Consider the following 123,442-nt stretch of genomic DNA (forward strand, 5'->3'; position numbering starts at 1 on the left):
TCCTGTCAGTGACAGCTCCTCCTATCATTAGACTGCCCCCTCCCCGCCCCGCCCCCTTTCCTCATGCTCTTCCTGATCACACACTAGGACAAGTTTCTTTCTCTTATTTTTGTTTATTTTTGGCAGATTTTTGGTGTCGGGGGTCCAGGATGCCAGGCTCCTTCCTGTAGGTGCCCACAGGAGTGGGTGATAGAACTCTGCCCTCTCCCTGCACTATCTGTCCTCTTCTTTCCTCTCCTGACTCTGCAATGTGACTTCCACCTTTCACCTGCTCCCCTGTCTACCTGGCCTGGTTCCCCCTGCTTGGCCCCGCCCACTTCCCCACGCAATAACGGTCGCATGTCATACTTTACCTATGTCTCAGGTGTGTAGCTGCACAGCTTGGTCCCCCCTCCCCGAGCACTGCGATACTATAGGAAATTATTCCATAATTCCCAACATCTGACCAGTTTGTGGCTCTGCCAGCTTTTTATCCCTGCGATTTTTCTTGCTGCGCTCGGATCCCTGCGATTTTTCCTCTTACGCTCGGGTCCCTGCGATTTTCCTCCTGCGCTCGGGTCCCTGCAATTTTTCCTCTTACACTCGGGTCCCTGCGATTTTCCTCCTGCACTTGGGTCCCTGCAATTTTTCCTCCTGCACTCGGGTCCCTGCGATTTTTTTCCTCCTGCGCTCGGGTCCCTGCGATTTTTTTCCTCCTGCACTCGGGTCCCTGCGATTTTTTTCCTCCTGCGCTCGAGTCCCTGCGATTTATTTTCCTCCTGCACTCGGGTCCCTGCGATTTATTTTCCTCCTGCGCTCGGGTCCCTGCGATTTATTTTCCTCCTGCGCTCAGGTCACTGCGATTTTTCCTCCTACGCTCAGGTCACTGCGATTTTTATTTATTTTTTTTCCTCCTGCACTCTTTTCCCTGCGTCTTTTTCTCCTGCGCTTTTTTCTCTGCATCTTTTCCTCCTGCCCCCTTTCACTGCGTCTTTTCCTCCTGCACTCTTTTCCCTGCGTCTTTTCCTCCTGCCCCTTTCCCTGCGTCTTTTCCTCCTGCACTCTTTTCCCTGCGTCTTTTCCTCCTGCACTCGGGTCTCACGATGGACCTGTGGTGGATTTTTTGGTTGGCCATTATTTTTCTCACCCCGCTTATTCTCATGGAGATAAGTGTCACATTCAAATTCCATTTTAAAGTAGTTCTATACTGCATTCTGTGCCTTATCCTGTCAGCGCTGGCAGTGCCAGTGTGCCTGCTGAAAAACGGTGGCAGGACGGTGGACAATATGAGGTAAGTGGAAAATTCAGTGTAACTTTTTTTCATCTTTTAATATCCATGCCAAATATTGTAGATGGGGTCCCCACTGGTGTCTTATATCTCTCGGGGTCCCTAAGGCCTAGGATCACTGATGTATCAGAGGCCTCCAGCTCCGCCCACCTTTGTGGTGCGGCTCTAGCAGGGATGGTGGAAACCCCTTACAATGTTCAGGTCAGAGATCTCTCCAATGTAGCCCCCAAAAGATGGAAGAAATGATCAGGAGCTGATCACTGAACTGGTGATGTGTTCTGTAGATTGATAGCCCTCCTTTATAACAATATTGTAAAATCTGGGATTTTGAAGATTTTTTTATTTTTTTTCCCTAAAATTACACTGGCCATACACTATACAATCTGATTGTACTATTTAATATGCGGACAAACCTAAACAAGGCTTTCAATTTGTATCTAATCAGGCAGGCCCTCGTACTACATAGTTGATGGTAGATCTAAGGCTGACCATAGATGCCTTGTTTTTTTAATCAGGCAGAAGGCTGATCAAAAAAAAAACTAAAAACTGATTCCCCATTCACACAAGTGAGGTGACCGGAGAAATCCCCCCCCCCCCCCCCCCCGTGTCCATTGTTTTCTGACAGCTGTCAGAATACCCTGATCAGTGGCTGCAGCCAGCTAATCAAGAAAAAATTTCCAACCGTTTCATTCATAGATGGAATTCTGTCAAGTGGCAATGGCCATAGATGGAGCGAAAATTGGCCTGTCCCTACTGAGCCCAATCCCTCTATAGGCAGCTTAGGGCTGACCATACACTACACAATCTGATTGGACAATCTGCTTTAGATCTACCATCGTGTAGTGTAAGGCCCCTTTCATGTGAGGCAGACTCCAATTAGATCAGCAATGGATCTGTCCGCTGATCAGAGCAGTGCAGACCGATGACAGGTCTGTGTCTGCTCAGTTTATGCAGAGCGGACATGGACCGAGCCTGCTTTATGGATCGGCAGGTATAAATGGATTCCACTGCCCGTTTACATCTGCCTAGAGAGAGGAGAACGGATCTCCTTTGTTATTTTTAAGCGGACCAGATCGGATTGGAGGTGGGCGGGTGTAAATGGACACAAGTCTGTTTACCCCCACTGGTCCATAGGGGTAAAAAGACTGTCTGATCAGGTCGTGAAAAACTGACAGGCGCACCTGATCAGACCCTTTGTATGAAAGGGGCCTTAAGGCTGGTACACAATGGCCGAATATCGGGTGGATGAACAGAAACCGGCCAATAGTGATGGGCTTGTTCAGATTGAGCCCGCCAGTAAGCCCTCACTGCACACCGCCAATCGTAGGCAGTGAGGCATTCCCCGTCTGGCAGCATACACACGCTGCCTGTGATTGGTGGTGTGCTTTTCCTGATCTGAACATGTCCGAGTCCATTACTACCAGCCAACATTTGGCCAGTGTATGCAGTAGCCTGTCTGCCAGAACCTGGCCTAAAGTCTGGCTTCTGTTGAATGGGCATACTGGAAAAAACAGAAGCCGACTTGCATCGGATCAGCGCTCGTAACCAATGGCCATAAGCACTGATCAGTGTGTCCTAGCAGGGCAGTCCCCTGTTACAACACAATAGGGGGGAGATAGCTGTACTAACATTGCTTGTGTTAGTACAGCGATCTGTCAGTGTGTACCCCGCATTAGGGTCTGCCTTATTGGATACACATTGGATGGGTTGTTTAGGTTTGTTTTTATAATACATAATTTTAGTAAACCTAAAGGAGATTGTATGTAGTGATCATGCTTCCAGGGTTCACTTTGGTCGCTTCCAGGAGATGGATAAGATTTGATTGGATGCTGCACTTCATTGTAGTCAATGACCAGTCTTGAAGAAAGCTTGGCATAATGTCTATCACAGCCGAGGCCATTACTTGCATTCCAGAAGCAGTGCCACCAGTTCCAGGGTTGGTGCAGCTTGATGCTGGCCCCAGAACTAGCAGTCACCTGTGACCGGTAATAACCCTCCTATCAGCTCCTCCTTTAGGCTCCGTTCACATCTAGGCGTTTTGGGGCGTTTTTGGGGCGTTTTTCTGCTCTAGGATCAGCTCTCAAAACGCCCAACAAGACAAATCCTATTCATTTCAATGGCCCCTGTTCACATCTGAGCGTTTTGACGCTGTATACAAAACGCCCAACGCTCAAAAAAGTACATGAGCTTCTTTTTGGGCAGATTACAGGCGTTTTCCATTGATCTCTATTCAATCTAAAAACGCCTGCACAAAAATCGCGGTAAAAATCGCGGTAAAATCGCGGTAAAAACCGCCGCAAAAATCGCGGTAAAATCGCGGTAAAAAACGCGCGAAAAACGCTACGCTCAGGTGTGAATGTAGCCTTATAGCTCATGTAATCTGCATGTATGCGATAAAGTGGAACTAAAACATAGTAGGGTTCATTAACCAGTTCTGGTCCGGAAGGATTTGTCCTCTTAATGACCGGGCTGTTTTTTGCGATTCGGCACTGTAACGGAAAATTGCGTGGCTGCACGACACTGTATTGAAATAAAATTGACGTCCTTTTTTTCCCACAAATTGAGTGATGATTCTGAAAAAAAAAAAAAAAAAAACAATATTCTTCACATTCTGCTATATAACATTCCCAACATAAAAAAACCCAAAAAAGTAAACATCAACATTTTTTTTTTCATCCTTGTAGGCCAATTTGTATTCTGTTACATATTTTTGGTAAAAAAAAATCCCAATAAGTGTATTTTGATTGGTTTCTGCAAAAGTTATCGCGTCTACAAACTAGGTGAAAGATTTATGTCATTTTTTTTTTTTTTTACTAGTAATGGCGGCAATCTGCGATTTTTAGTGGGACTATGACATTGCGGTGGACAGATAGGACCCCTAACTGACACTTTTTAATTTACTACAGTAATCAGTGCTAAAAATATGCACTGTTACTGTAATAATGACACTGGCAGGGAAGGGGTGATCAAGGGGTTAAATGTGAGCCGGGGGGAGGGACTTGTGAAATGATCATAGAGACCTGTGTTCCTATATAGAAGGATCACAGGCGCTATGTGTCCATTTCAGAGAGAACAACGGTCAGCTGACCGTCCTTTTCTCTCAGCGGGGAGCGATCGCGGGTGCCCGGCGGCAATTGACCCCGTGCATCAGCATCTCCACTGCCTAGTGAGGGCAGAATAGCGGCGACGCGCGCTCGCCCCCCCAGCACCCTGCGGGCGACCGACGTAGAGCAACGTCTGTTCGCACAGGAGAGCCAGCCTGCCGCAGTAAAACTGCAGCTGGCGGTCGGGAACCGGTTATTATACCTGGAGAGTGCAAAATCTGGTGCAGCTGTGCATGGTAACCAATCGGCTTCTAACTTCAGCTTATTCAAATAAACTTTGACAAAAAAAAAAAATCTGGAAGCTGATTGGTTTCTATGCACAGCTGCACCAGATTTTGCACTCTCCAGTTTTAGTAAATAAACCCCATTGCTGGAAGGTCCCTTTTTGCTGGCTCTGCCAAAATTCCAGCAGTGGCCGGTATCGCTCCATTTCACATAAGTCGATTGTTTAATTTAATTTTTATGAAGGAAGTTGTAGCTGCAATCACTATTCAGGTGTCGGCGGCTGTCAGAATACAATAGCTAAGCAGGAGGGTTTGTCCATCCATTCTGTAGGTGAGGGTGGAGGTATCAGTTCAATTCACTCCACAAGCTGAACAAAATAAATCTATGCATTCATTAATGCTGGCCATACACCATACGAAAAATCGTTCAGACTCCTTTTCGAATAATGAACACTCGGCCGAGAGCAAACAATTATGCCATCATGTAGTGATGGAATTTTGATCAGTACATTGTTCAAAGGACATAAATGAATCAGTTTTTCGTTCGTTTTGTCACATATACCTAGTGCAAACAGTTTGGACGAGAAACACATTAATCTTTTAATTTATGGTTCGTTCGGAAGAAAGTTTCCAAACTTGTCCTTCGTTTTTTGGCTCAAAAATGTCCAAACCAATTACCAATCTGTGTCCATTAACTGACTCAGAAACGAACAAACTGTCCAAATGACAGATTTTCTAATGATTTTTTGTCTGGTGTATGGGCACCATTAGACCGGCAATAGATGGATGATTTTGTTTTGATCAGCCAGGAGGCTTATTAAAAGAAATAAATGGAATCTTCCATCTACACAATCAAGGTGGAAGGAGGAATCTTCCCTGCTGGGGTATTGTATTCTGACAGCGGCTTACTGCAGTGCTGATCGAACAAATTTTCCAACAAGCCCGCTTATGAGAATTCAATCATTAGATCGACTTCTCATGAACGTTAACGGCCAGGCCATAGATAAAATTAAATTCGGCTGCAGACTGCCTGCATCTAGGACCAATCACTCACATGTGAGTGTATTAGTAGAAATCCCCCTGAGGAAGACACGTGACCCTGTGTCAACACGCGTAGGGGAGGGGCGAGGACAGCGAAGGCAACTGAACCCTTACAAGGAGTAAGCAGCCAGCAGGGAGATAGCAGTTGTGTGTCTTTTGGGGTGATCTTATGTACTACTTCCTGATATAGCCTGGTAAGCTGGAAGCACCAGGTACCCTGTTTGATATTTTTGTAATAAAAATCCATGCTTAAATGATATAAGCCCTATCAGAGTTCTCTTACACCTACATGCACTTGTATGCTGTTCATTGACTGGGAGACTGTCACAAGGAAGAGCGCAGGAATCAGCGGATCTAGATCCACCATACTGCGCCCTGGAGTGGCTCACAAGCGTTTTTTGACCCGATTTAGGTGAGGGGTCACACACATTAAGGTGAGAATACACCCAACTGGGGGGAGGGGGGCACGTGTGAGATGGCACAGCGGTAGTTGGAGCACCTTATTTTGGATTGCAGAATTTTTCGTGTAATGTGATTCATGCATAGAATCAAGTCACATATGGAACATTTTTATTTGTATTTCCATGGACTTTATGTAACACTATTCACTGCATGTTATTTTATCTGATATTTTTTATCATTTATATATAATTGCATATATTCCTTTCTAGTGTCTATCATTGTTTGTTGAACATGGATTTGAATGTGAATATACACAAAAGGATTGTTTTACATAGCATGGCACTTTTATTGATTTGCACTTACAGTATCTCACAAAAGTGAGTACACCCCTCACATTTTTGTAAATATTTTATTATATCTTTTAGACCCCGTTCACACTGGGGCGATCCAACTTGCCGGGGCGACCTCACAGGTCGCGGCGCGCAGCTCGCACCGCGACCTCGGAGCGGCCGGCACGGACTTCATAACATTGAAGTCAATGCAGGTCGCTCCAGGTCGCCCCAAAGAAGCTCCGGACCCTTTTTCTAAGTCGGAGTGACTTGTGTCGCTCCTATTAGAACGGGTCCACAGCTCGCCTGACAGGTCGCCCCAGTGTGAACGGGGTCTTCATGTGACAACACTGAAGAAATGACACTTTGCTACAATGTAAAGTAGTGAGTGTACAGATTGTATAACAGTGTAAATGTGCTGTACCCTCAAAATAACTCAACACACAGCCGTTAATGTCTAAATCGCTGGCAACAAAAGTGAGTACACTCCTAAGTGGAAATGTCCAAAATGGGCCCAATTAGCCATTTTCCCTCCCCGGTGTCATGTTACTCGTTAGTGGTTCTAGGTCTCAGGTGTGAATGGAGAGAAAGTGTGTTAAATTTGGTGTTATCGCTCTTACTCTCTGGTCGTCTTGGAGGTGTGTTTGGGGTCGTATCATGTTGGAATACCCTGCGGCCCAGTCTCTGAAGGGAGGGGATCAGGCTCTGCTTCAGTATGTCACAATACATGTTGGCATTCATAGTTCCCTCCATGAACTGTAGCTCCCCAGTGCCGGCAGCACTCATGCAGCCCCAGACCATGACACTCCCACCACCATGCTTGACTGTAGGGAAGACACACTTGTCTTTGTAATCTTTACCTGGTTGCCGCCACACATGCTTGACACCATCTGAACCAAATAAGTTTATCTTGGTCTCGTCAGACCACAGAGCATGGTTCCAGTAATCCATGTCCTTAGTCTGCTGGTCTTCAGCAAACTGTTTGCAGGCTTTCTTGTGCATCATCTTTAGAAGAGGCTTCCTTCTGGGACGACGGCCATGCAGACCAATTTGATGCAGTTTGCGGCGTATGGTCTGAGCACTGACAGTCTGACTCCCCCCAACCCTTCAACCTCTGCAGCAATGTTGGCAGCACTTTTACATCTATTTCCCAAAGACAACCTCTGGATATGACGCTGAGCACGTGCACTCAAATTCTTTGGTTGACCATGGCGAGGCCTGTTTTGAGTGGAACCTGTCCTGGTAAACTGCTGTATGGTCTTGACCATCGTGCTGCAGCTCAGTTTCAGGGTCTTGGCAATCTTCTTATAGCCTAGGCCATCTTTATGTAGAGCAGCAATTCTTTTTTTCAGATCCTCTAAGAGTTTTTTGCCATGTTGAACTTCCAGTGACCAGTATGAGAGAGTGAGAGCAATAACCCCAAATTTACCACACCTGCTCCCCATTCACACCTGAGACCTTGTAACACTAACGAGTCACATGACACCAGGGAGGGAAAATGGATAATTGGGCCCAATTTGGACATTTCCACTTAGGGGTGTACTCACTTGTGTTGCCAGCAGTTTAGACATTAATGGCTGTGTGTTGAGTTATTTTGAGGGGACAGAAAATTTGCACTGTTATACAAGCTGTACACTTACTACTTTACATTGTAGCAAAGCGTCATTTCTTCAGTGTTGTCACATGAAAAGATAGAATAAAATATTTACAAAACTGAGGGGTGTACTCACTTTTGTGAGATATCGAACATTGCTGCATGAGAGATGACATGCAAGTGGCCGCAGTTATCAGCCTCCAATTAATTCCAATAGGGCTGCCTCTCACAGCTAATCATGGCACCCCTCCGCTCGGGTTTCAGCATCTAATCGTACATTGGCAGGTGTGAATGCGCCCTCCAATGGAAGCATGTAAATGCAAATAGACACAGGTTTTTTCAAGTGCTTTTCAGGCATTGCCAATAAAATCTATGAAGCCAAAAATGCGATTCTGCCCCAAAGTTGTTTCCAGAGTTAGGTTGTAAGGATAGTGTCCTTTTCCGTGTGTGCTCTGCTCCTTTAAATTGTTGCTGCTCCATTGTTCGCTCACATTTTCCCATTTTATAGCTCCTCTTTGTGTCCGCCTTCAGACGAAGTAGAACATATTTTCCTCTGTAAAAGATTCCACTGCAGTGACTCGGGCATGATTCACCCACTGATTCTGCTCTCTGTCTTTCTGCAAATCTCACCACGGTGCTGAATCGGAGGCCTGGCACACGGCTTACTAAATCTCCCAGCTTCACCTGGGGCTCACGGCTGAATTATGAGGCCAGAGGGGTATTCTCAGCTTTGGCATGCTAAAATTTGTGATTGAACCAAAGTTAAAGTAGAACTAAAGGCAAACCTTTTTTCTTTTAGTTGTGGATAGAGCGGAGAGAAATGAGAAGACCTGTCGGGTTTTTCTTGCCGTCTATGCTCCTAGTTTGGAGATAGAGATTCACCTTCTCTATTTGTCCTGGTGACTGCGCTCACTCAAAGTGAACGGATAATAAAGTCCCACATTTTGGGTTGTCACCATGTAGGCAGGTTGAGATGTATATGTATAGCAGCCGGCCCAGGCTGGGGAAAGGGTTAAACAATTTCAGCTCAGTTCCCGGGCTTTTGGTTTTGACAGGCCCACCTGTTCCAGTTTCCATTTGGCTGTACTTCTCAAGTGGATGAAAGGAGTGTAGATTGTTCTGCACTCCTGTGACCCATTTTCAGCAGACAGCGGGCTGAAGCCCACTGTCGGCTGACCTCAAAGAGCTAGTCCAGGCTGGGGCAAGATTGCGACAATGGAGTTGGGATTTGTCCAAATGCCTGGACCAACACCCAGCTCAGCCTTTCAGACCGATGCTGCATCCACCAAGGTAAGTATGATTCTGAGAAAAACAAACAAAACCCATACATCTCTTCTAAGTGAGAGCACGCATGAGGTCCATGATTTGTGTTCAGCAGGACCCCTTTCTGCTACTGGGAGTGAGGTAACCGAGGTATACTGGACTGATGGAGTGGGCACAGGTTTTTGCTTTTCAGAGGAACTCTGCACTTTATTACTGCACACAGTGAAGGCTCCTTTCTGAGTCCGGGAACTACCTTAATGTTAGATTTTTGGCTTGTGAGTTACTCACTGTGCACCGGCGCAGCAGACCCCGCCCACAACCAGAGCAAGAATAGCGGGCAAATGTTCCAAAGGGGAAATGTGTTCTGCCAACAATCAGAAATTCTCATTTTGGAGGGATTTGCTCTCACTTTCTGTTTTTGGGAAAATCTACCTAATGGGACACAGATGGTCAAAAAACCTGACAGGGGTTGTAAGTAACCCTTCTGTACTCTATCCAAGATGAAAAAATAACCGTATAGTCGCTTCTTACCCCAACCTTTAGGCCCCTTTCACACGAGCGATCTGATCAGATCCCCCTGTCAGTTTTTTAGGCGGATCTGATCGGATCCCCCGTGCATCCATATGGGGCAGCGGATCTCAGCGGAGACATGTCCGCTGACACCCGCTGCCATCCGCATCCGATCCTGTCCGTGAAATCCGGACGGATGGAAACCCTATTTTGGTCTTTTTGACCAGGGTGGCTTGGGAGACCTGTACGGAGTGTCACGGATTGGCGGAAGGGTGGGGACGTCCCCTCCTGCTGCTTGTAATAACAGCCGAGTGGCTGATTAGCCGCATCAGTTCTCTTTACAAGAAAGCCGACTGTTGGCTCTAGAAAACGGTACTTGGGTGATGCCTGTAGCTGCAGGCATCACTCCGGTACAACCACTTGAATCAGTATCGGCATGTTTGTGACCGATACCAATACTTCAAAAAAAGTGAACATCGGCCCCTGATAAACCTCCCCACCGATATTTAGTCGTTCCCTAATAAAATAATCCTGTTTGTAGTTGCTATAACTTTTTCCCAAACAAATCAATACACGCTTATTGGTATTTTCTTTTTACCAAACATATGTAGTAGATTATGTATTGGCCTAAATTAATGAAGAAATTCAATTTTTTTTTTTCTTTTTATTGGATGTTTTATAGCAGAAAGTTTTTTGTTATAATTTCTTGAATAGTTTTAAAATATTGTGTTTTTTTTTTTTTTTGTTTCTTTTTTGAAATTGTTGGCCTTTTTTTGTTTATAGCACAAAAAAAAACCCACAGAGGTAATAAAATACCACCAAGAGAAAGCTCTATTCGTAACAGAAAAAAGGACATACATTTTATTTGGGTGCAGTGTCGCATGGCTGCGCAATTGTCAGTTAAAGTAACGCAGTGCTGTATAGCAAAAAGTGGCCTGGTCATGAAGGGGGGTAAATCTTCCGAAGGTTAAGTAGATGTACGAATCTCCTGCTGTGCCTATTGTATTCTGATACCCCCATTCAGTTGCCAGAATACCCAAACAGTGGTGGTATGTTCTGCCAAAAATGTTCTTCCCATCGACTTCAATTATTCAAACAATGTCGGGCAGGTGGGGGCCATCAGGGTCACCAATTTAGCACATTTTGAGCCAGTTTATCAGGAACCAGCAAAGAATGTCATAATGTATAGGCAGCTTTGGACAGTTGTTCCCATTGGAAGATTTGCCCTCGCCTCCTCTTCTGTACATCTTGGATTGCCCATAGTGAGGCTGAATCTACCCCGTGGGGACACAGGCAGCAATACAAAGATTATTCTTCTTCCAGACTCTATCTAAAACTGGAAAAAGTTTTACAAAGAAACCTGAATCCATGATTTGCTACTGTCTTCTAGCTTGTATAGTTTCCCAGTCACTGACCTGAAAGAATTAAAGTCAGAGTGACACCGGAGCTCCTAATCTGCAGAGTTCTAGGTCAGTGAAAAACAACAACAAAAGAAGGGCGCACCGACCCTGTGCACCAACACCAAAAAGGTTTATTAAAATCCGAAGACCACATACATTGTACTCCCAAACAAATGATGATTGCGCATGTAGCACTGCCCCCTGAGATTGGATTCTTCTGGGTTACCCATAGCAACAGTCTGGGGATTTGTTTTTTGTGTTTTATTTGGAACTGGGATGGGAGAAGGGATGAGTGGGATACTCCAACCATTGAACTATGCACAAATCCTGAGGACAACTGACTGTAGTGAGTGCAGCAAGGCCGCTGCTTCACCTTGCCACTGAAGTGAAGATAAAAAATGTAAACACTGTTTCAGGTTACTCTTTAGGGTCTAACTTGGCACCCCCTTTCTTACTCGCTGTATGTGCTGGCTCCTGTCCACTGACCTCCACTTTAGTGGTCCCCCTCCTGGGCAGACCCCTGGCAAGCTCCCTGGTACTCACGGACACTGTTTTTCCTCGGGTTGCGTTGCCACTTGCTCCACGGCCAGTTTCCTCTGGACCTCCGGGCTCAGCACCACATTTCTGGTCCACTAGGCCAACTGCTTGTGACCACTTTCCACACTGACAGGAGGAGAGACAGCTGTCACCCTCCTCCTGGGACCTGGCTTCCCTCCCATAGACGCCCTGTCACATGTGCCCCTGGCCTTTATCACCTATCTCAGGAGGCATCGCTGTTGTGCCCACCCAACGGCCACAAAGCCTGTGTGTCACTGGCTGGGTTTCCTCCACTGTCCAACAGGCTCCTCTATTGGATACAGACACTCCTTCAGACCAGGTAAATCACACGCTGGACACATGTACCAGGCCTAACTAGGGATCAGGCTCTCCTGATAAGCAGGCAGAGAAAAAACGCACATAGAACACAATGGAACCGGTCGTCTCCAAAATGGCCATGGAGCCCCTGTACTGGATGACGTTTTGGTGTCCGCAAATGTCTGGCTGGGCTAATGCGTTTCGAGGGAGAACCCTCTTCCTCTGAGCCAAAGCGTGCTACTGACTGTCAGACAGCAATGGCCGCTCAGGTAGTTGTCAGCACGGTTCTCTTTATACCCTGTTCCAAATTATTATGCAAATTATATTTTTCTCATTTACCTAAATAATTGATGTAAATAACAGTCAGCATAATTCACATGTTATCAACTATTAAGAGTACAATTCAAATTTTATTGAACAAACCTCCTAATGATAACAGTATTTTTTTTTTTTTTTAAACATAAAAAACGTTCCAAATTATTACACCCCGTAAGTTTCAACGCACTTTATAGGTTGTAAAGAACTGAAAATTGTCATTAGTTGTGTTTGCAGCATATTTACTGAAATCAAAAGCTATTTTAATCAAACTTATAACATTTTAACTTTTTAAACATTTTAACAGGTCACGTTACATTTTGACATAGGACCCCTTATTTGATAGCAGCTTCACAAGTCTAGCATCCATTGAACTTGTGAGTATTTGGACAGTTTCTGCTTGAATTTGTTTGCAAGATGTCAGAATAGCCTCCCAGAGCTGCTGTTTGGATGTAAACTGCCTCCCACCCTCATAGATCTTTTGCTTGAGGATGCTCCAAAGGATCTCAATAGGATTGAGGTCAGGGGAGGATGGAGGCCACACCATGACTTTCTCTCCTTTTATCCCCATAGCAGCCATTGATGCAGAGGTATTCTTTGCAGCATGGTCATGCATGAAGATGATTTTATTACGGAAAGCATAGTTCTTCCTTCTGTACCAGGGAAGAAAGTGGTCAGTCAGAAACTCCACATACTTTGCAGAGGTCATCCTTACACCTTCAGGGACCCTTAGTGCCGGTTCACACTGAAGCGGCACGACTTCGGGGGCGACCTGTGAAGTCGCGTGCAGCGCAACTTCGGCACGACTTGCACGGACTTCATAAAATGAATGTCTATACAAGTCGCTCCAGGTCGCCCCGAAGTAGTACAGGACCCTTTTTCTAAGTCGGAGCGAACCGGTCCTGTACTACGCAGTGGACCGCGACGGTGCGCGACTTGCCAGGCTGACCAAGTCGCCTGAAAAGTCGTATTACGGTAGTGTGAACTGGCACTAAAGGGGCCGACCAGCTCTCTTCCCATGATTCTGGCCCAAAACATGACTCCACCACCGCCTTGCTGGCATCGCAGCCTTGTTGAAACAGGGTTGCCGTCCACCAACCATCCACTACTCCATCCATCTGGACCATCCAGGGTTGCATGGCACTCATCAGTGAACAGGACTGTTTAAAAATTAGTCTTCATGTATTTTTCTGCCTAATGCAGCCATTTCTGCTTGTAAGCATTGGTTAGTGGTGGCAGAATAGAAGGTACAGTTGCAAGACACAGTTAGAAGGCACAGTTGCAAGACACAGTTAGAAGACACGGAATAGAAGGTACAGTTGCAAGACACAGTTAGAAGACACGGAATAGAAGGTACAGTTGCAAGACACAGTTGCAAGACACACTTAGAAGGCACGGAATAGAAGGCACAGTTAGAAGGCACAGTTGCAAGACACAGTTAGAAGGCACGGAATAGAAGACGCGGAATAGAAGACGCGGAATAGAAGGCACAGTTGCAAGACACAGTTAGAAGGCACGGAATAGAAGACGCGGAATAGAAGGTACAGTTGCAAGACACAGTTAGAAGGCACGGAATAGAAGACGCGGAATAGAAGGCACAGTTGCAAGACACAGTTAGAAGGCACGGAATAGAAGACACGGAATAGAAGGCACAGTTGCAAGACTCTGGAGGACTCTACACCTTGATGTCCGTTGGACTCCAGAGGCACCAGCAGCTTCAAATGTCTGTTTGCTGCTATGTAATGGTATTTTAGCAGCTGATCTCTTGATCCGATGCATGGATCTGGCAGAAATCTTCCTCAATGTGCCTTTCTCTGCACAAACCTGTCTGTGCTCTGAATCAGCCACAAATCTCTTAATAGTGCGATGATCACGCTTAGGTTTTCGTGAAATATCTAATCGTCCAAGGCATTGAACTATTTCACTCTTTTCGGCAGCAGAGAGAGCCTTTTTCTTCCCCCATATTGCATGAAAATGGCGCTCTGCTTAATAATGTTGAACACCCTCCTTTAGTAGTTTTTCCTTACATTGGGCTCACCTGGCAATCTAATTATCACAGGTGTCTGAGATTGTTTTCAGTGATCAAAAGAGCCCTGAGACACAATGCCATCCATGAGTTAAACTGAAAAACGTAATATTTAATCTTTGTGACACTTAAATAGAATTTCCATAATAATTTGGAACAGGGTATAAATCAGGAATTAGTCATTCATCACGCTGTGTCTGGTCATCACAATCGTTGTTCCCGGGAGGAGCTGGCCCAGCCGGTTGGGTGACTGTAGGTAAAACATTAACTGATCTGTATTAAAGGGGAACTCTGGGCTAAATCTGTACGTAGACTGCAATGGAGGGGTTTATAAAATCTCTGTGTGCGATCGTGTATGAATCGGCTGACCTTCCAGTAAATGGGTTCCCACTCATGCCGGGAGAGGGGGGGGGGTGGAGGGAAAGTTTTTGATTGTTTTCAGGTAACATAGAGTACTTTGTGAGATTGGCACATCACCTGGGGGACAGGGTTAAAGGGAGGAGCTAATTGAGGACCGGTAATCACATCTATGATTAACCCCTTGGAGCCTAAGCCTTTTTCTGACATTTGTTGCCTACAAGTTAAAATTAGTATTTTTTTGACAGAAAATTATTTAGAACCCCCAAACATTATATATATATCTTTTTTTTTTTAACCACTTAAGCCCCGGAGGATTTGGCTGCTTAATGACCAGAGCCTATTTTGCGATTCGGCACTGCGTGACTTTAATGGACAATTGCACGGTCGTGCGACGCTGTACCCAAATGAAATTGACATCCTTTTTTTTCCCACAAAAAGAGCTTTCTTTTGGTGGTATTTGATCACCTGTGCGATTTTTATTTTTTGCGCTATAAACAAAAAAAGAGCGACAATTCTGAAAAAAAAAATACATTTTTACATTCTGCTATATAACTTTCCCAAAATAAATAAAAATTTTAAATTAAAAAATGTTCATCCTTTTAGGCCAATTTGTATTTTGCTACATATTTTTGGTAAAAAAAAAATAGCAATAAGCAATTTTCATTGGTTTTCACAAAAGTTATCGCGTCTACTATCTAGGGGAAAGATTTATGTCATTTTTTTCTATTTTTTTCCTAGTAATGGCGGCAATCTGCGATTTTTAGTGGGGCTGCGACATTGCAGTGGACAGATCGGACCCCTAAGTGACATTTTTGACACTCTTGGGGGGGACCAGTGACATTATTACAGTAATCAGTGCTAAAAAATATGCAGTGTTACTGTAATAATGACATTGGCAGGGAAGGGGTTAACACCCGGGCCGCTCAAAGGGTTAAATGTGTCCCTAGGGGGTGCTTTCTAACTGTCGGGGGGGGGGGGGTGGGCTTGCTGAATGAACAGAGACCTGTGTTTCTATAACCACTTACCGCATATCAACGTACCGGTACGTCGGGTAACTTTGCAGGGTTATACCGGGATGATGCCTCTAGCTAGAGGCATCATCCCGGTACCGTGGTTTAAAGCCAACGGTTGGCTTTTCGTCGGTAACGACCGATGCGATCGTTACCCGGGTCGGGTTACCCCCCCTCCCGCCGCCTTCCATGGCTTTGCTCGGGGCTCCCGTCCCACCGGGAGCCCCGAGCACCCAGCCGGCACGTCCGCTGGCTGGATGGAGTCCCGATGAATGCCGGAAACGGCATAGATCGGGTCTCCGATGACGTAACCCGGCGGCGTCCATGACGTCACTTCCGGGTTACTGTGCTGCAAAAGGCGGCAGATTTGAAAAACGTCTGTATGCAAAAATGCCGTTTTCGGCGTTTTGCATACATGGAAGTGTAGTGGAGGGGTCTGGGGTCTTTTAGACCCTCGATCCCTCCATAAAGTGTACCTGTCACTACATATTGGTGTCACAAGGGATGGTTTACATTGCTTGTGACATCAATAAAAGTGATCAGATTTTTTTTTTTTTAAAAAACCTGTAATAAAGTTAAAAAAAAAAAAAAGAAAAAATAAAGAGGAAAAAAAAAAATTTAGCCGCCCCCGTCACCGTTAGCTCGCGCACAAAAAAAAAAACGTATACGCAAGTCGAGCCGCGAATGAAATCGCTGTTCAAACCACACATGTGAGGTATCGCCGCGATCGCCAGAGCGTGGGCAATAATTTAAAAAAAAAGAGCTACACTCTAACTCTAAACTGGTAACCGTTAAATAAATTTAAAGCGTCGCAGATTGAGATCTCTATTGACCGTAGTTTGTCGCCATCCCACGGGGAGGCGCAATTTTAAACCGTAACATGTTGGGTATCTATTTACTCGGTGTGACATCATCTTTCACAATATACAAAAAAATGGGCTAACTTTACTGTTTAGTATTTTTTAAATGCAGTAAAATGTGATTTTTCACATTTTTTCCAAAAAAATGGCGTTTTAAAGACCGCTGCGCAAATACCGCGTGACAAAAAATTTTGCAATGACCAACATTTTATTCTCCAGAGTCTTTGCTAAAACAATATATATACTGTTTGGGGGTTCTAAATAGTTTTCTAGGAAAAAATACTGATTTTAACTTGTAAACAAAAAGTGTCCGAAATAGGGCTGGGGCTTAAGTGGTTAAAGAAGGATCACAGGCGCTCTGTGATCATTTCACAGAGAACAATGGTCTGCTGTGTTTACAACAGCTGACCGTTCTCTCTCAGTGGGGAGCGATGTGGATGGCTGGTGGAAATCGGTGCTGCTGGTCCCATGCATCAGCATCCCTGCTGCCTTGTGGAGGCGATAGAGCACCGACGGTGGCGCACACTCGCCCCAGTAGCGCTGCGGCGCACCGACGTACCGCCGTTTCGCGCAGCCGATCCAGCCTGCCGCAGTGAAACTGCGGTGGGTGGTTGGCAAGTGGTTAATACACTGACCCTTTCTTCTTCCAGCTTCTGCTGGCATCGCTCTCCAGGCTGCTAGAAAAGTCGCAGGCGAAGCGCATTTGGGACAGGAGCTGACGTTACAGGTATTGTAGCTTGTGTGGCTGCTGCCCCCTCCATGGCCGCCTCCTCCCTCCGCCGGCTCTGATACTCTGGAACGGTGAGTCGGCAACCCTTTGATTGTGATCTGGGCTTACCGACCCACCATCCCTGACCATAGGCATGCGCTTCCCTGGTCTGAGGTGGTGGGCCACATCAATGGGCTCCTCAGGCCCCAGATTGAGCACCTCTGCTTTAAATTCTATCCAGTGAGCCCTTGCATAGTTGTAGGTAGAGTTGAAGGAAATTTTACAATCGTGTTGTAATGTGTGTGGGGAGTTTATGGCCTCTTGCACATCATACTCCTGTTTGAGCATCTACTTTTTCAGGATTTGTTTTTGTAAGTATTTGCGCATATTTACGTGCATCTACACGTATATGCATTCGCACAATTTTTCGCGCAGATACGCAAAATCCTCTCACATTTTTGTTCTGCACAATATGTAAATGGGCACTTGTGCACATTCACATGTTTTTTTTTTTTTCGCACATTTGCACGCATGAGGCATAAATTACTGGCCAAAAAAGCAGATTTTTCCATTTTTTCTTTTTTTTTTTTTTTTTCACTGAAGAATGCGCGGCACTTGTTTACGTGCCTGTATGCATATGCACATTACAATTAATGAGCTGTATTTTAGCTCAGTAAAAAAAAAAGCTGTACTGAGCTTTTTCAAGCTGCAGTGTGCAAGAGGCCAAATAGATCCATTGGGGTTGATTTTACTAAAACTGGAGGGTGCATATTCTGGTTGTTTGTCCATGGTAGCCAATCAGCTTCTAACTTCAGCTAGTTCAATTTAGATTCGGAAAAAAAAAAACAGGAAGTTGATTGGCTACCATGGACATCTGCACCGGACTTTGCACTCTCCAGTTTTAGTAAATGAATCCCATTGTCTGTTCTGCACCTTCATGTGTCAGGATGGGTAAAATCAGCCCTGTGAAGCACAGCATAGAGAAGGAAGGACTGTGGAATTGTAAAACTAGGCATCAGCAGCATCCCTGCTATGCTTCTACCTGGTGGAGTCAAAGCTATAAATTCTGCAATAACTATTCATGCACATTGAGATTTATAGGCATTTTATATGCCTAGCATACATTTTCTGACACTTTCCTGCGCCTAGTGAGTGGAAGGTGCTATCTACAGCCTGTCGTACAAGTGAACGGATGTAGGTAGCCATACTCTTGGAAGCGTTGATGCGTCTTTGTTTACTGGTGTAAGCATCAGTGTTTCCAGAGTACAGCTGTATACAGCCAGTCACATGTATGCCTTTCTGTATGTGGCATTTTGGGCTCCCTGGGTGCAGGAATGAGTTGGTAAGCTTAACATGGAACTTTAGGTAAGAAATTAAAACCGCACCTTTGACATGCTTGTTCTCTTCTACATTAAAACTACCTACCTGTCTGCCCCTGTACGATGAGCTGCGGATGCGCAACTAATTGTTGACATTTGGCGCAGTGCAGAAGGAACTCCGTGCATGCGCGGAAGTGATGTCATCCCCACCTTGCCAATGAAAGTGGCCGGCGTTTGATAACCTCGAAGATTTCAGCGATCAGCAGGGAGCTCCAGGATGCCGCATTGCTGGAGCCATAGGTGTGCGCAGGGGGTGTGCCAGATGTGCCTGGGCTCACCCTAATCACCCTGTGCAGTGCATATTTCCCCAAAGTACACTTACTGCGCTACTGACACCGTCCACTGTTATACTGACACCGTCTACTGTTATACTGACACCGTCCACTGTTATACTGACACCGTCCACTGTTATACTGACACCGTCTACTGTTATACTGACACCGTCTACTGTTATACTGACACCGTCTACTGTTATACTGACACCGTCCACTGTTATACTGACACCGTCTACTGTTATATTGACACCGTCTACTGTTATATTGACACCGTCTACTGTTATATTGACACCGTCCACTGTTATACTGACACCGTCCACTGTTATACTGACACCGTCCACTGTTATACTGACACCGTCCACTGTTATACTGACACCGTCCACTGTTATACTGACACCGTCCACTGTTATACTGACACCGTCCACTACTGACACCGTCTACTGTTATATTGACACCGTCTACTGTTATATTGACACCGTCCACTACTGACACCGTCTACTGTTATATTGACACCGTCCACTACTGACACCGTCCACTGTTATACTGACACACACCTTCCACTGTCCAACTGACATCGTCTACTGTTATACTTAAACGTTCATTGCCCTACTGACACCGTCCATGTTTTAAAATGTTTGTTTACTTTTATTTACTAAGTATTTGTGTGCATGTGTATATATGTGTTTCTGTATATACATACACACACACACACGGATGCAGTAATGCAATAGGCTGTGCACAACATGGCATAATACCTATAAACAGTAGAAAGGCTTGATTTAAATCAACTCGATTTAAATCATAATTTTTAAAGAGCAACTGTCATCTCTGTCCTGCAGGGGGCTCCTCCTCTGATCCTCTGTTGACTCACCAACAGTCCCATTCACTTTAATGGGACGGCTGGTGATGCGGCAGTGATACAACCAGGTGAGGGACGTGACGACAGCAGGTGAGTGGATGCCCACTAACAGGCGCTGCCATGATAGATCTGAAATGACAGGTGCTCTTTAAATGTAAGGACTCATTCTTTCTGGTAGTGTGAAATTGTGTGATTGCATCCATGCAGTGCATGTTATCTCAGCTTGCAGAGCTTGGATTCATTGAGAGCCCTTTCACACTGAGGCTCTTGAAAACTGCCCATAAAATGCTGAGCAATTTTGCGACACTTTTCAGGCGGTATCGGTGTGCTTTAAGGACATGAAACTACCTTGAGAACCATTTTGAGGCGATTTCCATGCATTTCAATGGAAAGGGGCGTTTTTCAGGCGCTTTTTTTTTTAGCTCTCTAAACATGCTCCAAAGATGCTGCTTGCAGGACTTTTTTCACCACCCCACCAGCGCACCACCCCAGTGTGAAAGCACTTATTGATTTTAATGGCAATAGGTTTTCGTGAACTTTTCAGGCGCTTTTTTTTTTTTTTTTTTTAGCGCCAAAGCACTTGAAAAGTGCCTCAGTATGAAAGGGCTCTCAATGAGTTTACCAAAAATGTAAATTGTGCAGAATATACAGCCTCATGCTACATAACTAAGCGCCATTTCATGCTGAATAAACCCAATTATTAATGTATTTTAAATAGAAAACTATCTTTCGATAGATTTTTGCTCCAAAAGCATTTTATTAAAATAAATTTGATTAAAAATCCAAAAAATCTGATTTAAATAAGGAAAAATCCTTTATTATTACTTTTTTTTTTTTACTTCTTATTTCTTTTTTTTTTTTTTTTTTATTGATTTTTTAAAAAAATCATTGATTTTTATCCACCCTGCCTAGAAATCTCTGTGTGCATGAACTGTACCCTGACAGGACTTCTGACCCTTCACCACTCATAAAAAAATAAAGAGTTTTATCTGTTTTGGAGAATATTCCAGGAGTCTGTTGCTGCTCTTTTTTACTGCACATCACAAATCCTGAGAACTCTGAGGAAGAGGAGGAAATGTCCTCCCTATTTTTAGGAGCAGGAGAGCGGTGTCATTTATTTCCAGTGTCTCAGGTGATGTGTCACCATTTTCATACAGACGGCACTTAGAGAAGTTGGGAAACAGACGCCGGCTCAGTCAGTAATGGAGCCTGCTGGCACAGTGCGGACTACAGATGGGAGAGGACATTAGCAATTTAGATTCAGATGTGTTTACTGTAGTGGAGTTAAAACAAAGGCCTTGTTTCAGAAGTCAGCGCTGAGCTTTTAGCATATCAGCAGTCAGGAAAAGGCGATAAATGGTCTTTTTGTTGTCCGTAAACAGGCCAGAGATGCAACCTGAAGCCGATAGATCAAATCTGATTGGCTACCAAGATCTGACCAGACTTTCCTCCGGGCATTTTGGTTTTGTTGTGATCCTCAGTGTGGTCATCTGGATGTGGACAAAGCCTGCTGAGCCAGATTAGGTCTTTTTTCAACAGTGCAGAGTATTTCGGGAGAGGAAAGCTGGCCATAGACGTTTGCTTCAGTCAAAAAACGAACAAATTCCTTCATCAACATAAGTAAGGTGGATGGGGGATATTGTATTCTGATCGCAGCACCAGCCACTGTCTGAATACACAAAGTGGCTGCAACTGCTGATCGCCCAGAGTTTTCCAACATTTGAACAGAAGTCAATCAAATAATTGACTTCTGCCAAGCAAGGATGCCCATGAACTTATCAAAATTTGACTGTTCCCTGCCGAATTTCAATCAGTATATGGCCAACTTTACACAATGCGAAATTGGTTGTGTGAGTGGCCAGGTTGGCCACCTGCAGCCTGGCGGAATGTTTTTGGCTGAACAGCAGTAGCATCCATTTAAATGCAGCCGCTGTTCAGGTATTCTGACAGGCAGCGGCTGTGACTGTCAGAATACAGCGTGTATAGCGTGGATGGGGGAATCTGTTGAATTATTGTTGATCGAAATATCTGTGTATTATCAGCTTTAGATAGCAGATGGATCAAAGTCTTTAAGCAGCAAAGAGTATTTCAGAAGAGGGCAGTAAGGTTATAGAAGGAGCAAAGTCCTCCAGCAGAGCAAAGTAGTTAGATATTAAAAGGAGCAGAGTCCTCCATCCGTGCAGAGAATTCTAGGAGAGGAGAATTCTCCATCAGTGCAGTGAATTTTAGGAGAGGAGAGTTAGGGGAAGGAGCATAGTCCCCAATCGGTGCAGTATACTTTAGGAGAGGAGAGTTGGAGAAAGGAGCAGAGTCTTCATCAGCTAATCAGTACAGAGTATTTTAGGAGAGGAGAGTTAGAAGAAGAAGCAGAAGCAAAGTCTTTCATCGGTGCTGTATATTTTAGGAGAGGAGAGTTAGAGGAAGGAGCAGAGTCCTCCATCAGTGCAGTATATTTTAGGAGAGAAGAGTTAGAGGAAAGAGCAGAGTCCTCCATCAGTGCAGTATATTTTAGGAGAGGAGAGTTAGAGGAAGGAGCAAAGTCTTTTATCGGTGTGGTATATTTTAGGAGAGGAGAGTTAGAGGAAGGAGCAGAGTCCTCCATCAGTGCAGTATATTTTAGCAGAGAAGAGTTAGAGGAAAGAGCAGAGTCCTCCATCAGTGCAGTATATTTTTGGAGAGGAGAGTTAGAGGAAGGAACAGAGTCCTCCATCGGTGCAGTATATTTTAGGAGAGGAGAGTTAGAGGAAGGAGCAAAGTCTTTTATCGGTGCGGTATATTTTAGGAGTGGAGAGTTCAGTGTTGCCAACCGCCTGTATATTTATGGGCAGCCCGTGAAAACAGGGCTCCTTTCAGTGGCGGCCCGTCCATTAGGGGCGCAGGGACCCCCCCCCCTTAGCCATGCGTCCGGCCCCCTAATCTACATGCAGGGCGCCGGATGCATGGATTCCAATAGGGGATTTTTTTTGTACTTGAAGCACGTGATTAGAGCCAGAGGCTCTAATATGCTTCAAAAAAGGGTGGGCTCGGGGCGCAGAGCACTGCGCCCTGTGCCCACCCAGTTGTGTGACAATAGCAAATGAATATTCGCTATTGTTGCATAGATTCTCCTCCTGGCCAATCAGGAAGCGGGTCCTGAGACCCATTTCCTGATTAGCTAAAATGAGAGGCCATCCTATTGGCGAAGAAGGAGAAGGGAGGAGACGCAGGGGAAGCCTGACCAACGAAGGGGGACACGGAGGAGACTGAGGGGGAAGCCGCCACCTTCACATGTCAGTCCAGAGGCAGCACAGGGTGAGTGAGCTGGTGACCAGGGGGGGGGATGTATGATGTGCGGTGCGGGCTGGAACTGGTGTGGTCTGTGGTCTGGTCCATCTGCCGCCCCCCCCCTCCCCCGACCCACGGAGCACCAGCCACCACTGGCTCTTTTCTTCCTGCTCTTAAATGCCCGTAGCAGGAGAAAAGTGCCAGTGAAAAATGGCTGCGATTGGCTTGGTTCGGAAATGCGCGGTTCCGGAGATGTCCGAGACGACCCGATCCTTTCCTGTATTCGGCTGGCGCTGGTGGGCGGGTCTGGCTGCTGGCAGAGGCTGTGCGGCATGCCTACTTGTGTCAAGATGAGTGAGGAATGTCATAGTGCGTTTCCCGCCACACCGCTGCCAGCTTCTAAAATACCAGGAGCCAAGCCGAGAAGCCAGAACGGAGCGTTGTGGCGGAGTGTGACTGTGCTACAGGACGGACGTCGTCCATCCACAATCACAGAGGGAGTCACGGACACCAGCTCAGGCACAGGTCGGTCAGATAAAGACAAAGTCTTTGCTGTTCAGCTGCCTGTTAACACATATTGCAGCAGATTGAAATGTACATTAACCCAGATCCATCTACATAAGATAAATCTGTCATTTTACTAAAAAGAATGTTCGCTCTGGCAAAGACAAATGTCAGAGCTGAAGACAATTTTTTGTATTAGTAGCTTTTTAAAAGCTACAATGTAAAACTATTTTTCAGCAAGCATTAGACTTTTAAATTTACTACTTGCCGACCGCCACAGGCAGATTTACTGCGGCAGGGCGGCTCGGCTTCACATAATCGCGTAGATCTACGTGTTTATGTGCACGTGGTCTGATTAGACACAGCAGGGGCCAGACCGCGGAAGGAGCGGGTGCGCAAAGACAACTCCCAGTTCTGACCCCCTTCTCCCATAGGGTGAGGTAAGCAGCCCATTACATTCTCAGGATGCAGGAGGCATGCTGAGAGTGATCAAGGCAATGGGAGTCTCCAATGGGGGGGATCAGCTTGTGTTTGATGATGAGGAGGATTTACCTGACAATGTGTCTCACAAGGTAAAGATTAGCATGCCCCAAACTATAGATAAAACTGTTTTTTTTCCATTTACCACCGTGACTAATCCTGATGGTTTGCCCAATGACACCCAGGCTGGTAACTTTATGTCCAGCAATACTCTACCTGCTAATGTTGCTTCTCAGAAAAAGTTGCATTTAAAAAATGACATTTTGGCAGAGGGACTACAACTGCCAGCAAAACCTATTAACCCTCTTTCTGCTGAGCCCAAAGCTGCTTGTCCAGTCACAGCTGCTGAGCAGGACTCCACAGCACAGCATCAGCAGACATGTGGTACTGCAGCAGAAACTGTGACTATACCTGATGTTTGTGTGTCTGATAACAATTTTTCCAGTACAGTTGTGATGGACCATCCCACCAATTAATGTGTAATGGACAATCATACCCATACAGGTGTAAAGGACAATCCTGCTGGCTCAGTCCAAGCAGTTAAAAATAATAATAATAGTAATGTACAGACTAATGTTACATCAGCTTGGGGCCTTGGCCCGGATAAGCCTACATTTGCTCAGGTGGTATGCTGTGCTCCTGGTAATATTATCAAGCCGGGGCTACAGTCAAAGAGGAACTCCACTTCCAAGCAGGGTTTTCCCCAACAAGCTGCCACTTTGAGCACCTTTGGATCTGGTCTTGGGTCTCTGGTTTCTGCCGGGTGTCCAAGGCCTAATGTAGTCATTCTTAAAGCGGTTGTAAACCCGAAAAAAAAAAAAAAACCTGCAAGACAAAGGCATAATGAGCTAGTATGCATCGCATACTAGCTCATTATGTATTACTTACCTTAGAACGAAGCCCCGACACAGACCCCCGGACATCACTGCGGGCGCTGCCATGATCCCTCGGCGTCTCTTCCGGGTTCGGCGACTCCGGCGCTGTGATTGGCCGGAGCCGCAATGACGTCACTCCCGCGCATGAGCGCGGGAGTGATTTTCCGGCAAGCTCCCGGCAAGGAAAACTGAAGGTCCCCCCGGACCTTCAGAGCGCATGTGCTGCTCGCGTGAGCGGCTGCATGCACTGCAAATATCTCCTAAACCGTGCCGGTTTAGGAGATATTAATTGTACCTCCAGGTAAGCCTTATTATAGGCTTATCTGTAGGTAAAAGTGTCAAAAAGCGGGATACTACCGCTTTAAATGGGAAGGTGGTGCAATCCCTCCAGCATGGCGTGTGGAGGTAGACATGATTTTGTAGATGGGTTTTGGGGGCAAAAGACTTCTATGCCCTAATACATGTAGTTGGGAGCCGGGAATACACAATTAGCTTCACCAGGCCAGAGGGCCTTGACTTGTTCTGGGAATGATATGAGGCTCGGTGCAGGTTAAGACCTGAATGGGAAGGTCTGGCACCAGTTGCTGTTTCACAAAAGTCAACAGTGAAAAAGATAACCATTATCCTCACTAATAAGAGTTTTCCTGCTTGGGACCTAGAGGTCTGGTTAAAGAATTATGGTGAGGTTTTGACAAAGCCAGATAAAATCCTTGATGAACGTGGCATCTGGACTGGGGGTTGGTCGGTAACGGTCAGGTTGGCCAGGGATGGGAATTTTGTTTGTCACCTGCCCTCCTTGGCTTTTATAGGGAGGGATAGGATGACTATTTTCTATCCTGGTCAGCCAAAGCTTTGTCACTGCTGTGGAGAAAAGGGGCATTTTAGCTCTTCCTGTTCAGCATTAATATGTTCAGTATCCTGGGGTCAGGGTCATGCACCCAGATGACAGGCGCAACCTGTGCCTGCGCCTTGGTCACCCCTACTGCCAATGTCCTGAAGCTTGGCACAAGATGGAGAAGGAGGTAATAGATGAATTGTTGTGGCTGGACAGGTTGACTGACTCCCCTGGTCCCGTTCAGGATCTCTCCCCAGTTCCTATGGCCACCCCTTCTGTGTCTATAAGTATTCCTTCTGTGTCTGTCTCTGTATCCCCCAGCCTACTGTACGCGCTCCTCTTGTGTCAGAACCTTCCAGTGCCCCAGGAAAAAATTAAGATACTAGGCATTGAATTTGGACCTGGCAATTATGGCCTTAAAAACTGGGAAGGCAGGCTGGAAGCTGCCAATACTAAGATGGTCAGCTGGAATAGATGGAAATTATCTCTGAGGGAAAAGGGTTGATCTGATTAAAACTTACTTGATTCCGATCTTTTTGTATGTCAGCTTTGTCTGCATCTGTCCAGTGTGTCTTTATGCTAGGATCTATAGTGTGTTCTTTTGGATGCTGTGGGGGAACAGACTGAACCTCATCAAGAGGAATGTCGCCTATCTATCCAGGAAAGAGGATGGCTTAGGTATGTTCAACCCCATTTTCTTTTTACTGTTATTTCTCAAGTTAAACATTGGTAATATGCTTGCAGTGGAACCTTTTGGATGGGCAGGCATGTTTAGATCTTGGTTTAGGCCTTTTCTACGACATTGGGAAGAAGGTGGCCAAGTGAAGACTCTTATGGGTCATCGTGGTCAGCTTGCAGTCTATGTTGCTCAGTGTCTAAAGTTGCAGTGTCGATTGTCGGCTGAAGATCTCAGATCCACTCCAAGGAAAGTCCTTATGAGCCAAGTCTTGAACAAAGCCTTTTATGACCCAGTGGTCTTGAGGGATTGACCAGGCCCAATTTTGATGGAAGGGTTAAGACTGAATAATTTGGCTAGAGTCCCCCTTAAATTTTGGGATCTGGCCTGGTTGTGCTTCCACGGGAGGCTATATGTTCGGGGCAATTTAAGTTACCGCAGTGAGATGGATCGTATTGTCCTTGGGAGGAGTGTGCAGGTGAGGAGGAAACTATGGACCATTTTCTGCTTCATTGCCCTTTTGACATAGAGGTATACAAACAAGTGGGGCAGGCTCTTGGGTGTTACTTTCCTCTCCAGGCTGGATTATGCTGAGTGGGTGTACAGAGCATTTAATACTGGTGGGTTCTTTTGTTTGGATACACTATTTTTTTGTTAGCCTATTAGTCCGTTATTTCACCTGGTGTCAGTCACCACTCAGCATAAAATCCTTCCTGTTCAGGTGGTGGTATGTGACATTTTGCATGAGGTGGGGAAGATTTGGATGCTTTAGAGAGACAAGTATGGTCGGGGGGGTTGGTTGAAGGCGTGGAGGGGTTTCTGTCTCTTAGCACCCTAGATTTTTTGTTTATGCTTTTCTTTTGATAAATGGCTGCGTACATAGGTGATGGGTTGTGCCTCTTAGCGCCGGTCACACGGAGGCGATCCGACTTTGGGGGGCGACCTGTGAAGTTGCATGCACTGCTGTGCACCGCGACTTCGGCGCGACTTGCAGGGACTTCACATAATGGAAGTCTATGCAAGTTGCTCCCAGGTCGCCCCAAAGTAGTACAGGACCCTTTTTCTAAGTTGGAGCGACTTGTGTCGCTCCTTTCAGAACGGGTCCTGTACTACTCAATGGACCGCGACCGACCGCGACTTGTCAGCCTGACAAGTTGTGCTAGTCTGAATGGGCTCTTAAGCCTCGTACACACGCACCGATTGTTGGCCGACTGATCGGCCGTCTTTTGTCCAGTGTTGTTGTGTTGGTTGAAATGTGCTCTAGACTGCACACAAATTTTGTCGGCCAACAACAGCCAACTGCAGAAGTGATGTCATGTGATGGTTTACTTTCAGTGTGTTTTTTCTTCTCTGAGCATGCCCAGTCTTGCTTATCTGATTTTTGTCTGCCGAAATCTATACTGACTGACGAACAATTGGCCGTTCTGTTGACGGCCAACAAAAATTTTATAGCATGCACACCAGATTTTGTTCGGCCGAAAAGTCGCAGTCGGTTGTCGGAAGCATCGTACTAACAAGCCGACAATCGGCGGATCGGACGTTGGCCGAAAATTCACGGCCAACAATCGGTGCGTGTGTACGAGGCTTTAGGCCCTCTCTGCTGCTTTATGTAAATGGTTTTCTAAAGATTTTGGTAGTGGACTATGTAATATATATTGTATATATTCTGAACATGGATGTGTATTCCTTTGTTTTCTGTTGAAGTATTGTACTATGGTTTTGTTTTTCTACTTTTGTATAAAATTTGTTGCTTGATTCTTTTCAATAAAAGATCAGCAGAGTCCTCCACCAGTGCAGTATATTTTTGGAGAGGAAAGTTAGAAGAAGGAGCAGAGGAGCAGAGTTTTCCATCAGTGCAGTATATTTTAGGAGAGGAAAGTTAGAAGGAGTAGTCTTCCATCAGGCCCCATTCACACTGGGGCGATCCGACTTCCTGGGGCGACCTCACAGGTCGCGGCACGCTGCTCGCACCGCGACCTCGGAGCGGCCGGCACGGACTTCATAACATTGAAGTCTATGCAGGTCGCTCTGGGTCGCCCCAAAGAAGCTCCGGACCCTTTTTCTAAGTTGGAGCGACTTGTGTCGCTCCTATTAGAACGGGTCCACAGCTTCTCTATGCCAGGCGACCTGTCAGGCGACCAGGTCGCCTGACAGGTCGCCCCAGTGTGAACGGGGGCTTAGTGCAGTATATTTTGGGAGAGGAGAGTTAGCAGAACGTGCTCAGTTATAGACACTAGGGTTGGTACATTCAGCTTGTGGAGAAGTACTTGATTTGTTCTGGTGACATACAGGATGTCCTCTTCAAATCACGCCAAGTTCCAGCGTGAGTTACTGTCCTCTATCAGCCACTGATGGGTCCAGGAAAGTGAAAATATAAGTGATCTTATTTTATTACCGGAATATGCCTTCAGTAGAGTACTGAGGATTGTTTTCCCTTTTAAGTGTGATGTGAAATAACAACTGACAACTCATAGACTAAAAACTAAAGCGCAGTCAACGCTAAATGTAACCATAGCAGAAATGTGCCGCCTCATTCCTAGATGACTGGAAGGGTGTTACATTTTATCTTGTGTTCTGCAGCAATCTCTGTAATGCTATTGAGATTGTGTAATTGTATGAGTCTGTATTTTTCTGCACTTATCCAGATTACACAAAACCCAGAAAACGGGAAGTTAGATCTTTAGGTGACACTGAACTCTGGTTTTTTAAAAATCTGTATTGTCTATATTACTATGTATTCTTAATTCAGAAAAGCAACTTTCTCTATCGCTCATTGACAGACGTAGTCTTCTTGATTCTCAAGAGCTGGGTTATGTTGTCTCCGCAGGAGTAGGACTAGGCAGAATGACAAAACGTTCTGGCTCCACCCTAGGGGGCAGTCCCTGAGGGTATATCCTCCCTCTCTCTGCTACAGGGAATCAGTTTTTTTCTGTCTAGTCTGGAGTAAGGACCTAAGCTCCTTGCTGGGATCTTTTGGTCCTGGCAAGACTTTTTTTTCTTTAAGAAAAAGACATTTTTTAGGTAGTTTTCTCCAGTGTTTTTTTCCTGTGAGATCTTCAAGCAAAAATGCCGGACTGGGCGACACTTGTGGTCACCCCAGCCGGCCTACGAGCGCGTGCAGACCAGGCATTGCGCTTGGTCGGCCGCGACATATTCAAGTAAGTATGCGGGGCCGGGCGACGGGCTGGATGTGAGATCCAGTGGTCACCCCGGTTTCTGCCTAAAAGGCGCGTGCAGACCAGTGCGCTGAGTCGGCCGCGACGGAGTCCCAGTAAAGGGACTGACTTTGCGAGTTAAAGCTCGCTTGGACGCCAGGACCAGAGAGTCGAGGCGTCCACAAACCCCCACCCCGGTGGAGAGGGTATTATGAAGAGAGGGTGCCTGTCGGTTCGGTATGGTGAGTAAAACGTTCCCTTTTTTTCCTCATTTATGAGGCAGTATATATTATGGGCCCCTCCATATATGGTCAGTATATATCTGACACTTACAAGTCCCCCTTGTAATACAGCATGTGTTTGTGGGAAGTGGACTTGGTTCAAGAGCTAACACTCTACCCAGCAGACTGTAACATTACAGCAGACAGAGGAGGTATAATCCTACCTTATGTGCAGTGTATCTCTGTAGATCCATATGTCACCTCTCAGCAGAGTGCAGGTGGATGTGCTGGGAAGACGATATCGGCGGTCCGCCGCCATTTTGCCGTAGACCGAATACATATATGTCCTCAGGTCACGCCGGCCGCCATGTTTTTGGAGTCTTATGTCTCTTCTATGGGGGCGGCCATGTTTTGTGAGCCCAGCTTCCTCGTGGAGGGCTGGGAACGCCGGAAGGCGTACACAGGGGGCGGAGCCACGCCTTCTGCCCGGGAAAAAGCAAACAGCTCCTTCCAGTCTGTGTAAGACAGACGCTGGCTGCAGTTTGTTGGAAACTGCACTGCATCGGTTGGTGAGCCTTGGGGGTCCCTCTCTCTCTCTCTGGGATCGAGAAGCAGGTACTCTGAGGGGCGCTATTGCGCTAGGGGGAGACACACAAAAAAAAAAAAAAAAAAAAAAAGTTTTTTTGTTTATTGCTGGCAAAGTGTCCTGTATTAACATGGACCCTGCCGCTCATGTATCTCCTCCGGATCCCCTCGAGGGGTCTGCGGGATCCTCCAGCACCCCATTGACAATTGAATCTTTGTCAGCTATTATGGAAACTTTTGTGTCCCGGGTGGAAGTGGCTTGTCAGGGACAGGGCGCAAGAAAGCGACCCCCGCCTAACCCCCTATTATCTGAAACCTCGGATTCAGACTCTGAGCCTATTTCTGCAGTTGCAGGTACTTCATCTGGTATTGGTGTCTCGGGTCCTGTCTCTTCAGACAGTGAGGAGGATGTTTCGGCATCTGCCATAGCCCGAGAGGAAGCGTTGGTAAACGCACTCATTGTATCTGTTCAAGAGACTTTAAGGTTACAGGGTATTCCATCAGAAATAGCTGAAACTGAGATCCCTTTTGGGACTAAAAAGCGCATCAAAGTGGCAAAGGTTTTTCCATTGCCCAAATGTTTTGGCAATCCAATCGATGAAGAATGGCGTCTGCCAAAACGCACTTTTAATATTTCCAAACGCATTGACAGGCGTTATCCGTTTGAGGAAACCCTTATTAAGAAATGGACAGAACCACCTGTAGTGGATTCACCTATTGCTAGATTGAATAAAGCCACGGTTATTCCTTTAGAAGACGCTCCGTCTTTTAAAGATCCAGTGGATCGCAAGATAGAAGCTATGTCTCGCACCATGTTTTCCTTGATTGGATCAGCTTTCAGGCCAATAATTGCTATTGGTCTGGTTTCGCAGGCTGTAACTGAATGGACCAAGTGGTTACGCCGGGACTTAGAAGAAGTCCCTCAGGCGCTATCAGATTTGTTGGAACAAATGATACAGGGGTTACAGTTTGTATGTGATGCGGCGTTAGACGCCACTCCATTAATGGCGCGAGCATCAGTCTCAGCAGTGGTTCTCAGGCGTACACTGTGGCTAAAAGGTTGGATAGCCGACCAAGGTTCCAAAAAAGCATTGGCTAATATCCCCTTTTCAGGAGAGCGTCTATTTGGAGCCAACTTAGATGAGATCATTAAGGATCTCACCGGTGGAAAAAGCACCTTTTTACCGCAAAATTTTAAAGGTAAAGGAACTCGTCAAAGACGAGGGCCTTCTTTTTCTGCTCACAAGAGGTTTTTTCGTCCAGCGGGTGAAAAAACTAAGTCCTCCAAAGCTCCTGCAGGAGGCGTCAGGGGTCGGTGGTCGGGCAAGCAAAAGCCCGCCCCCTCCAGACCCGAAGATAAACCATCCAAAGCCTGAAGGTGCGCCCCCACCCATAACTGGGGTGGGGGGACGTCTTCGCCGGTTCCCGGATCCATGGCTTTCCAGAATCCCGGACAAATGGGTTTGCGAAGTCATAAAGTCAGGGTACTAGATCGAGTTTCGATCTCTCCCACCGGCGCGATTCTTCCCTTCCAATATCCGACTATCTCCGGATCGTCTAGAAGATCTGCGGAGAGCAGTCACAGATCTACTACAACAAGGAGTGGTAGTCCACGTTCCTTGGACAGAACGGTTTCTAGGGTTTTATTCAAACCTGTTTACAATACCCAGGAAAGAGGGCAAAGTGCGTCCAATTTTGGACTTAAGAGCGCTCAATTCTTTCGTCAACATAAGAAGATTCAGAATGGAGTCCATTCGCACGGTAGCAGCCTTCCTGCATCCAGGGGATGTCCTAGCGTCCATAGACATCAAGGACGCCTATCTTCACATTCCCATTTTCGCAGGACATCAGCGTTTTCTACGCTTTTCCGTAGAGGAGAACCACTATCAGTTTGTGGCGTTACCTTTCGGTCTCGCCACGGCTCCGCGGGTCTTCACAAAGGTGTTGGCCCCTATGTTGGCACTTCTGCGCCAAAGAGGTATATCGATTCTAGGTTACCTAGACGATCTTCTGCTTCATGCAGAATCTCCTCAGACCTTGCTACAAAACATAGAAATTACTATGATTTCTTTACAGGAATTCGGGTGGCTGGTGAACCAGCAAAAGTCATTTCTGGTTCCCACCCAGAGGCTCGAATATCTGGGTCTAATTCTAGACACAGTCAGGACGAGAGTTTTCCTTCCGGTAGGGAAACTTCGAAAGATTCAATCAGCAGTCCAGTTGTTACTGTCCAACAGCTGGTCTTCCCTTCGGACGTGCATGAGGGTTCTGGGGTTGATGGTGGCTTCATTCGAAGCAGTCCCATTTGCCCAGTCCCATACCCGAATTCTTCAGCAAGAGATTCTTCTCAGATGGAATCGGAATCCGGAATCCCTGGACAATCAGATACGATTGAGCAAACAGACCAGAGAGTCTCTGGTTTGGTGGCTTCGGTCTCCAATGCTCAGCCAGGGAAAGTCATTTCTGCCAATATATTGGACGATAGTGACCACGGATGCCAGTCTATCCGGATGGGGAGGAATTCTTGGTCAGTTATCTGTCCAGGGACTTTGGTCCCCGGAAGAATCCAGATTACCGATAAATGTATTGGAACTGAGAGCGATCAGACTTTGTCTGATTCACTGGACCGAGCAGCTCCAGGGCAGCCCGGTTCGGATCCAGTCGGACAATGCCACGGCCGTGGCTTATGTCAATCATCAGGGGGGCACCAAGAGTGTCCGAGCGGCCAAAGAAGTGGCTTGCATTCTTCGCTGGGCGGAACGATTTGTTCCAGCAATCTCTGCGGTGTTCATTCCGGGGGTGGAGAATTGGCAGGCAGATTATCTCAGCCGTCAGACCCTGGATCAGGGGGAATGGTCCCTCCATCCAGACGTTTTCCACCAGTTGTGCCTAAGGTGGGGCACACCGGATGTGGATCTGTTGGCATCACGATTCAACAGGAAAGTTCAGAGATTCGTGGCTCGCTCCCGCGATCCTCTAGCAGAAACCGCAGACGCACTGATCGCCCCGTGGGGGCAATACCAGCTAATATATGCCTTCCCTCCTCTCGCGTTACTGCCAAGACTTCTTCGCAGGGTAGAGGAGGAAGGAATCCCAGTAATCCTGGTAGCTCCGGACTGGCCTCGTCGAGCTTGGTACGCCGACATGGTCAGACTGGTGGCGGACGTCCCATGGAGACTTCCTCTCAGGGAGGATCTACTGTCTCAGGGACCGATCTTCCATCCTGCTTTACGATCGCTGGCTTTAACGGCCTGGCTATTGAGACCCAGGTGCTGAAGGACAAAGGTTTGTCAGCTTCAGTTATTCCTACTCTAGTTGAAGCAAGGAAAGCGACTTCCAGAAAGATTTATCATCGCACATGGAAGTCCTACATTGCATGGTGTGAACCTTTGGGGTTCCGTCCTCGGTCTTATTCGATTAGTCGAATATTGGCTTTTCTGCAACAAGGGGTTGAGCAGAAACTGGCCTTAAGTACTATCAAGGGTCAGGTCTCAGCATTAGCCATCTTCTTTCAGAAGCCTTTGGCTACTCATTCCTTGGTGCGGAATTTCATCCAGGGGGTGCGACATCTGGCTCCGCCAGTGCACGCGCCGTTACCCCCCTGGGATCTTAATTTAGTGTTGTCGGTTCTTCAGAAACCTCCCTTTGAAGATATTAGGGAGATTCCTCTACCCACGTTGTCCCAGAAGGTGGCCTTCTTGGTGGCTATTACTTCTGCACGCAGGGTGTCAGAACTGGCCGCATTATCTTGCCGTTCACCATATCTGGTGGTTCATAGAGATAAGGTGGTTCTTCGTCCGAATCCATCCTTCCTACCAAAAGTGGTTTCAGAATTTCATCTGAATGAAGAAATTGTATTACCTTCCCTGTGTCCTAAGCCCAGTCATCCTCGGGAATTTGCTTTGCACTCCCTGGATGTGGTCCGGGCGATCAGGGTATACTTGAAAACGACAGACTCGTTTCGCAAGACGGATTCACTTTTTGTGATCCCAGATGGACCCAAAAAGGGGTTGCCTGCATCTGCCGCGACCATTTCCAGATGGATCAGATAGACGGTAGTGCAGGCTTATTCTATTAAGGGTCGGGAGCCCCCGTTCCCTGTTAAGGCGCACTCCACTCGGGCACTTAGTGCGTCATGGGCCTTTCGCCATCAGGCGTCAGTGGTCCAGGTGTGCAAGGCGGCTACCTGGTCGTCGGTGCATACCTTCTCTAAACATTATAAAGTTGATGTAATGGCATCGTCTGATGCCTCATTTGGCCGCAAGGTTTTGCAGGCCGCAATTTGAGGAGACCAGTGGTCTACCTCGAGGGTTTTTTTCCGTTGGAAAATTTTTTCTTTTAGTCTCATTCTTTGTTTATAATGAGCCTTTAAAACTTCTAGTTTGGCACCGGTTGGGCCTACTAGATTGGATTTGATTTTGTCAATCCCACCCCTCATTTGTGGCACTGCTTCTAGATGTCCCAGCTCTTGAGAATCAAGAAGACTACGTCTGTCAATGAGCGATAGAGAAAAATGGATTTTTGTAAGAACTTACCGTAAAATCCTTTTCTCTTAAGCTCATTGACAGACGTAGTACCCGCCCCTCTATCATTGAGTTGGGTTGGGTTAATTTCTCTGTACTGCTTTAAACAGAACTGATTCCCTGTAGCAGAGAGAGGGAGGATATACCCTCAGGGACTGCCCCCTAGGGTGGAGCCAGAACGTTTTGTCATTCTGCCTAGTCCTACTCCTGCGGAGACAACATAACCCAGCTCTTGAGAATCAAGAAGACTACGTCTGTCAATGAGCTTAAGAGAAAAGGATTTTACGGTAAGTTCTTACAAAAATCCATTTATTGCTCCCAGCCTTCCTCCTCCAGTTCGGTTCTGTTCGCCGGTTGAGGTGGGATTCCGGTGCAAATTTTTACCTGAGATTGCACCTGAATTTGACCCAAAATCACACAGGACCCTTTTCAAATTGCACTGCGCCCGTCCCGCCCATGTGTGAATCAGCTCCATTGAAAGCCGGTCTGATTCTCATTTTATACAAATTGAGTGCGGTTAAAAATACATCCAATTCGCATATTTGTGACCCAAGCTTTTGACTACATTCAGACCTGAGTGTTTTGTAGCTTGAAGAACTCAATTACCATTGTTCTTTATGGTGCTGTTCACACCTGAGCACACAAATGCCCGTAGCTCAAAAAAAAAGTTCTGGATCTTCTTTTGAAGCTTAAACTGGGCATATTGCATCATTTTAAGTGCCCTAGGATATGGAATTGGTACATGCAACATGTGTGTTTTAACATGCATTTATGTTGGGTTTTTAACCACTTAAGCCCCGGAAGATTTTACCCCCTTCCTGACCAGGGCCTATTTTGCGATTCGGCACTGCGTGACTTTAACGGACAATTGCGCGGTCGTGCGACGCTGTACCTAAACGAATTTGATGTCCTTTTTTTTCCCACAAACAGAGCTTTCTTTTGGTGGTATTTGATCACCTGTGCGATTTTTTGATCATGCGCTATAAACAAAAAAAGAGCGTCAATTTTGCAAAAATAGCAATATTTTTCACATTTTTTAATATGAAATCGCCCAAAAAAAAATGTAAAAATCAAAATTTTTTAACGTTTTCGGCCAATTTGTTTTATGCTACATATGTTTGGTAAAAAAAATCGCAAAAAGCGTATTTTGATTGGTTTGCGCAAAAGTTATCGCGTTTACTGACAAAGGGAAAGATTTTTGTCATTTTTGTTGTTTTTTTTTTTAACGCGTAATGGCGGCGATCTGCGATTTTTTTTTTTTTTTTTTTTTTTTTTTTTTTTTTTTGCTGTACTGCGACATTGCGGCGGACCCTTGACTGACATTTTTGACACTTTTGGGGTTACCAGTGACATTACTGCAGTAATCAGTGCTATACATATGCACTGTTACTGTAAATATGACACTGGTAGTGAAGGGGTTAACTTTATTTGAGAGGGAGGGGCTGTGTGTGTCCCTAGGGGCGTGATTCTAACTGTGATTGGCTGTGGCTTGAGCTGTAGAAACAGTGATCAACGGTCCTACATAGTAGAACCGTGTGATCACTGTTTCTACACAGGGGAGAATGACAGGTGGCTTGTTTACACTAGCCGCTTGACTTTCTCCCTCTGCAGCGACGATCGCAGAGTGACCGGCAGACATCGGGTCCGCCGGTCACATGTGCAGGGGGGGGTCCGTGACCACGCGGGAGCGTGCCTCTGGGGGCGCGCGGGAGCTCCCTAGACCCTCACAGGCTAGCGACGTAGATCTACGTCACTCTGCCTGTGAGGGGCTGACTGCCGCAGTAAATATACTGTGAGCAGTCGGCAAGTGGTTAAGCTGAAATGTGAGTGACCCCACACAACAACTGATGTCACAGATGATACTGTTCTCTTTTGGCTCATACAAAAATGCCTAAAGCTCAAACGATGTAACACAACGCATGACAACACAACGCTCAGGTGTGGATGCAGCCTAAGCGTATAGCCTGTGTGCGCCCAATCCTGGGGTTTTAGTGCACCTGAGAGGAACAGCTGCAGCGTCCAGCCCCATTTAGGGCCGTATCACCGGGGATGAATGCCTGGAAGAAGCCTGGGCATTTTGACAAGGTGCATACTGTCCTAAATATTTGTACCACTTTGTGCACCATCCATGCATAGCGCTTTAATCATCCCAACACTGTGGTTGCTATGGTGTCAGGGGGATTGAAGCGCATTATTTTTATTAATGCACTGTAATATATAATTAAATTGTTCAACTCATAATGCAGAATCAGTGGGAGCCGTGAGATTGTTTTCCTGCAACTAGATCGAGATTGAGATGTAGGGATTAATTTACTAAAGGCAAATAGACCCTGCACTTTGCAAAGTTGCTCCAGAGCTTGGTAAATTAGCAGAAGCTCTGCTGACCTCCATCATCCAATCGTGTGCAAACAAAATTGTATTTTTATTTTAAATTTTCTTTGAATGTGATTGGTTATTCTTTGCAAAGTGAAGCTTTGCCTCATTTAGTAAGCTCTGGAGCAATTGCTTTTGCAGAGTGCAAACGCACTTTGCAAAGTGCACATTCTATTTGCCTTTAGTAAATCAGCCTCATAGTGCCTGCCACCAGATAAAGCGTGTCACCTGTCACTGTAGCATGCTAGCATTAGATTCTCAAGAAGCAGGAAACCTACAATCGGCACATGCGCAGTTAACAGTAGGGTTCCCCTTCTATGAGAATCAAATGCGCCGCTGATTTCCTAGGAGGTGGACCCAGCTCACGCTGACAGAAAGCGCTGATGCAAGCACCACTATGTAAACCAGGGGTCTTCAAACTATGGCCCTCCAGTTGTTCAGGAACCACAGTTTCCATCATACCTAGTCATTTCTCTGAATCTCAGAGTTATACAATGCCTCGTGGGATATGTAGTTCCGCAACAGCTGGAGGGCCGTAGTTTGAGGATCCCTGATGTAAACAAACAGCATCTGCTCCTGGCGGCAATGTGGCACCGGTGTCTGACAGGCCACAAACCGGTACCAGTCAGCAGCCAGGTGGTTGGGGACCCCTGGTATGGAGGACACAGAGCTCAGCGATTATTTTACTAGAGACATATGGACAGGTAGTCATTCTTGCAGCTCTGTGTTTCGGCCTGCTTTGCTGAACAAGTAATGTTGCAGAATAATCTGAACCAGCTGATCCCCTAATAACTTGCTATGGCGTCCACACTGGCGGTGTTTTTACCTGGTAAAAAACATTGCAGTGAATAGGTATCATCCTGAAGGTCTTCTATGCGTTTACTACCCTGCAGGGGTCCGTACATACATACATTAACTTCCACCTGAAGGAGGAAAGTCTTCTTCTAAAGGTCCAAAGTCAAGGCTGACTCTCCAGAAATAACTGAGCCGGTGTTAAGTGAGAAATATTAATGACCCTCTGCGGCTCTCCAGTCATTTTCTCCCGATAATTCCGAGAGCATTTTATAATTTCTAAAAGGTTCCCATTACCATCCGTTGTGCTGACTTCACAACTCTCTGCTGCTCAGCAACCACTATATCAAATTAATGCGCTTTACGGAATTATTCCTCTCTGCAAATTAAGAAATAGGGACACTTTGCTGCATTTTAAAGTGAAAGCAGCCTGGCTTTTCAGCGACTCTTCACTTTATTAGCATACTGCAGCATTTGTCCGGAATACATATACTATGTCATTTTCCATTTTTCCTGCTTACTATACTGTACAGAATTTTCATGAACATATATCCTATTAAAAGATCTGTGTGGGTGTCCTCTAGTGGTCATCTGTTTGTTAGACAGTGCAGTCAGCTTGCTTGCTGATTGACTACTGAGATATAGTTTATTTTTCTTATTATCAGTGTAGCGCCCTAGACTGACTCTGCTGTACTCAGTTGAGCAGCATTTAGGTCCATTCTATCCCTAAGCCTGATGGTTGATATCTCCTGCACCTAGGTAGAAGGGTCAGCCTTTATGAACTTTAGGTTACTTTATAACTTTAAGTTATGAAACTTTACTTGACCCCAGCCAAACCCTGGAGGAGGTGTCCAGAAGGTGGCTGGAGAGAAGATAAACATTTGGTAAGGTCTGTTCAGAGTTTTTTTTTTCCTGGCTCCTCTGCTGCTGGGAGGCAGCCTGTGCTACTAAGATCTTTTTTTGTTAGGCCTCAGGATATGCTTGGCTAAGGGCCTCAAAGACATGCTGGATGACATTCACAACTTACCAACTAGCCTGGGACCAACCAAATTAACCTGTGTAACAGTATGCTTTAAAAACAGGGGTTAAGTTGTGCACATTTGCAAATACATGCGTAAGCTGCAGGCCCCGGCAAGGCACCCTGATATCTGCAGACCCTATTTCTATCTTACCTTTTCCTTCATCTATCCATCAGAATACATGTGCTCTCACTGAGGAGATTCTTTAAAGGTAGAGTTAGGGTCTGCTGATATCAGGGTATGTATTTGCAAATGCGTGCAACTAAACCTCTGTTTTTAATGCATGCTGTTAGACAGGTTAATTCGGTTGGTCGCAGGCTGGTTGGTAAGAAGTGACGGGAAACTCATTGGCTTTTTTGACATGTGTTTGCTTTTCCAGTGCTCCTTGTTGTTAGGCCAAGTTATACGTGGGGAAAGTGACCATTTTTTTTATTGCTGGGTGAAACTACCGTAGAAGCTGGGCTGGAGAAGGACCCCTTTTCACATCCCCTAGACTGAGCTCTTGTTTGTCAGCATGCATTGGAACTGATATCTGGACCTAGCTGCCTCCAGACAGGTAATGGAGACTTTATTTCCAGCGGCCCCTTCAGGGGTGAGTGCTACATGAGGCTGGGCCATCAAGGGATTGCACAGTGTTCTGTGAATGTCTGTTGCCAGTGCTCTAATCAGCTGAGAACCAATGATGGCCCCCTAGGAATTCAGAAACAATTTGGAAATCGGGAGTATTACATGTAAATATCTGCCTTTCTCTAGGTACCACTTACATCACTCTCAGAGCAAGCTAATTAGCCTCCTCAAGCCAACTAAAATCATAAACTCTCTGGCTAACTGGTTTTATCTTAGCAGTTTGGTAGTAAACCTGGTACACACTGAGTTTTTTTCCCTGTCAGCTCTGGATGGAGCCGCTGTACTAACGATGTGAAGGTAGTACAGCGATTTCCCCCTTCAAACTGTTATGTTCTGACAGGGGGATGCCCCCCCCCCCCCCCCCCCAGAACACTCTGATCAGCGCTCTCAGCCATTGGCTGCTGGTTTTCCAGCATGCCCGACAGAAGCTGGCCAGACTGCAATACACACGGGCCAATTCCAGGAGCGTGTTTGTGAGGTCAGGCACTGATGTGGGACGAGAAGGTCTGGCTTGCCGTCTCCGCTCTAATTCATCCCAAAGGTTTTCTATCGAGTTGAGGTCAGGACTGTGCAGGCCAGTCAAATTCCTCCACCCCAAACTCACTCATCCAGGTCTTTATGAACCTTGCTTTGTGCACTGGTCCAAATCATTTGGTGGAGGGGGGGATAATGATGTGGTGTTGTTTTTCAGGGGTTGGGCTTGGCCCCTTAGTTCCAGTGAAGGAAACTCTTAAGGTGCCAGCATACCAAGACATTTCAGACAATTTCATGCAAGGTCCATAAAGACATGGATGAGTGAGTTTGGGGTGAAGGAACTTGACTGGCCTACACAAAATCCTGATCTCAATCCGATAGAACATCTGTGGGATGAATTAAAGTGGAGACTGTGAGCCAACATCAGTGGCTGACCTCACAAATGTGCTTCTGGAAGAATGGTCAAACATTGCCATAGACACACTCCTAAACCTTGTGGACAGCATTCCCAGAAGAGATGAAGCTGTTATAGCTGTAATGGGTGCGCCAACTCAGTATTGAACCCTATGGACTAATGGGCCATACACACTATAAGATTTTCTGAAGACTTTTTCCTTTAGACTTACCAAAACCATATAATATGAGGTCAAACCTAAACACTTTCCATTTGTATGCAATCTGGCAGGCCCTTGCACTACATAGAAAAGGTAAATCTGAAGGAAAAAGTCTTCAGAAAATCTTATAGTGTGTATGGCCCCTAAGACTGGGATGCCATTAAAGTTCATGTGCGTGTAAAGGCAGGTGTCCCAATACTTTTGGTAATATAGTGTATCTGTGAACTGAAATATACCATGTTGCTTTATTAGGCTTTGAGGTTATCTAAGGCCAGCTAGGGCTGGCAGCTTGTATTACATGATGATTCTTGATTCCAATTGGTGCATGGTTATGTATCTGTTTTCTACACAGTGAATCAGCTAGGTTACGTCTGTGCCCCCCTCCCTGGGGCTCTGATACTTAGAAATCATTTTAAAGTGAACCTGTGCATAGGTCATACACCATATAAAGTGTGTACACATATTTTGAACAAACAGTCATTTTCTGCAGCAGATATATTAGTGCATCCCTACAATTGAATAGCAGTATGTGGCCATGCTCAGGTAAACCCTATTGGCTTCTATATCTTAGGCGTACTAACGACACCTCTCCACAAACACGGCAGTTTTGTGAAGCACCGTACATGCATGCGTGATAGATTACATAGTTACATAGTAGTTGAGGTTGAATAAAGACAATAGTCCATCCAGTTCAACCTGTGTAGGTGTGTGTGGACGTAATTTTTTCCCATACTCCTGAATGTTTTGATCCTTGATGTACATCCAAGAGTCTTTTAAAAGTAGCCATACTCCCCACAGTTACCACCATTTGTGGTAGAGAATTCCACAATCTTGTATCCCTTACTGTAAAAAACCCCCTGCGTAGCCTAAGGTTAAATCTCTTCTCCTCTAATCGCATTGTATGGCCTTGTGTCCTCATGCATTCATTGCGACTGAACAGTTTTTTTCTATGTTGAGATCACCATTGATGTATTTGTAAATCGCTATCATGTCCCCTCTCAGGTGTCTCCTTTCCAGGGAGAATAAATCAAGCGCTTCTAAGCGCTCTTCATAATTAAGGTCCTCCAACTAGTTGCTCATCCCTGGACTCTCTCCAGCTCCTTCACATCCCTTCTGAGGATTGGCGACCAGAACTGGACAAAGTACTCCAGATGTGGTCGGGCCATGGTCTTATAAAGTGGTAGGGTTATAGTTTTATCTCTGGAATTCATCCTCTTCCTTATGCATGCTAATATTCTGCCGGCTTTGGCAGCTGCAGCTTGACATTGCATGCTAATGCTAAGTCTATCTTCCACTAAGACTCCCAGATCTTTCTCTATATTTGATTGCCAATGCAGAAGCTGTTGACATTTAGTCCCGGTTCACTTTAGTGCGATGACAGACATCGCATATGATTCGGAGTGCATTGCTCTGCAAATCACATGCAATGTTTGTGCGATGCGAATTCAGCCATTCAGATTGTATGGCTGAATTTGCATCACATTCGGACACAGCTCGCACAGGACCCTTTTTTGGGTCCACAGCAGAATCGGATCGCATGGGTGTTCACACCTATGCGATCCAATTAATTTCTGAACTGACAGTTCGCACTGTGATATGTGAACTGATCTGGGGGTGTCATTAACTTTGTATTGACACCCCCAGCGATTTGCATATGGCAGTGTGAGCTGCCTGCTATTTGAATGCGATGCGGGAACCCGTAGTGGATTCGCAGGGTTCCCACATTGCATATATATGTACCAGCACTTACCCAGGCACAGCTGTGTACATTCACTTGTTTTGGCAGCTTCATGCCACACATGTGGCTCCCTGGGCACCAGAAAACATCAGGGTTTTTGCAACGCAGCACACGAGAGCTGCTAAGCGTCTGTGTGTATAAAGCCTAAAATGATCCCTAATTCATCTCTGTATCTATAAACATGGTATAGAAATTCATCTTAAAATTTCACAATGCCTTTTCCTAATAATTTATATTGCTTCAAAGTCTTGGCAGCCTTCATTTGTTGTAATCCTTTATAATCTCTTCACATTAAAAACAGCTAGAGAGGTCAGTGAGTGGGGGTTTGATTTAGAGCCCATTAACACCATATGTTCTGGGTTGCACTGGGCAGCCTTGTCCAATGCAGTCCCAAATCATAGAGAAGGCAGTGGTGTGTACTGCAAAAAGTGGGACAGGCTATTTGTTAGTGCAGCATGTTGCAGTGCTGTACAGTACATAATGAGTTGCATCCTTACAATGCATCGCCATCTCTACCTTTTTACCAGCGGCTACAGTATAAAATGGTCACTGGTGGAAAAAGCCAGATCCTCCTGGATTAATGTTATGGGTAGACTTAGTCAATAAGGCCCTGCCTATGTACAAAATGACCTATTCTGCTAGGGGTTGTCCTAAAAGATTCGACAAACTATGGTCAGGATGGACCATAGTTGGATGTGTTGGGCGAAATAAAGATTTGACTACACTTGCCATTACTGGGGTTTTAGCTGTGAATGAATACTGATCTAAAGCTATAGTTCCACCTATTTTTTCATGATCCTTGCATAACAATGCCCACCAACAGAACAGTATGTACAGTGGGGAAAATAATTATTTGATTCCCAGCAGATTTTGTAAGATTGCCCACTTCCAAAGAAATGAAGGGTCTATAATTGTTATCGTAGGTGTATTTTAACCACTTGCCGTCTGCTCACTCGAGCACTACTGCGGCAAAGTGGTTTGTTATCGTCTGGCGACGTAGACCTACATCGCCAGACACTCCCCTTTCTCGGCGGCGCGTGCGCGCCGCCAGAGGCTCGCTCCCGCTGTGTTCAGTCACAGCGGGAGTCAGGCCAGGGGAGGAGCAGCGGCGATCGCCGCTGCTCTTCCCCGATCGTCGGGGAATCGAGTGTGGAGATCGCCCACTTGTGTAAACACAAGCGGGCGGATCTCCTAAGTGACAGGCGGGGTCAGATTGCAGGGTTCACCATAGCTGAACCCTGGATCTGTCCTTGTGTCACTCAGTCACCTCCCCCCACTCACGTTAGTAAGCACCAGGCATACATTAACCCCTCCCTCTCCAATAAAATTAACCCCTTCCCTGCCATTTTTACAGTAACAGTGCATATTTATAGCACTGATTACTGTAGTAATGTCACTGGTACCCCCAAAAGTGTCAAAAATGTCAGTCAGGGGTCCGATCTGTCCGCCACAATGTCGCAGTCCCGCAAAAAAAATCGCGGATCGCCGCCATTACTCGTTAAAAAAAAAAACACCAAAAATGACAGAAATCTTTCCTTAGTTAGTAAACGCAATAACTTTTGCGCAAACCAATCAAAATACGCTTATTGTGATTTATTTTACCAAACAACCATAGGTAGCAGAAAACAAATTGGCCAAAAATTGTAAAAATCTAAATTTTTTAAATTTTTTTTGGGGGGGGGGGGGGGAAATTTCATATAAAAAAATGTGAAAAATATTATTTTTTCAAAATTTACGCTTTTTTTTGTTTGTAGCGCAAAAAGTAAAAATCGCACAGGTGATCAAATACCACTAAAAGAAAGCTCTGTTTATGGGAAAAAAAAGGACGTAAATTTCGTTTGGGTATGGCGTCGCACGACCGCGCAATTGTCAGTTAAAGTCACACAGTGCCGAATCGCAAAAAGTGGCTCAGACGTAAGACAGCAAAATCCTCCGGTGGTAAAGTGGCTAAATGATAGAGACAGAATCTCAACTAAAAATCCAGAAAAAAAAACACATAAAACAAATGCTGTAAATTAGGTACCAGTTTAGTGAGTAAAAAAATGTTTGATCCCCAAGCAAAACATGACTTAGTACTTGGTAGAGAAACCCTTGTTGGCAAGCACAGAGATAAGACATTTCTTGTAGTTGGTTACCAGGTTTGCACACATCTCAGGAGGGATTTTGGTCCACTCTTTTTTTTTTTTTTTTTTTTTTTACAGATCTTCTCTAAATCCTTAAGGTTTCATGACTGTCGCATGGCAACTCAAAGTTTCAGCCTCCTCCATACATTTTCTATAGGATTAAGGTCTGGAGACTCGCTAGGCCACTCCATGGCCTTAATGTACTTCTTCTTGAGCTGCTCCTTTGTTGCCTTGGTGGTATGTCTTGGATCATTGTTATGCTGGAAGACCCATCAATGACCTATCTTCGGTGTTCTGGCTGAGGGGAAAAAGGTTCTCATCCAAGATTTTACAATACATGGCCACATTTATTGGCCGAGGGGCATTCGGCAAAATCGGTCTGTACCTTTAGCAGAGAAACCGCCCCAAAGCATAATGTTTCCACCTCTGTGTTTGACTGCAGGGATGTATTTTTTTTTTTTTTTAGGGTCAAAGTCAACATTTTTCTTCCAGCTGGTATATCACCAGCTGGTTGTTTTCCCTTTTTTTGTTTTGTTCTTGTTATTAATACACATTTACAGAGGCGGGTGTCTAGGCTCTGTACTTGCTGTTGCGAGTGATTTATCCTGTTTTGTTGGGATTTCCAGGCTATATACTTCTGAGACGTACATTGTGTTCTTATATGTTTGTTTTTTTAAACACATTAATAAAATTACCTTTAAAAAAAAAAAAAAAAACACTGAAAGGAAAAAACTGCAGAATGAGCTCTAAAAGCTTTTTTGCAGTTTTGTTAAAGCGGTAGTAAACTCAAAGAAAAAAAAAAAAACCCCTGCAAGACAAAGGCATAATGAGCTAGTATGCATCGCATACTAGCTCATTATGAAACACTTACCTTAGAACGAAGCCCCGACACGGACCCCCGGACACCGCTGTGGGAGCTGACATGATCCCTCGGCGTCTCTTCCGGCCGGAGCCGCGATGACTCCGGCAGTTCCCGGCAAGGAACTCTGAAGGTCTGCCGGATTTCAGAGCGCATGCGCCGCACGCGTCAGTGGCTGCATGCAAAGCAAATATCTCCTAAACCGTGTAGGTTTAGGAGATATTAATTGTACCTACAGGTAAGCCTTATTATAGGCTTACCTGTAGTTAAAAGTCAAAAAAAGCGGTATACTACCGCTTTAAAGCTCCAAGGCCTCATGCACACTGGACATCTTTTCTGCTGCTCCTATGCTTTTGGCGTTTTTTTGCCTCTAAAAACTCCTGCATGTTAGCCTTTGTGTCCATACACACATAGGTGTTTAGAGGCAGAAAAGCTACACAGCGTGTGTCCAGGAGCATCAGAGTTTTGGCAGAAAAAACGCTTGATGCGCCTAAACATATATAAATGCTTCTAATCAAGCTTACCTGTAGGTAAAATGAAAATCTCCTATACATGCACCATTTAGGAGATCATCACTCTGCATGCAGCCAGTGACTGCACCGGCCCATGCTCTTTTTTTAACAGAAGGAATGTTTATTGATATAAAACAATAGTGTACCAGAGATCACACACACACAAAAAAAGAAATATACATCATCCATGGATACATTGTATAAACAGCATTAGGTGTTTAGAGTTGAAAGAGATATAAACATAGTACAATAAAACCTTGGATTGAGAGTAACTTGGTTTGAGAGCGCTTTGCAAAACAAGCACATTTTTAAAATAAATTGTGACTTGATATACAAGCGATGTCTTGATATACAAGTAGCGTCACGTCACAACTGAGTATAAAAGAGAAGAGAGGTGCCTGGTTACATTTAATGAATGAACAACATTTAGCAACTCACATGGTTGATGATTAAAACAGGCACATCTAAGTATGCAGGCATCCAGGGTAAAGCTGTTCACATAGACTGTTCTCTGCACTGTCCTCGATGTCATCCCTTCCACACTGCGCTCCACGAGCGCTTCAAGCCTCGCTTTCAGATCGCTCTACCGCAGGGTAGTCTTCCCGGTCACGACTGACAGTGGTAAGAGCCGGCGGTGCAGAGGATGATCTATGTGGACATCTTTACCTCAGATGCCTGCATACTTAGATGTGCCTGTTTTAATCATCAACCATGTGAGTTGCTAAATGTTGAATCTTCATTAAATGGAACCATATTGCTGCACTTAGAGGCGCCTCTCTTCTCTTTGATACACTGTAGCTCCTGCTGGATTTTGCTTCTAATCCCCTTGTGGAGGCGCCATTTGTGGTTGGACATTTTATGGTTACACAACCTATCACATTGACTTATGAATAAATGGTTGTGGAACGAATCATCTGAGTTTCCATTATTTCTTATGGGGAAATTTGCTTTGATATAAGAGTGCTTTGGATTACAAGCATGTTTCCGGAACGAATTATGCTCGCAATCCAAGGTTTTACTGTATACATTCAGGAAAAGGCCTCCTTTAAAAAATAGAATATACATCAACTCAGCCAAGGCAGACATTTAATACACAGGATATAGTACAGTGTCATACCAGATCAGAAACAGGAAAAAAAGGGCGGGGGGAGAAAGGGGGGGGAGGCGACAAATAAGTACATCATGGGACTACAGTGTAAGACGTCTATCCTCCACCCAGGCGGATCAGATTTTGTGAAACTTCTTAGGGCAATTGCGGCCCATATATGTCAGTTTATACATTGGTAAGGTGGTATTTACCATTGTTTTTCATGCAGAAATCATGGGAGGGTCAGATGCCTTCCAGCTAGACAATAGTTTTTCTTGCGTAATATGTTGTATAAAATATAAACAGTTTAGTGTGTGTATTAGTAGGCAGGGTGTCTGTCATCCCCAGTAAGAGAATCAGGGGATCAAGCTTAAGGGATACCCCGCTAATCATACTAATGTCAGCAACCACTGCTCTCCAAAGGTTTTGAAGGGACGGACATGACAGTACCATGTGAATGAAGTTCCCTATCTCCCTACAGCATCGCGGGCATACGTCATCTGAGTTGCGGTAGATGACCGCCAATTTCTGCGGCGTGTAATATACTCTGTGAAGGAACTTTAACTATATAAACTGATCTCTTACAGAGATCCGGTACATGCTCTTTAAAGGTCCAGCATACCGTACCGGACCTTCAGGGCACCATGTCATAACCCTGAGCTCCCACGTGTATGTGCAGGAGTGACGTCATCATGGCTCTGGTCACTCGCACAGCCAAAGTCTGAGAACCCGGAAGGAAGACTGGGGGAAGATGGGGGCCTTCTCACTGGTGACATCGCGCCACTGGAAGGCTTTGTTTCAGGCACATTATTCTATTATTTTGCAGGGGATAGTGTTTTTACAGCGGTTTACTACTGCTTTATTAATTTCAGTGGCCAGTATAAATTATTATTCCTGCCAGTGAAATTAATTAATGCCCAGCCACTTGACTCTCCTAAACACGTTACACAAATTTACAAGCGTCAAGGGTTTTTTTTCTGCCAAAACTGTTACCAGGAGGAAAGGAGTCTAGGAGAGTTTGCAAAACATCCAGTGTGGAAGAGGCTTTCAAGCTAAATTGCCGTTTTACTTCCCTAAAGAGGCAGATCTGTGATACAGCAATCCCGAGTCCTCTTTTGCTTACTTTCTGTGGGGTCTGTATCCCTTTCTGCTTGACATGGGGCATTTGCTTTTGGCTGTCCAGCAGAAGGGTTCTCTCAGGATCCAGAAGAGGAGTGATGTCAGTAAGCCCCGGTTCACACTTATGCGAGTGCGGGGTTCGCATGTAATGTCGGAGCGCACTGCTCCTTCATTACATGCGATCGGCTGTGCGGTGCGAGTTTAGCCATACACTTTGTATGGCTAAATTCTCACCCGCACCCGCAGCAAACTTGCACAGGACCCTTTTTGGCAGCCGCATCAGGATCGGATCGCACAGCGGTTCACACTTGTGCGATCCGATCCTGTGCGAACTACACGATCGCACTGCGATATGCGATCAAACTGGGGGTGTCGTTAAGATTACATTGACACCCCCAGCGTATCGCATATGGCAGTGTGAACTGCCGGAGGTGCGTGTGCGATGCGGGAACAGGCTGCGGATTCGCAGCCTTCCCGCATCGCATAAGTGTGAACCGGACCTAAAGGGGATTGTAGAGGACCAGCCGGTGATAGGCCATTGGTATCACTGGATTAGCGGAGTGATAGTGGACTTGGACTTTAGTGAGTATATCTTGCTTCAGCAGGAATGAAAAATAAAATCAATTGCAGTATGGATTAGAGAGGGTGGGACTGGGGTCATATTTTTCCCATAATGGGCCTTTAGGAATATGTAAATAATTGAATGTTCATGGTCTGGACACAGGTGAATTTTAACCGCTTGCTGACCGCCCGCGGCATATATATTCTGTGGCAGGCGGGCTTGGCTGCGTGAATCCCCATACCTGTACGGCGATCCGCGGGAGCAGCGCACGCGCGCCCCCATTCGCCAGTGGGGGGGAAGCTGATTCACCGGGCCCGTGGCCAAGATTGCCGCCTGGCACCCACGATCATTCGCCGTGGAGAGAGAACGGCAGTCTGCTGTTTTAATCACAGCAGACCATTGTTCTCTCGCAAATCAATACAGAGCGCCTGTGTTCCTCCCATTTAGGATCACAGGTCTATGGGTTGATTCCACAATGTTATCCCCCTTACAGTTAGAAAATACCCCATAGGCATACATTTAAGCCTTTAATCGCCCTGGGTTAACCCTTTCCCTGCCAGTGTCATTATTACAGTAACAGTGCATATTTTTAGCACTGATTACTGGAGTAATGTCACTGGTCCCCCCAAAAATGTAAGTTAGTTGTCTGATCTGTCCGCCGCAATGCCGCAGTCCTGCTAAAAATCGCTGATCGCCACCATTGCTAGTAAAAAATAAAAAAAATAAAAATGGCATAAATCTTTCCCCTAGTTTGTAGACGTGATAACTTTTGCGCAACCCAATCAAAATACACTTATTGGGATTTTTTTTCCCAAAAATATGTAGCAGAATACCAATTGGCCTAAAATGATGAAAAAATTAGATTTTTTTTTTTTTTTTGAAGAAAAAAGTGAAAATGTTTTTTTTTTTTTTTTTTTTTTTTTTTTTCTTTTTCAGAATTGTCCCTATTTTTCTATTTATATGTCAAAAATCAGAAGTGGTTAGAGAGAAACTGAGCTCTGGAAAATGTTCCGAAAAAAAAAAAAAAAAGGCAGGCGGGTGGCAAAGGTTTGTCACCAATATTGCCTGTGCTTTCCCTGCAGTTGATCTTTTACTATTACTAACTTATGTTGCCTTGTTCTGCATTGTCAGAGTGGAGTAGAGGCGGCCATATTGGTAGAGGCAGGGTTTGGCTTCCTCATGTCAGAGTACAGTGCACAAATACAGTAATCACCAAATGTGCAGAGACAGCAGTGCCTTAGATCTCACACTGCAGATATACAGCTGAGGCCATAGGCACACTCACATCCAAGGAGGTACAATACTATTTTTCAGGAGAACAAAAGATCCATTTCTAGAATCCTGTATAAGGACAAGTACCATTTCTGCATTTCTTTATAACATATCAGATCTTCACTTTTTGAGACTAATTCTGCTTTAGAAAATTCTATTTAGAGATCTAAGCTGTTCACCAGTACCAAGGAAACATTTTACCCCTCCTAAAACTAGCTGATCTAATAATAATTTATTATTAGCCTTGTGCAATATACACAGACGGCCTGCGAGCGAGTGCAGAGTATTTGTCTGTTTACAGCTGAGCGTCTGTGTGTACATATCGCAGCCTCGCGTATACAAATATTTGCTGAAGGATCTTTCTCGGCACAGATTTGCGTTCCTGTTTACATGAATATTTGTCACCCGCGCTGAAAGTCAATGAGAAAAGAGAAGAGGGTGACTGGAGGATTAGAAAGGCGAATGTTCATGTGATTAGCTCCAAGGTATCACATGGTATCTGTCAGGGGATTTGTGGGGAACCAATGACAGTTGGTTGACTTAACTGTCAGCAGAAGCCATGGGATCTGTCCCCAGGCATTAGGTTAGTGTTGAGCCTCATGCATAGGGACTGGGAGAGGTTGAAAATATGCCCAATATATTACAGCTGCCATACAAGTGAATGGCTGTACTCGTGTAAATGGCAATGATTCAGTGCATCTGTGTTTACCTGCACATGTGTGTACAATGTATTTCCCAAATGTAAAACATCTGCGTTCACTGAAGCATTGGCATGAGTACCACCGAGTACAGCCATTCACAGTTCATGTGCATGAGACCATAGGGTTAGACTAAAGAAGAATTTCATGTATCGATATTTTATTTATATAGTTACCTTACTCTAGGTCAGTGATGGCAAACCTTGGCACCCCAGATGTTTTGGAACTACATTTCTCACGATGCTCAATTACACTGCACAGTGCATGAGCATCATGGGAAATGTAGTTCCAAAACATCTGGGGTGCCAAGGTTTGCCATCACTGATCTAGGCTGTATATACTATGGCTGACCAATGTCCCTGGAAGCTGGAAATCACCCAAATAGACAACATCACTCCAGTGTTCCTTATGTCTTTCCGGATCCCATGCTGGGCGGCTGCCCCGGTTGCATTGTGAATCCAGGAGGTTGGCTGCGTTGCATTGGCATGTTGGCTGAAGGCCAGGTAATGAGCATCCTGGAAGGAAGGAACCACACACATAGTAGTCAGAATTGCAGGAATTAGATTGTCAAGAATGTTCCAACATACAGTAACTGAGTCTGTGCAGCAACTTCAAACTGGCGGCAACGCTCGCAGATGCTTGAAGACAGACCGCACCTGGCACAGGAGGAGGCTGGTAGGCAGTAAGCAGCAAAGGACTAGTGGTACAAAGGATTCCCCACAGCAGCACTAGCAAACAGTCCCTATTCTGTCCCTCCCCCTCTGGAACCTCTCCCTGTCCAGCGGGTTCCTGTGTTAACTGCAGTGAGGCAGTGCCTTTTATAAGCACTGCCCTCACTAAAGATGGCTGCTGGAGTCATCTGGGTTAGCAGCAAGCGTTGTCCAATCAGACAGCCACTCACGGAATCACACATCCGGAGGCCTAGAGAAATGTACATGTCTCCTGTCCTTCCCTCTCCCTGCCAAGTGCTTGCGGCAGCATCAACTGTGAAATGAGGTCAACCCTCACCTGCCTACAGGCACCATTCAGAGAACGATTTGCATCTTCTGAATGAATGCAAAGTATTCTTTGATTGGACAAGGTGGAGAGGCTTTTACATCACACTCTCCACTTTGTCCAATCAGAGAACGTTTTGCAATTATTCACGAAATGCAAAGTACTCTGTGAATTGCGCCCATGCCAAGCGGCTGACCTCCTGTGTTGAGAATGCATCAGTGTAGCCGCTCAGCGCGGAATGTGGAAGCAAGCAAAGACCACTGGAGTAGCGATGTCTCTTTAAATAATGTACGTATAATCACATTTGATCATATAATCAAATAATTAAAATCATCAAATAAAAATAATTGTATAATCAAATTAATTATTATAAGTAAGACCTCATCTGGAATATGCAGTTCAGTTTTGGGCACCAGTTCTCAAAAAGGATATTGGGGAACTGGAGAAAGTGCAGAGAAGGGCACCCAAACTGATAAGAGGCATGGAGGAGCTCAGCTATGAGGAAAGATTAGAGGAACTGATTATCTTTTCTCTTGAGAAGAGGAGATTAAGGGGGGATATGTTCATCATGTGCAAATATATGTGGTGAGTTTTTCACTTTGGTCATCACAGAGGACAAGGGGGCACTCTTTACATCTGAAGGAAAACAGATTTCATCTCCAAATACGGAAAGGTTTCTTCACCGTAAGAGCTGTGAAAATGTGGAATAGACTCCCTCAAGAGCAGACTCTGGCCAGCTCATTAGATTGCTTTAAAAAAAGGCCCAAATACTTTCTTAAATATACATAATATAACTGGATACTAACATTTATAGGTAAAGTTGATCCAGGGAATATCAGATTGCCTCTCAGGGGTCAGGAAGGAATTTTTTCTCCTGCTAGAGCAAATTGGATCATGCTTTGCTGGGGTTTCTATGCCTTCCTCTGTGATCAACTGTGGGTATAGGGTTGTATATATGGTATTGTATGATTTTTTTTTTTTACCCCTTTTATTAGTTGAAATAGATGGACTTATGTCTTTTTTCGACCTGACTAACTACAGTATCTCACAAAAGTGAGTACACCCCTCACATTTTTGTAAATATTTTATTCTATCTTTTCATGTGACAACATTGAAGAAATGACACTTTGCTACAATGTAAAGTAGTGAGTGTACAGCTTGTATGACAGTGTAAATTTGCTGTCCCCTCAAAATAACTCAACACATAGCCATTAATATCTAAACTGTTGGCAACAAAAGTGAGTACACCCCTTAGTGAAAATGTCCAAATTGGGCACAATTAGCCATATTCCCTCCCTGGTGTCATGTGACTCCTTAGTGTGTTACAAGGTCTCAGGTGTGAATGGGAAGCAGGTGTGTTAAATTTGGGGTTATCGCTCACACTCTCTCATATTGATTACTGGAAGGTCAACATGGCACCTCATGGCAAAGAACTCTCTGAGGATCTTAAATAAAGAATTGTTGCTCTACATAAAGATAGCCTAGGCTATAAGAAGATTGCCAAGACCCTGAAACTGAGCCTGCAGCACGGTGGCTAAGACCATACAGCAGTTTAACAGGACAGGTTCCACTCAGAACAGGCCTCGCCATGGTCGACCAAAGAAGCTGAGTGCACGTACTCAGCGTCATATCCAGAAGTTGTCTTTGGGAAATGGACGTATGAGTGCTGCCAGCATTGCTGCAGAGGCTGTAGGTGTGGGGGGGGGGGGCTCAGCCTGTCAGTGCTCAGACCATACGCTGCATACTGCATCAAATTGGTCTGCATGGCTGTCGTCCCAGAAGGAAGCCTCTTCTAAAGATGATGCACAAGAAAGCCCGAAAACAGTTTGCTGAAGACAAGCAGACTAAGGACATGGATTACTGGAACCATGTCCTGTGGTCTGATGAGACCAAGATAAACGTATTTGGTTCAGATGGTGTCAAGCGTGTGTGGTGGCAACAAGGTGAGGAGTGCAAAGACAAGTGTGTCTTGCCTACAGTCAAGCATGGTGATGGGAGTTTCATGGTCTGGGGCTGCATGAGTGCTGCCAGCACTGGGGACTTACAGTTCATTGAGAGAACCATGAATGGCAACATGTACTGTGACATACTGAAGCAGAGCATGATCCCCCTCCCTTCGGAGACAGGGCCACAGGGCTGTATTCCAACATAACGACCCCAAACACACCTCCAAGATGATCACTGCCTTGCTAAAGAAGCTGAGGGTAAAGGTGATAGACTGGCCAAACATGTCTCCAGACCTAAACCCTATTTAGCATTTGTGGGGCATTCTCAAACAGAAGGTGGAGGAGCACAGTCTCTAACATCCACCAGCTCTGTGATGTCGTCATGGAGGAGGACTCCAGTGGCAGCCTGTGAAGCTCTGGTGAACTCTATGCCCAAGAGGGTTAAGCCAGTGCTGGAAAATAATGGTGGCCACACAAACACCACCCAAAATATTGACACTTAAGGGCCATACACACTATCAGATTATCTGAAGACTTTTTCCTTCAGATTTACCTTTTCTATGTAGTGCAAGGGCCTGCCGGATTGCATACAAATTGAAGGTGTTTAGGTTTGACCTCATATTATATGGTTTTGGTAAGTCTACAGACAAAGTCTTCAGATAATCTGATAGTGTGTATGGCCCATTAGGGTCCAATTTGGACATTTTCACTTAGGGGTGTACTCACTTTTGTTGCCAGCAGTTTAGATATTATTGGCTATGTGTTGCTTTATTTTGAGGGGACAGAAAATTTACACTGTTATACAAGCTGTACGCTCACTACTTTACATTGTAGCAAAGTGTCATTTCTTCAGTGTTGTCACATGAAAAGATATTTTCAAAAATGTGAGGGGTGTAGTCATATTTGTGAGATACTGTATGCAATTATTATAATCAGATTTGACTTCATTTTATCACACTGTGGTTCTCTAAAAAAAAATTTACACTTTTGAGTTGTTAAAATGTCAAAACAGCATATAGTGTGCGTTGTGAAACCTATGTATGTACCCTGGGCCTCACAGGGGTCCTGGATATGACTTTTCAGCTTAGCCCACTAAAGTTCAGCCTTGGCAGGTTAATCAACAATGTCCTCCAACAAATCGGCAGATTTGGAATCAAAAGAGAAAACTTGTCCATTCCCTCCAGAAACCTCTTCACAGTTTGAGAGAGACGAAATGAAATATTTAATGGTCATTCAGTGAAAGTAATTGGGCAAATATACTTCTGCCAAGTGTCTGCAAATTTACACAGCGTGAAGGAAATTATTTGGTAGGCAATTAACGTTCCTAGCTTCCTGCAATATTTTGTAGCTGCTCCATTCTCGGTTCTCATTGAGCAATCTCAAGAGCATCGTAATGCACACCAAGAATTTCACCGCAGGGCGGTCAGACGGCCCCAAGACTGCCATTCGGTGGTTGTAGACTAACTTTATGATGTTACCTTTTACAGCCCTGGCCTAGGCCAAGACATAAACAACTGATACATTCTTTAAGCTGGGCAGCAAAATATTATAGGGCATAAACGTGTCTATGCACTCAGATGGAGAGCTCTGCATATTCTTTTTTTTTTTTTTCACATTGAATTCATATGCCTAAACATGACTTTGGGATGCAATTGTCATCATTTTCCTTTTCTCTGTCTTTCCCACTGTAGAGATTCACAATCCTCTCTTATTTGTCCTGGTCAAAAATATCCCAGGGACAGAATGTGATGGGATCCGTTATTTTACATTTTGTCAGGAAGAAAGGGGAAATCCTTCAATGGGGATACTCAACTTTCTAAAAGGCTTGTACACACTATGTACAGTGACCTGCATTTAACTGTTTACTGCACTAGATCACTGCTAGGGCACATAGAAAGATGTTGATTGCTATCTGCCAGACTGGCAACCAATAAAAAATGGGCATTTTTCTCCTGCCAGTAAATGCCAGTGACAGGAAAAAGTTGCCAGTAAAAAATATGGCTGTGACGCTTGGCTCAGAACTGCGCAGTTTCAGAGCCGGCCGAAACCATCCGCCCCCACCCTGGTGGGGCAGGTCTGGCGGAGTCAGCGCCTGAGTGTGCCATGTGGTGTCATAGTGCAAGGGAGCTGTAGCCTTTGCGTGCGGGTCTGAGGGACGGGAGCAAGGCAAGCCAGGAGTGGAACGGCTAGTGCTGTTTGGACTGGGGTGGACTGAAGGGACCACCTGATGTGGAGAGAGATTGTCATTGTGACTCAGGAGGGGACGTGTCTTGATGGTGAGCTGTGCTGTTGCACGCTGCTGTCAGTATCACTCTGAGAGTCAATTTCATGTGTGTGTGTCCGCCCATTCCAATTTCTTGCCTTCCTGAGTCCTGTCCCTGAGCTACTTACTTACTTTATCAAACATAAAATAAGATGCCTTAAGACCCCATTCAGACTAGCGCGACTTGTCAGCCTGACAAGTCGCACTCGGTCGCTCGCCATTGATTAGCACAGGACCCGTTCTAATAGGAGCGACACAAGTCGCTCCGACTTAGAAACACGGTCCTGTACTACTTTGGGGCGACTTGCATTGACTTCCATTATGTGAAGTCCCTGCAGGTCGCCCCTCGAAGTCGGATCGCCTCAGTGTGAACCGGCTCTTAATCACATTGTTAATTGCATATTGTGTAATTTTTGTAAATTTTTAAAACCTCAGTAAAAACTTGGCTGTGCCAGTAAATGTTTGGTGTCGTGTCAGTAAATTTCTATCTGGTAGGTTAGCAACACTGCTATGTGCTCTGTTTTACATTACATCACTAATGTGATGTGCAGTGCATTGCAGTCCAAAAAAATGAGACATGTTTGCATTACATTGAACCGCACAGCCGTGAAATGCACCATGCTGCTGTTCAGCGGCTGGAATGAATATAGGAACATGATGTGCTTTCTTATCCTGACAGGTTAGGGCAAGAGTGAAGAAAGACCAGAATCGCCTTTTACGTTGAAGCTTAGTTTGTTCAGTGCTGTTCCAGAAGCCCTGGATCTGTGCACTGTTCTGAACTAGATTGTGTCAGTAGATTGTACATAATTAGTTTTTTTTGGATGAGGGGGGAGAATTTGGGTAAAGCAAGTAAAGGTTTGGTTGTGTGAGCATAGCCACTGCATTCCCACCGTGTCCTTTATTTACCATTTATATCACAGCCCCCTTTTACATTACAATACCCCTTTACATTACAGTTCCCCTTTACAGTGCAGTCCCCTTAACATTAATGTACAGGGGACTGCATTATAAAGGGTCACTGTGATGCAAAGGGGCCCCTTTTCAATCTCTGCCTCCCCTGCACAGTCCTACCTTCGGCAGGGCAGAGGCAGTTATCAGCCTGTGTGTCCTCTTCCGGGTCTCCCGCCCATCTGACAATATTTTTCAGCAGCGCAGGGGGCGGGAAGAGCTATAGAACTGGACAGAGGGCGGGAGCTGCCGAAGTTATCATGTGAACAGGGTGATTACCTGCTTGTTAATATACAAAGACTCTGTCCAGGTTTTAAGCTCCTTCCGCCCCCTGCCCTGCTAATAGGATGACCTCATCAGCAGGGTGGGAGACCAGGGAGAGAGGACACACAGGCTGCAAAGCGGCCATACCTGTCTGTGGCCTGTTGATAACCAGGCCACACAGCAGGAGATGAGCAGAGACCACGGTCCAACTAAGTCCTGTACAGACCGCGGTCCCTGCTCACCTCCTGCTGTGTGAGCCAGTAGCGGTCTGGGGATTGGGGACCCCTGCATTAAGGGACAGTAAGGGAAATCTGCACATGGGGAGATTTCTCTTTACTTCCTGTCCTAGAAAATAAGAGGTAATCTCTCAGAAGTGCAGGAAATTTCTAGTTGTCACCAGAAAAGGTGCCCCTATAGGTAGGGTAAAAGATGATAATTATTACCAGCACAAAAAGGGAAAGCGGCATAGACAGCAAAACCTGACTAGAGTTTCCAAACGTTCTCACTCCATGCAAAACTAAAAGAAGTTGGACTTTATTTATTCTTCAATATTTAGTTGTGAGTCTCTACATGCTTGCATCATTTTTAACAGGAAAATATTTCATTTTGACAGTGTTAACCCCCTTCCCTCTCTACAGTACCCTGTCATTAATGATCATAATTCTTTAAACAAATATATTTTGGCTGCAAATCTGCTACACAGCCATGCATGCGTGCATTGAAGTGAACTGCAATAGGCTTGTTGCACACGGCTGGTTTGAGGCTTCTGATGTAAAGTGAGGGCTTATTTCTGCACCCGGGAGAGATGTATATAGAGATATATATAATTTGGTATACATTTGCTGCATGTCACCTGAAAAAATCCCTCCCCTAAAACTGGTGAAGCATAGTAAGGAATGACTGTACGTGAGTATATGCCATGTTTGCATAAACTCCTTTTTTTTCACCCGTGTGGGCATAGCATTTAGTCGTGTACTGCCATTCCGCACTATGGGCGGTTGTATCCTGCTGCTATCTCTCCTGGCTGGGGAAGTACGCCTGAAGTTTATATTGCAAGTCTCAAATTGCTTGTGTGTATGAGGCCTAATCCCTTTAAATGAGTTTCAACACAAACAAATCTTTGTGAACATGTAGCCTGTATGTATGGGCATAATGTGCCCCAAACAATATAATAATACACAGAATGATGCCCAAGGGACTTTGAGAGACACATTGCAATTGATAAACGATTGTTACAGAGTATCACTGCTGAGATGTTCAGTATTTTAGATTTAGGCTCGGTTCACACTACGGCGCTCCGACTTAGGGGGCGACCTGTGAAGTCGCGTGCACCACGACTTCGGCACGACTTGCACGGACTTCATAAAATGAATGTCTATGCAAGTCGCCCCGAAGTAGTACAGGACCCTTTGTGTCGCTCCTATTAGAACCGTTCCTGTACTACACTATGGGACGCGACGGTGCCTGACAAGTCGTACCAGTGTGAATGGAGACTTAAAGTGATTGTAAAGTCTCGTTTTTGTTTTTTTTTTCTTTTACAATCCCATACTTATTATACTTAGCTGCTCTGTGCAGTGGGGTTGCACAGAGCAGCTCAGATCCTCCTCTTCTCGGGTCCCTCTTTGGCTCTCCTGGCCCCTCACTGCTGTTGATTGCCCCCACAGTAAGCAGCTTACTATGGGGGCACCCGAGCCAAGCTGCAGCTCTGTGTATCCATTCAGACACGGAACTTCCATTCAGCCCCACCCCCCCTCTCTTCTGATTGGCTTAGTTTGATTGACAGCAGCAGGAGCCAAATGGCGCCGCTTCTGTGTCTCAGCCAATCGCGAGAGAGAGTCCTGGACAGCTGAGGCACTAGTGGACATTGCTGGATAAGGATGGGCTCAAGTAAGTGTTGGGGGGGAGGGGGGCTGCTGCACACAGAAGGTTTTTTATCTTAATGCATAGAATGCTTTAATATAAAAAAACTTTGACTTTACAACCCCTTGAAATCTTTTTAAGATAAGTAAGCTATGTGTCTTTTATAAAATGTAACAATCTTTTATTAAATTCAAGGTGTCTCTCAAAGTCCCTTGGGCATCGTTGTTCTTTGTGAACCACTTTTGGTTGCTGTGCCCTGTGTATGTGCAGGTAGGTACATATACCCATCGTATTGCAGTAAAGCAAGTGGAAGTGCACTAGGTGTTAACAGGCCCTCAGAGCTTTGACCCGGAGAAGCCATATTTGTTCTCTGTTCGGTTTCCAGGCTGGCCGAGGAATGTTTCTTCTCACAAGAACAATGTTTCGTTGTAGTGACTTTATATGAAAAGATTTTGTTGTATTGTAACCTCTTCATGTACTTTTACAGAATGCATAATGTAAGATTTCACATGCAATTTCTTCCTTTTTTTTCATGCTTTTTTATAATGTTTGTAGCTGTGCCTTCTAATAGAGTGTGCCTGGCAATGCAGTCATGTTTGTACATACCATAGGGCACCAGTCCAAAGGCCATGGGGCATTTGTGCGTCTGATTTTTTTTTTTTGTTCCCAGACAGGTTAGGCAAGCTGTTATTTTACAGTGATGATTTCATCCTGAATACTGTCTGCCAGTATTTGTAATATTTGAACTGCCTCTGCCTGTGACACAGCACAGAAAGTAATCTATTTTTGGGGTGGATTGAGGTAAGATACAACCCCTGGCAAAAAGTATGGAATCGCCACTTTTGGAAAATGTTCATTCAATTGTTTAATTGTGTAGGAAAAAAAGGAATCACAGACATTTCTTAATACTATTTTCATTTAACATTCCATCCTTCTAGCCTTAAAGGAGAAGTACAGTCAAAGCTCGTTTGGTTGTACCTCTCCTGTGGGTCACAGGAGAACAGTTTGTTCTGCACTCCTGTGACCCATTTTCCGCAGACAGCGGTCTAAAGTCCGCTCTCTGCAGACGTCACAGAGCTGATCAAGGCTTGGGCAAGATATCGACAATGGAGTCGGGATCCTCCCACATGTCTGGACTGGTACCCGGCTCAGCCTCTCAATGAACTGCTGAGAGCATGAGTCGGCCACTTCTGCCCCCTCCACAGCCCAGTAGGGCTGAACGATAGTCGATATGATATTGACTATCGTTCTGCGGGCGTGGGCGATATTCATATCGCCGAAGACACGATATTTAGCATTAGGCAAGGGGCATGGCCGGAAGACATGCGGGACGGACGCGGCTTGTGAGAGCTCCGATACCGCCGTACAGAATCCTCAGCAATCCTCCTAAATCTCCCCTATTCAGGGAGAAAAAACAGCTTGGGGAGACCCATCGAGGCACCAGACCAATACTGCCCGGTATTGCGGAGGAAAGTCTCCGTTCTGAGGAGCGCAGAGTTGAGGCCTACACAGGCGCAGAAGCCGCGGCCTTGCCTAGATCGGAGCGTGATCGCGCTCGTGGTTCCCGGTAAGGCCTACTTACTCCGCACTCATTCGGGACTTGCCTCCATCCCCTGGGTGCCCCCAAAGCCATACACATACCTCCTAATCTTCACAAAAACGACCCCAGTGTACTCCTATCCCTCAGCAAGCTGTGGCGACCGCCATCTTGGCTGCACAGGGGGACACAGATCCACAGCAGACTGCAACTCTCTCACCTTGTTCAGCAATCCCCCCTTGCATAGAACTCTTAGCAGCTGCTCTACAGCATTAGGCAGGGAGAAGTCGGGACTCCGGGGGATTCTTCTACCTCCTACCACCACTGTGAGTCCCGACTCTGCCTAATCCACACTGTCAGTGTCTTCTGCATTCCACCCAGTTAAATATCGCGATATATATCGTTGAAAAACGAATATCGCAATGTACTTTTTTTCCCAATATCGTGCAGCCCTACAGCCCAGTGCTCCAGTGTGTGAGGAGGGGCAGAGCAGAGAGCGGTGACTGACAGTCTTCTCATCTGCTCAGAGAGCTGTGAGAACCGAGAGATCGGCATTAGATTACTCGGTTCTCACTGTTAGAGCTGGAAGTGCACAGATGCAGCATTGGACTGATGCTGCATCCATGTAGGTAAGTAGGACTCTAAAAAAAAAAAGCAAGTCCATACTTTTCTTTTAAGAAACACTTTAAAGTGGTTGTAAAGTCAGAACGTTTTTTTTTTTTTTTTTTTTTTTTTATCTTAATACATTGTATGCATTAAGATAAAAAACCTTCTGTGTGCAGCAGCCTCCCTAATACTTACATGAGCCCCCTCTCTATCCAGTGATATCTACAAGTGCCTCAGCAGTCCTGATTGGCTGAGACACAGCATCAGCGCCATTGGCTCCCGCTGCTGCCAATCAAACTCAGCCAATCAGGAGAAAAAAGGGGTGGGGCTAAACAACAGCTCGGCGAATGAATGAATACACAGAGCTGCATCTTGGCTCGGGTGTCCCCATAACAAGCTGCTTGCAGTGGGGGGCACTCAACAGAAGGGAAGGGGCTAGGAGGATCGGATCTGCTCTGTGCAAATCCACTGCACAGAGGAGGTAAGTATAAAATGTTTGTTATATTAAAAGAAAAAAAAAAACAAGACTTTACAATCACTTGAAAAAAATAAAAAAGGGTAGAAAACGAGTCAATTGCAGATCAAGCAGAAGAAAAAAAAATATGGAATCACTCAATTCTGAGGAAAATATTATGGAATCACCATGTACTTTGCAGTTTTAGAACCAACATCTGCATCAGATTACATCTGATAATTAGTCTGCAGTTAAAAACGAGTGCTTGCACCAACCTGATTGACATGAATCATGGCTCCAACACGAGAGATGCCAGTGGAAACAAAGGAGAGGTTTATAAAACTTCTTCAAGAAGGTAAATTGTCACAGGATTTTGCAAAAGATGTTGGTTGTTCCCAGTCAGCTGTGTCTAAAATCTGGATCAAGTACAAATCAAATGGGAAGGTTGTTAGAGGGAAGCGTTCTGGTACAAGGACATACAGAAAAGCCAAATGAAAACCATCATTAACTCCTAAACAGAAAAAACAAGGATACAGTGGGCTAAAGAAAAGCAATCATGGACTGTGGATGACTGGAGGAAAGTGATATTCAGTGATGAATCACAAATCTGGATTGGGCAGGGTGATGATGCTGGAACGTTTGTTTGGTGTTGTTCCAATTAAATGTATGAAGACGACTGCCTGAAGAAAACATTTCCACAATCATTGATGATATGGGGTTGCATGTTAGGTAAGCGGGAGATGACAGTCATTAAATCTTCAATAAATGCACACGTTTATATTGAGATTTTGGACACTTTTCTTATTCCATCAATTGAAAGGATGTTTGGTGATGATGACATAATTTTTCAGGATGATAATGCATCTTGCCATAGGGTAAAAGCCGTGAACAATTTCCTTTTAAGAAAGACATATAATGTCAGTGCCATGGCCTGCAAATAATCAGGAAACTCAATCCATCTGAAAATCTATGGTGGAAATGAAAGAAAATGGTCCATGACAAGGCTGCAACCTGCAAAGCTAATCTGGCGATGTTGGAGCCGGATTGATGATGAATTCTGTTTGTGGATAGTTAAATCCATGCCTCGGAGTACTGTGTTAAAGCTGCTATAAAATCCAGAGGTGGTGCAACAAAGTACCAGCGGTGTACTGAAGTGTTTTTTTTTTTTTTTTCATATCATAATTTTCCCAGAATTAAGGCCCTGTTCACACCTGAGCCTTTTTCAGCTCGCAAAACGCTCATCTCTGAAGTCTCAAATCGCCCAACAAGCAAAATCCCTTTAATTTCAATGGCCTCTGTTTACATATGAGAGTTTTGTTGCCTGAAGCTCAAAAAGTACATGAGCTTCTTTTTTGGCAGAATACAAGCATTTTTGGTCCGATGTCAATGCCTGCCTCTAAACACCTGCAAAAAACACCTGAAAAACGCCCAAACAAATGCCTGAAAACAATATGCTCAGGTGCGGATGGAGCCTGAGTGATTCCATATTTTTTTCCCTCTGCTTGATCTGCAAAAACAGTTACAATCGACTACAGTTTTCCTTCTTTTTTTTTTTTTACGTGTTTTGTAAAGCCAGAAGGTTGGAATGATAAATAAAACAGTTTTGAGGCATGTCTGTGATAATTTTTTTTTCCTACACAAACAATTGAATGAACATTTTCCAAGAATGGTGATTCCATACTTTTTGCCAGGGGTTGTATAATAAGTACATTTCCTTGTCATGAGAGTGTGTCTCTTCATCAAGTTTTATCTTTTTGAATAACATTTTTTTTCTTTAGCGATTAGTGTGAAAAAGAGTGTGTTTAGAGCTCCCACCAAACATCCAAATACTAGACGTCACAACCAATAAAATACACATAATAAGTGTGCATCAACAAAAAATCCACTGTAAAATAAAAGTGAAAAAAAAAATATAAATATACTTTATATAAATATATACTGTGTGTGTGTGTGTATATATATATGTATATGTGTGTGTGTGTGTGTGTGTGTGTATGTGTATGTGTGTGTATATATATATATATATATATATATATATATATATATATATATATATATATGTATAATCAAAGTCCAATGATGTGAAAATCTTCAGCATGCTTAAAGAAAGAACTAAGAAAGTTCAATTGAAATAGAACATTCAGTCATTCACCAATTGAGTAAATATGTCTTGAAAAGATGACCAAACACCTTGTGCCCTCCACCACAGGTAACAATGGCCACTTACCAGATAAAAGTGATCCCTCTGACTGTGATCAAGCAAGCATGTTGGGAACAAGCCTCCAGATATCTGACAATAATCACAGCAAACCGTCCACTTTAAACCTCGGTCACTCCATAGGTCAGCATGTCAGGCTGGACAGCATCTACATTTATAGAAAGGAACAGAGGCCACACACCGTGTAAAACTGCGATGTTCACTCTTATTAAAAATGAACAAGTACTTGCAAAGGTAGTTCAAAAACCAGCATGTTACAGTTCCTCGTCAGCATCACTTGGCAGGCATGATGACGTTACCGGTCAAGGCCCGACCAACGTGTTTTGCCATCAAACCGCATCGTCAGGGGAAAAGGAGCAGTGCTGACCTATAGAGTGTGTGAGAGGGGTTTAAAGTTGTCAGTTTGTTTTTATTGTTGTCGGATATCTGGAGGTTTGTTACTAATATGCTTGCTTGATCTGTCATAGGGATCAATTTTATCTTGTTAGGGACCATTGTTACCTGTGGTGGAGGGCACAAGATTTTTTGTCATCTTTTCAAGATCTATTCACTCAATTGGTGAATGGCTGAACGCTTTATTTAATTTTAACTTTTTTAGTTTTTTCTTCAAGCAATCTTCTTTTTCTGAAGATTTACGCATCATTGGACATTTTTTTTCACTTGTATATTACTGTGGACTTTGGTTGTCTTTAAGTTGTATCTTTTGTGACGGTCCCACGTCTCGGTGGTCTGTCCCAATGATTCTGTGTCCCGGGCTGCATCCCAAGATCCCAGTTTTAGTCTTATTTGGGTTACTGAACTTGTACTGGGCTAGCTATATATTATACCATTTTCCTATTCAATTTCCTTTAGATTTACCTTCAACTGTGTAGTGCAAGGGCCTGCCTGACTGCATACAAATGGAAAGTGTTTAGGTTTGACCTCATAATATATGGTTTTGGTAAATCTAAAGGAAAATTGTACAATAAAATTGTATAATGTATGGCCAGCTTTAGGCTGCATTCACACCTGAGTGTATCGTTTTCAGGTGTTTTTTGGGAGTTTTTGTAGACGTTTTTTCGAGTGTTTTTTGGGCTTTTTATTGAGCATTTGTTGGACGGTTTATGAGCGTTTTTAGCAGGCGTTTGGGTGTGGGGGGGGTGTTAAAAGGGGTGGAGACCACCTGTTGGAAAAACGCCTGTGAAACGCTGATAACGGCGTTTTAATGTATTCCTATGGGACCAGAACAGCTCTTGATCAGCCCAAATAGAAGCTCCTGTACTTTTTTGAGCTACAGGCATTTTTCCTTCAGGGGACAAAACGCTCAGATGTAAATGGGCCATTGAAATGAATGGGATTTTGATTGTTGGGCGTTTTGGATTTTCACAGATGAGCGTTTTATGGGCTGTAAAATGCTCAGGTGTGAACAGGGCCTTAGAGATGTGGTTAAGATTAGGTAGGTTTTAGTTAACTTTTAGATTTAAGGTCATATAGAATATAATATAATTCAGAATGAGGTTAGGGTGTTAAGTATTAGGGTTAGGATTAGAATAAAGGTTAATTTTAGAAGGGAAGGTTAAATGTTAGATATAACACAGGGAGGTAAGGGATAAAATGGGTGTTGCAATCAGTAGAGTTAAATTAAGGCCCAACTTTTTGCCATTAAAATCCTCATGCCACCCTTTACCAGACTTCTCTTTTACAAAGGATGTTAGTTAAGGTTTCAGAAGCATGCTAAAGATTCATACATGGAAGTTAAGCATTATAATGTTATACCATTGAGATGAAATCCATTAGCTCCATTACAACATTTGGTGTTTCATTAAGTAAGGGATTGTGGATGGTTGGGGTTGGGAAAAGGAACAACAACATATACAGCCTCAGGGGTGGATTTCTTTATCTGGAGATAATTTTTGAAGAAACTGAAACAAAAGAAGGTGCATTAAAGTGTAGGTGGGTATGGGGAGGTGTGTACTGTAGCTGGGGAGAGGTAATTGTGAATAATGGGTGTGTAAAAGAAAGCGGAGGTGCCACAAGGTGTATGGGGGCTTTGTATTTTTCAAAATCAGTTTCCCCTTTATAAAAGTATGAAATGCAGGAGCACATGTCCTCTTGATCTCACTGCTATGGACTATCCAGCGATGGTCAGTGTTCTTCAGTCTCCAGCACTCCAGCTGTCCCGCCATGAGCATGCTGTGCCCAGGATCCTCGCTATTCTTTATGACCAGCCTTGGGGCATGTTCACCATATCAGATCACCCCCAGAAAGTCAAAGGCTATACACACTGCTCAGCCTTGGGCAGGTAACAGCGGTGTGGTTGGTATTTCGCAGGTTACTTGGAAGAGGAAGAAGGTGAATGGAAATTTTTTTTTTTATTGGTACAATTGCCCCTTTAAATGTGAATGGATTTTAAAGTACAGATCCAGTCCTTCACTGGAGTCATCACTCGCTGTCCTACTAATGGTTTAAAATGTTTAAATATCAGCCAACCCAGCAGATGAATAGCTGGGATTATCGGTTTACCACCTGCCTCACCCTGATGCCCCTGACATCTGCCCTATACAGGCTGGCACATTAGCCCTGCTTTTCTCATGGTTTACTTAACACTGTGCCACCTGATATACGCTGAGGCCTACTTGCGAGTTTATTGTGCAAAAGTTGATTCTTAATTCTTGTGTAGTGTAAGAGCATTGAAAATCTTCATAGCTGTACATGTTACCAGATCCTGTGATCTTGCACAGCGTGGGAATGTGTGTTGTAATATCCCTTGCCAGGAACTGAGCTGCTACAATTCTTTAATTAGTGTCTGTTTGATGGTGATTTTGCAAATAGCTAACGGGCTTGAGGTTTCCCTCACTGCACTTCTTGGACCGTATATATAGTGTCATGAATCATTTCAAGAAACGACTTTTTGTGGTCTTCACATAGGTTTACAGTTTAATGTAAGTTCCGGTGGTGGGTTTAACGGTAAAGGAAAGAAAAATGAAATCTTGAGATGTACAGGACGCACAGCCTCGTGTTTACATCCAAGTATTGCTGTTGCACTCCAGTCCACCCCAATGTTTTGGTGTTAGGCCTTATGCATAGGGCTGATTTGGCCCATGAGCATCAAATCAGAGCGTTTCAGGTACAGCATCCAGCCCTACAACCAGAAGACTAATCTATGCCGAGTTGAAATATGCAGCTGCTGGACGTGGCTGGGTGCTTCACAGAATGATACTCTGTGTTCAGGGCTGTGTGTGTTGTGGGAAGTATGCCTGAAACGCAGGAATTCTACATACAGAATTCCTTACAGTGGAGGTAAACCCTCATATCGTTTTCAGCCAAGGAAGGTGCCATCTTGGCCTCTGTTTAATCTTCAAGTTGCTGCACATGTGATCATATATGACACCAGCCATTGGATGATTTGACAGATTGGTTGAGAGGACATCCCACGTGACAGTTGGCAATCAGAGCACATGCTAGGAATATAACCGTTTTTTGAAACTGTTAAATTGATGGGTTTACTTCCGCTTTAATGCATACGGCCATAAACACATACTGCACGGAGAGTCGTCCAGCTGTCGGACATTTCAGCGTGTTATAGATTTTCTTGGACCGTATATAATCTTGGTCATGCAGTACTTCTCCTGCACCAAACCTGTAAAGAAGCAGAGCAAACGGGGGGGGGGGGGGGGGACAGAATCCTAGGCAGGTAGGTCTTCTTCTGGATCTGCTTTCCTTGCTTGAGCTTCGTACTGCGCAGGCGCCGTACTGCACACCTGAAAATGCCAGGATTTAACTCATGGGGGTTGAAATGCCTGTTTGCATGTAGCTATAATCTAGGAACCCCGTCTGCTGTGCTGTTCTTCATACCCATCATTCACAATTAAACTTGCCTTAAAAACTTGGATATGATTTCTGATATTTCAGTCCCAGGTCTCATGCACATTGGACATTTTTGACACGGCTCTTAGGGGTTTCTGAGGCTTTTTTCTACCTTTAAATGCCCCTGCATGTTACCTTATACGTGCATACACACATAGACATTTAGAGGAGTTTAGAGGCAGAAAAAAAAAAAAAAACTCAGGAGTAACAGCATTTTGGCAGAAACGCTTGATGTGTGTAAACGTGTGTTAACGCATCTAAACACGCATTAAAGTTAGGCGTGGTTTGCGCTTGTGCGTAATTCATTTCAATGGTATGAATAAATGACTACTATGGAATGATTTATACACACGTCAAAAAAATTTTCAGCTTCCAGGAAGAAAGGCGTCTAGAAGAGATAGCGAGATAGCAAAAATGTCCAGTGTGTATGAGGCCTGATTCACAACACTCAAAAAGCTGAGTGCGCCAGAGGAGGGGACACATACTTATATAAACTGGGCAGAAGTAGATGTCAAATGTTTGTTTAAAACCCATTATAGGATCATTTCAGTGTATATTATCTGTGTTTGTTAAGCTCCTTTCACACTGGTTCGCAAGTAAAACGCGAAGCACTTTTGAGACGTTTGCGGTGCAGTTTTTAAAGGACACATGACTCAAATCTTGGCGCTTTTGAGGTGCTTCCCATTTATTTTCATTTTTTTTAGCTCTCCAAACAGGCTCCAAAGATGCTGCATGTTGGATCTTTTTCACCGTCCCGCCAGCGCACCGCCCCTGTGTGAAAGCATTTATTGATTTTAATGGGAAGCATTTTTCTTGAGATTTTCAGGCATTTTTTTTTTTTTTTTAACGCAAAAAAGCGCTTGAAAAACCCAGTGTGAAAGGGCTCTTAAGGTTTTAAAAAGGGATAGGGGGAGATTTACTAAACCTGGAGAGTGCAAAATCAGGCTCACTTCTGCATAGAAACCAATCAGGTTCCAGGTTTTATTGTCAAAGCTTAATTGAACAAGCTGAAGTTAGAAGCTGATTGGCTACCATGCACAGCTGCAGCAAATTCTGAGTGTTCCAGTTTTAGTAAATCTCCCCCAAAGGATACTTGCACAATGTTTGTCTTGCCAATCCTCTCATTTAAGGTGGATACACACTATCCAACTTTTGTGGTTAGATTTCCTTCAGATTTACCTTTTCTATGTAGTGCAAGGGCCTGCCAGATTGCATACAAATGGAAAGTGTTTAGGTTTGACCTCATATTATATGGTTTTGGTAAGTCCAAAGGAAAAAGTCTTCAGAAAATCTTATAGTGTGTATGGCCCTTAAGTCACAAGGCTTCCAGACAGGGCCAGTCTGATTGACAACAATAGACTGTCTAGTTGAATGATGTGAAATATCCACAATGTTCTGAGCAATCACCGACTGTGTTTATTGATTTATATGAAGTGTGAATTTTTAGGAAGTTGCCATTTTAAACTTCTTCTTTTATCTGTTCCTTCCTCAGGATAATCCGGGTCTTTGTGCGCACTATGAAATATTTTTTTGGGTTGCGTTTCGAGGTGAAAGGATTGGAAAACTTTCAGGTTGACGGCCCCTGTGTCATTATCTCCAACCACCAGAGTATTCTGGATATGATGGGTAAGGATGACTATAGATGGCTGGAGGTTTTTTTTGCTGATTAGGTCGGTGAATGGTACAAATAATATAATGGTGTGGTTCACTTTTCTGTATAGAAAAGTGAGTGATTGGTGGTTGTTGAAGACACTTCCCATGTGTGATAACGGTCCCATGTAAGGACTGGAAATTCTTGTGATCTCTGCATAAGTTCCTAGTCTAAATTGTCTGTATTCAGCCTAAAATGATCAGATTGGGAAATGATCACCTGTCTGGACAAATTCTGAATGTTAGTGGAAGCCCCTAGCTTAGTTTATGTGTAAGTCAGATATTCCTGGATGATTGCTGTCTCCAGAGACCAGAGCAGGTCCAGATATATGTGCTCAGTCCATAAACATGAACGATCGGCCAATACGATCATGCTTAGGTTTTAATAAAAGTGAAATTTTCCATTGCCATCTCATGTTAGGCTAAGCAAAGTCCCTGATATGTAGCAAGGCACCCTCTGATATGTCCCTCCTGTTCCATACTGCAGCCCTGGGGAGAATCCTAGGGAAGGGTCACACATGTACCATCCTTGCCAGCAAAGAAAAGTCTGGAAAAATTCCAGATTTTGATATTTCATAAAATCCTTACATGGTGTAGCTTGGACCCTTCTAACTATGCATATGCCATACCTGTGGGATCCCTTCAGAACAGTGATCACCAAACTGCGGCCATTTGCATGCCTTTATCCTGCACTTGGGGCACAATTCCTTCCACTGATACCAACGATGGGGCACAATTCCTTCCACTGATACCAATATAGGGCATTTTTCCTCCCACTGATAGCAACAATGGGGCACTATTCCTCCCACTGACATCAAAGATGGGGCTCTAGTCCTCCCACTGACACCAACGATGGGGCTCTAGTCCTCCCACTGACGCAAATACAGGGGCTCTATGCCTCCCACTGACACGAACACAGGGGCTCTATGCCTCCCACTGACGCGAACGCTGGGGCTCTATGCCTCCCACTGACGCGAACGCAGGGGCTCTATGCCTCCCACTGACGCGAATACAGGGGCTCTATGCCTCCCACTGACACGAACACAGGGGCTCTATGCCTCCCACTGACGCGAACACTGGGGCTCTATGCCTCCCACTGACGCGAACGCAGGGGCTCTATGCCTCCCACTGACGCGAACGCAGGGGCTCTATGCCTCCCACTGACGCGAACGCAGGGGCTCTATGCCTCCCACTGACGCGAACGCAGGGGCTCTATGCCTCCCACTGACGCGAACGCAGGGGCTCTATGCCTCCCACTGACGCGAACACAGGGGCTCTATGCCTCCCACTGACGCGAACGCAGGGGCTCTATGCCTCCCACTGACGCGAACGCAGGGGCTCTATGCCTCCCACTGACGCGAACGCAGGGGCTCTATGCCTCCCACTGACGCGAACGCAGGGGCTCTATGCCTCCCACTGACGCGAACGCAGGGGCTCTATGCCTCCCACTGACGCGAGCGCAGGAGCTCTATGCCTCCCACTGATGCGAACGCAGGGGCTCTATGCCTCCCACTGACGCGAACGCAGGGGCTCCTCCCACTGACATCAACAATGGGGGGGGGGTTTCCACTGACACCAATGATGGGGCACTAGTCCTCCTAATGACACCAAAGATTGTGCATTGTTTACGCTTACTGGGCGCCAGGATATTTTCTACTTTCACTGGCCTTAGTCCGACACCCCCCTAAAGTCTGAAGGACAGTAAACTGGCCCTTTGATTGGAAAGTTTGGAGACTCCTGGGCTAGAAGTTGGAAATCACTCCTCCAGTGACCTCCACTTGCTTTTGGGTCCGGTACCGAGAAGCTGTCCTGCTATATTCTGAACACAGGAGGTTTGACGCTCGTCACAGGCGGCATTCAAGGAATACTTTGCATCTTCTAAATGACTACAGAATGTTTTCTAAATGATCTAGTTGGAAGGGCAGGGCGGTGCACAGTGCCTGTGCTAAACAACCAACCTCCTGTGTTAAGTAGTAGGACATCCAGAAACTAGTTGAGATCACTGAAGTAGTGGTGTCTACTTGAGTGATTTCCAGCTTCCAGGGGCATTAGCCGGGGATGGTACTTGCATAGTTACGTTGGTCCAAGCTGGTGCAGGTATAAAATGCCTGGTATTCTCTTTAGATATGCCAAAAGCTTGTAATTTTCCACTGCGGATCACTCAGCAGCAGCATGTAGAATGGATGTCTACTTTGTTTCAGCTTGATTTTGCTTCACACAGTTCAGCAGGCAGGGTGGCAGGAGACAATATACCAGACTTACATTTATCTTGGAAATGAAAATGTTTTATTTCACCCTTCTGCAAATGTTCCGAATGTCTTCTTCTAATTCCGAATTTGAGGCTGTGCGGCATCAGCCGGTCTCCTATTCCCCAATCCAATAAGCAGCCCAGTGCTTCCTTCTCTCACCTATAACTCATATACAACACATATATTATCGCCTCGCCTTCCGCTGAAGATTTCCCTGCACCTTTATTAGATTGCGAGGATTCATACGGTCAGCTCAAGCAGTTAAAATATTAACCGTCCGGCAGATTAAAATAGATGAGCCTCGGGAGTGCGATGCCGCTGTCTCATCTCACCCGCTGCGTACAGAAACTATTGATTTTTCCCGACTCAGAACGGTGTTTTGTTTTTATTAAGAAGACCCGAAAAATTCACCGCCAAGCAGAGTCTAATATTAGCCGATTAAAAAGTAATTTTGCCTTCTTGTAAAAAAAAAAAAAGCCGCCCCCCCCATCCTTGTCTTACCGTTGCCAGCGACAGTAAGAAGAAAATCACAGTGGGGAGCGATTGAGCGCGCTGGCGGCTGTGCTTAACAGAAGATATTTTAATCTGTGTCTCATTATGGAAATAAAGATGAGTGGAGTTTGGATGGAGTCGGCTGCTAGGAGCAGTTTTTGTCCGGGTGAAGTGGTGCTCTGAGGATTTCAACATGGAACGTACACTGGCCACAATGTGATCACATCTGAATGACGTCAGGAAAACTTTTCAGTGAGGCCTGTGTGCTCGGGATAGATTCATACAATCGAGAATGCAGAACACACGTACATTATATTGTCAAAAGTATTGGGACATGCAGCCTATGGACAGTGCATTATTTTCAATATGTCAGACCTGACCCATAGACTTGCTTTGATAGACAGAAGCATAAAAGAATACTGTGCTACAATGCAATCCTGAAAACAGAGCCCACCATTTAGAAATATAACCATGCCAATGTAGAGATACCCTATATTGTGAAAAGTATTGGGAAGCCTGCCTTTACACGCACATGAACTTTAATGGCATCCCAGTCTTAGTCCGTAGGGTTCAATATTGAGTTGGCCCACCTGGGAAGGCTGTCCACAAGGTTTAAAAGTGTGTCTCCTGGGAATATTTGACCTTTCTTCCAGAAGCACATTAGTGAGGTCAGGCACTGATGTTGGATGTGAAGGCCTGGCTCACAGTCTCCACTCAAATTCATCCCAAAGGTGTTCTATTGGGCTGAGGTCAGGACTCTGTGTAGGCCAGTCAAGTTCCTCCACCCCAAACTCGCTCATCCATGTCTTTATGGACCTTGTTTGTGCACTGGTCCAAATCATCTGGTGGAAGGGGAATAATGGTGTGGGGTTGTTTCTCAGGGGTTGGGCTTGCCCCTTAGTTCCAGTGAGGGGAACTCTTAAGGAGTCGGCATACCAAGACATTTTGGACAATTTCATGCTATTAACTTTGTGGGAACAATTTTGGAATGGCCTCTTTCTGTTCCAACATGATTACTGACCAGTGCACAAAGCAAGGTCCATAAAGACATGGATGAGTGAGTTTGGGGTGGAGTAACTTGACTGGCCTGCACCTTAACTCGATCGAACACCTTTGAGATGAAGTAGAGCAGGGACTCCAACCCAAGCCTTCTGGAAGAATGGTCAAACATTGCCATAGACACACTCCTAAACCTTGTGTACAGCCTTCCCAGAAGAGTTGAAGCTGTTCTAGCTGCAAAGGGTGGGCCAACTCAATATTGAATCCTATGGACTAAGACAGGGATGCCATTAAAGTTCATGCGTGTGTAAAGGCATGCATTCCAATACTTTTGACAATATAGTGTAATCAGATGGAGCTTTGGTGAGTTCTGCAATCCTGACTGCAGGATTGTCACCTTTGTCTATACTTGGGAGCAGTATGCCAAACTATAGACACAACAGGAAGTGATGGGAAATCTCCCCAACAGGGACACACACAAAAACACATTTCTCTTACGTCCTCCGACAGTCGCCGCCTCTTCATATTCGTCACATATTGGGTATTAGACTTTGCTCCGAAGGAGTAGCTAGGCAACAGAATATGTTAACATTAAAGCTTTTAACATATCCCACCCTCAAGGGGTGGTCCCCTCAGTCAATACCCTCCTACTTCCTGCAACCATATCTCAGTTTTAATGTCTAGCTTGTCAGGAGTGGCTGGCTCTCTCTGTGCTGGGGCTTTGTGCCCCAGACTCTTTCTTCTTTTTTGATTTTTTGTTTGAGTTTTCTCTCTGCCTTTACTTAGCTGTTCTTTTTGTCAGCATTAGTTAGTTCTTCGGATGAAGAGGATCATGCGGGCTGGGTCTCGGGCTGATCCCCCTGGTCGCAGGTCGTGGGTCAGTGGCTTCCCAGCCTGCCATCGAGCGTTCAGCCAAGTAACGCTCCTGGCACAGTGAACGACCCATCCCTGTTCGGTGCAGGGATGATTGGTGAGGTGGCTACCTCACTGGACGCTGTGCGGTTTCTTAACCCCCATTCTGTGCGTCTTGTATGCGACTCTCCCTGCCTCATGTGCAGCGGCTTGTTCGCCTGTGCGGGTCCCCCACGCCACTGTGAGGTAAGTGTATTTATGTGGGGACCTGTCTGTCTGGGGGGGGTGTCAGTCTGGGACTGTGTAACCTGCCTCTATTCACACTGTTTGTCTCCCTATCTCTCGGCTGCATGCTGTGGGCTGCAAGGGGGGGGGGGGGGGAGCTGTGTGACACTGTGTGTGTCAGCCTTGTCAGTGTGAGAAGCTGTGTGCTGTGGGGCATGTTTTGTGGCATGTTTGGGCATTATACAGCGATCGCTGCGGCGATCTGACATGTTTTTTTATATACAGACATGTGTGCATTACTGTACTGTGGAGCGGCGGTTTCGGCGCCAAACGGCGCCATTTTGCCTACACTCGCTCCGGCCGCATGTTCTACATGCATGGCGGCCATTTTCTTGTAGCCTCCCATAGGCTTTCATAGGGCGCCCTGGCAGCATCACTTCCTCTTCTCAAGGAACACCGATCGAGGCAGCAGCAGCGGCGAGGGTCTCCTCAGGTTATATCCTTCCTATCCATTGCCTGTGTCAGTTTTATTGTCCCTGTGGGGGTCTCCTTGTGCTTGTGTGTGGTGCGGTGGACTGCGCTCGCCGCGCTTGTTAAAGGGGCAGTTAACCCTTTATTATCCGGCATTTGTTATAGGGGCAATGGATTCTCAGGAGGGCAAATTTCCTACCGCCTTGGTGGAAAGCCAGGGGACAGGGGAAGCCGCTGTTTCCCCCCCAGGGGGGGATTTAGCCACTATTGTGGCTGGCCTTGCTGCTCAGGTGCAGATGCTGGTGGCTGCTCAATCTACTAAAAGACCCAGAGTTGCTCTTTCCTCTGATTCTGAGGGTGAAGGTGATGGGGTTGTTATGGCAGGGGCCTCCTTATCGGGGTCCCGCTCCTCCCTGGATCTAGTGGGGTCCGAGGTGGAGGCTGAAGTTGAAGGGGTTGATAATTCTCCCCCTGGCTCGCCTGAAGAGCTTGCAATCATGGATGAATTGATTGCTTCCATAAAACAAACGCTGCGCTTGCAGGATGAAGTGTGTCCCCCCGCTGCCTTGGCGGCTTATGGGACGCAGAGAAAACGCAGGACGCCACAGGTTTTTCCCTGCAATGATGATTTTCAGCGCGCTGTTAAGGAACAATGGCGCAATCTACGCAAACCTTTTGCTGTACCAAGTAGGTTCAAGCTGCGTTATCCTTTCTCGCCTTCCACTGATGAAAGGTGGTGTGTGCCACCCCCAGTGGATCACGCAATTGCGGTTTTAAACAAATCCACTGCGATTCCTGCAGAGGATTCCCCTGTGTTCCATGATGCCACGGATAGGAGATTGGAGTCTCTTGCCCGTCATACTTATTCTGTTATGGGTTCTATGCTTAAGGCTCTGTTTGCCTCTCTCATGGCGGCCCAGGCGGTCGCAAGTTGGACGCAGATGCTTAGGCGCGTCCTAGTGGCCGATTCGGCCTCGCCGGCGACCCTGGATATGGTGGATCAAATCCACCAGGGTGTCATGTATCTGTGTGATGCGGACTTGGACCTAGTCCCGTTGGCTGCACGTGTGCACAGCGTGGCGGTGTTGTCTCGCCGCCTGGTTTGGTTGAAATGTTGGTCAGTGGACCAGTCTTCACGTAAGACCTTAGCCAATCTGCCTTATGATGGGTCTCGCCTTTTTGGGGAGTCCTTGGATGTGTTGATTAAGGGGATCACCGGAGGTAAGAGCACTCTCTTGCCCCATTTCCCCAAGGCTAAGGGGGCTTCTGGGAAGAAGCATGCTAATTTTCGGCCCCCTCAGGGGTCCTTTCGTGCCTTTCGGTCGCACTACAAGGGCAAACCGTTCAAAGGTCAAGGCTCTCAGAAGAAGCCCTGGTCTGGAAAACAGAAGACCGGTCAATCCGGATCCGCAGCCCATAACAGTGCGGCCTGAAGGGGCGCCCTCACCCAGTTTTGGGGTGGGGGGACGCTTGCTCGGTTTTCTTCAGCCCTGGTTGGCCCGCGTGCGAGACAGAGGGGTTCAGGAGATCGTTCGATCTGGTTACAAGATCGAGTTTCTCTCTCGGCCGGAGAGCAGATTTTTTCCCTCAAATCTTCAACTGTCTCCAGAGCGTTTACGGGACCTGCACCTGGCGGTGCGGGACCTGAGGGCTCAGGGAGTGGTAGTTCCGGTGCCTCATCGGGACAGATTTCGGGGGTTTTATTCCAATCTGTTCACCGTGCCCAGAAAGGAGGGCAAGGTTCGTCCAATTCTGGACTTGAAGGCTCTGAACCGCTCTGTGCGGGTTCGCAAGTTCCGCATGGAATCCCTGCGGTCGGTGGTGGCTGCCCTGGTTCCGGGGGAATTCATGGCCTCCATCGATTTGAAGGATGCGTATCTTCACATCCCCATTTTCGAGGGTCACCAGAGGTACCTTCGATTTGCCATTGCGGAGGATCACTACCAGTTCGTGGCGTTGCCTTTTGGTCTCGCCTCGGCTCCGCGGGTTTTCACCAAGGTGCTTGCACCGGTTCTGGCATTATTGAGGGCCCAGGGCATTTCTGTCCTGGGGTATCTGGACGACATTCTGGTTCGGTCTGCGACCAGCCAGGGTCTGGAGAAGGACCTGTCTGTCATGATGCAAACTCTGCAGGAGTTTGGTTGGACGATAAATTTTCCAAAGTCGACACTGAGTCCGTCGGTTCGTCTTCCCTACCTGGGAATGATTCTGGACTCGGTGCAGGCGAAGGTCTTCCTGCCGGAAGACAAACTCAGAACTCTTCGGGAGGAAGTCAGGTCCCTCAGGGACGTTCCGCACTCGTCTCTGCGGACGTGCATGAGATGTCTGGGATTGATGGTCTCGGCCTTCGAGGCGATTCCCTTCGCCCAGTTTCACACGCGGGGTCTCCAAGCGGAGATCTTGTCCATGTGGGACGGGCGACCTCAATCTCTGGATCTTCAAATCTCATTGAGTCATCGCACCAGAAGAGACCTTCTGTGGTGGCTCCAGTCCCCGATGGTGTCCGGGGGCAAGTCGTTTCGTCCTATCTCGTGGACAGTGATCACCACGGATGCCAGCCTGTCGGGCTGGGGTGGTGTTCTGGGCGTTCTGTCCGCCCAGGGAACTTGGTCGGAGGGGGAGTCTTCCCTTCCGATCAACATTCTGGAATTGCGTGCGATAAATCTCTGTCTTCATCGCTGGACGGACCGGCTGCAGGGCTGCCCGGTTCGGGTGCAGACGGACAATGCCATGGCGGTGGCCTACATCAACCACCAAGGGGGCACCAGGAGTGCCCGAGCGGCTCGAGAAGTGGCCGACATTCTGTCTTGGGCCGAGACTCATGTCCCGGCGATAACGGCGGTTCACATTCCGGGGGTGGAGAACTGGCAGGCGGACTATCTGAGTCGCCAGACCCTGGATCAGGGGGAATGGTCTCTCCACCCGGCTGTCTTCCAGATGTTGTGCGCGAAGTGGGGTCTTCCAGATGTGGACCTGTTCGCGTCTCGTCTCAACAACAAGGTGAGAAGGTTCGTGGCAAGGACGCGCGACCCTCGGGCAGACGCGTCGGACGCGTTAGTGGCTCCGTGGCATCAGTACAGGCTGATGTACGCGTTTCCACCGATTCAGTTGCTGTCCAGGTTCCTTCGCAGGTTACACTCGGAACGCAGCACGGTGATTCTTGTGGCACCGGACTGGCCTCGCCGGTCCTGGTACGCAGACCTCGTGAATCTGGCGGTCGACGCCCCGTGGCGTCTGCCTCTTCGAGACGATCTCCTGTCTCAAGGACCGATATACCATCCTGCTTTACAGTCGCTGGCTTTGACGGCCTGGCTGTTGAGACCGAGGTCCTGAAGGAGAAGGCTCTCTCCCCAGAGGTCGTTCATACTTTGATCAACGCGAGGAAGTCTTCCTCGGGGAAGGTTTATTACCGTACTTGGAAGGCCTATTTTGCCTGGTGTGAGTCCAGGGGGTTTTCACCCCGCACGTACTCGGTTTCCCGAGTGCTGTCCTTCCTTCAAACGGGTGTCGATCAGCGTTTGGCGCTGGCTACGATAAAGGGTCAGGTGTCTGCGCTGGCCGTTCTGTTTCAACGTCCCGTGGCTTCCAACTCCTTGGTTGACACTTTTGTTCAGGGTGTGCGGCATCTGGTTCCTCCTAGGAGGGATCCTTTGCCCCCTTGGGACTTGAATCTCGTTCTGTCTGTGTTGCAACGTGCTCCTTTTGAACAGATCAGGGAGATCTCGTTGTCTATGTTGTCCAAAAAGGTCGCCTTTTTGGTGGCGATCACTTCGGCTCGCAGAGTGTCGGAGCTGGCAGCTTTGTCCTGCAAGTCTCCGTATCTGGTTGTTCATTTGGATAGGGTGGTCTTGCGACCTAATCCTTCTTTTCTTCCGAAACGAGTTTCGGAATTCCATCTCAATGAGGATATTGTCTTGCCTTCGCTGTGCGCGAAGCCTAAACATCCTACGGAGGTGAGATTACATTCTCTGGATGTTGTTCGGGCGATAAGGGTTTACCTTAAATCGACTGAGTCTTTTCGAAAGACGGACTCCTTATTTGTTCTTCCAGAGGGTCCTCGGAAGGGCATGGCGGCGTCGGCCTCTACCATCGCCAAATGGATCAGGCAGACCATTGAACAGGCCTATGCCTTGCAGGGGAAGGTTCCCCCTGTGCCTGTGAAGGCGCACTCGACTAGATCTCTGAGTACGTCTTGGGCCTGTCGTCATGGGGCTTCTGTAGCCCAGGTGTGTAAGGTGGCGACTTGGTCGACCGTGCACACTTTCACAAAATTCTACAAAGTAGATGTTCAGGCATCGGCGGATGCTTCCTTTGGCCGCAAGGTTCTTAGTGCGGCAATTCCCTAGGGTCCCTTGTTGGGGACCTCTGGCTGTTGGGATAAGTGTTTTATCCCCTGGTTATTTGTCTTTTCCTGGGTTGTTGCTCCTGTTGAGCACTTGTTTTTCCTGTTGCCCAGCTGGTTTCCTTCCTTTGGTAAGGTTCCTTTCTTTGATGCGGAGACTGCGTTGCCTTTTCGGCGCGGATGCGTTTCCCACCCCTCATGTTTGCACTGCTTTGGGACGTCCCCATATGTGACGAATATGAAGAGGCGGCGACTGTCGGAGGACGTAAGAGAAAACTGAATTTTTGTAAAATCTTACCTGTAAAATTCCTTTCTCTGAGTCCTCCGACAGTCGCCGCCCCCGCCCCTCTTTTGGGGTTTGGTTGTATACTCTACTGCTATTCCACTAAAACTGAGATATGGTTGCAGGAAGTAGGAGGGTATTGACTGAGGGGACCACCCCTTGAGGGTGGGATATGTTAAAAGCTTTAATGTTAACATATTCTGTTGCCTAGCTACTCCTTCGGAGCAAAGTCTAATACCCCATATGTGACGAATATGAAGAGGCGGCGACTGTCGGAGGACTCAGAGAAAGGAATTTTACAGGTAAGATTTTACAAAAATTCCGTTTTTTAGAGGATAGGTTTGAATTTTCACCATTCTAATTGCTGTATGTGCCTTCCTGTACCTGATGACAATTTCCCCCCCATTGCTTGTCCAAAGTCTCATGGGGACAGAAAGTGGTGAATACTAGCACATTATGACATTACCCTGTGGGGGGACCTTTTTTTTTTTTTTTTCCTTTTAACATGGGTTTTTCCAGCTTTAAAAACACGTTCTGTTTTTTGCCATCTGTGTCTCATTAGGGAGACTACTCTCCTTATCCTTCCCTGTAGACTCAACAGTAAGTGAGAAGATATATTTATACTGTAAAGGTAGAGGCCCTCAATTCTAAAAAAAAAAAAAAAAAAAATAGGGTCGATAAAGAATAAGAAAAGATTCCGCGCTGCCCCTGGTTACTGCTCAGTTATAAACCAAAAATATACATATTTTACATGCAAATTGCTTATAGCACCAATTCATGAAATTGTGCAAATCATGAACAATCGTCACAAATCTTATGCTCAGTCCATTCAAGCTCCAAATATTAAACAGTGAATAGGCAGTGCTCCAGTATGTTATATTCAGAATCTGTGTGTTGCAGGAATTCCAAAAGGCATATACAATTGTGCCCAAAATAAATGTGTACCACCAACTATTGTGTACACCACACCTCTGTGCTAACAGTCCATTCACCTTCCTTATGAAACCCAAAATCCAATTCAGGTCATATGGCGTTTAATAGTTGAAATGGATACGTTTCTAGCGCCTGACTTCTCCAGGCCTTCTGCCAGTATTAACAGATATATGCGATATCTGGCCCTTTAAAACTCAGAACCTCTCCTCAGGGTTAGCCTATGCACACTCAGACAACATAGCAAGATGACAAAAGAACCGCCATGGTGTAGTAAATAAAATCGCCTTCATTTATTTGAAAAAAGCAGCACTTGGATGCATAAAATATGAACACACATAACAGCAGGTAGTATATATTTAAGAACACCCTCTCTGGACCGCACGTCTGGTTCTGGCAATGATGTCATCTCGCTCCTCCCTACACGTTACGTCACGGGTCATGTGTCTTCGGTTAGTTTGCCCATGCTTTTTCTAAAAAATACCAGTTTGAGTTTGCTTTGGCTTTTAACATCTGTGTGCTGCATTTTAGGTGTGTTACCATTGAACTCTATATGACATGCATTTTGATGAAAGCACATAGCAAGTAGGACTTTTTTAACATACTGCTCCTAAAACGCACCCCAAAATGCACAGATGTGGACCGGTCTGAGAGGTAGTTGGGGCAGAGGGCCATGATCTGGCACCCCGTGTAGTACATGCTCTATACTTTTACTATTATAGAAAAGTATCTAAAGATCACTGTCCTCCTCAAAATTGCTTCTCTCCATAACCAGAACTCTTTTCAACACATTCTCCCCTAATCATGCTCTGAATTTGTTCTGTCTACTCCCGCCATTGTACTCTTTTGTATAAGATTTTCTCTTATAATTTAAGCGGCGCTTTCAGCAACACTTTTGTACCATAGCGCCGTCTTGGAGTGTTATTCAGGCCTGTCTCTGGCACCTCTAATTAATCACCCCTCTCCCCGTTCTGTAACTCGTGGCTCGACAGCCGTTGGCTTTGTTGAATAGATTTCCTCTCCGCTGATGTACATTCCACTTGTAATAAAAGGGTTTGCGTCTTTAGATGGCAAATGGATCCGAGTGTGCTTGTTAAAAATGCATTACAAACGCCTAATAATAATCCAACTTTTTTTTTTTTTTTTTTAATGGTTCTGCTTAACCCTTTTACACAGACAAATAATATAGCTGTATTTTATACCTTATGTATATAATCAGAGATGGCTGATCATTTTGTCCATAAAAAGGTTATGGCACCTTAAACACTAAAACGAATTCAACACATTCAAAAAAAAAAAAAATTTCATGCTTTTCTGTATCCTTAGGGCCCTTTCACACGGGCGCTCCGTATGTCCGCAAATCATCCTATTTTTTTGATTGATGATTGATGATTTGCGGACATAATGTAAGTCTATGGCATTGCGGATGTCAGCGGAATACCATCCGCTGACATCCGATTTTCCTCCTTTCAGTTCTGTTCCATTTTTTGGAACGGAACAGAACCCTATTTTTATTCCGTTCAAAAAACGGAAAGGAAGGAAAATCGGATGTCAGCGGTGTCATCCGCTGACATCCGCAATCCACATAGACTTACATTATGTCCGCATATCATCCGCAAACGGATGGGATGATATGCGGGCACACGGAGCGGATGACACAAATGTCATCCGCTCCGTGAAAAAAAAAAAAAAAAAGTCCCGCAGCGGACACAAACAGCGGAGCGGCCGTCTGAAAGAGCCCTTATTTTGTCAGTCAAACTCACATTTCTCGTATGACATTATCTAAAGCTAATCTATGCATTAGGGTACAGAGTCCCACTCCCATTTTTAATTACTTGTATGGGGTGACCAGGGCAGCCGTCAGAAATTTTGGGGCCCCTTACACAGCTTTAGGCGTGGGCACCTCCGGGCCTGACAAGCAACATTCCCCAGGGCTGGCCCTCTGGCCGTTCCACCGAGTCAACTTAATATATGAAAATGAATCCAATCCAGCAAAAAGACACCCCCATATATTTAGCAAAGAGACATCCCAATCCAGCAAAGAGACATTCCCATATATTCAGCAAAGATACATCCCTTCAGCTGCATCAGCTTAATCTGCGGCCACCCTGCTTTAGCAATTGCTAGTTACTACAGCAGCAACAACTTGATCTCGTTGGTTGGGCCTGGGCGTCAGGGCCCCTTGGAACGCCTGGGGCCCCTACATGTGTATGGGCTGTTCCCCCCCCCCCCTAAAGGCAGCCCTGGGGGTGACTTCCTATAAGAGATTCATATCCTGCAGCTATGCAAAGTTACTTAATATGTTCCTCCCAGATTGTACAAGTAAAGGGATCTTCCAATGGGAAAAATGTTGGTACCTTTTGAGATAGAACAATGGGAAGAGGCTTTATTAGTGGTTACTCAGTGTTCTCTTATTGTTGCTATCCCAACTTTACCTTCTTTTGAGAGTCCACTATGCTCCTGCTAGACTAGCCAGAATGGGTGTGTGGGATGACCCCACTTGCACTCATTGCATAAGGGATCATGGTGACCTGGTACATCTTTTGTGGCGATGCCCAAAACTGCATGTCTACTGGAAGGGGGTTATAGGTACCGATAATAGGGTCTTCCAAGTCCAGATTCGAGAAAACCCTAAACAATGTTTGTTGGGTATAATAGATGACATCCCCATTGAAGATATCCCCAAGCAAGCAATAGCCCGAGCTATTTTTCAGACTCAAAAATTAATTTTGAGACACTGGAAATCTACAGAGCCTACGGTGAAGGAATAGATTGCTCAAAATGGGTAACACTATAAGATTAGAGAAATACAGGTGCATCTCATAAAATTAGACATCAAAAAGTTTATTTCAGTAATTAAATTCAAAAAGTGAAACTCATGTATTTTATAGAGATGCATTACACACAGAGTGATATATTACAAGCATATCTTTCTTTAAATTTTGATTATGGCTTACAGCTAGCTAGTGAAAACCCAAAGTTCACTATCTCAGAAAATTAGAATATTACAAAAGATTAATAATAAAAAAAAATGTAATACAGAAATGTTGGCCTACTGAAAAGTATATCCATGTACAGTATAGTATGCACTCAATACTTGGTCGGGGCTCCTTTTGGATAAATTACTGCATCAATGCGGCGTGGCATGGAGGCATTCAGCCTGTGGCACTGCTGAGGTGTTATGGAAGACCAGGTTGCTTTGATAGCGGCCTTCAGCTCGTCTGCGTTGTTGGGTCTGGTGTCTCTCATCTTCCTCTTGACAATACCCTGCAGATTCTCTATGGGGTTTAGGTCAGGCGAGTTTGCTGGCCAATCAAGTACAGTAATACCATGATCATTAAACCAGGTATTTGTACTTTTGGCAGTGTGGGCAGGTGCCACGTCCTGATGGAAAATGAAATCAGCTTCTCGATAATTCTCCAGCATGAAGTGCTCTAGAATTTCCTGGTAGAGGGCTGCGCTGACTTTGGACTTGACAAAACACAGAGGACCATCACCAGCAGATGACATGGCTCCCCATATCATCACTGACTGTGGAAAGTTCACACTGGACCCCATGCAGCTTTGATTCTGTGCCTCTCCACTCTTCCTCCAGACTCTGGGACCTTGATTTCCAAATGAAATGCAACATTTTCTGCAGTCCGGAGAATGCATACTATACTGTACATGGACAATACTTTTTTGTATGCCAACGTTTCTGTATTGAAAATCCTTTTTTTTTTTTAATTGGTCTTATGTAATATTGTAATTTTTTGAGATACAGAATTTTAGGTTTTCACTAGCTGTAAGCCATAATCCTCAAAATTAATAGAAAGAAATGCTTGAAATGTATCACTCGGTGTGTAACGCATCTTTATAAAATATAGAAGTTTCACTTTTTGAATTGAATTACTAAAATAAATTCACTTTTTGATGATATTCTAATTGTGAGTTGCACCTATATAATTGTCAACATGGAGTAGCTCTGGGAAATAAGACAAACTTTGGACATCCCGGTTGAGTGTGCCAGGCTTATCCCCAGTTAATCTTATTCTGGATCGACTATTATTATAATTAGGGCACTGAGGGCTTGATAGAAGTGTAGCAAGGTTTCCAGGCCTGTGGCCTGATGTGGGTCTGCCATTAGTACCGGAATCCTCTCCAGCCCATGTGAGCTGAGTCCCCAGGTGTGACAACTGAAGCAGCAACAACTCCGGCATCTTTGTTTGTGTTTTTTTATTATAAATTAAGGGGATGTGAGAAGGGAATGAGTGGGATACTCCTTGAGGCTTGAACTAATTACAATTGGGACTTTGATCCTGAAAATGCCTTTGGCGCTTCCTTGACGCCAGCCAACGCTCACTGACTCTGAGAACACTGTTTAGCAGAAGAAGTGTTGAATCCCAGACCTATAGTCCAGTAGATCCAAGACTGAGAACGGTAGAACTCCTGACACTGCTTCACTGTGTAAGTCTCTGAATACTTTCCCCCGCCTGACAGCTTGAAGAAGTATTTTGTAGAACTCTGAATAATTATCACTGTAACTGGCACACGCAATACAATTCAGGGCCCAGACTGTAGGTGCCCCCTTTACTCCTTGAACTCTTCAGGGTCCACTGACTATGTACCCCCTTTACAACTTCAGGGTCCTCAACCTAGGTACCCCCTTTACAGATAGCTGACTCTTGGATCCCCGAACCTCTTCCGGAGTGGTCCCCTCTGACTCTGGCAGACCAGTGGCATTCCTCAGTACTTACGACCTGTGTAGGCTTTCCTAGGACTGGACCCCTCTCTCTCTCCGCAGGCTCTCAGCACACCGGATCCCCTCAGCTCAACTCAGCACTCTCTGGACTCTCAGGCGACACCCCGAGACATCCGCTTCCTCAGACAGGAGGAGAGACAGCCGCACTCTCCTTCCTGGGACTCTGCTCCCGCCAAAGACACTGTGCCACGCACTTCCCCCCCCAAACTTATACCCACTCCCAGAATCCCTTGCAGCGTAATCTGCCTTCTGGGGTAGTTATAAGCGTGGATGTGTCCCCTGATTGGGCTTCCCACACTGCCCTATGAGAAGCCTCTCACAGAGCCAGTGGGGATACTTCTCCCTTCAGCAGGCACATCTGGAAGCCATGACACCCTAACTAGATAAATCACAGCCCTGCTGTTAGGCAGACAAGGCCCACTATAGTTTTACCTAGCACCTATTTGTAGGGTGCTACATAAGCTCCAAAGATTTCTTTTTTTTGGGGAGGAGGGAGGTCTGGTAAATTGTAAAAGGATGCCTAACTGCCACTGTCTAAGCGTTTGTTGATTGGGATTAAGCCTTGTATTGACGCTTTGTGTCTGAGATGCATAGATGCTTTTCTTTGTACTGTGCTCAGTCAAACCAAGAACATAAAAAAAAGATGTACAACAAAAAAGAACTTGATGCTGTATTGTTCAGGAATCTGTACTGCTTATTTTATATTTGTTAACCACTTCCATACCGCAGTACATCATATGAGGCTTTATTTGAGGATATCTGAATGATGCCTGCAGCCAGGCATCATTCGGATATCATTTTTTTTCAGCCAGCGATTAACTGCACCATAACAATCATAGCAGCTGACATCCCCCCTCCCCTCCTGTCGCCCTCCGGTGCTTCTCCCGGCTCGCCCGTGCGATCTGCGTGCCGGAGAAGGAATCGGCCACCGGCGGAAGTTTACCATAGAGAATACAGAGGACCAAATGGTCCCCAGCAGTCTCTATGACTCTCTGAGGCCCGGGCGCGCTGTGATGACGTTACGCCTGGACTGGCAGTTGTCATTACTGCCTTCAGCCGAGATAGTTTTTTTTTTTTTTCCAGGCTTTCCAGCCTGTAGGAGAGATCTGAGGTCTTATTGACCCCAGATCTCTCCATAAAGAGGACATGTCAAGTACTATTCCTATTACAAGGGATGTTTACAATAAAAGTGATAAAAAAATATAAAAAATGAAATAAACAATAAAAAAATGTAAAGTGCCCCTGTCCCCACGTGCTTGCATGCAGAAGCAAACGCATGCGTATGTCACGGCCACGTATATAAACGGCGTTCAATCCATACATGTGAGGTATCGCCGCAAACGTTAGAGCAAGAGCAACAATTCCAGCCCAAGACCTCCACTCTAACTCTAAACTGGTAACCTGCAAATATTTTTAAAGCATTGCCTATGGAGGTTTTTAAGTACCGAAGTTTGGCGTCATTCCACGAGTGTGGGCAATTTTAAAGTGTGATATGTTAGGTATCTAAAAGCTAACTTTAGTGTTTTGTTTTTTTAATTCATAAAACTGTTTTTTGTTTTTTTTTCAAAAAAAAAAAATGCGTTTGACAAATGTATGCGCAAATACCATGTGACATATAAAGTTGCAATGACTGCCATTTTATGCCCTAGGGCAGGGGTACTCAAATGTAAACTTGAAAGGTCCACTTACAAATTTTCCATTCAGTCCGAGGTCCGGAAAAGTGACCGTCAAATTCCAAATACAGAACGCCAACAACAAAAAAAGGCATTCCCCAAAACTTGCCCCCATCCAATGCAGAGCGACCATTGTGCGTGCCCTCATTAATGAAGAGCAACCAGTGTGCATGCCCCCATTAATGCAGAGCGACCATGTGCGTGCCCCCATTAATGCAGAGCGACCATGTGCGTGCCCCCATTAATGCAGAGTGACCATGTGTGTGCCCCCATTAATGCAGAGCGACCATGTGTGTGCCCCCATTAATGCAGAGCGTGTCCCCATTAATGCAGAGCGACCATGTGCGTGCCCCCATTAATGCAGAGCGACCATGTGTGTGCCCCCATTAATGCAGAGGGTGTCCCCATTAATGCAGAGCGACCATGTGTGTGCCCCCATTAATGCAGAGCGACCATGTGTGTGCCCCTATTAATGCAGAGCGTGTCCCCATTAATGCAGAGCGACCATGTGCGTGCCCCCATTAATGCAGAGTGACCATGTGCGTGCCCCCATTAATGCAGAGTGACCATGTGCGTGCCCCCATTAATGCAGAGCGACCATGTGTGTGCCCCCATTAATGCAGAGGGTGTCCCCATTAATGCAGAGCGACCATGTGTGTGCCCCCATTAATGCAGAGCGACCATGTGTGTGCCCCTATTAATGCAGAGCGTGTCCCCATTAATGCAGAGCGACCATGTGCGTGCCCCCATTAATGCAGAGTGACCGTGTGCGTGCCCCCATTAATGCAGAGCAACCGTGTGCGTGCCCCCATTGATGCAGAGTGACCAGTGTGTGTGCCCCAAATAATGCAGAGTGACCAGTGTGTGTGCCCTCAATAATGCAGAGTGACCAGTGTGGGTGCCCTCAATAATGCAGAGTGACCAGTGTGTGTACCCCCAATAATGCAGAGTGACCAGTGTGCGTGCCCCCAATAATGCAGTGACCAGTGTGCGTGCCCCCAATAATGCAGAGTGACCAGTGTGCGTGCCCCCAATAATGCAGAGTGACCAGTGTGCGTGCCCCCAATAATGCAGTGACCAGTGTGCGTGCCCCCAATAATGCAGAGTGACCAGTGTGCGTGCCCCCAATAATGCAGAGTGACCAGTGTGCGTGCCCCCAATAATGCAGTGACCAGTGTGCGTGCCCCCAATAATGCAGAGTGACCAGTGTTTGTTCCCCCAATAATGCAGTGACCAGTGTTTGTGCCCCCAATAATGCAGTGACCAGTGTGCGTGCCCCCAATAATGCAGTGACCAGTGTGCGTGCCCCCATTAATCTTGACTGCCGAGGTCTGCTTCCTTCTGTCATCAGCGGGTGGGGTTAGAATTGAGAGGATCGGAGTGGCTGTGTTTAGCGCTGCATGATTACAAAAAGCCGAGTACAAGTTCTTCTTACCCGACGGAGAGGATGTCCTACAAAGTCCCGCCTCCTGGACACTGGCTCCTATGATAGACGTCACCAGTGTTCTGTCTATCATAGGTAAGAGCCGGCCCAGGAGGCGGGACTTTGTAGGACATCCTCTCCGCCGCAGAAGAACTTGTACTCGGCTTTTTGTAATCATGCAGCGCTAAACACAGCCACTCCGATCCTCCCGATCCTCTCCATTCTGTCCCCCGCTGAGACAGAAGGAAGCAGACCGCTTCGGCGGTCCAGATTTTAATCCGTGTGGGTCCGGAGGCGGCCCGGAGTCCGCCTATTGAGGACCCCGGTCCTAGGGTCTCTGCTAAAAAAAGAATATATAATTTTTGAGGGTTCTGAGTAATTTTCTAGCAAAAAAGTTATGATTTTTACATGTAGGAGCGAAGTGCAGAAATCGCCCGGTATGGAAGGGGTTAAATAAAGTATTTTTTTTTTTTTTTTTTTTTTTTTTTTTTTAGATAAAAAATCTATGCAGTAGCAACAATTATGCTGCCTGTGTTTACTTCTCTCATGCGGCATAGCACATGAAATTTGAAATCCCCACTCGTTTTGCGGCTTTGTTGGCTTTCTCTCCAGTTTTCCCAGTGAAGTCATATAAAGGCAAGGAAGCAGACGTACATTCCGAGTCCCAGGCTTTAGTCCTGCCCTCTGCAGTCCAAGGCCTCATGCACGCTGGGCGTTTTTACAGCTGCTGTTTTGGTTGTCAGGCATTTTTTACTACAGCCAGTAAACTCCCCAGCATGTTATCCTATGTGTCCATACACACCTAGGCTGTCATCAGCGTTTTTTGGGAGGGGTGAGTTCAGGCTGAAAAAACCCAGAACTAGTGCATTTGAAGAGGAGTTTTTCAGCTGTAAAAATGCTCCAACACTGAAAAACGCGGCTATCCAGCTTTTTTGAGCTTTTGTGGGAGTATAGTTTTACTAAAAAATGCCAACAGTAAAAAACGCGGTCAAACCCTAATGCAAAAATATTGCAAAGTTCAGATAAAACTCATGTTCTTAAAGTAATACTAAACCCACAACAGTAAAATAAGTCTGTATATGCAGTAAAGCATGCTTGTTATACTCACTGTGGAACCTAAGGGGTTAATCCTGCGCATTGGGTAAAAAGGCTGTTTGATCCTGTCTTCTCGGATCCTCCTTCTTGCATTGTTTTCAAGACATGTGTGGATAAGACAGAGTTAGTGGAGTCAGGGCTACACATGCTCAGTTTGGTGTGTTTTGCTAGAGAGTTTTTTTTTTTCTTGGGAGATTGCAGGTGATCAGCACAGGGCCAATCAGGACTGTCCAGACAGAGGGTCAGTGGTCCTGCATCCTGATAGGACAGCCAGTGCAGTATGAAAACTCCTACAAGCTTTAACTAGGCACTGATAGAAGTCACATGACTGCTATATACTGCTGATGAGAAAAGGTATTTAGCAGTTTATATTTACTAAAATGATTGCATTTCCATGTTCTGTGTACTGTGGGAGACCGGATATAGTGAATGCAGGGACCTGGGTTTAGTAACACTTTAATGCAGCATGCTAGAGCTAATGCTACTGCTGTTTTTAGAATGTCCAGTGTGTATGAGGCCTAAAAGTAAGGGGGGATAAAAGAGAGGGCAGTTGAGATGAGCGTAAATGCAATGGTAAATGTGACGCAATACAGCTTGAAGCAAGTACTGGTGTCTGTCATCGCAAAAATGGATTTTGCTGCATTATTTTCACTGTTGTCAAAATGTGAAATGAAAAGAGGATTTGCCACGTGCAACTGTATAAGTAGGCAAATCTGTGTAAAGCAATATTTAGCATGAAAACCTGTCCAAATAGAACAGGATCCTGCTTTCAGGATTATACTGATCCCGGAGTCTGCTGTAATGTGTTTGGACCAGACAACCATTCCCAGTCAGTGACTAAGTCCCCGTTCCTTAAAGCAGTTGTATCCTCAAAAAAAAAAAAAAAAACCCTGCAGGACAAAGGCATAATGAGCTAGTATGCATCGCATACTAGCTCATTATGAAATACTTACCTTAGAACGAAGCCCCGACACGGTCGCCCAGACACCGCTGAGGCAGCTGACATCTTCCCTCTGCGTCTCTTCCGGGTTCGACGGCTCCGGCGCTGTGAGTGACTGGAGCCACGATGACGTCACTCCCACGCGTGCACACAGGGGTTCACTTTCTGGTAAGGAGACGGCAAGGAGCTCTGAAGGTCCGGCAAGATACGCCGGACCTTCAGAGCGCATGCGCCACTGGTGTCAGGGGCTGCATGCAGGGCAAATATCTCCTACACCATGCAGGCTTAGGAGATATTCATTTTACCTACAGTTAAGCCTTATTATAGGCTTACCTGTAGGTAAAAGTTAAAAAATGGAGTATACTACCACTTTAAAGCGGGGTTCCACCCTGGAATTTTTTTTTTTTTTTTTAAATACCCCCAGGACAGTCAGGGCTAGTGCATTCCACAATGGCTAGCCTCTGATCTGTCCCGGGTTGCACTTACCTGTTAGGACAAATACTTACCTTGAAAAAGTCTTGTCCAGCGCTGCCATCTCAGATGTGGGCAGCTTGAAGCCAGCGCGATCCTCTTCGGCGTCCTCTTCCGCCTTCTTCGGTCCCACGATGCCCTGCGCCGGCCCCGCCGTCACTTCCGGGCGCGCGCGTCATCCCTCCACAGCTTCTGGGTATGCCCAGAAGCTGTTTAGAAGGGGATGACGCGCGCGCCCCGGAACTGACGTCGGGGCCGGTGCAGGCGCAATGATTCCTGGGAGCGATGACGTTCAGCTCCCAGGAATCATTGCAGAGCAAGGAAGTGACGACGGGCCGCGGCCAAGGAAGGAGGAAGAAGGAAGTAAGGTAAGTATATTTTCTTCGCTACGAGGTAAGTAAAAAAAAAAAAATGCGATTAGCCATTTGTTTTTCAGGTGACCCGGAGCGAGAAGATGGAGGTAAGTATAAAATTAGGGTGGAACTCCACTTTAATATTAGCAGAGCGGAAACACACCCCCTTGCACCAACGTTCATGCTTTTTCTAACCCCCCCCCCCCACACAGGTCACACTTTAAAGGGATAGTTCACCTTTACCACAAAACTGCCTATGCAGATAAGGAACGTCTGTAGATAAAAACAAACTGACTAAAGATGAATAATACCCTTGCTATAGGTGTAGGCCATTTACATACCTTATACTCCTAGCACGTTGCTAGGTGAGGCCTAGTCATTACTGCTCACCCCCACTATCACAGGAGTGAGCTCTTTCTCTGATTCAGACCCCCTCACATACTCTTTCTTTCCCCTGATGCAGTAGCTCTGAGCTCAGCATTTGAGAGCTCACTTGTGTGATGGTGGGAGTGAGCAGTGAGGACTAGGCCTCACTTGGCAACGTCCTGGGAGTATTCCAGTCAGGCTTCATAAGGTATGCAAATGGCCTTCACATATAGCAAGGGCTTTATTCAACTTTAGTCAGATCTGCACAGTTTGTTTTTATCTACAGACATCCCTTACCTGCATAGGCAGGTTTTCTGTAAAGGTGAACTGTCCTTTTAAAGATAAGGAACATTTTTGATGCAAAGACAGGGTTTCTTTTTTTTCTGGCTAATGAAAATATGCCTACAATCGCAGTGGAAGTAAGGCTGGCAATACACATATAGATTTTTTGGCTGACCCAAAAAAAAAAAAGCAACAGATTCCTTCATCCAGACTACACATCTTGGATAGATGAATCATCTGCTTTGGCTATTGTATTTTGACTGCCAACTGTCAAATTACCTGAACAGTGACTGCAACTGATGTGAGGAACTGTTTGGACAACACATTTTCTGCCCAGCTCCTTCCATTTTTAAAGAATGTGTCAACCCAGAATTTCTTATTCATATAGGATATGTGCCTGCTGTACCATGGACTTGTATGAGAAAGTATCCTGTGATCTTTGTATTGCTTCCTTTGTGTGAGATCCCTGGTGGTCCTGCCAGTCCCCTTGCTTTCCTATTAAAAACTGACCACACTAACTATGAGAGCACACCTTGGAAATTTCTCTAGGTATGCTAGGAACTCCGCCTGCTCTTCAATGATCAGACCTGTCCTGACACCCCCGCCCCCTACACAGCCATCCACTAGGAAGACTAGTAAGCTGCTGTTTCTCCTCTGCTGGCTCTCTGAGCTCCTTAAAAAGCTGAGAACAGAGATTGTAATCACTTCTAAAAAAAAAGGGGGAAAAAGTTATTTACTGTTTTTATATCTATACACAGAAGTTTTACCTTTAATTTTCTATTTTAAAATGGGTTGTTTTACAAGGTGAGGATTTCCATATACTTTAGGATGTTGGGTAGGAGGTGGCAGACACGATCACCCACTGAGCGAATCAGGAACCTACTGAAATTCGGATAGTTTACGGCCAGCCTAAATTAGCGGGTCTGCTAACCGTGAAAATAAAATGATTTTCTCATTTTGTGATGAGGGACAAGTTTCAGATCAGTGTGTCCCTTGTAAGCACTTTTCCACCATTATTTTTCTTACTATCCAGCCACTGTCAGGGGCACCTTGTTCCTCTTAGATCCATTAAGAATAATTGGACATAGGACAGAGATGTGTCGCTCTGACTGTGAATTCATCGCCCAGGCTGCCCGCTAGCTCCAGCCACAGTGTGAACGTGTTTTGTTTTGGATATCTGCCTTCCCAGACTTTTCATATCTTATCATTTCCTCGGTGCCGGTGTTAGAAAGCCAATTCCTTTCTCCAGTACATTTTGGCTTCCAAACAGCTATGAAATATAATAGTCTTTGGATATATGGCACAGTTCAGACGTGAGTGCTTCCTGAACACCCTCTAGCAGAATGTGATGGATTAACGGAATATTTTTTCTCTGGGGATTGAACTGTAGCTGAAAGTTTATACAGCGTTTCCCCCAAAAGATATTTTTAGAATCCCAGTTTAGCTATAAATAAAATTATACTTCAAAAGGGCCAATCTCCACTATATACTTTTGAGCCACCTGACATGGCGTGCAGGTGTGGTGTTGATTGCGCCCCATATGGGCTACATATGGGAGGACACTCTTCTGGGTCTTTTTCTCACAGACCACTCTATCCATACAGAGCTCTATACTATAATGTGGTCAGTATTCACTTTTTGACACTCTCATGTACTATTACCTACCACCTTGGTTCTACTTTGCTGTTTTTACCCCTATACGCTGTTTTTTCATTCACTCTATCTCATTTGTTTATTTCTCTTTGGCACTGTGGTTTATTTTTTGGTCATTTCACTTTTCTTTCTCTTTCTTCTCCTTTTTCTTTTCCAGTTTTCCTCTCTTTCTTTTTTCTTTTTTTCTTGCCCTTACATCCATGTTTCTGCTATACCATTTTGGTATTTCATCGATATTCCTTTCCTTCATCATTATCATGTGATGCAGTATCCTCCTGTTCACCACACCTACCCAAAAACACATGTGGGAACAAGATCTCCTTGAATCTGTGGATATCCAGGACTGGCAAGAAGTCGTAAGCAACCTCTCCCAGGTGTTGCCTTCTCTGTGTCCTCTGTAACCATCCTCCCATCATTGTTAATTATGTGTGCAACATGGTCTGACCTTGTTTTTTTGCTGTTGATATATTTAAAGAATTTCTTTGGGTTCTTTTTACTATCCTCCGCTATTTGTCTCTCAAAGTTGATTTTAGCCATTTTGATTTTGCATTTACATTTCTTATTTGATTCTTTGTATTGCTGGAAAGTTGATAATATGCCCTCCGATTTATAATTCTTGAAGGCCATTTTTTTCCCCCCGATATGTTTTTTAACATTACTGTTTAGCCAACCAGGTTTGGCTTTGTCCCTTTTTAAATTTATTACCCATAGGTATGCACCGCGAGATGCATTTGTTTAAAATATTCCTAAAGCATTCCCATTTTTCCTCCGTGGTCAGTGATCCCAGGGTTTGGTCCCAGTTTACCTTCTCCATCATTGAGCACAATTTTGGAAAGTTTGCCCTTCTGAAGTTAAGGGTTCTTATGTTCCCCACTTTCTGTATTGTTATTTACACTAAATGTGATCATCCTGTGATCGCTAGAGCCCAGGTTGTCCTGGACTCCTACATCTGAGATTAGGTCTGGGTCATTAGTGATTAATAGATCCAGCACAGCATTTCCTCTAGTTGGAGAATCCACCAACTGAGACATGTAGTTGTCCTGTAAGGTTTCCATGAAGAGACAGGCCTTCTGTGAGTGTGTAGTCCCCTCATCCCAGTCAATGTCGGGATAACTGAAGTCCCCCAATATGATGACTGATCCCAGTGTTGCCACTTTACCCAACAGTGATCTAAATTCCAGCTCTGCCTCCTCCCTTCGATTGGGTGGTCTATAACCACTTTAGCCCCAGCCCTATTTCGGACACTTTTTCTTCACAAGTTAAAACCAGTATTTTTTCCTAGAAAACTACTTAGAACCCCCAAACATTATATATATTTTTTTAGCAAAGACTCTGGAGAATAAAATGTCGGTCATTGCAAAATTTTTTGTCACGCGGTATTTGCGCAGCGGTCTTTAAAACGCCATTTTTTTGGAAAAAATTTGAAAAATCACATTTCACTGCATTTAAAAAATACTAAACAGTAAAGTTAGCCCATTTTTTTTGTATATTGTGAAAGATGATGTCACGCCGAGTAAATAGATACCAAACATGTTACGGTTTAAAATTGCGCCCCCCCGTGGGATGGCGACAAACTACGGTCAATAGAGATCTCAATCTGCGACGCTTTAAATTTATTTGACGGTTACCAGTTTAGAGTTAGAGTGTAGCTCTTTTTTTTTAATTATTGCCCACGCTCTGGCGATCGCGGCGATACCTCACATGTGTGGTTTGAACAGCGATTTCATTTGCGGCTCGACTTGCGTATACGTTTTTTTTTGTGCGCGAGCTAACGGTGACGGGGACGGCTAAATTTTTTTTTTTTTTTTTTTCCTATTTATTTTTTCTTTTTTTTTAAACTTTATTACAGGTTTTTAAAAAAAAAAAAAATCTGATCACTTTTATTGCTGTCACAAGCAATGTAAACATCCCTGGTGACAGCAATATGTCGTGACAGGTACACTTTATGGAGGGATCGAGGGTCTAAAAGACCCTAGACCCCTCCACTACACTTCCCTGTATGCAAAACGCCGAAAACGGCATTTTTGCATACAGCCGTTTTTCAAATCTGCCGCCTTTTGCAGCACAGTAACCCGGAAGTGACGTCATGGACGCCGCCTCCGGGTTACGTCATCGGAGACCCGATCGATGCCGTTTCCGGCATTCATCGGGACTCCATCCAGCCAGCGGACGTGCCGGCTGGGTGCTCGGGGCTCCCGGTGGGACGGTAGCCCCGAGCAAAGCCGCGGAAGGCGGCGGGAGGGGGGGGGACGTCCCCTCCCGCCCCCCCGGGTAACGATCGAGCGGCTCCCGAGCCGCATCGATCGTTACCGACGGAAAGCCGACCGTCGGCTTCAAACAACGGTACCGGGATGATGCCTCTAGCTAGAGGCATCATCCCGGTATAACCACTCAAAGTCAGCCGACGTAGAGGTTACGTGACTGGTAGTAAAGTGGATAACAAACCCCAACAGTTCATGCTTTCCCTTTTATCCTTTCTATTACACCTGGCTGGTCCCTGTTCTGAGTCAGGCATTTTTTCTTTTCTTTCTCTTACTATTTTATTAAGATATTGGAATGGTATGTCTATCCAACTTGGATTTCAAATTTAACTAACCATGAGAGATATTTTACATAACATTTTCTTTGCTGTTAGTGATATGAATCTCTGTAACTGGGAAGATGTATTCATCAGATTGAAATTTAAATAAAAATAAGATTACAGAATATACATTTCCCCATTTCTTGAGGGTTTCTGTGCTGCTCTGCATCAGATTTACATCTTTCTGAATAGCAGTTTGATGTAAATCCACAGTTTTTTCAAAGTTAAAACATTTCTAAGCAACACTTTTTAATTATGTAAAAAAAAAAAGATTAAAACGCTGTCTTTGAGCTCCATTCAGGTAATTGCCTAGGCTGAGATGATGTCATCAGTCTGCCATATGTAGAAGGATACATTTTCTCATTCATGCCCCTTTGCAGGGACTGATCTGTGTGAGAAATTTGTGACCATAGCCAATCCAACAGGATTTATAGGACTCTTATTTCTGAGCCAGCATCTCAGTCTGGGAAGTCGCTTCCAACCCTGAATGATGCCTGAACAAAGATGGCTCCACGCTTCTGGACAGAAAAGCAAATGCCTGCATTGCCAGAGGGTGTTGGTATTGCTGTGAGATGTAATAAATACCTAGAGGTGTTACATTTACTCATTACTGATTATGCATGGGGCAAACGTGAAAAAAAATATAAATCATTCTTAAAGAGGAACTGCAATCTGCTCACATAGTTTGTAATAAACACATCTTTGCCATTCTGAAGCCTCCCTCCAACCACTTTGCATATTATTTTACATATACTGTGATTCTGTACATGCCAAATTCACTGCAGAAATCTCTCTCCACTAAGTCTGGCTGCAGCCATTTTAACTGTGGGCAGGGGAAGCTGCTGACTGTTCACTTCCTGGATTTACAGACACACAAAGGCCCACAGAAACGCACACACATATATTTACAGACACACACACACACACACACACAGATTTATACAGACAGACACACTCACACCACTGCTTGCCTGCACATTTCCTTGACTGCACACTCTCTTGATGAATACTCCTAGATCTTTGTAGTCTCCTGTTATCTCTGCTCTTATCCAGTCTCCTCCAGATCTGCAGCTTTCCTTGGCTTTCCTATGGCTTATCCCTGCCTCTCTTGCTGGCAGACTCTCACGAGAGTCAGAGAGAGAGCTATGCATATGTTATTAGCCTAGGGTAAATGACCAGACAAGAAAGAGGAAGTTGGCTGTATAAGGTATTTACTGACAGAAAAAAAAATGTTGTTTTACTATCCAAAGTTAAAACCACAAGGGCGGAGGATTTAATAGATGGAAAGTTGAAAAAATTACTGAAGGGCCTCTTTATTACCAGCGTCTCATGTGCCTCTGTGCTGCTTGCTAGTTAAGGAAAATGGTGCTATAAAGGTACAGAAGAAAGGTGTGACAGGCTCAGTTGCCATTTGGTATCTTTAGAAAGTGAATGTGACATCATGGTTGAACCCCCTATATAATGATAAAATACAAAGAAATTAAGCTTATTAATAAAAGTGGGGCTTAACCCATATAGGTAAACTATATTTAATTGGTATGGGAGATGTGACTTCCAATCACCCTACTATCAAAGTCTCCAGCATTACAGGTGTTCTCCTAAAAAGTGATACATTTGACATCCGTGATCTGCATCCTCTCCGGAGACATTTCTTTTTAGGGTCTATGCCAGACAGATGAGCCATCACTGAGGAAAACAGTCAAGTAGGTCTGCTACATTAAGGTTGGCCATAGATGAAATCCGGGCAACTCAGCGGAAACCTGCCAAATTTTGATCCATCTATGGGGAGACTGGTTATACTGAAGATGATCTATTGATTGACTTCAGTGTAACCAGCCTGTCAGGTTTTTCTAATGCGATAGTTGCTGTCAAAATATAATAGCACAGCGGGAGGGATTCCCCCACTAACACTAACTGTGTTGATTGGGGGAATCAAGCAGTTTTCTTTCCTTCAATAAAGTATGAGAACTGGTGCGCTTCTGGGATGGCTAATACCACACCTGTAAATGAACTGCAGCACTCACCAACACAAGTACTCAAGAGCTTGCAAAGAGAAAAATAAAAGCAAAGGGTAGTGCCCTATTCAGATGTGTGATGAAGCTAAAATAATAATAAGATAAACCAAAAAGTGTTATAGATAAAAACAATATGATAAACCTCCAATATATATATATATATATATATATATATATATATATATATATATACACACACACAGTGCATTGCGAAAGTATTCAGCCCCCTTGAACTTTTCGACCTTTTGCCACATTTCAGGCTTCAAACATAAAGATATAAAACTGTAATTTTTTGTGAAGAATTAACAACAAGTGGGACACAATCATGAAGTGGAATGAAATTTATTGGATATTTCAAACTTTAACAAATAAAAAATTGAAAAATTGGGCATGCAAAATTATTCAGCCCCTTTACTTTCACTGCAGCAAACTCTCTCCAGAAGTTCAGTGAGGATCTCTGAATGATCCAATGTTGACCTAAATGACTAATGATGATAAATAGAATCCACCTGTGTGTAATCAAGTCTCTGTATAAATGCACCTGCACTGTGATAGTCTCAGAGGTCTGTTTAAAGCGCAGAGAGCATCATGAAGAACAAGGAACACACCAGGCAGGTCCGAGATACTGTTGTGGAGAAGTTTAAAGCCGGATTTGGATACAAAAAGATTTCCCAAGCTTTAAACATCCCAAAGGAGCTCTGTGCAAGCGATAATATTGAAATGGAAGGAGTATCAGACCACTGCAAATCTACGAAGACCTGGCCGTCCCTCTTTCAGCTCATACAAGGAGAAGACTGATCAGAGATGCAGCCAAGAGGCCCATGATCACTCTGGATGAACTGCAGAGATCTACAGCTGAGGTGGGAGACTCTGTCCATAGGACAACAATCAGTCGTATACTGCACAAATCTGGCCTTTATGGAAGAGTGGCAAGAAGAAAGCCATTTCTTAAAGATATCCATAAAAAGTGTCGTTTAAAGTTTGCCACAAGCCAACTGGAAGACACACCAAACATGTGGAAGAAGGTGCTCTGGTCAGATGAAACCAAAATCAAACTTTTTGGCAACAATACAAAACTTTGTTTGGCGTAAAAGCAACACAGCTCATCACCCTGAACACACCATCCCCACTGACAAACATGGTGGTGGCAGCATCATGGTTTGGGCCTGCTTTTCTTCAGCAGGGACAGGGAAGATGGTTAAAATTGATGGGAAGATGGATGGAGCCAAATACAGGACCATTCTGGAAGAAAACCTGATGGAGTCTGCAAAAGACCTGAGACTGGGACGGAGATTTGTCTTCCAACAGGACAATGATCCAAAACATAAAGCAAAATCTACAATGGAATGGTTCACAAATAAACATATCCAGGTGTTAGAATGGCCAAGTCAAAGTCCAGACCTGAATCCAATCGAGAATCTGTGGAAAGAACTGAAAACTGCTGTTCACAAACGCTCTCCATCCAACCTCACTGAGCTCGAGCTGTTTTGCAAGGAGAAATGGGCAAAAATTTCAGTCTCTCGATGTGCAAAACTGATAGAGGCATACCCCAAGCGACTTACAGCTGTAATCGCAGCAAAAGGTGGTGCTACAAAGTATTAACTTAAGGGGGCTAAATAATTTTGCACGCCCAATTTTTCAGTTTTTTATTTGTTAAAAAAGTTTGAAATATCCAATAAATTTCATTCCACTTCATGATTGTGTCCCACTTGTTGTTGATTCTTCACAAAAAAATTACAGTTTTATAACTTTGTTTGAAGCCTGAAATGTGGCAAAAGGTTCAAGGGTGCCGAATACTTTCGCAATGCACTGTGTATGTATGTATGTATGTATACATATATATATATATATATATATATATATATATATATATATATATATATGTGTATGGATGTGTATATATATATATATGTGTATGGATGTGTATGTATATATATATGTATGGATGTATATATATATGTATGTATGTATGTGTATATATATATATATATATAATATATATATATATGAAAAGCAAGTAAAAATCAAATGCTGAATACTGTAAAGAACAAATTTATAAAATCTTCCCAGTTACAGTGAGTTTCTAAACGTGCAAACGATGCCAAAATGTGCAAAAAAAAAAAAAAACGAATTGAAAAATGTATTATACATTTTTTTATCTTTGGACTTACATTTTTCAATTAGTTTTTTCTTTTGCACTTTTTGGCATCGTTTGCACGTTTAGAAATTCACTGTAATTGGGAAGATTTTATATTTTTGTGCTTTAGAAGTATTCAGCATTTGCTTTTTACTTGATTTTCATTTATATAAATATATATTGGATGTTTATCATATTGTTTTTTATCTATTACACTTTTTGGTTTATCTTATTATTATTTTAGCTTAATCACACATTAAATAGCACACTACCCATTTCTTTTATATTTCTTGCATTCAATCTGTAGTTGAAGGAAAGAAAATTGCGTATTTACGGCTTGCTTAAGAGATATGAAAAACCAGCATGATTCCGCAAACCTTTATCAAAGAAATATCTGTTTTGCGTGGAATTGGTGCTTAAATTATTCACTCTTCTGTATACTCTTCCCAGTTCCAGGGCCCCTATGCTGGTCACTGCTTTAGGGAGACACTGTCATTAGAGTGAATAAGTGGTAAAATTCATGAATTACCACATCCAGTCTTTGATCTCCTGCAGAGTTAGAGGGGTCACTGGAATACTCCACATCTGACCCTTCCGGGCGGGTTGGATGTTTGTCTTCCTGCTATGGCTCTTCTCAGCTTTTGCGTCAGTAGCGTGTCACTTTAAAACTACAGTACGGTGGGGACCTTTATGGTGGCAGCTAAGAGGGGATTAAACACATTCTTCTCACTTTTTGGTGTCTTTCTGGTACAGGCATACAAAGGAAACCACCCATGTGGCGATAAAGACAAAAGTTTAGGCTTTAAAAATATTTAAACATCAGTTGCTGCTATACCTGCTTAAATCGTCTCTGTTAAAACCTATTTTTTGATTTCCTTTACTAGGTCTAATGGAGATCCTACCAGATCGGTGCGTGCAGATCGCCAAGAGAGAATTGATCTTTGCCGGTTCTGTGGGACTCATCACCTATCTTGGAGGTGTCATCTACATCAACCGGAAAAGCACAAGCGATGCCAAGTCTATTATGACAGCAGTAGCACATGCTATGATAGATGACAATGTAAGTAGTGTCAGTTGTGCAAACTCTCGGCAGAGGGTCTAATAAGCTGAGCATCTCCTACAAAATGCTGACTTAGTGGCTCTCAGACATTGTGGTACAACAGGTCGAGGGTCCCCAGAGAATGGTGAATTATTACACTTATTAATAATAGGCCGATGAATATGACAGTGCTTTTTAAATTGCAATTTGTGTTATGGAAAGACAAATGGATTTGGAAAGCACATTTATTGCAGCAGATTATGTCAAGGAAATATATATAAAAGTGTGATTTATTCATTTTCGGCTGAGATTCATTACCGCTTTAGAGTACTGAGGGGAAAAAAAAGCTGTTATTGTTGGTCATGATGGTTCTATTAATTATGGGTTTTGGCGAGATGGAAAACGAAACATGGCAAGGGTCAATTTAGGAGTTATCTTTGGAGCCCACATTAACATTTATCTGTTGCAGTAACACGTAGTTAAATGCACATTCAAATGGAAACCCACAACACTAGTTAACTAGCGGGTATTGCATCTGCAGTACACCACAGCGCACCTGCCGCAATGCTAAGATGTAAATGGATCTTTGAGTTCAGCATTATATTTTGGGATCTCCTACAACTGCTACGCAAATGTTATTCATCTAAAAAGTACAAATGTTATTATTACATTCTGGAGAGAATGTATTAGAACTAATTTTACATTTTTTGGGGCTCCTTTTCTTATGAGTGTAACCTTTTAAAATCCAGTGTTCGAGGGGACTGATCTTAAAGCAGTTCTATCTGTGTAAGGAGCATGAAATGGAAGCTACCATTTTCCAGGGTTGCATACTAGCTCCAAGGTATTAACATTGAACCTGTTCATTGCCTTGAAAATAGCATTTAGCTTGGGACTCAGGTATTTTGGTTTGCTTTAACCACTTTACCGCTGAGTACCGTAGTACTACTGCGGCAAAGTGGCTCTTGTAGGTCTGACGACGTAGACCTACGTCGCCAGACTCCTCAAGCCGCCGGAGGCGCGCTCCCGCTGTTTTCATTCACAGCGGGAGTCGGGCCAGGGGATGAGCGGCGGCGATCGCCGCTGCTCTGCCCCGATCGTCGGGGAATCCAGTTTGGAGATCCGCCCGCCTGTGTAAACAGAGCGGGCGGATCTCCTAAGTGACAGGGAGTGACAGATCGGAGTGTTCAGCATAGCTGGACATCCGATCTGTCCCTGTCTCACACAGTCACCTCCCCCCCCACACGTCAGTAAGCACCAGGCATACATTAACCCCTCCCTCTCCAATAAAATTAACCCCTTTCCTGCCAGTGTCATTTTTACAGTAACAGTGCATATTTATAGCACTGATTACTGCAGTAATGTCACTGGTACCCCCAAAAGTGTCAAAAATGTCAGTCAAGGGTCCGATCTGTCCGCCGCAATGTCGCAGTCCCGCAAAAAAAAATGCAGATCGCCGCCATTACTCGTTAAAAAAAAAAACACCAAAAATGACAGAAATCTTTCCCTTAGTTAGTAAACGCAATAACTTTTGCGCAAACCAATCAAAATACGCTTATTGCGATTTTTTTTTACCAAACATGGGTAGCAGAAAACAAATTGGCCAAAAATTTAAAAAAAAATTGGTTTTTACATCTTTTTTGGGGGGAATTTCATATAAAAAAATGTTAAAAATATTGTTATTTTTTCAAAATAAACGCTCTTTTTTTGTTTATAGCGCAAAAAGTAAAAATCGAACAGGTGATCAAATACCACCAAAAGAAAGCTCTGTTTGTGGGAAAAAAAGGACGTAAATTTCGTTTGGGTACGGCGTTGCATGACCGCGCAATTGTCAGTTAAATTCGCACAGTGCCGAATCGCAAAAAGTGGCCCAGACGTAAGACAGGAAAATGCTCTAGTGGTAAAGTGGTTAAACCTCTGTTGGGATTTCTACACATAGGTCAAGGATTTGGTATTGACCTCATCTGAGCTGACTTGGATGTCTAAAGCAAATCTATGAATAACAAGGTCAGGAATCTAGTGCTGACCCCACCAAAAATGATCCAGAGACCCCCTACTGCTTATAAGAATGATATCCTGTTCTTGGCAGTGGGGCCCACTTGGAGGTTTATAAGTCATGACTGAGACATCTAGAATTTGGCTTACAAGATCTGGTTAAGAAATATCGTTTGGGCTTCTTAAAAATAGCATGTGAGTTTAGTTCTAGATTATGAAGGCCAGCTTGGAAATCTAGTACTGAGCAGTAGGTTTCTGAGATCAAGTCAGATCCACACGAGCTGACTTACCGTATGTATCTAGTAGTTTAAAGCGGAAGTAAACCCATAAATTTAACAGTTTCAAAAAAGTTACATTTCTGGTACATGCCGGGAATATAACTGTCACATTGGATGTGCTCTCAACCAAACTGTCAAACCATCCAATGGCTGGTGTCATAACTGATCACATTTGCAGCACCATAGTAGTTGAAGATTAAACCAAGGCCAAGATGGCAGATTCCTTGGCTAAAAAAACGATAGAAGGGTTTACTTCCACTTCAAGCCTAAGGAAATTGGCCGTAGATCCAAAACAGAACTTTGATAACATTTTGAAATGTGGAGCCAATTGGTTTTAAATGCTAAGAGATCCAGTATTCCAATAACAAGATATTGTTCTAGGTTTCAGCGTCAGGCTCACTAGATGAGGGCTCCAGTATTTTATATTATCTAATATCTTTAACGTTTTCTCAGAGTCCAAAGGTCAACTACCAGATTAATTTAGAATCCACTCGGAATCCAGTTCTGAAATAATTGCAAGCAGGTTAAAATACAGAACTGATAGGAATGTCTTCAGACTGGGATCTAGTTTTCATCTCATTAGAAGCTGCATGGGGATCCAGTGATAAGTTCACTGGGTCAATTCTGATCTAGTGGGCTGTCAGTGATCACAAGCTTTCTTTCCAGTTGAAGGTCTGGATTTATCCTGAGGGGACTCGGAACAACAGTGGCGACTTACTTCCTTTCAAGAAAGGAGCATTCCATCTGGCACTGCAGGCGCAGGTAATAATCCAGCTTAATGCCGCTGATGGTAATTTTGTCATTTTCATGTCTAGTTTGTAGAATTCAGAGAACCGGCTCTTGGGGACAATTTGCATATTAAAATACCCAGCACAAAAACACAGATGTTCCTTCATCAATTGTGCCTGTTCCATGTCCTTCCGGCAAGACGAGGAACGCCTGAACAGCTCAGACTGCTGCTGAGAAAATGTATTTCATCCATTTATAACATTTATTTCATCCATTTATTTACTGCCAGAACACTATTTAAAGCACCACACAAAGAACACCAAGCAATTCACATCAGTTTATGCACCACAGGAGCTTGCACTCCAATGTCTCTATAATAGTCAAACTATTGTATATTTATATGTCTGCACCAGAGAGCTTACACCTCAGTTGCACACTGTTGTTAGTACCCAGTTCTATATCTCTGACATATTCTACAGTGCTGTTTAGAGAATACAAAGCCATTCACATTAGTCTCCCCACAGTCCCCACTGACCCACCACAGTCGCATACTATTTTTGTACATTTATACATCCCTGACATGTTCCATTTTGCTTTACAAAGATCTGTGAGACATTTACATTCATCTCTGCACCAGAGGGGCTTACACGCTAATATCCCCACCACAGTCACACACTGTTATCAGTACATATTTATATAGCTCTGACATATTCTACAGTGCTGTACAGGAAACTTTGATAGGAGCTTACATTGTAAAGTCCCACCATAATCACACAGTATTGTAATTATACATTTATGTAGCTCTGACATATTCCACAGTGTTCTACAGAGAAGATTGTACCATTCACATCAATCTCTTCTACAGAGGGGCTTAAACTCCTTTGGGTTTCCAGACAGCTTCCCAGAACCCTGAGAGGAAATTAAAGTTTTAGGCACCACATTTTGGTCCTGGCAATTACAGCCTTGCAAATTGGGTAAGCAGGCTACAAGATCCCAATGCCAAGGTTGCCAGCTGGAAGGATTGGAAACTATTAAGGATAGACCTGATTAAAACTTGCCAGATCCTGGTATTTCTGTATGTCAGCTTTGTCTGTGTTTCCAGTGTCTTTCTATGCGAGAATCTACAGCGGTTTCTTCCTGCTGCTATGGGGGAACAGATTGAACCTCATTAACCACTTGCCGACCGCTGCATGACTATCTACGTCGGCGGTCAGCCCCTCACAGGCAAAGTGACGTAGATCTACGTCGCTCACCTGTGAGGCTCTAGGGGGGCGAGCGCGCCGCCGGAGGCGCACTCCCGCCCCTGCTCGCTCCCTAACATCTCCGTGCGTGTGCCCGGCGGACCTGATGTCCGCCGGTCACTCGCGATCGTCGGGTGGAGAGGGAGAAAGGCAGGCGGCTAATGTAAACGAAGCCACCTGTCATTCTCTCCTGTGTAATGACAGAGATCATACGGTTCTGCTATGCAGGATCGTATTTCTCTGTTACACAAAAAGCCACGCCCCTTTACAGTTAGAAGCACGCCCCTAGGGACACACTTAACCCTTCCTTCTCCAATAAAGATAACCCCTTCCCTGCCAGTGTCATTTTTACAGTAACCATGCATATTTATAGCACTGATTACTGTAGTAATGTCACTGGTAACCCCAAAAATGTCAGTCAAGGGTCCGATCTGTCTTCCACAATGTCGCAGTCCCGCAAAAAAAATCGCAGATCACCGCCATTACTCGTTAAAAAAAAACCAACAAAAATGACAAAAATCTTTCCCTTAGTTAGTAAACGCAATAACTTTTGCGCAAACCAATCAAAGTACGCTTATTGCGATTTTTTTTTTTTTATTACCAAACATATGTAGCAGAAAACAAATTGGCCAAAAATGTTAAAAAATTTTGATTTTTACATTTTTTTGGGGGTGGAAATATAAAAAAATGTGAAAAATATTGTTATTTTTTCAAAATCTATGCTCTTTTTTTGTTTATAGCGCAAAAAGTAAAAAACGCACAGGTGATCAAATACCACCAAAAGAAAGCTCTGTTTGTGGGAAAAAAAGGATGTCAATTTCGTTTAGGTACAGCGTCGCACGACCGCGCAATGTTGTTGTAAATTCACGCAGTGCCGAATAGCAAAATAGGGCCTGGTCAGGAAGGGGGTAAAATGTTCCGGGGCTTAAGTGGTTAAGAGGTCTGTAACCTACCTTCCAAGGCAGACAGGTGGCCTAGGTATGGTCAACCCAGTGGTTTTCTTTCCTCTGATGTTTTGGAAACCTAATTTTGTTAACATGTTGGCAGGGGAACCGCCGCGGGTGGGTTGGTATTTTCAGTCCTGGTTTAAGCCTTTTCTGCAAAGTTGGGGAAATGGTGGGCCAATAAAAAGCCTGAGGGGACGGAAATTGCTTCGGCAGTGACGACGATGCAGGTAATTAAGCCTCTTCCTAGGTAGGCCCTGGAGAGGAGGGTTGTTAAATCTGCCTTTAGCAAGCCACTGGCCTTGAGGGATTGCCCAGGCTCTGTTATGAGAGAGGGTCTGCGTTTAATGAATCTGGAGAGAATTCCTTTAACGTTTTTTGGATTTGGCCTGGCGCCTGTTCCATGGTTAACTCTATGTGAAGGGCAACCTAACGCATTGCTTTGTGGAGAAATGGGGTTTTCCAAGGGTGGAGTGTGGTGGGGTGGAGGAGACGATGGACCATTTCTTGCTTCAGTACCTCTTAGAATTATTTAAGCGGGTGGGTGGGGCTTTGGGTAATCCCTGTCCTTTTGGAGTGGTCTTACGGGGCCTTTCAAACTCACTGGGATTTTGATTTTCAAACACTTTTTCTAGTTAGCTTAGTAGTCCGTTACTACACATGGACTGCACAGTGTCAGGTTTCCACTCCACTTTTTTTTCCATAAAAGTCCTGTCGCGGTTCCTGTCGAGGTGGTGGTGCACAACATTCTGGATAAGTTTGGGAAGATTTGGGGTCTTGAGGACAGGTGACGGCGCGAGCCTAGACAAAGGCGTGGAGGAATTTTAGGTCTCCATAGCTGCTGTCTGTCAGTGTCTGGGTTTGCGGCTTTTCTTTCTGTCCTTTCACATCCCTTTGATTTTTATAGGATCAGATTCTTGGAAAAAGGCTGCATGCATGGGTTAAATGTTTCATCGTTTCTTAGGCTGGCCATACACTATACAATTTTCTTATTCAATTTCCTTTAGATTTACCTTAAACTATGTAGTGCATGGGCCTGCCTGACTGCATACAAATTGAAAGTGTTTAGGTTTGACCCTATATTACATGGTTTTGGTAAATCTAAAGGAAAGTTGAACAAGAAAATTGTATAGTGTATGGCCAGCCTTAGCCTGAGGGAGAGTTTAGGTTGGGGTAGGCTTGTGTTTTGCATACTTTAGTGGTTTACTGATAATAAAGTTTATATTTTTTCGTATATAGCTCTATTTATGTTATTTTTTGAAGAAAATCCGTTTTCTTTTTTGTAAGGCCCCTTTCACATGGGGTGGATCCGTCCAAGCGGGATCTCTCCTCTGATCCTCACTGAGCAGGCGAATGACAGGTCCTTATCCACTCCGTTATGCAGAGCGGACACAGGCACAGCCCGTTCTCCTCTATTGGGCAATCGAATGGAAACAGGCTGCATGTCCATTTCAATCCGATTGTTATTTGATCTCATCCGCTGGACGGATGGCGAACGCATCGCCATACGTCTGTTTTCAGCGGATTTTGTTGAATTGGATGCTTGGCGGGTGTCTGCTGACATCTGCCACCCCATAGAGGTCAATGGGTGGTTTGTTCAGTCCGCCTGAAAATCTGACAGGCGGACTCGATCGGTCCACTGGTGTGAAAGGTTCCTTATTTGCTGATGTAAGCTTGTTTGTTCTTGTGTATATATTCATTTTTATTTACTTTTTGTATACATGTAAATATGTACATTGTAATGAACTCTCAACAAGAGTTACCGTAGTTATATTTGCTAATTACAAACCTAAATATGTGCTCTTTCCTATTTAGTAATGCTGCAGAGTGGTTGTACTTTGCTACTTCTCTTACTCCTCTGAACATCTACGTGGCTCAGTCTTGTATGATTCACTAAGAACACTATCTCTATGTAGCTTACAGTAAATTGAACTACTCTCCTCACTTGTCCACAAAGGATGCTGACTGTACAGTCTGATGCAAAGATGGGCACTAGAGGGCTAGCTTATTCCGTACATCCGAAATCTGCTATTATGGCCTCCATTAACAGCTGTTCAGCACCCATGAGGACTTCTCTATCTGACTTACAAAAAAACAGTAGATGTGCAGCTATATACACTAACTGGCCACTTTATTAGGTACACCTTCCTAGAACTGGGTTGGACCCCCTTTTGCCTTCAGAACTGCCTTAATTCTTCATGGCATAGATTCAACAAGGTGTTGGAAAGACTCCTCAGAGATGTTGGTCCATGTTGATATGATGGCATCACGCACTTGCTGCAGATTTGTCGGCTGCACATCCATGATTAGAATCTCCCATTCCACCACATCCCAAAGGTGCTCTATTGGATTGAGATCTGGTGACTGTGGAGGCCATTGGAGTGCAGTGACCTCATTGTCATGTTCAATAAACCAGTAGTGAGATAATTTGAGCTTTGTGACATGGTGCATTATCCTGCTGGAAGGAGCCATCAGAAGATGGGTACACTGTAGTCATAGAGGGATGGACATGGTCAGCAACAATACTCAGGTAGGTCGTGACGTTTAAACAATGCTCAGTTGGTACCAAGGGACTCAAAGTGTGCCAAGAAAACATTCCCCGCACCATTACATCACCACCACCAGCCTGAACCATTGATACAAGGCAGGATGGATCCATGCTTTCATGTGTACACCAAATTCTAACCCTACGATCTGAATGTCATGGCTGAAATCGAGACTCATCAGACCAGGCAATGTTTCTCTTACGTCCTCCGACAGTCGCCGCCTCCTCTAAGTCATCACTGTTGGGTATTGTCTACCTATCCATAGGAATAGCTAGGCATATAGACTTAGTCCAAAGACAAAAGGCATTAGCATATACACACCCATGGGGGCTGTCCCATCCGGTCAATACCCCCCCTGCATCACCACTCCCAACTCAGTTTTAATTTGCCTAGCGTCAGGAATAGTCAGGCTTACCTTGTGCTGGGGCTTCAGTCTCAGCCTTCCTAAATCTTTTATTTGATTTTCTTTGAAAATGTCAGTTTTTTCTCTCACTTTACTAGCTGTTTATTTTGTCAGCTCTAGTGTTAGTCTTCTCTTCGGATGAAGATGGATCATGCGGTGCTGGGATTCGGACTGACCGCCCTGGTTCTCCAGGGCACAGAGGGTCAGATGGACCCCCAGCCCGCCATCGAGCGTTCAGCTATGGTTCGCCCTGGCATTACGAACGACCCATCCCTGTTCGCTACAGGGATGCAGCCGTGAGGTCGCTACCTCACAGGACTAGTCTGCGGTGCTGCAGCATCATGTCCCTGGCTCACGGCACTCCCTGTCAGATGAGGACAGAGGTTTATCCGTGCATAGAGGCTCCCCCACGCCATCTGGTACAGGTAAGTACTTTTCTGTCTGGGGCCTCTGTCTGGGGTGGCAGTCTGTGTTGCTGTGTGTCCCCATGTCTGTGCCTGTGTGACTCCCTGTGCGTTCCCTGCGGGGTTCGTTTGTGCAGATCTGTATGTTTGCCGGGGGTCCCTGTCCCTTAGGTGCATGTTAGGGGTGCAGACGTTTGTGCTTGTGCGGCGACCGCAGCGGGGAAAATTTGCGCGGTCCGCCATCTTTACTGTGAGCACACATGTATAGCTCCTCTGGGGCGCTTGTACATGTCATTTTGGTGCCATCCGCCGCCATTTTGTGGGCGGTGGAATGATCGGTCCGGCCGCATGTCGGCGGCCATCTTGGCGTAGCCTCCATGCATTCCTATGGGGCAGCCATTTTCCCGGGGTCTGACTTTAGTCCAGCCCTCTCCAGCAGCATTCCATCAGCAGCAAGGACACTGGTAGCAACGCTCTGCGGGCTCTGCAGGTTATCACTTTCATTTTCCCTCTGTATATCGCTTCTGGCTCAGTTTTCTTTTCTCCCTTGGGGGTCTCTCATCACTGTTGCAGTAGCGGTGGGGCTGCGCACACCGCAGCGCTTTTTAAAGGGGACAGTACATCTTTTTTGCACTGTAGTTGTTTCTGATAACTTGAGCCATGGATTCGCAGGAAAGCATGTTTCCTCCAGCTCTAGTGGGGGGTCCCGGTTCTCCTGTGGCCCCGCTGCGCCCCGCTCTTACTGCGGTGGCGAATAAGGAACTGCTGATGTCTGAACGTGCTGCGAGTAGGAGTCCCAGGTTGTCTCTCTGTCTCTTGGTTCAGATGGGGATATGGCTGCTGCTGCGAGCGTGCCCTTTTCAGGGCCCCGCTCATCTTTGGACCCCTTGGGGTCTGAGCGGGAGGCTGAAATGGAAGGGGTTGATACCCCCTCCCCGGGGTCGCCTGCAGCACGGGCGACCTTGGATGATTTGATTGTGTCTGTTAAGAACACTTTACATTTAGAGGATGAGCCCTGTCCTCCGGGCTTTGTGTCCCCGTTTGGGACGCACAGGACCCGCAAGTCTGAGCAGGTTTTCCCTGCCCAGAAGAATTCCAGGACACTGTTAATGAACAGTGGCGCACGTTAACGCGTCCATTCCTGGTGCCTAGTCGGTTTGGGTTGCTTTATCCTTTTGATCCGGCTACGGAATCACGATGGTGTGTGCCTCCACAGGTGGATCACACTGTGGCCGTGCTGAACAAGGCTTCCTTGGTTCCTACTGAGGAAGCTCCGGTTTTCCGGGGTCCCACGGACCGGCGTTTGGAGTCCCTATCTCGCCATTCCTATGCGGTGGCGGGTTCGTTGCTCAAACCCGTTTTCGCGTCCGTTCTGGTGGCTCAGGCGGCTGCTGATTGGACTAAGATGCTTAAGCGCAATCTTGTGTCTGCTGGTGTCACACCTGCCCGGCTGAAATTGGTGGATAAAATCCACCAAGGAGTCATGTACTTGTGTGATGCAGCTTTGGCCGAGGCCCCCTTTGTGGCTCGCCTCTCTAGTGTCGCGGTGCTTCAACGGCGACTGATTTGGCTGAAGAGCTGGTCGGCCGACCAGTCCTCAAGGGAAGCGGTTGCTGATTCTCCCTATGCTGGCTCTCGCCTTTTTGGCGAGGCATTGGACGCCCTGGTGGCAGGCGTCACGGGGGGCATGAGCTCTATGCTGCCCCAGAACCTGAAGACCAAGTCCTTTCGAGGCGGGCGGGGTTCTGCGTCTGGTTCCAATCGGGGGTTCTTTCGGGCCTCTCGGGCCCGTCCCAAGGGCAAGACCTTCCAGGCCCAGGGCACCCAGAAGGAGCCCTGGGCAGGTGAGCAGGAGTCCGGCAATGCCGGCTCGGCGGGTCAATCCGCCTCTACCTGAAGGGGCGCCCTCACCCATTTTAAGGGTGCGGGGACGTTTGCGCGGTTTCCTCCGACCTTGGCTGCTCAGGCTATCGGACAGATGGGTCCAGGAAATCGTTCGATCGGGCTTCCAGATCACATTCCTTTCCCGGTTGGCGGACCGATTCTTTCCCTCCAATCTTCATCTGCTTCTGGGGCGTCTGCAGGACTTGCATCAAGCGGTGCAGGACCTGCTTGCTCAGGGGGTGCTTGTCCCGGTACCTCATCGGGACAGGTTTCGGGGAATCTGTTCACTGTGCTCAGGAAGGTGGGCAACGTGCGTCCTATTCTGGACCTGAAAGCGCTGAACCGCTTCGGGCGTGTTCAGCAGTTTCGAATGGAGTCTCTCCGTTCGGTTGTGGCCTCCTTAAGTCCAGGAGAATTCCTGGCTTCGGTAGCTCTGAAGGATGCGTACCTGCACGTCCCTATTTTCGAGGGTCATCAGCGGTACATTCGGTTTGCTATCGCAGAGGACCACTACCAGTTTGTGGCGTTACCTTTTGGTCTCGCTTCGGTACCCAGGGTGTTTACCGGGGTGTTGACACCGGTCCTGGGCCTACTGCGATCTGTCCATCATGGTACAGACGCTCCAGGAGTTCGGATGGAACATCAACGTTCGACAGTCAATGTTGTCTCCGTTGCTTCGCCTTCCCTATCTGGGACTGGTTCTGGACTCTGCTCAGGCAAAGGTGTTCTTGCCGGAGGACATGCTCCGGACTTTGCGGGACGGACTCAGGTCCCTCAGGGACGACCTGTCCTCGTCACTCAGGACCTGCATGCGGGGCCTGGGGTTGATGGTGTCGGTCTTCGAGGCGATTCCCTTTGCCCAGTTCCACACGCGGGCTCTCCAGATGGAGATCCTGGCCAGGTGGGACAGACTACCTCAGTCCTTGGATCTGGATGTCTCCTTGAGTCGCCAGACCAGATTGACTCTTCTGGGGTGGTTCCTGTCCCCGTCGGTGGCGGAAAGCAAGTCCTTCCGTCCGTCAGTGTGGACAGTGGTTACCACGGACGCCAGCCTGTCGGGCTGGGGTGGAGTCCTGGGCAACCTGTCTGCCCAGGGCACTTGGTTGGAGGAGGAGTCATCCCACCCGATAAATGTGCTGGAACTACGAGCGATAAAACTCTGTCTCTTCCAGTGGTCGGACCGTCTCCGGGGCCTGCCTGTTTGCGTGCAGACTGACAATGCTACCGCGGTGGCTTACATCAACCACCAGGGGGGCACCAGGAGTGCTTGAGCGGCCCGGGAGGTGACCGACATTCTGTCTTGGGCCGAGACTCATGTCCCGGCGATCTCGGCAGTTCACATTCCGGGTGTGGAAAATTGGCAGGCCGATTATCTGAGCCGCCAGACCCTGGACCAGGGGGAATGGTCTCTACACCTGGAGGTCTTTCAGGTGCTGTGTGCGAAGTGAGGATCCCCAGATGTGGATCTGTTCGCATCCCGGCTAAATCAAAAGGGGGAAAGGTTCGTGGCAAGAACGCGCGATCCGTTGGCGGACGCCTCGGATGCGTTGGTGGCCCCTTGGCATCAGTATCGTCTGATGTGCGCCTTTCCTCCGATTCAGTTACTATCCCGGTTCCTTCGCAGTTTGGTCTCGGAACCGCACATGGTGATTCTGGTGGCGCCGGACTGGTCTCGCCGGTCCTGGTACGCCGACGTTGTTCACCTGGCAGTGGCGCCTCTGTGGCGTCTGCCTCTGCCTCTGCGGGAAGATCTCCTGTCTCAGGGTCCGATCTTCCATCCTGATTTACAGTCCCTGGCCTTGACGGCCTGGCTGTTGAGACCCAGGTCTTGAAGGACGAGGGTCTATCCCCTGAGGTTATCCCTACCCTATTCAAGGCTGGGAATTCCTCCTCTGGTAAGATCTGTTACCGTACCTGGAAAGCCTATTTCACCTGGTGTGAGTCCAGGGGGTTCTCCCCTTGTTCTTACTCGGTATCGAGAATCTTGGCTTTCCTCCAGTCTGGAGTGGATCAGCGCCTGGCGCTGGCCACGATAAAGGGCCAGGTGTCTGCACTGGCTGTCCTTTTCCGACGCCCTGTGGCGTCTCATTCCTTGGTGCGCACTTTCATTCAAGGTGTGCGGCATCTGGCTCCTCCCAGGAAGGAGCCTTTACCTCCATGGGACTTGAACTTGGTTCTGTCCATGTTGCAGCGTGTTCCCTTTGAAAACATCAGGGAGATATCGTTGCCTCTGCTGTCGAAAAGGGTTGCTTTTCTAGTGGCGATCCCTTCGGTTCGCAGAGTGTTGGAGCTGGCGGCGTTGTCTTGCCGCTCCCTTTACTTGATCATTCACAAGGATAAGGTGGTTTTGCGTCCACCCCCATCCTTCCTTCCCAAGGTGATCTCTGAATTTCACCTTAGTGAGGACATTGTCCTGCCTTCGCTTTGTACGAAGCCTAACCATCCATAGGAGATTGCTTTGCATTCCTTGGATGTTGTCAGGGCGATCAGGGTTTTACCTGTCGTCTACGGAATCCTTTCGGAGACGGATTCCCTCTTTGTCCTTCCTGAGGGATCTCGGAAGGGCATGGCTGCGTCCGCAGCTACTATTGCCAAATGTATCGGACAGACCATTGAGCAGGCTTACGCCTTGACGGAACGGGTTCCGCCCTTCCCTGTTAAGGCGCACTCTACCAGGTCTTTGAGTGCATCCTGGACCTATTGGCATCGGGCCTCGGTGGCCCAGGTGTGCACGGCGGCGACTTGGTCGCCGGTGCACACTTTTTTTCCCAAGTTCTACGAAGTAGACATTCTGGCATCAGCTGATGCTTCTTCTGGCCGCAAAGTTCTTAGTGCGGCAGTGCCATGATGGACCCTTGAATTTTTCTCTGGGTCCCTGGCTGTTGGCATTTGCTTTCCTGGGCTGTTTGCTCATGTTGAGCATTGTTTTTTTCTGTTGCCCAGTTGGTTCTCTTACAGTGCATGTAAGATTCCTTTCTCTGATGTGGGTACTGCGTTGCCTTTTCTACGGTTGCGTCTCATACCCCTCATGTTTATACTGCTTTGGGACATCCCAACAGTCCCAACGAAATTTTTGTAAAATCTTACCTGTAAAATTCCTTTCTCTGAGTCCTCCAACAGTCGCCGCCCCCGCCCCTCTTTTGGGGTTCTTATTACCTACTGCTGTGCTACCAAACTGAGTTGGGAGTGGTGATGCAGGGGGGGTATTGACCGGATGGGAACAGCCCCCTTTGGGTGTGTGTATATGCTAATGCATTTTGTCTTTGGACTAAGTCTATATGCCTAGCTATTCCTACGGATAGGTAGACAATACCCAACAGTGATGACTTAGAGGAGGCGGCGACTGTCGGAGGACTCAGAGAAAGGAATTTTACAGGTAAGATTTTACAAAAATTCATTTTTTTTTTTAATCATCTATTGTCCAATTTTGGGGAGCCTGTGCGAATTGTAGCCTCAGTTTTCTGTTCTTAGCTGACCGGATTGGCTCCTGGTGTGGTCTTCTGCTTCTGTAGCCCATCTGCTTCAAGGTTGGATGTGTTGTGCATTCAGAGATGGTATCCTGCTTACCTTGGTTGTAACGAGTGCTTATTTGAGTTACTGTTGCCTTTCTATCATCTCCAACCAGTCTGCCCATTCTCTTCTGACCTCCGACATCAATGAGGCATTTTCCTCCACACCGCTTCCGCTCACTGGATATTTTCTCTTTTTGGGACCATTCTCTGTAAACCCTAGATATGGTTGTGTGTGAAAATCCCAGTAGAAAAGCAGTTTTTGAAATACTCAGACCAGCCTGTCTGGCACCAACAAGCATGCCACGTTCAGAGTCACTTAAATCCCCCTTCTTCCCCATGCTCATGCTCGGTTTAAATGTCAGCAAGTCGTCTTCACCATGTCTAGATGCCTAAATGTATTGAGTTGCTGCCATGTGATTGGCTGATTAGCAATTTGTGTTACCAAGCAATTGAACAGGTGTGCATAATAAAGTGGTCGGTGAGTGTGTATATATACAGTATGTGTGTACATAAATATATAATTATAAAATATTGTACAGCAAAAACTTATTGAGAGAAGCTGCAACTTCCCAAAAGTAAAATTGTTGCATTATTGGTGCTTATGACCACCTTATTATTGGTTTAAACGTACAGTTGTCATGAAGTCTGCCACTCTGCAGAGTCCACAAGACAGGAAGATGCTTCATCCCTGAGTAATGCCATTTTCAAACAAAGATGTATCCTCTCTGTGCAATTCACAGTGAAGTTGGCACCCTCTGCTTTTTTTCATTCCTCCTAAAAGTGTAACAGGGAGGGAGCCATCCTTTTCTTGTTGACGGTAAACTCCATGCAGATATAAAGAGCACACTATAATACAGCCCCATAAACAGTGATACATGCTTAAATGTCATTTTAAATACAAGCAGTATAGTACCAGGATGAAGATGCAGCTTTGGGCCCTAGATCCCGTGTGAGTGAACACCTTGGCACGTGGTGTAACATGTTGTTAGCTGCAGGGTGCTGTACAGGTTCAGGGCCATGTCCATCATTCGGTTGAACCCTGTCTTTGAAGAGCCCCTGATAGGGTATGCCCACCAAGAGGGCAAAAGATCTGGATGGGACTTGTCCGTAAAATCCAACCTTCAACTACTGAGAGGAACAAAAGCCACAGTAAGTCAGGGCCCTGCCCTGTGTTGCTAGACCAGGGTGTTATTTCTCTGGCCCTTATGGGATTTACAGAGGAGTGTAGACTGCAACACTTTTGGAAGAGTTTGTCATGGTCAGAGAGCAGTAGTGATCATTTATTACCTTTTAGTACATTTGCAAAGAATTCTTTGGCTCATATGTTGGTCTATTGAGCTTTCCCGAACCTTGTGCAGATGCTTTTTTAAAAGGCAATGCCTACTTGCTGTCTCCTTGGACACTTAAATCAAGAAAGTCATGGGAAGAAAGAGAATATTATTATTATTATGCTCATAAGAGCGTATAATATAATAGGGTGGGGATATGGTACAAAAGGTAATATTTGTGAGGGATGAGCTGATGGAAGGATTAAAAGTTAAATTTTTAGGTGGAGGTGGGATAGGCTCCCCTGAATAGATGAGTTTTCAGGGATACCCCAAAGGTGGCCAGGGTAGGGGATAGCAGGACATATTATTGAGGTAGAGCATTCTAGTAAAAGAACAGATCAGGACCTACTGTTTAAATGAAATCAAGTATATATTTTCTTCTTTATTACTTAACTTATTATTCCCTGGTCTGGAATCTGTATTTTAGACCTCTAGAGTTCCTTTTGATTCTGTAACTTTAGAGAACTGTCCATTTTGTCTATAGTAATGGTATTCTGTCTCTCTGTTGTCAGGTTCCTATCATCCCAGTGGTGTACTCCTCATTTACCAGCTTCTATGACCGCAGGAAGAACCTGTTCACTGGTGGTAGGTAGACACTGACGGCTTTGCAGATCAGACAAGCTGTGCTCAGCGCCTTAAGCCTGCGTGATGGGTGACATCTGCTGTCCAGCTTTTTGCTTTATACTGGAAGAACGTTATCGGCTTCCCGGGGATGTGAGAGCTCTTTAAGCTGCTGGAGGGACGTGCAGAGAATTATTCTTCATGCAGAATTGTCAGATTGGACCAGATCTGCAGAATATTTGGAGACCCCGGTAGAGGAGGATGACAGCTGTGTGCTCTGCTGCCACCTAATGGACACACATGTGCCTGCCTTTCCTGTTTTTCTTTTAAATCTGTGCTGACAGAAATACAGAGGCTTCCACTGCTGACCTCCTCCTGAAAATATTAGTTACTGGACTGTCCCTTGCTTGTGAGTCATTAACCCAGAACAAGCATTTAGAGCAAGGATCTTCAAACAAATAAAGGGCTAGTTCATTGTCCTTCAGACTTTGGGGAGTTGGACAGTGACCAGTGGAAGTAAACAATGGGGTTGATTTTATTAAAACCGAAGAGTGCAAAATCTGGTGGAGATCTGCATAGAAACCAAACCGCTTCCAGTGTTTTTTATTTTTTTTTGTCAAGGCTTAAAGAGGAAGTAAACCCTCCTCTGACACTTTTACCGATAGCTAAGCCTATGATAAGACTTACCTATAAGTACTGTAAATATCTCCTAAACATGTACCATTTAGGAGATATTTACCTTACATGCAGCCAGTGACGTCACTGGCACATGCGCTCTGAAGGAACGGCCGCTGGTGCCGTTTCTTCAGAGCCCCGTGACTGTCAGCTCCTGCGCGTGGGAGTGGCGTCACCGCGGCTCCGGCCAATCAGATTGCCAGATGCCGTGATCCCGGAAGACGGGCGACTGGACATGTCGCCCGTCATACAGCTAAGCGGGCGGCACGGCGGGGGCTCGTTCTAAGGTAAGTATTTCATAATGAGCTAGTATGCGATGCATACTAGCTCATTATGTGTTTCTCTTACAGGTTGCAAAAAAAAAGTTGTATGGGTTTACAACCTCTTAAACTTAGCAAGTTGAAGTTAGAAGTTGATTGACTACCATACACAGCTGCCCCAGATTCTGCACTCGTTTTAGTAAATGAACCCTTATGTCTCAGGCTAGGTGGTAAAATAAAAAAATGACATAGCACCTGTGGTCAGTATCCCCATCCTTGGTGTCAGTGGGAGGAGTAATGCCCCATTGTTGATGTCAGTGGAATAAATGGTGTCTCATCATTGGCGTCAGTGGGAGGAGTAGTGCCTTATATCAGTGGGAGAAATAGTACCCCAAGGATTACTATGGATTTAGAGGATAAAAACTTTGCTGTCTGAAGTATGAAGAGTCTCTAGATAGAATCTGCATATAGGTTTATTACCTACTTTAAAATATAGAACAGCAAAATACACCTAGTTTCCCCTTTGACAGGAATTCATAGCCTTACAATTAACTTGACAGCACAGTAGAAACTGGCGATTGGGGTTACAAGCGATCCCACAACGTTTCTGTACACTTATGAAAATTGGTTGTTTGTGCGCTCTGAAGCCTCTGATTCCGGATTGTGTACTATATGCAAATATTGACTTTAATCTTAAGCATGCCCCTGCCTACCATAGTACAAAGCAGACCCCATTCGTGACCTGTTAAGTGCCATTTGCCTTGCATTATGGGATGCATGCTGCATGTCTGAGGTCCAACTTTGAACAAAGCTGCTCTCTACCAGAACTGGGAACTCTGATTGAGATCACATCATTGAAGTCCTCAAGTGATATAGGAAGCCAGCAACCACACACAGCTGAAATATTGGTCTTTAATAAATACTTGAGACTTAATTGCTTTAGAAAATGTCCTCATATTACGATGAATAGGTGGTGTGCAGAGTGGTGCATGACTGCAGATAACACAGTGGTATTGTTTGCACTTTTTTAAATATAGAAAATTATGTTCTGGTGCGCTAAATAAATATATAACAGTGACTTTCGTGTATATAAACACAAAACTGTGCTAAGGTGACGTGATTCAAATGTGACTTGAACAATCATACACAGTATCCATAAACCAAACATAAAAGTTCACGAATGTCCAAAGTGTGTAAGCAACAAATCCTCAAATCACTAGTGAAAAAAATGTGTGATTCCAAATGAAACGGTGAAAGTCCATAAATCCATATAACATATGTGTGAATCCCACCACCTCCCAGGCTGTCTCCTTACCAGATGGATAAGGTAAAGGTGCAATTATACTCCCCCACGAGTAACCTCCTGTGTTGTGGAAGTAATCCTGTGCTCTTATTCACACTGGGAGAGGAATAAGCTAGTCATGCCTATTACCAGATGATTAATAGTGAGTAGCATGGGTTCATCCCCTCAAAGGGTAATTCTTCCACCAACACCACTAGATGGACTCTGGGTCACTTAACAGAACAATCCTCTGTAACTCCTGCACTTCTCCTGTAGTGGCATCCACAGATTCTCCCCATATATAGAATGAAAAGTGCGGCCAATAGTGCATCACCTCAATAAAACTTTATTAAAATAGACAGAGTGCACTTACATATTCTAACTGAAGTTCGAGGAGGGCCCTCCTATCTCAGTAGAAGCTCGTTTGAAGGAAACGCGTCATAGAGGAGGCGCCGCGCCGTCGCACACTACATCAGCGTAGGTTATTTTGGCGATTTGCTCGAACCTCAGTTGGAATATTTAAGTGGACTCTGTCTATTTTAATAACGTTTTATTGAGTTAATGCACTATTGGCTGCACTTTTCATTCTATATATGGGGAGAATCTGTGGATGCCACTACAGGAGAAGTGCAGGAGTTACAGAGCATTGTTCTGTTAAGTGACCCAGAGTCTATCTAGTGGTGTTGGTGGAAGAATTACCCTTTGAGGGGATGAACCCATGCTACTCAATATTAATCATCTGGTAATAGGCATGACTAGCTTATTCCTCTCCCAGTGTGAATAAGAGCACAGGATTACTTCCACAACACAGGAGGTTACTCGTAGGGGAGTATTATTGCACCTTTACCTTATCCATCTGGTAAGGAGACAGCCTGAGAGGTGGTGGGATTCACACATATGTTATATGGATTTATGGACTTTCACCGTTTCATTTGGAATCACACATTTTTTTCACTAGTGATTTGAGGATTTGTTGCTTACACACTTTGGACATTCGTGAACTTTTATGTTTGGTTTATGGGTACTGTGTATGATTGTTCAAGTCACATTTGAATCACATCACCTTAGCACAGTTTTGTGTTTATATACACGAAAGTCACTGTTATATATTTATTTAGCGCACCAGACCATCATTTTCTACACTTTATTCCAAATCATGTATTTGGATCTTTGGTAGCAGCTTTCATTTTCAATCAGCGCACCCTTCACATATTATTTCAGCTTTTTTAAATATACCAGCAGTCAGATTTTGTATTCAGTCTCCTATTTTTCTTCATTTCCAGGAACCATCAAAGTTGAGATTCTTCCCAAAATTGATTTTGCGGACTTGAAAGACCAGGACATTTCAGAGCTGACAGAAAAATGTTTCAGTGACATGCGCAAAGTGTTCTTCCGGCTCTCCGGCAAGCCGTTGCAAGCTGGTGGAGAGGACATTTCTAAAAAATAAAAACTACTGGACTTGCGGACATCAGACCCAGAGACTGACTTACAAGGGGCAGAGCAATGTGAGTCAGACACTGGACTTATCAGATAGCACTGGAGAGGTTTGTATGGCTAAACCCTAACTTACCAAAGACCACACTGCTTGTGGATTTAATATTGGACACTAGTGATGCACAAAACGGACTCGTTTTGGTAGAATTACAGATATTTCCGGAAAATTCGCTATTTTGTTGAAATGCATTTGGATTTAATTCGCTGCTATGAGTTATTTTTTTTGGTGTATTTTATTTTTGATTTTCTTGGCAGCAAACAAAATGGTGAAAACGTTGAAAATAAAATTGTAAGTGACAGTAAACAAAATTTGAGTTTTGTTGTTTTTTAATTTTTTTTTATTTAGCTTTTTTTCTTTCTGTGCATAAAATATCAAATAATAAAATACACCAACAAAAATCCATGAGCATTTTACAAAGCAACAATGAAAAGGTTTTTTTTTTTTTTTACGGTTTATATATTTTATTTTCAAGCAATTTTTACCTAAGCAGAACTAATGGTAAAACTGGGGGCCAAAGGAAAACTTTGATAATTTAGCAGAAATCACTCCGCTCATTGCTGTTGGATATATTGGGATAAAGGAATTTACAATGAATACATAGCACACCGGCAAACAACAGTGTAACCTAGAGAGCTGCTATTACCAGAGGGGTAACAGGAGAGGACTAATATGTTCCATGTCCAATGGACTGTTTCAGCAGCTGGGAACCGTACTTTGACAGCAACAGAAACATTATCCTTGGACGTTGGTAACTTGGCTCCTGCCGGGTGTATATCTAAATGTTATATGGGACTGGATAGGACTATGTAGTGGTCTGCAAATATTACAACTTGTCAGAAGCAGTGTTGACCCATTTTCAGCTGACGTCATTCAGCTGGTCCAGTCTCTGAAAAGATCCCAACTCTAATGTTGGAATCCACCCAGACACCCGACTGGCAGCTGGCTCAGCCTCTTACATGATGCTGAGAGCCTGGGCAATCTGCTCTCACCCCCTGCACAGCCCAGTGCTTCAATGAGCCCTGGAGGTGCAGAGCAGGCAGCTGGTGACTGACAGTCACTGGCTCTCTGCAGACTGAAGATCGGGAACGGAGTGATCATCAGTTTTTGATTGCTCAGTTTTCAGTCTTTGAAGGCAGATGGGGACAGCTGCAGCATCAGATCAATGTTACACCCACCCAGGTGAGCATGAATTTTTTATTTCTTTCCCAAACTTCTCTTTTTAAGCTTTGTCCCCATGCACCTCTCGCATATTTAATGCAAAAATAGCAGTGGGCCAGATTTTCCCTTTCACCTTTTTCACTGGCCAAAATCTTACTCATATAAGTAACTTTAATTTTAAAACTGTCTATACCTATTCTTTGTCTCCTGCAATGTGTTGAGATTTCTGACACTGTCTCATGTAAAGGAAGGCCAGTTCCAAAGTTTTGGAGTCACTGGTGTCAAGGTTTGAATTCCTTGCTATTGGAAGGCAAAAGCATAGTCCTCCATGTTTCCTTTGTTCCCTATGCAAGCACAAATTAATTTTATAAGCTGGCTTTATGCTGGTTTTCAGGTGGGGAAAGTATTTACCCCCAAATCTGCCAGATCAATTGCATTTCCATCACTCAGTTGCAGATTTTACAGGCCCTTCTCCAGAAGTAGGGGCTAAAAAAGCCACAGGGCTTGGCTGTTTGATTTTGCTAGTTTCCCATTAATTCCAGACATTTTGCCAAATGTGTGTAATAAATATATATATATATATATATATATATATATATATATATATATATATATATATATATATATATATATATATATATATATGACCGCACTATGAAGCAGCCTTTCAGACATTTCTTATCCATCTTATGTCTTGTAGCATTGTAGTCCAGTGGAATATGAGATTTTGCAGCTTTCCACATGTGAACTCTAGACATGTGGAATGCCCCGTTCATGGGAGCCCTCTGTAAACTGGATGCATTATGGAAATACATTGGGTCATTATTACTTCTGTCACCTAAAAAGGGAAGTTCTGCTTCACCCACTCACCCAGCCCCTTCGGAAACTTTTTGTTTTCGTTTTCTAGGAGCAGGTACCTAGTTTTGACAATACTTCCGCTCAGATTGCCTAGGCGATCCAAGTGGAACTTCTCCCCCCCTCCTTACTGTAACCTCCAGGGACAAGTCACTGATCCCAGGATGCTGCAGGTCTATTCACAAAGTGCAATGGGACTTGCACATGTGCAGTTGGAAGCCAGCTGTGAAGCCGCAGGAAGTCACAGCCGCCTTCCCATAAGCAAGATGGCGGTGCCAAGGACCCAAAGGCAAGCAACATACTGCCCGGGTAAAGGCAATGCTGGATCCTGGGCTGGTAAGTGTGTGTTTATTAAAAGTCAGAATCTACAGTATTTGTAGCTGCTGACATTTAATTTTTTTTATATTTGTTTTTTTAGAAATGGCTATAGCTCCCCTATAATGTAGTGTGCACTGGTAATTTTCCTAAATAAACCCCCAGTCAATGAGTGTTTCTATGACAACACTGGCACTAATTTGTTCAGGAACTTTCTACATATGTAGCGTCCGTAGCACAATCGATTTTTCCTGCTACAGTGTAGAGAACGCAGTGCTAGATCTAGGAAGGCTCACAAAGGGACTGCACTAAAACTTTTGCGATGCACTTATTTGTACATATTGCATTATACATTATACAGGCGAGAAAAATGCACAAATGCACCTGTCCATCAGTAGCGCAGCACAGAAATAACGTGCTGAAAATGCCCAAATCAGCCAACAATATAGGATTTTGTGCCTTTTCCATTCTCATTCTCCGTCTTTATTGGACTCTGATTTGACAACTGAGGATGGCTGAGTTTGTTAATAATGATTTTTGTGTTTTGTTTGGTTTCTTCAATTGTTTCTCTTGTTTTCCTGTTGTGTATAATCACAACTTGCACTGGACTG

At 45.1% G+C, this 123,442-nt stretch overlaps 1 protein-coding gene across 1 annotated transcript; it reads left to right on the forward strand.

The window, feature by feature from the left end:
- Window positions 1-1,063: 1,063 nt before the first annotated feature.
- Window positions 1,064-120,520, forward strand: AGPAT2 (1-acylglycerol-3-phosphate O-acyltransferase 2). Its single transcript, XM_082264558.1, has 6 exons — window positions 1,064-1,270; window positions 69,200-69,333; window positions 100,815-100,990; window positions 103,906-104,001; window positions 116,743-116,815; window positions 120,292-120,520. The coding sequence occupies exons 1-6, from the start codon at window positions 1,083-1,085 to the stop codon at window positions 120,453-120,455; spliced, it is 831 nt and encodes a 276-aa protein (XP_082120684.1). The 5' UTR covers window positions 1,064-1,082; the 3' UTR covers window positions 120,456-120,520.
- The last annotated feature ends 2,922 nt before the right edge of the window (window positions 120,521-123,442 follow it).

This window comes from Pelophylax lessonae (genome assembly GCF_965119305.1).
Source record: "Pelophylax lessonae genome assembly, chromosome: 7".
In the NCBI taxonomy this organism is placed as follows: domain Eukaryota; kingdom Metazoa; phylum Chordata; class Amphibia; order Anura; family Ranidae; genus Pelophylax; species Pelophylax lessonae.

What these genes read in the sequence shown, in the direction of transcription:
- AGPAT2 (XM_082264558.1), top strand. Translation starts at nt 1,083, where the DNA reads ATGGACCTGTGGTGGATTTTTTGGTTGGCCATTATTTTTCTCACCCCG. An exon ending in AGGACGGTGGACAATATGAG is followed by an intron (nt 1,271 to 69,199) that starts GTAAGTGGAAAA and finishes TTCCTTCCTCAG; the next exon opens with GATAATCCGGGTCTTTGTGC. An exon ending in ATGCTATGATAGATGACAAT is followed by an intron (nt 100,991 to 103,905) that starts GTAAGTAGTGTC and finishes CTTTCTTTCCAG; the next exon opens with TTGAAGGTCTGGATTTATCC.